The 111,011-nt window shown below is 47.6% G+C and overlaps 5 protein-coding genes across 6 annotated transcripts; 4 read left to right on the top strand and 1 right to left on the bottom strand.

The window, feature by feature from the left end:
* The first annotated feature begins 7,644 nt into the window (after window positions 1-7,644).
* Window positions 7,645-20,564, top strand: PCMTD2 (protein-L-isoaspartate (D-aspartate) O-methyltransferase domain containing 2). Of its 2 annotated transcripts, none has more exons than XM_062589306.1 (6): window positions 7,645-7,717; window positions 10,353-10,687; window positions 12,233-12,335; window positions 14,436-14,607; window positions 15,565-15,688; window positions 17,183-20,564. In XM_062589306.1, the coding sequence occupies exons 2-6, from the start codon at window positions 10,381-10,383 to the stop codon at window positions 17,563-17,565; spliced, it is 1,089 nt and encodes a 362-aa protein (XP_062445290.1). In that variant the 5' UTR covers window positions 7,645-7,717; window positions 10,353-10,380; the 3' UTR covers window positions 17,566-20,564. The 2 variants fall into 2 exon arrangements, with proteins under 2 accessions (XP_062445290.1, XP_062445289.1); XM_062589305.1 differs by lacking the exon at window positions 7,645-7,717 and adding an exon at window positions 7,978-8,307.
* Window positions 20,565-24,143: 3,579 nt separating this feature from the next.
* On the top strand, window positions 24,144-69,198 carry LOC134147671 (peroxidasin homolog). Its single transcript, XM_062589072.1, has 23 exons — window positions 24,144-24,307; window positions 34,968-35,039; window positions 43,443-43,514; window positions 43,771-43,842; window positions 46,160-46,231; window positions 47,323-47,394; window positions 49,267-49,436; window positions 51,255-51,372; window positions 52,914-53,083; window positions 53,516-53,788; window positions 53,954-54,070; window positions 55,259-55,417; window positions 56,772-56,884; window positions 58,180-58,336; window positions 59,320-59,428; window positions 60,177-60,334; window positions 61,404-62,907; window positions 63,366-63,500; window positions 64,172-64,380; window positions 65,033-65,147; window positions 65,692-65,785; window positions 66,211-66,322; window positions 67,711-69,198. The coding sequence occupies exons 1-22, from the start codon at window positions 24,144-24,146 to the stop codon at window positions 66,298-66,300; spliced, it is 4,215 nt and encodes a 1,404-aa protein (XP_062445056.1). The 3' UTR covers window positions 66,301-66,322; window positions 67,711-69,198.
* Window positions 68,428-76,744, top strand: LOC134147951 (tyrosine-protein kinase Srms-like). The gene is made up of 9 exons (XM_062589549.1): window positions 68,428-68,498; window positions 71,221-71,463; window positions 72,367-72,467; window positions 72,558-72,598; window positions 73,690-73,828; window positions 74,287-74,445; window positions 75,533-75,714; window positions 76,015-76,171; window positions 76,551-76,744. Exons 1-9 carry the CDS (start codon window positions 68,428-68,430, stop codon window positions 76,742-76,744), a joined length of 1,287 nt encoding a protein of 428 aa, XP_062445533.1.
* A 4,166-nt stretch (window positions 76,745-80,910) lies between these two features.
* PPDPF (pancreatic progenitor cell differentiation and proliferation factor) lies at window positions 80,911-84,926 on the bottom strand. Its single transcript, XM_062589448.1, has 5 exons — window positions 84,813-84,926; window positions 82,667-82,755; window positions 81,755-81,832; window positions 81,334-81,430; window positions 80,911-81,235 (listed from the first exon to the last, which is right to left on the bottom strand). The coding sequence occupies exons 2-5, from the start codon at window positions 82,719-82,721 to the stop codon at window positions 81,118-81,120; spliced, it is 348 nt and encodes a 115-aa protein (XP_062445432.1). The 5' UTR covers window positions 82,722-82,755; window positions 84,813-84,926; the 3' UTR covers window positions 80,911-81,117.
* Window positions 84,927-93,100: 8,174 nt separating this feature from the next.
* Window positions 93,101-107,083, top strand: EEF1A2 (eukaryotic translation elongation factor 1 alpha 2). Its single transcript, XM_062589005.1, has 7 exons — window positions 93,101-93,317; window positions 96,967-97,146; window positions 98,288-98,584; window positions 103,568-103,718; window positions 104,926-105,182; window positions 105,698-105,932; window positions 106,736-107,083. The coding sequence occupies exons 1-7, from the start codon at window positions 93,174-93,176 to the stop codon at window positions 106,861-106,863; spliced, it is 1,392 nt and encodes a 463-aa protein (XP_062444989.1). The 5' UTR covers window positions 93,101-93,173; the 3' UTR covers window positions 106,864-107,083.
* The last annotated feature ends 3,928 nt before the right edge of the window (window positions 107,084-111,011 follow it).

Below are 111,011 nucleotides of genomic sequence, written 5' to 3'. Positions count from 1 at the left end.
CAACCTTTGCTGGCGTGAGCCGGTTTCTCAGCACTTCGCTCCCGCAAACCACCCGGTGCCAGCGAGCACGGCAAGAGGAGGGATGCTCGAGGATCTCCCCTTGGGCTGGCTGTTGTTCCGCGACGTCTCGAGCGTTGTCTGAACCTCCCTTTTCCTGGATTTCTCAGCGGATCTTCACATTTTCAGGAGGGGGAAATGTGGATATTTTAGCTTAGTCCCCGCTGTGATCTGTTTCTGGGGAGCTGTTTGTGTACCCTTGGCAGATTTTGTGCAGGGACAGGGAAGAGCTTTCAGCCGAAGGAAGAGCACAGGGCAGGGCCCGCACAGGAGGCGGCATGTGACGTGGGGACATGTCAGCTCCTGCTGACGACGAGAGGCTGAGGCGCTTTCAATTCTCTCCCGTGACTGTGCTGGCTGCAGAAGTAATCGAATTGCCTAAATAATTTAATTATACCTTTAGACTGCTTTTTAAAGCAAATAAAATAAAAATGGGCACATGCTGTGAGCACCAGACGCAGCCTCGCGTCCGCGCCGGAGCACGGGCAGGCGCAGCGGTGCAGTTGCCGAGCCCCTGCCAGGGCTGCCTCTGGCTGCAGCCTCTCCTGGGGGCTAGGAATGTGCCGCTTGGGACCTCTGCGAACTGGACCAACTCCAGGGGCACTTCGTGCATGTCCCTGTTATTGAGGGAGACAGAAGAAATAGCATGGAGAGCATCTAAGAGTGCTGGCTTTTTCTTCCTGGCGATCTCTTGGTACCACAGGAGCTGCAGCCTCCCTGCAAAGCTTGCTCCTCTCGTCCCACCACCCTTGGAAGGATCACCTTTTGCTTGAGGGCACCTCTGGTACTGCTAAAGCCTCAGAGAGCAGCAGAGCCAGCCAGCTAGGTTCCAGGCTTAAGCAATGCAGAAATGAGAGGGAGCCCTAAGCCAAGTCTCAAGGAAGTAGGAGGAGCTGGCAGGAGAGAGGGTCACCAGCACCAGCAGGTTGGTGGTGGAGAAAGGCACCTGGTCTCCTTTAACAGCTGCAGAAGTGATGAGAAGCACCGGCACAGTGAGTAGTGAAAGGCACCGATTTTTATGTGACACCATTTGGTGTGAATGCAGTTCTGCTACTAATGCAGAGAGCACAAGGTAGCCTTGATTTGGGTAATCCGTTTGACTCAAGTTATCCTTGATGACAACATAGGGATGAAAGCAGAATAATATTCCTGAAATAACAGTGCCGCTGCTGCAGGCTCCAGTGAAGGAGAAACTTGGCTAAGGCTTGCAGGCAGTCTGAAGTGGACAAGTACCATGCTGGGTCTCCAGGTACTGGAGACAAGAAACTCTGGACATGTGGAGCAACTGTAATGGCTTGACCAAGTCTTTAGGCTATGATTTAACAATGTTGAGCTCAGTTTTATCACAGCCAGAATGAGATTTTAGTGGTGTCTTAAGCAGAGATGAAGAGAGAGAGAGGGAGAGCAAAAATGCCTGTGAATCAGATGGGCTTCATTAGCAGTGAATGGCATGACAAACCTGCAAGATATTTTTATTGACACCAGAAAGCAACAGATAAACATTTCTGCAGAATGTTAATCTCAAATTTTTCCCTCACAACAGACTAATTTGCAACTGACAGTGCAGGCACTTTTGTCCTGACCATCCTGCACACATCCAAGGGCAGGGCTAACTCCAGAGGCCCTACCTCAGTATCATGTCATCGCGTTTACCCTTTCATTTTTCTTATCAATGCCACCATTCAGTTCCGCTTCTTATTCCCAGCTGTTATCACAACGAGCCAAGAAAGCACAGAGTTTCAGCCAGAAAAAAAAAAGGGAACAGGTTAAATTCTGATGCTGTCAGCTAAAATAGATTTCAGATGAGTTCCGTCCATAAAGAAGCTGAATCGTAGTGATTTAGTTGCCAAATTTTGTATTTTCTCTCTCCTCCATCTCTCCTCTCAGTTTCTCAAAGGGGAATCCTGACAATGCAGAGCATTAATAGAATTAGTCTCCTGCTATAAACTGTTCACTCGGGCTTGTTAGCTCAATTGTTGATGCTAAATTCTTATCAGAAGCACCTAAAAGAACATTAATCAAGAAAGGCTGAACTCCCTGCCTGGGTCACAGAAATTTAATTAAACCCCTAGCAAAAATGGAAAATCATTTTGAAAAGAGAAGAGATGAATGCAAAATGGTTTTCATCATTTGACTCTGCATCTTTTTAGTTCAAGCTCTTACTCATGATTTCAAAGAGAGTTTGGCCAGAGCAAAAGCTGAGCAAAACACAGAGTTGCTTCAGTGCCTCCTTCAACACAAGGTCCTGGCACTCATCTCCTGTAAACGGGGGCGGTTCAATTGACCTAGATGGAGCAATGCTGATTAAAGCCTGTTAAGCACTGGGACCTACAAACGGGAAGGAGCAGAATGCCCTTCCAAGAGAAATAATAATCTTGATGAGTAAAATTGTGTTATGGTTATTGGCTTACGGATTTGTATCTATTTTCCATTTGCTGTGCAAAAAGGCTCATGCAGCTTCAAATCTAGAAGGCAAACCACTTGCTCAGCAGGCACAGAGGAATATTAGTCCCGGCATACGAGGCACCGGTAAGACCTTGTGTGGGATATTGTGTGCTGTTCTGGGCCCTCCCTTCGAAAAGCAAGAGATGAATTTATACTTGAACAGGTGCAGAAAAGGACTGGCAGGGTGATTAGCAGAATGGAGAACCTATCTTAGGAGAGGAGATTAAAAGAGCTTGGCTTGTTTAGCCTAGAAAAACAAAGGTTAAGAGGGGATATGATTACTCTTCATAAATACATTCAGGGAGGGAGAGGAGGGGAATGATTTAAGTTAGAGAATAACACTTGTAGGAGATCAAATAGGTGCATATTGGTCTGGAATAAATTTCCATTGGAAATTTGAAGATGTCTTCCTATTGCTGTAGAAGAGAGGTGCTGGAGTGGCCTTCCAAGCAGGACAGCTGGGCAATGAGCTCCTATGGATATTAAGGGGACCCTGACAAAGGTTATGGCTGAAGCCATCTGACAGGCGAGGGTAAGTTTGCAGTTAGAAGCAGAAGCTCAGCACAGTAAGACTGACAAAGCAGTAGAAGGAAAACGTGATGACTGTGGTCTTTCCCCATTTTTATTTTATTAATTCTATGCTTCAATCTATGAAGCACCTGAAAGATCCAGGAAGCTTTTTTTCCCCCCTATGAATATGAAAAACTTGGTTTTTGAGGTTTTTTATTATTATTATTTAGCAACCTCTCCTGAACTATGACAGACAGGCCATAATGAGAGATGGGAGAGAGAGAGAGGACATTGAATGGGGCTCACCGGTGCTCATAACAGTACCAAAAAGTCACTCAAGCACCCTGCTGCTCTGTGTCCCCCGTGACCGGGACCTCTGGTGGTGCTTTCTGCTGCTCTCCATGGGAATGCGTTGTCTCCTGGATGTGCCTTTGACTATCTAGGATTATATAGCAATTTCCTCCTTTTAACTCAGACACCTCAGTTAAGTGAGATGAATCCAGGTCCTTTTTCCAAGTGGCAGTGGTTATGCATGGTGCAATACAGTAGAAATCAAGACATATGTTATTCCTCTTAGCCCAGCAATTACTCACAGTCCTCTGACGAAGTGAGGCAAGAGCAAAGCTTTGGGAGATGCACATACACACATGGGCACACAAACATTCTGCATGGGCAGGATGTGCTGAGGCATTTTCCTGCCAGTGTAGTAATAGTAATGCTAGCATATATGCATGTGTGTTTGTGCGTATCTGCACAGATACATCCCTCTGTGTGTGCATGTATATGTCTACTCTTCTGAACTAGTACAGTGCTAAACTGGCCAAGACCAAAAGAGGATATATTTTGTAAAATCATAATGATAAAAAAGGAAATGGTGAAAATACAACCCTATGATTTAATGCTCCTCCAACTCTTAATTTATGAGAGTCATGCTTTCACCCACAAATCAGCCTGCTGAGTTAAACAGCATTCTGTATTCGGAAGGATGCAGGTTGGGTTGTCTGCCTGCAAGGGCAGCGTAGTCTGAGCTCACTAGCTCAGCCTGCCGGGCCTGACAAATGCTCCCTTTGCTTGAGTCCTAAAATTAGTTTTGACAGTTTGCTCCTTGAAATTAATAAAAACATCTAATTTTAACAGACCATCACTTAAGTGGGCTTCTGAAAGTTAGTTCCTGTTTATTGATGTTTTAACCAGCATTTGTAAAAGAAATTGGTTAAAAAAAGATGGAAACAACATAAAAAACAGGAAAATACGGGGAATTAAATAGGAGAAAGTAAAAAATATATATATATAAGCCCCGGACTCAGGTCGCCCTCACCGATGGCGAGCTGGTTCTTACAGGTGAGATGGTTGGAGCTGTGGGTTTGCTGTGAGCAGGACAGAGCGAACTCGGCTTGTGCTTGTGCCGAGGATGTGCCGCAGCCCAGGGAGCCGCCACCGTGCACCAGCCCAAGCCTGCAGCCCTGCCTGTGCTGCTGATGACCCCTTGTGGTAAAGAGCCGATAAATAAATGTCGTGATTTACCAGCACGTTACAGGCACCGCTTCCTCCAGCTTACTTGGCTTTTTGCCACTCTCAGAAGCTGGCAGGGCTCTGCAAGCGGGGAGAGCTGCCCGCATACACGCATTTGCGGACTTTCAGGAGTTATTTACCCATTTATTGCTGACTGTAACTCACGGATAACAAAGCCCCAGGTGAGCCATAAGGATGAAGGGAAGATCTTTTTAAACTGCAGGGAAAAAAGTATCACGAAGATTCAGCACTTACAGACTCATGTTCATTAAAAAAAAAAAAAAAAAAAAAAAAAAAAAAAAAAGGTTCTGTTCTTCTAAATGTGGGTATTTTTGCAATATCAGACAACTTTGTGTTTACTCCAGAGCTACAGCCCAGTGCTATGACCTACATGGAGCCATATTTGGCAGTAGTAAAATTAAAAAGAAAAAAAAGAAAAGAAACACAGCTACGTTTTCAAAGAATCCAGAGGGGAAAAATGCTCTTGGGCTAGCAGAGCCAGAAAGATGTGCGTGGTGCACCGCAGCGAGGCCATACAGCAGCCAAAATGAGTCTGACCGGGCACAGCCTTGCGCGATTTCTGGTTTTTGTCCCACTTAGCCCACAATAGGTTTTGTACTTCGGGGATGTATATGAATCAGAAGTGCAGAAAACCTGCCTTCTCCTGACAAATTTCTGTAATTCTTCTTTAGCCATTATCAGGAGACAGAGGAGCTACCATCTCACATGTCCCAGCAGAGAAAAGCTGGAAGGAGTCACTAAAACACCCCAGGAGGGGTCAGCATATTTGGGAATCCCTAAAACATTCCTCAAGCTCTCTCTAATCTTCTCAGGGGCTTGCTGCAAGAGAGACAACGCTCTCTGTCCAGCGGAGTCTTCACTCCCCTGCAGCAGCAGTTTGCTGTGTGGCAGCGTGGTGCCTCCCTCTCTTCTTGCTGGTGTGGGTTCAGCCTACATTACAAGTGAGCTAATGATAATAGGATTTTTTTTTTATCCAGCTTTTATTTTAAAAATTTTCATGCAAAAAATAAATAAACCACTATTTTTCAAGCAGCTCGTTGGGAAGCTGAGCAGCTGCTGAATGGAAGCTTTTGCCTCATACCTATATGGAGTTTGTTTGTTCTGAATTTACAGATTTCAACTGCGTTGCCATTTGCTTGAGTGCTTTCCTTATTAAACAAGATGAAGCATGCACAATCAACACGTCCTGTTTTGGTTGAATCAGCAAGGAGGAGTTTCAGTGCTCACACTCCACAAATAATCCCGTTCTCCCAAGCAGCTGTCTTCTGTGAAATGAAAGTGCAGACATCTACAGTATTACCCTGTGCCTGTTTGCACAGTCTGCTGTTATCATGTTAATGAAGGGAGCTGAGATAATCACCTTAAAGCATAAACACATCTTGGATGCTGATTCACTTTCTCCTATTTGAGTCTCATTTACCAGTGTTATTTCTTCTTCTTCCACTACATGCTTGTTGTGTCTCAGAGGATGGCTATTTTTTTCCACAAGTGATCTCCAGGCAACTTAAATCAGCAAGCCTCTTCTCGAGATGCTGTTATTCTGTCTCACTGTGTAGCCTCGCATAGTATCAAATGATGGGTCTAAGGCCAGTCCAGACAACGCTGTTGGATCTGCAGCCTTAGCGGTGACGCAGGGCGCACAGCCTCAGCCGATGCCATGTGGGTCACTTAAGCAAGAGGGACAGGCACTTTAAGAGGATAATTTCTCTCATTCTGACATGGGTAAGAAGAACCATCTTGTCTGATCCTGCCATGTTGGTTACAACTACTTGTAGAGCCTATGTGACTAGGTAAGATACAAATGAGATGCCCAACTTTTAGCCAGGTATCGTTAGGTGACAGGGATCCCTCCACTGCACAATTGGAGAGTCCGAATGTTGTGGCACTCCGGTTATTTTCCTTTGAGCCCCATCTCCCGGAGTCAAGCGAACGTGCTTCTCACTTATCTTCTTCTCAGTGAGTTTCTTCCTGGCATTTACGGGTGCAGCAGAAAGCACTAGCATGTGACCTAAGTTGGATGTTTATAGGCTCAAATTGCAGAATATAAATTAGCCCTGGGAGTAATTTTTTTTTCCAAGTTCCCATGATTTTTTTCCAAGCCTAGCCAATGATATCAGAACATCTGGTGTTGGCCAGGCTTCACGCAGGAGGCTCAGCTACGGCGCACGGGCTGCGCGTGCCAGCCAGAGACTGGCACCTCACCAGCGCCAGCGCGGCTCCGCTGCTCCCACAGCCGGCCTGCTCGGCGCATCCGCCCCGCGCTGGGGACAGAAACGAGGACAGGAGGGAAGGGGGAGCGCCTGGGGGGAAAGCTGGCCCCACTGGGCTGGGTTCTTAGGGAGATGCAGTGGGACAGACGGGGAAGAAAGGGAGGCCTGGCCTGTAGACAGGCCTGCTCTGCCGGCCTGGTCCGCATTGAGGCCAGCTCCGCAGGCCTGGCTGGTAGGACCGGGCCGTACTGAGACCTGGCCTGTATTTGGCCCTGTCTGTGTTTAGGCCTGGTCTGCAGGCCCGGTCCGATGGCCTTGTCTGGGTTTAGACCCCGTATGTACTTAAGCCTGGCTTATATTTACCCCAGGCCTGTATCTACCCCAGGCCCAAAACTACCCCAAGCCTGTATCTCCCCCAGGTTCTTATCAGCCCCGGGGTCCATACCTCCCCCAGGCCCATATCTACCCTAGGCCTGTATTTACCCCAGGGCCCATATCTACCCCAGGCTTGTAACTGCCCCGGGCTCCTATCTGCCCTGGGTCCATACCTGCCCCAAGCCCATAACTGCCCCGGGTCCGTATCTGCCCTGGGTCTGTATCTGCCCCGGGTCCATAACTGCCCTGGGTCCGTATCTGCCCCAGGCCCATAACTGCCCCGGGCCAGCGTTGGGCCCGGCCCGCTGGCCCGGCCCGCGTCTGACCCAGGGCACCGCGAGGCCGCAGGGCGGCGAGGTGAGGGGCGCTTCCCTCTCCCTCCACCCACTACCCCCCCGCGCCTTCCCCGCAATGGTCCATCCCCAGGCAGCGCCGCCTCCCCCCGCCCCCGCGGGCGCGGTGGTGTGCGCCGCGCGTGCGCAGTGCCGCGGCCCGGGCGCTCAGCTGGGCAGTGTTTACAGCGGCGGGAGCGCGCCGCGCCGGGCCGGGCCGCGCCGCGGGGGAGGGCAGCGGGCCGCAGCGCTCAGGTACGGCCGCGGGGAGCGGGGGAGACCCAGTCCGCTGAGCTGAGCTGAGCTGGGCTCGGCTCGGCTCGGCTCGGCTCGGCTCAGCTCAGCTCTCCGCCTGACCAGGCCGCCCCTTCCCCTCAGCGTCGGCCGGGGGCTGCCCCCTCGCAGATGCGCCGAGGGGGGAGGGCGCGGCAAGGCCGCCTCCCTTTTATTTTATTAACGTTTCGGGGGGCTGGGGGGGGGGGTGAGGGGAGCGCGGCCGTCGGGGCGGGCGGCTGCCGCGGCGTCGTGCGTGGTGCCGGCCGCTCCGGTTCCCGTGTTTGGTCTTGCGCGCGGCCCGAGTGCCGCTCCTCGCGCCAGGCCGTGGGCACAGACCCTTATTTAGTTATTTTTCCCCCCCTCTCGTTGGCCCTGGAGAGGGGAGGGTGGCACCGTGCGTTTGAAGGGGCGCCGCGGCGGCCCGGTGTCTCTGCCCCGAGCGCGGTTTCTGCGTGCAGGCTCCGTGCCTGTTCGGGGCGGTGGAAATCCGCGCTTCGTCCGAGGCCCCTCGAAGCGCAGCTGTGCCAGCGGCGGAGGGAGGCGGTCCTGTTCTGAAAGGCTTTCTTGAAGTAAGTGCTGCTTATGTTCTCGGTTCCCTTCCCCACCTGGAGAAGAGCCTCACGGGGAAACAGAGGTACAGCCCTGAGAAAGGGGATTAAACGGGCAGATTCTTAAAATCTGCAGGTAAAACATCTGCTCTGTTGAAAATAAGGCGAGTATTCAGTGGAAATAGGCATTTCAAAAGTAACCAACACCTGTTGCAACTTAATCATTCCTTGATCTCATTAGAAAATGTCTGCTGTTTGTAGGATATGCAAGAACAGTTGTGGAGCTAAAACCGAGTTGGGCCGGTTGTACATCGGAGTCGGCAGGAATTTTTTTGGGGGGGGATCTAAATTGGAATGCTGATAAAACTGCAATTGTTCTTCATGCTTTAAGTATAAAAATGCAGATTTTGATAGCAAAAAAAGAGCCTAAGTAGAAGAAAAATGTAAATATAAGAACAAAATGCACTAAAGTCAAGACAACTGACATCTAAAGAGAAGAGAATATTTTAATGCTGAATGATATGTGAAGTGTACTGACTAAACCTGTAGGCAATCTGCAGCTGTGCAGTTACAAGTTTTATGTAAGAGGAAGAAAATTGAGGAATAAAACTGGCTTACAAACCCACTTAAGTTTGATATTTTTCCACTGTAAAGTAAGAACAAAGCACAATAGTTTTGTTTAAGGGAAATAAAGGAGTAATTATAGAAAGGAGAAGGATGGCATTTTTGGAAGTGTTGTTAATGGTCTGGAACTGGTTGATCCATTTGAGACATGAATGTATTAAAGAACTGCTAGTTTGCTAAATAGATATTTTGTGTGTGTCTGCGGGTAATCAGGTTTTTTTTTCTTGTTTCCTTTGAAAATGAAAGTGTATAATTTGTTCTTGCTGACTGGAACAACCTCCCACCCCTGGTAATTTAGCTGTAGGCAGATCTTCTGATCCTTATAAAGAGCTCTAAAGCTGCTGTTTCTGTGGTTATTGTTAGCAGAGAAAGGCACTGTAAATAAATGCATTTTAAAATACCATTGTGTTTTCTGCATGGAACTCCCTAAGAGATAGGGAAAACCTAGATTATTATGAAGTGAAAAGTTTTTCTGTATTATTCTCCCTCCTCTATGCATTCTTCTTTAAAAGTTACAGATACTTTACTGCGCAAAATGCGTAGCATTGCTTAGCAGAGTGCACAGTCAAGGAAGGTGCTTGCTGTTCTTTCCCTCACGAAAGGACTCCTGAATCTTTTACTAGAAATGATCACACAGCAAAAAAAAAAAAAAAAAAAAAAAAACCCTCCTGCGTCACTGAAATGTTTTCAGGTTGGGGATTAGTTCATTAGGACTTAGGAGGATCCAAGAAATTCCACTTGCTTCCGTGGAATTTTTCTCTTCAGTTGCTGACTGTACTGCTATGTCCTTTACTGGTGATGATGCTTGAAGCTTTAAAGAAAAGAGCTGTGTAGAAGTGTATTTGCTAAAGGAAGTAAAGTCTGTACTTGTGTATATGTCTAGATCATTTTTTTTTAAATGTCTGTGGACATGGTATCCTGATGTCTTTTCTTTGAATATGCAGTTTGAGATCTTCTGGTTCTTGCTGTCTGCCTTTTAGTCTGTTAACTTCTCCATGATGCTGTTAGAAATACGAAGTGTACATGTAGCAAGAATTCTGACAAGCAAGCCAGAGTTTTATTATTGCTTGTATTTGCAATAAAAAATGATTTGTAAGCACAAGAGCTAGAGTAATCCTTTATATAAAAGACTTTAGTGAAACAGCTGACATGCTGGTGAATTATTGGTAGTATGTGAAGACGGGCATTGCGCATCTAAACTGTATATTATGATTTTCCCTGCTGAGATGCCAGTGTCAGGTGCTAGACACCAGGTCTGCTGTATTTTGGCTTTAACTGTTTGACTGGTGGGGTGGGAGCGCGAGGGTGGCAGTGTTTTTCTGCTGCTTGCTGTTTTTCAAGTCCTCAAAGAAATTATCTCCTTCAAATTACTTTATATGCAACAGCTTAATTTAGTGTTCAGATGCATGTTCTGTGCTTCACCTTCCTTTATTTCTCTTTAGTTATAGAACTTACAGAAAACTGTTGAAGATGGGAGGCGCAGTGAGTGCGGGAGAAGATAATGATGAGTTAATTGATAACCTGAAGGAAGCGCAATACATCCGGACAGAACTCGTAGAACAGGCATTCCGAGCCATTGATCGAGCAGACTACTATCTGGAAGAGTTCAAAGACAATGCCTACAAAGACTTGGCGTGGAAACATGGAAATATTCATCTCTCAGCACCGTGCATTTACTCTGAGGTGATGGAAGCTTTGGATTTACAACCAGGGCTGTCGTTTTTGAATCTTGGCAGTGGCACTGGTTATCTGAGTTCCATGGTTGGACTCATCTTGGGTAAATATCTTTTCAACCAGTAAATATCTTTTCAACTATTTATACTGAATTAAAGCAAAAGAAGTCTTGAAATTAGAACAGAAGCTTTCCTCATGTAACAAAACTAAAAAGTATCTAGAAAACTAAAGAATGCATTAATCGGATTGGCTGTTTACCTGCAACTGTTATTTGGGAACTGGCTGGGGCCCACGTTGCTGTGGCAAGTTAGAGTAGGCAATGATGCAGTTGCACATGCAGCTGCTATGGATTCTTGCAGGACTAGGCACAAACTTGGCTTTTTTGCCCCTTAAGCAGGAGCCCAGCTCAAGATAGCAGGAGTGCTGCATTGTTTAAACTAGGATCGAATGTGTCTGAGGAACCTGTGGCTGTAGTTGCTCTGTGCCTCATTTGCTTTTACACTGTTCTGATCAAAATGTGTTTGAGGTCTCATTTTGACTCCTACCAACATACAGATGGGAACAGAAACTGTGTAAGAGCAGTTGAGACATCAGAACTGGCTTTGTGACCACTTCTACGTTAGGCACAAAGCAAAGCATCAAAGAGAAGTTACATAAATATACTGGTAATTCTGGTGCTCTACTTACAGAAAGCATGGCTTCTATCTTTGAAGAAGTTAATGGAATGCATTACTTCTGATTCAGATCTGTTATTGAGTATAAGAAATTTGTTGCATATCTGCATTTAATCACGTAAGATTCTTTTCCCAGTAAGAATCACTTTGTCTGGATGATGACCAGAGTTTCAGACCGTTTGCTGTAAAGAATTTCAGTCAGTAGTTGTGGTTGTTCTGGATGCTGGGGTAGATAATGAGTGACCATAGGGTACCTGTTATTCTCTTGTGTGTGGGGGTCAAGAATTCTCTATCCTGACAACAAACACTTTGGTAACTCGTTTACTCCCACCTTCTTTGACTTTTCATGAAATCGTGTTTGTGGTTTTCTACTAGGTTTGTTGAGGCTATTTAGAATGTCAACATGTAACTTCAGGGCTCTTGAATTCTTTTTCTGGACAAGATATCAACTCAGTTTGAATAAAAAAACATAAGTGATGAACTACATCTGTGTTTTCCAAATTATTTTTGGAGTTAATTGAGGTATGATATTTGGTTACCGTTCCTGTTTGCTGATGATATTTTTAGCATATCAGCAAGGGAGTGTAAAAACTATATGAAGATTTTTGAGGAATTTATTAAAACTAGCAGGCTATGGTTCTACGTGTGCATGCTTTGTCTGAGATTTTTCTGTGTGGTCAGTTTTGCAGCAGTGGTGTTTCTTCAGTATCAATACTTCCTTACTAGAGAGGAATTTCCCATGTAAGTAAATGACTGAAAATAGACTGTACAAACAGCCTTATTTATTGTCAGAAATGGCAGGTATAGCCTTGCACTTCACATTGTATTACTAAAATACCTTACCCTAGGCAAGCACTGACTGACACTTAAGGAGTAATCCATCTCAAATAAGAAGTAACCAAAATTGTGTTCAGTTCAGCTGGATTTAACGATTGAATTTTAGCCGTTATCCTTGTGTTCTTCTACATTTACAGGTCCTTTTGGTGTTAATCACGGTGTGGAGCTTCATTCCGATGTGATTGAATATGCGAAGCAGAAACTGGACTTCTTCATTAAAACGAGTGATAGCTTTGACAAGTAAGAATGCAGACTACCTGTTAGGTGTCATTTTGTGTTTGGTTTTAGCTGTGGCAGCTCTTGCTCCCACACGGCAGCTCCAGATTCCAGGGTAATCTGAGGATTCTGGCTCCTTAGGCTTGCTGAGCTGAAATGTGTGACCTTCTAAGCCAGTGTGAATTGTGAAGGAGGGCTTTTCAGACACTTTTGTAGTGTTCTAGTAGCAGTTTTAATGTTGCATAGCTTAAAAGAAACTGAAAATCTTAATTTAATGTCTAATTGCGGGTAGCACTTTGCAATAGTAATAGCTAAATCTTTGATCTAAAAGCATTATTAGCACAAGAATATAAACAGATTTCTGTGATAGTCTAATATGTTCTGTATGAGACAAAAGCAAGGGTGTTTTAAAATATGAAGGTATTTGATTAAGTTGGTACTAAAGCTGCTTGAGATCTGATTTGTTCTTCTTTACAACCTTCCATCTACTGCTGTCACAAGTAAGCCTTTCTAGCAAGTTAAGCATTGCCAATAGTAACCTCAGCAATAAAAGTTGCAACTGTCATTTTTGGATCTGCCTCATGGTTCATTCACATGAAGTAAGTGTTTCTGGCTACCTGAAAGTCCTCCTATTGTGTGAGGAATAAAAATTCTTTAATACTGGAATTTAAACTGCTCAGCTTTATGCTGTTCCTGTTGTACTGGAAAGCCACGGGGGACAGGGCTGTACTTTCTTGATATTGGTAGCAGACTGCAGGTTTTCTGCATAGAAAGTACTTGTACATGGATGACTGGGTTTTTTGTTTGCTTGAGTTTTTTCCCCTCTAAGAACCACGTTGCTATTATTTGAACAAATATTCTAAGGAAGAATTTTTGCTCTTTAGCTACTAAGTAGTAGTTATAGGGCAAAAAAAAGAAAAAAAAGTCAGCTGAACTAGAATATTTGCTAGATAAATACTGGGGGGAAAAATTGAGGGAGGCTACAGTTCTAGTGCGTGAGGAATGGGTTTCCATAGCATTAAGTGGGAGTTTGTATAGATGACAGGTTTTCTAGACATCAGTGTTCCACTGAAATTCTGTTTAAACTGAATATTGATCTTGTCTTACTTACACACATCATTTAAGCTGATACGTTTCTATAAAAGCCAATGACTTTTGCAGTAATTACACAGGTAAGTTGGCCAATAGTTTAATTTTTTTATAAAGTGCCTTGCCTTCAGCAAGAGAGAAATACATTAAAAACAAACTAGAGTCAGTCAGAGTTTCAGAAATCAATATGACTGAAAAATAGGCATTGCTGACAGAAATAGCTGCTGGGTAATGTTGTTAGAACACTGTGTGTGGGAATTGTTAGCCAAATACTAAAAATGTTTAGCATGCTTTGCAAAAGCAAGAAGTTTCAGGAAGTGTTTATGAATAAAAACGTACTATGTTAAGCTGCCTCTCTCCAGATAACAGTAGAGGAATGGGTATGTTGTACAACTTTTATCAACAACATCCTTTAAATCTAGGGCTTAATGTTTTTGTAGATTTGGAGTATATAAAAAGCATCATGGAATTACTAATTTTGCTTCTAAACGGAATCAGAAATGTTGCAGACAAATTCTGTATATGAAGGGTGAAATCATGGTTCCTTTGAGGCTAGTGGCAAAACTCCCATGGGCTTCGGTAAAGCCAGCATATTTCTGAAGCATCAGACTGTAGTTCCGCAGAACATCTGAAAGCCATTTAAAAGCTTATGAAAGTGCTAAAACACATTGGTGCAGTCCTCAAAAGACTTTTACAGTTGGAATTGTAGGTTTAGTATTTATATGTGTATATTATAACTGAGCCTGCCTCAGGTAACTAAAAATGGTTGGTCCTGAACAGTTGTATGCAAATCAAATATGAAGTTAAGCATATGTACTCTTTGGAAATTCTCCTCTGTGAGTTCTAATTTCAGTATTTTTAAGGTTTTGAGACTTGCAACTGTAGTCTGACCTGAAAATCTGTAGAATACTTGGGCTTGAGAGAAGAAATCTTGTGAAACAGTATTTTTCCATTGTTTCATTTCTTCCAGAATCACTAAAATTCATCTGATAAATAATATTTGTGTATGATATGTCTTAACGTCTTCATTTTCAGATTTGAATTTTGTGAGCCATCTTTTGTTACCGGCAATTGTTTAGAGATTTCTCCGGACTGTACTCAGTATGACCGTGTTTACTGTGGTGCAGGAGTGCAGAAGGAACATGAAGACTACATGAAGAACCTGCTGAAAGTTGGGGGAATTCTTGTCATGCCTCTGGAGGAAAAGGTGAGGTGCCTTTCTGTCTCTGGTTCCCTTTCAGATAATTCTAATTCTGCTCTTAACTTTATCAGCAGCTCTTTTTTGAGTTACCCTTCTAATGTAGCAGCATACCAATTTTCACTATGAGTGAAACTGAACTCTGCACACTTAATGTTTAAGAGATTCATAGTCTCTTCTTCTGTTGTTAATTGTAAAGTTAGTTTCATGCTACAGAAAAATGCAAGAAGGCTTTGTTCAAACTATGTCAGGTGATATATTTACTGCAAATTATTAAAATGTTTTTAGAAAGTTTTCTGCCCACACAGGTTTGTGAAAGAGCATCAAAGATGCCCATATCTGCAAATGTAAATGTGTTGCTTTTTAATAAAAAGTGGGCATCTGCCCTTGCCCTGTGTGCAGACTCAAGCTTGTTGTTCAGGTCCTCTTTTTGGAGAAGAGGTATATTGTTTTAATAAACTTGAATGCCTCGATGTGATAGGTATCTAACCTTTTGCCTTTAGTTGGGTAATTCAGATTAGATGACTGCAGAATATCTTCCCAGTAAAATACTGTGAAATTAAGTGGTGTAAGAAATTTGAGTTGTAGCAGAAATTCAGTAATCTACATGATCTGCAGACCCTTTTTGAGAGTGAGTGTTTATCAGTGACTGATATATTCTCTCAATAGTCAGACATAGCTCTTCTGGGTCAGACATAGTGAGGAGCTGGGAGAACACTGTCACCCAAACTGCCATTCCCCATGTTCTGTTGTAATGGATGAAGTTACTTAGGGCTAATCCCTTCAGGAGCTCTGAATTTTATTAAAAGAACAACTATTCTCCTTATTTTACCTAGTTTTTAGGGATTGTAGTTTCTAGTACTTTAATCATTTGTCCTGGCAGAGGCAAGGAGATTTGTTCTTTTTTTGTTTAAAAGTCTTGACGTAGTTCACACAATTGACAATGATCTGCTTGTTTTTGTTTAGTTGACTAAGATAACACGCACTGGTCCTTCTGCCTGGGAAACGAAGAAGATCCTTGCTGTTTCTTTTGCTCCTTTGATTCAGCCTAACCATGCAGATTCGGGAAAATCGAGACTTGTTCACTTGCGTGAGTACAAACATTCTTAAATACAGGGGTTGTTTCTTTTGCTGTGTGATTGCTAGCTGTACACTGCTTCCTTAGGCCTAACATGCCTATGACTCCTTTTCTTTTTGTTAAAATTACTCCAGCTGCTTCCTCCTTTGAACAGTTATCCTATTAATCTCATTCAGTCTATTTCTGAGTATGTCTGAGGAAGCCTGCTGCAAAAATCAGAATTGCATAAGAATGATTTGTTGTGAAACTATACCTGAACTTTGTGGGATGCTTGGTTGCAGTTTTTGTATACGCAGGCATCTGTTTCCACCCTGAGTTGCATACTGTCATGGTTTTTGGGCACCATGCCATGGTGAGAGCATATTACAGGTGGAAAATGCACGGGCTGTACCTGTGAACAAACATTGCATCTGCCTGATGGCATTCACTACCCAACTATCTAGAATTTTCCTGAACCTGAAACACTTCAAGGACCTAAATTATGTGATTTTTTGGTTAGCTGTTTCAAGGGGATGTTGTACTCAGTGGCCTCAATCTTTAGATTAAGATTTCTGTGTGGTCAGTCCTCTTAAGCACACATGAAGGCAGAGATGCTTCCATAAAGAGATTAGTAGGGCTTTGTTCTTATTCTGGAAAGGTGTCTGTGCGTGACCAAAAGTAGTTCAGCGGTCCATACAGTGCTATGAAGTTCACTAAGTGCACATTTGACCATGTTTTTTGTGGTGTCTGCTGTGGTGAGGCCCGCAGATATTACGTGTTACTCACCCCTGTTCCTTTGTTTGGATGAGAAGAATATTTAGTCTTCAGCAGAAGAAACTTTGTTTCAATTCATCTTAGTTTATAGATGTGTGTGTGTGTGTGTCAGTGTCTTCCTATGAGAGGCATGTTATGTTGTGCATTTGTGTACTGGCGGAGCCATTTTATGTAGGAGGTATTTTTTTAATACAATAACTTACTGTATGCTTCTAATTACTTTTACTAAATGATTTCCAGCCAGTCTTCACCCACTAAGTGGCAGCAGTTTTTGAAGAGCATAAGTGTTGCCCATATTTTATAAATGGAGAACTTGGCAAAGCTGAAGTATTTTCCTGATAGGAAAGTCATTGTGTGGAAGAGTTGAATAGGCTTCAGGCCTACTTATCTACAACTAGAAAACATCCTCTATCTATGCTGTTGAACAATCAGTTTCAGTGACTAAATCTACAGTCCTATTTTTAAGACACATATCTTAAAATAATTGTGGGGACTTGACACTGAAATATGAAACTCTTCTTTCATCCCATTCTCTTTCTTCAGTTAATGGGAGAAATGTATAACTAAATTTTGTTTGGGAAGTTACAGTGTAGTTTATTGGAACTGACAGGAGTTGAATAGAGCTGGTTTTGTAATCACAGCAGGGAATTCAAGTGGCCTGATTTTAACTTGAGTGAATATAACTTTTCTGTGAGTACTCTTGGGGGTGTTTTTCTTCCTCAATATCTGTTCATGGTTTTCATTTTGTTTTAGCTCCAGTGGCTGTTCGCAGCCTCCAGGATCTGGCTCGCATAGCCATCAGAGGAACCATTAAAAAGATAATACATCAAGAAACAATGAGCAAAAATGGAAATGGGTTGAAGAACCCCCCAAGGTTTAAACGAAGACGTGTGCGTCGCCGTCGCATGGAAACTATTGTTTTCTTGGACAAAGAGGTCTTCGCTAGTCGTATCTCCAACCCATCAGACGATAACAACAACTGTGAGGAGTTTGAGGATGAGAGACGAGAAGAGGAAGAAACTAAACCCTCTGAACTAAAGCCAGATCCCCCTGTAAACTTTCTGAGAGAAAAGGTCTTAAGTCTGCCTTTGCCTGATCCCTTGAAATATTACCTGCTTTATTATAGAGAAAAGTAGTTTTCTCTCCCAAAAGTGGGGGGTAGACAGAAAATAAAGTACTACTTAGGGCTTGACAAATGTATACCACTTGCTTGCCTGCTAATATGACCAAACAAGGCAGTAGGCTGGCTGGGGAATGTGGCTGCTGTATACTTACACATGATAGCTTTTTAAAGTTTCTTTCTTAGTTGTGTGCTATAGTTTTATCCTTACAGCAGGGTTTCCTTAGGAAGCAAGTTGGTGAAATGCTAGGCTGCTTACAGAAAGGAGGGTTTAATTCCCTGAAACTAACTGCACAGAGATGTTTTGAAATCTCTTGGCTGCTCTACCAAATAGCAGTTTTAAAATATTCTTAAGCAGCTCCCCAAAGACCCTTGTCCATGCTCTCTCCCACTAAACCTGCAATGGGTTTATATAGGTGTGTGTTTGATGGAGGATGAAGATTATTAGTAAAAACTGACTTGGCAAATCTTGTTTCTTCCAGAAATCTGAAAAAGCACAACTTTTACAGACATGAAAGAAAAGTTTTTGGCATTAACCCTTGAGGCATCCAGGTTTTGAATGCATTTTGGAAAGCATCAGCTCCCCTTTGGTTGGTCTCAGTTTTCCTTATAAAATATATATGTTTAGTAAAAGGTAGAAACATCTTACAAAGCACTGATTTTCTTCATGGCAAACATCTATTTTAATGAAATACAGTCTAATATGAGATGTGGAGTTTTTTGGGCTTTTAATGGAACATAAGGACTGTGAAGCTGCTTAGCTGGCTTTGACAGGATGCTTGGCTAGTCGAATTTGTGACTGTGTCTCTGGAAATGTTTACAGAGTAATTCTGAATGGAGAAGAGAGCAGACAAGATGTGTAACAGCAAGTTTGTGAAAACTGACTACGAAAGCAAAATCTGCAGATTTTTCTGTTGTGTGAGGTAGTCTGTTGGGTTGAATGAAGTGGAGTGCAGGGAGCTAGCCTGGACAGAGTGGCTTGTATTGTGGGAAATCAGCCAAACTTAGTTTCGTACAGTGTGTAGAAACTGGAAACAATCTAGAAAGCCAAATTTACTGGTTGTGCTACTGATTTAGTTCTTAGGTGTTGCTCTCTGGGCCTCTGCTATAGTAAGGTGACTAGAATACGACTTGGGTAAACCTTGCCCACGCACAGTAGGCAAAATGAGATCTTGGTAGTTCATTTTATGCCTGTAGAAATTAAGTGGATGCTCTTAACTGGTTTATACAGAAGGACTTTGCACTCTGCAGTTTTGTGGGTGTGAATTCTGATCTTTATTCTCCAGTCTTCCTGTAGTGGTGATGGAAGGAGTGAGTTTACGTAGTTCAGCATGTCTGAAAACATTATCTAAACTACTGGAAGCTGGAAAGAAACCCTTGAACCTGTGTTATATGGAGTACTCCTAAAGCTGGAAGAAGACAAAATCCTCACAGCAGGTAGTACAGCTGTGTTAAGAAAGTATTGCCCCATCAGAAACACTTGTGTTGATATCATTTTGATGTTTTTAATGCTGTCTTGATTTCTGAAGAGAAGTGAATGAAGACTGTATTGCCAAAAATGTGCTGAGTATTCAGTGAAAGGCATTGAGCTGCACAGCTTGCATTAATGATAAAAAGTGTTTTAAAGTTCTGGCACAGCTTTGAAACTAAATGAATGACTCCTATACATCTAAGCCAGAGGTGGAGAATTCTTCCTTGCTTAATAGGCTTTTTGTGTATCTTTGAAAATATTATCTGATAATACAGTGTTATGTGGCTAGTGTCCTATAATAGGAAATAGTCATAGGCTATATCTTGCCTCTAGTATCTAAGTTTTCCACTTCTGGTCTAAATGGAACCCCCAAGCTATCCTCCTTCCTTAGATTTCTGTTTCTCTATTTTAAATGGGGCAATTTTGTGGCCTCTGAGCTGATGGTTTTCTGTAAATTTACAAGTAGCCATTTTATGACTTTGGCAACTACCATGAATCTTTTTCTACAGATGTGTATCCTGAATATGGTGGTAAATGGAGGCCTAATAGAATCTATATATACTATTTCTTTGTGCTTCCCCAAAGGCGGTTATTTCTACATTTGTTAGGCATTTCTGCTTAATAGCTGTCATGCTAGGAATGTGCCTTTCTATATTATGGCACAATTTCCATGCCCCTGCATAGTATAGGGTGCCTCCTACATTAGCCTATCAGGTCATCCTTTAGTTTATAAATTTCAAAACTTTTTGTGGATGTCATAAAGAAGTTACTTTAAAAATTACCATTAAAGTTGAGGTTTTTATGAACATCATTGAGATTCTGTGAAAACTGACTTAGTTAAGGGAGAATGTCTTTCATTTAGCCCTGTTCAATTCTTCCCTCCTTCTCCCCATAATTATAAAAGATATTTTATCAGATTTTTCACCAGATCTGCCTTTTTTATTACATTTACTAGATTTTTGTAGCACTCTAAACTGCATAAAATACTGCTATTTTTCCTGGATAAGGTTGAATAAATATATATGTACAAGCAATTTATGTTCTAGGTTGTCAGATTGTCCCCTTTTCTAAAAGAAACCCACGGATCCAAACAAACCCATAGCAGAAACTTAACGTGTAATATAATTGTGAAATAGCATTACTTATAGCCTGTAAATGGAGGGGAACTGTAAATACATATTCCCTGTGCACAAGCACTTGCACTGTAGTTTTGTATGTGTTTTTAGTAGAGTAATTGTAGCATAATTGTTTTTGTGTAGTCTATCTGTAACGTCGCTAGGAATTTTACCTGCTTTTACTGTTTCTTTTTGTATTCTAAGTAGTCTTCATTTTAATTGTTTGTGACTCCATTCTAGGTTTCAATAGTGCAGTAAATGTGCAAAAAAACTTCAAACTGCTTTAATCATCAGTGTGTAAGTTGGAAAAAAACTATGTATAGAAATTACAGTAAAATTGGCTTGAGGCATGCAAAAATGTTATGCAATTTTAAAACTTTAAGTGTTTCTGTATCAATAAATTCAGTAAAGACTTTTTAGCCTTCTTAACATGACTTTGCATCATGTTGTGATTAGAATGCTTTGTAGATAAGTACTTATTTCCATAATTGAAGGTTAAGATGCTAGAAAAAGCACTTACTAATGCGATGCAGGTGCATAGTTGCAGATGAACTCCCCAGAATATAGTCTCTCCAGATTTGGTGGTTTTTGTTTTTATTTTTGCTTAGTTAATGATTTTCAAACCTTTATATAGTGGAATTGTGCAAGAAGCGTTTTAGAATTAGCACACACAGCACTTGTCCAGGCTTAATATATCAGAAAACTTAGAGTGAATTCCCTTGGCTGTTAAAGAGTTGAGATATCAAGAGGTCATTTAGTCCGTTTCTCCTCTTCAAGGCTGGATCACCTAACAAACAAGACAGGAGTTTGTTTAATCCATTCTGAATTACCACTATTTCTGGAACTCTCCTCATGTTTCTAGTGTTCCGTTTCAGTGTTCAATGCAGATTTTAAGAACTGATAGTGTTTTCATTTCACTAGTACCGAGAATAATTTCATTTTGGCTTCAACTGTAATAGAAAAATAACCATAATAGCAAATACAGCTATTACTAATTAAGTAAATCTGTTAACCTTTCATCCCTAGGATAGTTGTCTAAAGACTATTTCTTCCTGTCACCTACAATAGATGTCCTTTCACCAACTGTTAAATAAGATTAGTATTCATGCTTTCTGTCTTCATACAATGCTTGCTAGAAAAAAAATCCTTTTCTGCTTTGGAAAGCTATGACTGTTTTACCAATGCTATCAAGTAAACAAAATATATAAGACAGGTGATGTTTGTTTACTTTAAAGTTCTTTATTGATGAGGGTTTTATAATGAGTGTAGCTTAAATGCAATCCATATCTGTTTGACTTGAAGCCAAGATGAGAGAGCTGAAAAGATGTTGGAGTAAAATAGTAACTCAAATGTGTTGAACTTGCTCTTTTGTTAAGAAAAGCTATCGAGTAAAATGTACAATGTCACAGTTCCCTGGGAGATAATGATGAATCTTTCAGAGGCCGTGCTCAGTGGAACCTTCTACTCGAGCAGAAGTGCTATTTAAAAAGTAAAACAAAGGTGGGTAAAAGAAGGAAAAAAAAACCCCTTCGTATCCCAAGAAATAGTAAGTTAGATAACTAGCAGTCTTGCCAGAATCTACCACCAAGTGCACAACCAGGCCCTTAATTGATGTTCTAGAGAAAGTGTATGTAGAAACGTGACTGATATCTAGTCCAGCTTTCCTGTTAACAAAGTAAACAAACCTTGACGGGAATGCTTTTTTTTTTGCTGATGGCTAGTTTAGAGCTCAGTTCTTATGCCCTAATATATAACAGGGGCAGAGGGAAGCAGTGTTGCATTTGGAAACTGGCTAGATGTGCCACGGAAGATATTGACAAACTTTCTAAATGCATGGTTTGAAGAGGATGCTTTTGGCTTATTTTCCTGGAATGTTTCCGTATAGAGGTGCTGTTAGGAAGTTGTGTTACTTTGTCTTGAGAGTTCACTGTGCTTTGGGAAAGAGTGGATACAGGCAACAGTCAGACTGGAAAAACATACCGTCAAAGTCTGTAGGACTTAAGTCAAAATCTGCGTTGTCTTTTTTTTAATGCAGATGCAGGAGTAAATCGTAGTTCTCAAATTAGAATGAAAACCTGTCATTTACCTAGAGCAACCTGCTCTGAGCTGCTATTAGTTTGTTATATAAAGGCTGAAGCAGATACTTTTTTAGCCTTTTATGATTTCTAGTCGTAAGGTGGGGTGAGTGACCACTAGAGGACACTGTGGTCACAACCAAGAGTTGTGTCTGCAGAGGGAGGATGGAGGAGCTCCAACAATCCCTGTATTGGCACCTCTTTGAAATCTAGGAAAACAGACAATTGCTTGAGGGTAAGACACAAAAAGCCTACTGTATAATGTGACCTTTTTCTGGCTAGTAAAAAAAAAAATTGCTTTTACCATCTAAGACGTGACTACTACTCAGGTATTTGTAAGTGATTGGTGCAAGACATCAGCTACTGTATAATGATCGTTTGCCCAATGTCTTACCCGTCACCAAAATTTAAATACCTGGCAGATTTCTGAGTGAGGATGAGGTGGGAAATAAATCATTAATATATTCTGGATATTATCTAATCCTTGATATTCTAACATATCATGAAATCCTTGATTTACAATTTTACTGAGAAGGCCCCAACCCATTCCTCTCAGTATTCTTTCCCCTCATCTGGTTGTTTAAGAACAACTAAAGGAAGAAAATACGTGATGAAAGGTAAGTGTTCCAGTAATTCATTCTGATATTTGTAGGAATGTAGCGTTCAAGTCAACCTGCTGTTGAGAAAGTATCTTATGACTGGAACTCCTCAGTTTATTTCCTAGTTTCTCCATATTTTGGAGGTTTAAATATTACTCTGGCTAATTACTATTTTGTCACATTGTGTCTTACATTTTACAATGTAGAGCAATTGCAGATTCAGAGAAAACTTTGGGTTGTTTCTCCAGGTAGCGAGGGATGATGCGATGTTTGGAATTCAAGAGGCAGTCATGTCCTTATGAGCCTTAATGTTTTATACTTATGCTGAAATCACACACTTATCTTGTCTAGTGATAACTAAAAGCTTTGAAACGGGTTATTTCACTGTAAGTTTCTTTATAATGATAAAAAGATGATCATGGGAAACATGTCCTGCCTTTTGCACCTCAATTTTTTGTGGCCCAGTGGAAGGCAGAGATTGAGGTCTGCATTTCTTACATGAACTACTGCATTTCAAACTCAAAGATAGTTTCATTGTTTGTTTCCCTCTTTACCCCTCAACTGTCTTTCATTTCTCCAGAATCCTAATTGTTTTTAAATGATACCTTTGTATTAGTTGAAATGCCCTTGAAATGAATTAGCTTCTACTCTGTTTGCGTTCTGTCAATGCCAGCAGTCAGTTTTTGTCTTATTTATCTGCAGGTTGTTTATCGCTGTTTAGCCATCTCCATTTTAAATTCGCTTATCTGTAGCACTCAGTTTCCATCTATGGTTGGAAATTTATTTTGCCAGATGTTACGCATACGTGTAATAAGAGGCAGTTTCTATTCTGAAAGTCTTACTGCCTAATACATTTGACAGAGGCTCTTAGATGGGATGCTATCCTTAGTGTGCAAGGACTGTAATAAAGTAAAAATGTTGACGTTCCCAAAATCGCACAGGAATTTGTACCTAGGCCTTCTGAGTCCCAACGCAGCACTGTAAGCACTGGTACGTTCCCTAGGCTTTTAGATAACCCAAGGAGAAGGTGAAGAGTTAACTTGCTGTTTAGACTAAGAAAAAGGCAAGAATAAATTAAGATTAAGCATTTGTACTTAAACACCCCAATTAAAGGAGGTGTGGAACAGTGTGATCTTCAATGATGTACATAATGGTAGAGAGGGTGGGCGGCAGGACTGTCAAACTGCCTTAATTTAATTGCAAACACATGCTGATGAGTCCCCTCCTCCTCCTGGACCTCAGGGCTGGGAAACTTTTTTTTTTTTTTTTTTTTTTTTTTTTGGTGTCAGCTCCCTGCAGCTCAGAACGGAGGAAAATACACTCCAGCAAACACCATGCTGATCAAGCCTTCAGCTCTTCTAGGCTTTTTGTGTTTTCTCCTCTTGCCTAGTTTCTCCTGCTCCTGTCCTAGTCGCTGCTTGTGCTTCAGGACTACAGTAAGATGCATGCATCTGATGTTGGAAAACATCCCTGATATCCCACCCCAGACAAGCATACTGTGAGTAGCCATTTCATTTTACTGTCTCTCTTACCTGGTCAGTCTTTAGGAAGAGGAAAGAAAAAGGCAAGGCAAAAGGCATCTAAAAGCGTGCCTTTAAATCCTTTCTTTCCTGCAGATTTTCTGTGTTGCAGATTGTTTCATGTTTTAGAGCATAAAACAGAAACTGCTTCTTTTGGCATCACTTAATTGTTAATACAGCCATCAAGGAAATTAAAATAATAATAATAATAAAAAAAAGCCAGTACAATCACTAGAAGACAGGATAGTTTTGGAGAGTCAGAAGTCACAGATGTTAAACTGTGCTTGTAGAAAAGTACACCGTTTTCATCTGAGAAAGCTTTGAATGCAGATATGTAAGAGAGGAAATAAAGTAGTTCAAGCTTTTGCCTCTAGAGAGAAAAAGCACTTTGTAATAAATACAACCCCATTTCTTTCCTCGAGTGTAGGTTCTGAACTACACAAGCCAAACTTAAAACTTATTTGGAATGCCAAAGTTGTGACAACTCACAGATTACATTTTTAAGAAATAAAATACTGATTGAGCTGACTGCCTTTTGGAGAGGGAACTGCTGTCTTAGTCCCTTGAATAGAAAAGTTGCAAGAAAAGGGCATGTAAAATCTGGGGACTCCTAAACAGTGTTTACCAATGGACTCGGAAGAGCGCTTTCTTTGGATTCTATAGTGGTCAATTCTAAACTTAGAGGTGGCTTTAAGATGCAGTAACGTGACAAAATACTTCTCTTTATGGCACTCTTATCTGATCCCTTCATTTGGAGGACCTTTTTTGTAAACAGTAGGAAAGAATTGTCAAATATTTATAATCATGCTCATCTTGCTTAAATGAGTGCTGATTGTAAAACTTGTTTTACACCAGTGGGCTGAGAAGCCTTTCCCTGAACCTGTAACAAATTGAATTTGATCTCAACCAGAGTATCTATACTAGCGTTTCTCCTGTAAACATCTCGTTAATAGTGCTTGTGCAACTTCTCTACTGGTGGCCTACGGAACATGCGACCGGGATATTGGCATTTTAATTGCTGCCGTCCAGATAGGTTTCAGTCGATGGAATACACTGAGGTTCTAGTATTAGTAGCACTCAAGGAAATGTCTGTGCTTGCTACTGATAAAATTATGCAGGTGGGAAAACAGATTGCAGCTGGACTACTTGGAACCTCCCCTGACATGGGGTAAATCAGAATTTGGGCTTGCTTTCTCTGTAGGCCAGTGATAGGATGGTTACTGTGCAATGTGGAACTGTACTGTATTGGTCGTTGCAAAGTATATAGGTAATAGTTATCGGTCCTACTCTTTCAGGACCAAAACTTTGAGTCTGTCAAAATTGTCATCAAGCATATTTTTTCCCCCTTATAGATTGAAATAGTGATGTGTTTTAAATACATTTGCTCTGTTTGATTTTTAACAGACTGGTTTGTTTCTTCTTGTTTAAACATGGATTTTATTGGGGAAAGTGTTTGTTTTGCCAGCTGAATGAAGACATTTCTGAGGTCTAAGAGCTTAATTTCTGTTCTTTATTCAGAAAAAGACATCATTGCACAGAATAGCCTGAGCGTGTTTCCTGTACAGATTACAGAGGAAGGGACATTTATGATGGTCACTCTTTTCCTCTCTTGGGGTGGTGCATTTCTAAATGCCCTCAGACAACACCACACTTCATTCTTTTTATGCTTCAAGTAACAAAAAGTGACTGCGATCCATGGCTTGTCCTCCTACCTGTGGCAAAATTCCAAGTAGTATCTCGTTGCGTTTTAGGAAGCATTGAGTTGTCTGTGAGACTCCATCTGGACAAGGGGCCAGATTTTCAGGTACAGCATATGCAATCGCTGGTTCCCTGTCCCTGGCTCTTGTCAAGCCACGAAACTAGTTTGCATGCAGGCTGCTTATAAATGGTCAATGTTTTGCATACTTAGCTGTGAGGAAAGCTGTTTTAGTTTAATGTGACAGGCACAGATTTCAGTGGGAAATGGGGTTTTTGAACATTAAGTGGGATTATGCTGGTAAAGGTGTGAGATACAGAAGCATGAGATGCATCCAGAATGAGATGACTTTCTTTATAGACACATTTTTGCAGAAGATATGTATCTGGTTTGTTATTTTCTAATACTGTCTGCATAATTAAAAGCAAAACCCATACTAATAAATGATGTTCCTCATAAACAGAGAGTAATATGAGCCTGTTAAGTATTTTCTGTTGGCAGATCATATGCCTTTGCATGGTATGTGGCAAGTGAAAATACTGGCTGTCTGGCTATCTCTAAGATCTAGTGTGCATAAATACATTTGCCAGCTGGCGTACCATTGTGCCTGTTATAAATAGTGCTTGAATAATTAAATTTTGTTTTAATTGTGATAGAAAAAACAATACTTCTTAACCAAACCCCTAACTACTCCAGCCTTTTGGTATGTTAATCTTTCTTTGGGATGAGAATTGTTATATCAGTGTGAATATCCAGAGCTGTAGCAAAAACAGATCATGGAGTATATTCTGAATAGAAAATTTGGAATTATAATATTTGCACATTTGTCATGGAGTATGAGTAGGACCCCATGGTCCTACTCTTTGGCTCTAAATACAAACACTGATTTGAGGCTTCAGCTCTGCTGCCTTGCAGAACAGCTGGAGTTCCCAGATGAAGTTTGTTTTGAAGTTGGGGGTTTGGGACTTTCTGACCTCTGTGACTCTGTGCCACCCTCTCCTTAACAATCCTTGAAGAAGAGTGGCAAAGTTTTCTAGCAGGCATGCTCTATGCTTCGACAAGCCCTGCTGGCAGGTGGCTCCCTCGGGGTTGTAGCCAGCTGGCCTAACTTAGAGCAGCCCGTTGCCTTCTCTGAATGATGCTGGGATTGGCATGGAACCAGCTCCGGGATTGATGAGCTGTTATTGGCTCCTCTTTGGTTTCCATTTCCCTCCTCCCCTCCCCAACCCCAGCTGGGTGCAGCTGAGGATCTGGCCCAATGTTTGGTTTTAGCAATAGACTATTTATCTTTGGTAATGAAGTCTGTTCGTTTTATCCTGAGTGGAGAACAGGATGGCAGTAATGGCTACATGTGTACAGATAAGCAAGCTATAAAAATTCATGGTGTATAATTGCAAATGTATTTTGGCTGCTGTCTGTTCAACTGGAACATGATTATCCAGATGTGATCTGCTGGTTACTGCTGGGATTCAAGCAGTTCTCTTAGCCAGCAGCCCAAAGGGGGGAACAGCTGTGAAACATACACTCGGAAAATTTCAATAGCTCTTTAACCTTCTAAGTCATTTGTTCTACAGTTTGATGTTTAAAACAATAAACTCTGAAACATGTGGGCATGAGAAGAAGAAATCTATGGAAAGAAGTTGCCCTCTGGCTGGCAGCTAATGGATTCCAATCCAATTATCCATGGGTTATTCTTCTTTCTTTTTTTTTTTTCCTTTTTGCATTATGCATAACACATAATGAATGAGTACTTCCTGAGAAACATAGCTCAGGGCACAAGCAAAGATGGCACAGTATCTGAACACATTGCTGGCATGAACTGAAGGTGACCCAGTTGTGCATAGACCTGGTTGCTAATCAGGCAGTGTAAGCATCTCCAATTTGACAATTTTTATTTCCCTTCATCGCTGTGTGGCATTGTGTGTGTTGATTGGCCACTCAGTTCCTACCTGCAGGTCACTCTGCTGCAGTAGAGAAGTTTGGTAGGACAGTATGTAGCTTTTCTCGGTGTATCTTAAGGATCATAGTTTTGTGAAGGAACCTTACACGTTTGTGGGGAGGGAGATTTGCTGAGCAAATGAATTATTGCAACTGCCGTGCCCGTTATGGTCTGTCATGTGTTTCTGGACTTTCAGGTGAAGAATGGATTAGTCATTTCCTGTGTGTGTATGTCTTCTATGTAGTCATTAAGCATGCACCCACACGTTCTGGATGTGCTAGGTGTGATCTCTTTCTGGTTGCTGTTACTAGAGTATCTAACTAATCCTCATGAAACCTTTTAGAGGTGGCCAGAGTCCTTTGTGTGTCCTGTTTATAGAAGCCTCTTCATCAGGAGAGGATAATGGAAAGGAAGGATATTCAAAACATTTTTGGTTTCCTTTGTAAAAACATTCCAGTGTCTTTTGATGAAGACATCTTCACTGTTGAGGCTGTGGTTCTCAACTGTTCTTTGAAGGCAGAATTTCTAAATGATAGTGTCCCATCATCTGGTTCCAGCTCGAGTATTTGCATTCTCGTTGACTACCTTTGCCTCACCACATCCCTTTTCCCCTAGCTGTACCAGATCTTTTGTCCTTCAGCAAAATTGCTATGTTCTTTAATGTAGCTTTCTCGAAGTAGGGTAGAGTAGTGGATTGGAGAAGTCAATAATTTTTTGGTGAAAGAATGGATTTGTATTCTGGATAAGGTCTTGATTGGTGGTCTGAAAAAAAAAAACGTAAACAAAAATCTAACACTCGTGCTCAAAGAAAATCAATATTAAAGAATGCCACAGCAGTTGACGTCAGCTGGCAAAGTGTGACTGCTTCTTGGGCTCCCTGCAGAGGGTAGATGTACCTTTATGTTCTGAAACTTCCTTTTACTGCTTCTGGATCCATGCCAGAATACAGCTTAGGAGGAGCAAAAGTTTTCTGGATTTGTTGTGAGCAGTATCTTGATGAGCATTAGGAGATATGCATTAGGTTAAAAGAGTTCTACTCCTTGCTGACATGAATACCCAAGAATAGGTTTAGCTGATTTGATTAGGATCAGATCCTAATCTCTGTAAGGGCTGTTAATACGTAATAGCTCAAGTTATCTGGGGTTGTCCAGGTCAACAGTTTGCTGTGTGATCTCCCTACCTGAACATGTATGCAGGACTAAAGCTGTGTTTTGGAGACATTCCTTGCTCCTGCCTTTATTGGCAAGAGGTAGAGATGCTCTGTGGCAGGTGACAGGGCCAGGGATAGGCATACTAATTTAATTAAAAAAATTACCACAGGCACTCTTGATGACAGATTTCTAAGACTTCAGTGCCCACAAACAGAGGTCAGATTTTCAGAAGGGCTTGGCACTCCCAGTGCCAACTGGGACAAGGAAGCGATAGTGATTCAGCTGTCAGCATACCAAGTCCTTCTGCTCCCACTTGTTCCGTGTACATGTGCTGGCATGCAGTCAGTCTATGTCCAGTTGTGGGTGTCCGTGCAAGCCCATGGTGCTCACTTAAAAATGAGTGGTTTCAAGTGGTGGGCACCCCAGGCAGTGACCCACTTCCCATAATTCTCCTGGAAGCTCAGGTATCAAGAACTGAGTTCTTTATTTTTTTTCCCTCTTTTATTCAATGCTTTAGTTGGCCTAGTTTGGAGGATATTAGACTATGCAAAACATCTGAGAGTGTTCCAGGTGAGTAGCTGCTGCAAAGCATGACAGAGCACTCCTAAACCTCAAGGAAGACCCTCAGTGTTTAGCACTGTTAACATCATGCTTCACAGCCCTTAACTTTAAAAAGTAACCAGTATGGCAGTACAGGAGAACAGCACCCTGTTCTGCAGCATGAGGGTCTCTGCATTTGCTCTTTCTCTTATGTTTTATCCTTGATCTTACTATCTGGTTTAACAGTATTTCCAAGTTGAACATATTTTCCTCTCGTTTTCACTCCTCGAACGGTCAAAGCTTGATGTTTTGAGCTGATATACCCCCAAAATAGCAAGCACTTGGAAAAAAACCAGCCCTTAGTCTCCCTGTGGTCTCCTCATCTGTCTAGCAGAGATGACAGAGCTCAGCTGTCCATGTAGGGATTCAGAGATGAAGACTCTCATTTATTAAAGCCATTTGGGGACTTGTGTATGAGATGGACATTCCTGAGCTGGGAAGCTGATGACAGCAGGTCTGGAAGCCTTCAATTCCATCTCAGCAAGACTATTTTCCTTTCCTGCCAGGACTATAGCTGTTTGGCAGGACAGGGGAACCTGCAGAGCTGACTCTGACGCTCTGTGGATAAGTAAAGGAAATGAGCATCTTCTGACAAGTGTTTTGACTGTTCTTATAAATGGGATACTTTATGTTTAGGGTAATTTTTACTCCCTCCCTTCCCAAGAGAATACTGGAAGGAACTTCAGTGTCCTAAGCACTTATCCCTGTTTGTAAAGCAACCTTTACTGTCTGTTTCTTTTTTTCATAATGATTGGGTGTCTGCTGCTTGCTCAGCTAGTTCTGGGTTAAATGGTCCAGAATACCAGCATCTTTGATGCACATATTCTGAACATAAAAGATACTTCAGTAAAACAAACTCGATAGTTTCCGTGGAACTGCAGTAAATGTGTCTTGTAGCTGATTATCTGCTTAGATAACATGGTGATATATAATGTAAAAGCGTAAATAGATTAAACAAATGGAAATTTCTTATGAAAGCCATTGATTGCTGTGCATGCTAATCACTATCAATTATTCAATACAGTGATCTGAGGAACAATTGTTCTGTCAAAAGCTGAGCGGATCAGGAAGATTCGAGTGTCGTTCCTCTGTAAAAGTCTCTTCCCCTAGCCATCTACAATTTTATCACTCTTTGTAAGCCCCCTGGATGGGGTTCAGCATCCTCTGAAAAGGTGAGGTATTTCAATAGCAGATCCTAGCTTATCCATATATTTCAGCCTAGTTTCCTGTCTGGCCTATGGTGCTTGGGCACGAGGATTTGGGAAGATTTTCCTCTGAGCCATTCAAAGTGGTATTGTCTGGAGGGATCAGCATTGAATAACGCAGGACAGCTGCCATCCCCGGCCTCTGAGCGCTCTGACACTGCACTGGGTATGTGAAGGTAGAAAAGGATCTAAGATCCTTTAGCAGTAGATATCTCCTTTGTTCCTTGCAGAAGGGTACCTTGTAAGCCCAGACTGTCAGCCTTGAAAACATAGGGGAGAGTTAAATCACAAGGGATTATTGTTGTTATTATTTCTTTCCATTTTGCAGATTCCAAGGTGAAAAGAAGCAGGTGGGAATGAGGGAGTCCAGCTGCTCGTATACAAAGCAGCTGGAACTGGCTGGCACAGGAGAAGCTGTGTGGTGAGCCCCAGTGGAAAGCACGCTTGTTAGTGAAAAGAAATGGAAAATTTTCAAAGTGCCGAGCCTGGGAGAAGAGAGAAAAAGGTATTTTTGTGTAAGAAAGGACAAAATCTGAAGGAGATGCTCTTTGTCAAATACACCCTGGGCAGGAATTTCCCAGTGTGGTCCTACATTGATTGCATTTCTTCACCAGTTAAGCCTCAGGCCAAGCCAAGGTCTGGAGGAAAAGTCTACCGATTAGCCGAAGTCAATTTTTATATGCATTGGTAGGGATGCAGATGCAAGTTCCTCAGACTTCTTGGGAATTCTTTGCTATGTGGAGACACCCACTCCAGTTTGTTTACAGCTGTCTTGGATGCAGGTTGCTGAATAGACTCAAGGAGTCATCAAGTCCATCCTTTGCCCTCATTGCAGGATCAACACTATGCAAACTATGTGCAGCTGATGTCTGTCTCACCTGCAGTCTGAGTGTTTTATTAACCTTACTGCTTAAGATATTTTTTTCAAAATCTGAATCTGTCCAATTTTAGCTGATACTATTTGCACTTTTCTGTTTGTAACACTTCTGACACAGTTATTGTATCGTCTCTTCTCCTCTAAGTGCTTTTGTGTCAAATAAGCCATCTCAGATCGTTCTTGTGGCTTTCCTCTGGATTCTCTTCAGTTCATGTCTGCCTTGAAACAAAGTGCTCAGAATAAACGCGCGCTGTCGGTTCCCTTTCTTGTCTGTAGGGATGGCTGTAGCCATTATGCTATGGAGGGTGAACCAAAGCTAAGCTTTTCAGAGGCGTGCAAGACAGCTGTGTGCGGAACTTGGTGTCCGTGGACTCGTTTGAAGAGCTCATCTGGAGTGAAAAAGGAAAGAATTAAGAAGCTTCATTTAAAAAAAATAAGCTAAGTTTCTTACGCGATATTTGGGAGTGAGGGGCCAGAATCAGTCTTGCACTAGAGTTTCTGAATTTGTGCCACGTGAAATCAAACCCTCGCTGCTCGCTCAGTAACGGGAACTATGGGAGCATTTCTCCATCCGTGTCCTTCTCATCAGCAGGAGCATTATGGATAAATGGTGCAGCCAAGCTACAAACGTGAGACCTCTGTTAGCGACACACAGTCGTTCTTGCCAAACTGCACAGCCCGGGTTTGCTTCGTTGCTACCCCCTTGAGGAAGCCCACAGCCTGGGAGGTCAGACTTGCTTAGGGAGTTGGAGACCAGACGCAGGCTTCCACGGCGCTGGTTCTGTGGAGTTGTTTTCAGTATGTGACCAAGAGTGAAAAAAGACTCCTGGGGACAGAGGAGCTTATTTCATTTTGCTGGCTTTCTAGAGGTGTTTTCAGTCACCTGTCGTTCTGGGTCTTCAGCAGTGGAAGCTGAGCTCTTCTGTATGAATATTGAGGTGTGAAGGATTTTGTTCACTAGGTTTTTTTTTTTTTTTTTTTTTTTTTCCCTCCACCTGCAATTTGTGACCCAGAGTGGTGTTTTACACTTCACTGCCTGCTTCCTGCTGCCATTCATGAGCATCAACAGCCTCAGCCCTGACCCGTGTGTATTTCCTCCATTTATTTGTTAGGTTTCCTATTACCTGTAGCCAGCTGCCTGGACTAATTACACAGTTCTTTACAGCCCCTGAGGGGATGCAGAGTTTGTGCCTGTGTGTTACAGTGTATAAATCAAGTTTGCATTTCTTCACCTCTTTTCAGGGTCTAGTCTTTCCTCATTTCGTTTAATGAGACCGTAGAGAATAGTCGGTGAATTGTGCTATCACCTCTGCCAATACTTAATTGTATTTGGCTTCATGGAGTCAGCTATTGCCTTGAAAAATCCAAACATATATCATCAAATTCACATCATCAGGGAAGAGGTATATGTAAAATCACCCTCAAACAAAGAGGAGTAAGGAATATATAATTCGAACAATAAAAAATAATCACAACAGGAGATGTCAGAGGTAAAGCTACTGTTAAAAATTGCAGTTCCAGAAGGTGATCTTTTGGGATTGCGGAGTTTGCAATATAAGAATGTTTCATGTAAGTTGTGATTTAAACACTTTTTTTGGGGGGGAGGGGGAAATGTTGAAGCTGTATTTTTTTTCCTGCCTTCTAGCTCTTCACCATGCACTACTTAAAACTAACAAAGGGAATAGACTTCTCTCTAAATTACTCTTACCATTCTTTTTTTCCCCAACTCTGAAAAATTACAGAAATGGAAAAAAAAACCACAAGAGAAAATAGAGCTTTGTCACGTATTTTATTGTAGTCAGTGGGGTTTTTTAAAGAAAAAAGGAGGGTATCAAGGCAGAGATTTAATCCTTCAATTTAATCCGAGTTAAATAAAGGTGAGATTTTTCTGTCCAAAAAATGTGAAGATGCAGAGGGAATCCATGTTAGAAAATTGATTTTTTTTTCTTTTAAACAGGAAAATTGCCTACTTTGCAGACTGTTCAGCTCAAGAAACGTATCTTAAATAAAAATCAGCTATACTTATTGTGTATTCTCGAGCACTTGCTCAAAGATATTTCAGCTGCCTTGGAGACTCACTTTCATCTCCCATGTAGAACTACCTGCAATGAATGTTCTTCTCTCTAATCTTAATTTACTAAGGCCGAGATTCCTGTGATGCTCTTCCTAAAAACAATTGCTGAAATTGTAGCTTTTTGTAGAATTCTTATTTTAAACTGTGATTCCAAATGCTCTGTAACTTGCCACCAGATTGAAAGGCATTTCAGTGTGTTCACGTTGGCTGCTTTTTCCCCCCTTAAAACAAGTGCCCTTAAATGGCTGTTTTACACAGAGAAATAGCTGTGTGTTCTCTAAATGTGTCTTTATTTTTGTGCTTTGGATAGAAGGTGACAGCAGAAAAACATTTGTCAGTCTTGCAGTTTGTTACAATGTGCCAGACCAAGGAAGGTGCCAGATCAATGCTCGTTCCCTATAGAAGTGTTTCTACTTGGTTAACCAGGTTAAACCACTTAGCTCTTATTTTATTATCTCATTAACAATCAAAAAACATGTTTTAAGTTTCCAAGTCGATGTAGTTACATGGACAGCCCTTGAAATTTGCCAGAATCCCCTGGACTCCACTAATTGTAATTAAAGTTGGCACAAATTGGAAATGCAGGCAGCGATAAGCTGTTCTGAGTCTTGGAGCATTCTGAAGCAGATTGTGAAATGCTTGTTATATGAGGTTATTTGATCAGCTTTAACCCTAGAAAAGATGATTTTTGCTAGGGACCTAAAATATGGGTTCACACAGTTAAGTGCTTTCCTCTACAGATGAGACTGAGATATGTGTGTAGTTGCACATAAACTTGGGGTGTTGATCTAGGGCAGCAGACCTTGTCCAGAGTTCTTGCAAATGATCATGCGTGTTCTTTCAGTCTTCGGTTCCTATGAAATGTCTGTAGGTTTTGTAAATGTGGGGTTGTCCTGGCTGTTGGCCAACTTTGCAGACAAGCAGTCCTCCAGCCTCCTCCTCCCTCACCTCTTTCCCTAGATCTATGTCTTTATTGCTCAAGTTTTTGTAGGCCTTGTACAATAGATTCTCGCAGCACCTTTCCTCTTGTGGAAGGTGCTGATTACTAATGGTCCATTTTTATTGTGTGTGCACTGATTATATTCTCTACTTTCAGAGATTTACGTTTCAACCACATCAAGGAGATAAAACCTGGAGCCTTCAGGAAACTGAAGAACCTCAACACGCTGTAAGTTCCACTCATCTTCCCCTGCTTCCAGTTGTCGTATCACTATTGTTGTAAGAAAGGAAGGAATCTGAAAATGAGGCCACCAAGGTTTTGTAGCCATGGTGCTGGTTCAGTACCAGGAGGACCCACCCTGTTCCCTGGCTCCCTAGTTCAGGACTGCTTGATACACAGTGTTGGACAGTTTGAATTAGGCTAAGACTGCAGTAAAGATATCCGTTTATTACACACGTTAGTACTAACCTCTGTAATGGCTTAAAGATGGCCTTAGTCTTTTTGTTTATTTTAGCCAAGTTGTGTATATCCAGCTAAAGCTTTCTGCATAAAATTCCCTCTATTCTGCTCTGGATCATGTCTCTTACCATTTTCAATTAAATGTGCAGTTTAATAACTTCCGTTTTGGCAATTAAATTATCTGCTTTAAAAATTTTCCTGGTGCATACTGTTGCTGCCTGAGAGTGTTTCAGCAGATAGAGCTTTAGAGGGGCCTGTAAAAACAGTTTTGGCCTGCAGTCAAGAGAGCATAGCAATGCATTAAAAGCTTCTTCCTTTCTGTGGCCTCCCCAAGTGCCTAAGTCACATTAGTTATTCTACAAGAGTTTTACTGAAGTGCTAGTGCATCCTTCCCAATGCCTTCTTGTCACTACACCTTGCCCCAGGATAAATGCCTGTGTGCACCCTACTGCAGAGAGGAACACAGTTCCTCTAGTGTTACACCCCCACAGGAGTAGGCACACTCACACGTCTGTAATACGCTACCAAGGACTTTACTAACGAGTTTCTCACTCTGCTAGAAGGAAATAATGGGAGCCTTTGCTGCTTCTTGCCCTGGGTAAGGCTGAGGTTATAAAGACAGATTTGAGTACATCTGTACCATGTAGCTAAGAAGCTGAATACAAAGCAGCTCCCAAATCAGAAACAGAAGCTGTGTCAGCACAGCACTGTGCTATATTTAATTGGTCTGTAGAGGATCAGATCTGATTATTCAAGCTGTAGCATGGCACTAAGATTTGTAAGATCTTCTTGCTCAAGCTAGAATTTCTCTTTTAGGCAAACTAGCTAGCTTGGGGATCTGCATTCATACTTCCTTGTTCTTACATTCTTGGTCCCAGATGTCAGGAGAGTGTCTAGGTTAGCGGTTTTATTTTATTTTTATTTTTATTTTTTTTTTTTGACCTTAAGAGAACTGAAGTCCCTGATTCAGTAAATACCAAGATGATGAAAGGATTATGGAAGGAAGACCGTCTTCTCTATGAGAAGTTCAGTAAATTTTAAGAAGTTGTTGAAAGAGTAGAAATACAGCAGGACTTTATCACAGAGACCTACTTAATAGCTTTCTTTTAAATTTTTGAATGCTGAAGATGGACTATGGTATCTGTCTGTCAAAATGGGAGGACGTGCAGACTCCCGGCTGCCCTTGATATTTGGCCTGTTAGGACTTGTGGGAGAAAGGATGATGCAGCCCATTTTAGGAAAGGCTTGGTTATACTCAAGAACCTGGAAAAAATGGAACTGGGATTAACAGAAAGTACAGCAGCCAGGGCAAGTTCAGTCTTACTGGTCTGGGCTGGTGATTCAGTGAGAGGTCTGTATTGCAGCGATCTACTCAGCCCTGCTGGTGAGCCGATAAAAATTTCAAATAACCAAACTGAGTGTAGGTCATTCTCACTCCTCCTTTTGTTTAATCTTTGTTTGGCTTTAAAGTAGAACTGATGCAGAATTCAGCCCTGGAAGTGTAGGGCAGATAGTGGGGACAAACTTCCTGGGTCAGCGAATCTAGTCTTCTGTAGTCATCAGGAGTGGATGATGTACTAGGGGTTTTTTGGTATCTAGAATATTAATACAGATTGATTCTTGTCATTCAAGATGGATAGGGTGAGAAAGGTGACTAAAATATCTAGAGAGAAAACAGATGGAGAGTGCCTAGGATTTTACCTTATCACAAAGTTCTGCTAATGCATCTTGATATCTGGACTTACTCTTCCACAACTGAAGCACTCCTGAGTCAGGAAAACAAACGATTCCAAATTATGTCATCTCTGTGTGATGCAGACAGATGTTTGGCGGGGAGGAAGGCAGGACCGCCGAGCTCGTTCTGGCTGAACCCTAGGGAAACTAAGGAGGCTGGAAGGCCTTCATTTGGAGAGACACTCCACCTAAGCTGTGAAGTTTTGTAAGATGTCCCCCTTCCTGTCCTATCAATGCTTTCGTCTAGACGGGTCTGTGACACATACAAGACTTCTGCTGTGTTTTTTCTGGTTCCTGCCATTTTGCTGAAAGCTCCAGCAGATGTGCGTACGCAACCTAGCTGAGGTAGAAAACCTGTCTCCTTGTATTTTCTGTTCATGAACTTGTCGAAGAATTTGTCCAAACCTTTTTGCTATCTGTCTCTGCCAACTCCTGGACAGGGACCTCAGGGACAGCAGATCCATGAACAAATACTAAAGGTAAAGGGATAAGCAGCAATGTACTTTCTAACACCTCTTATCTTATGATTAGCAATGGCATGGGAGTAATGGGGGCAGTTTGCACAGACAGTAGCCAGCCTCATGCATTTCCTACATTGTGTGTCCTATTGCCATCGTCAAAGCCAGCGTACCAGGCTAGATGGACTGCTGGCTGCTCTGACAAAGACATTTTTGTTTAAATGCTAAAAATCAATGGTTTTGTGAATGAAACTCTTCCATTTAGCTAGTACTTCATATGCTGTCTTGTGTTTCTTGGTTTGGCCAGCAAACTGAAAAATCAATTATTCTCACACTTGTAGAAGTTAACTCCCACGTATGAGGAACTTGATAACTGAGGGAGAGAAAGCCAGATCTCGCGCTCCTCATGCAAGTTTCTTTCCAGGAACTGTGGTTAGACCAATTCCCACATCAAAACTGAAAAGAGCTGAGGAATTTGCTGATGTTTGTTAGATGATAAACCTTTGCCTGAGGATATGTATAGGTTTTGAAGTGATAAAGAGAATAGATCCTTAAAAATCCCTGAGAGACTTACTGGGGAAGTTTGGCCAGAATATTTGAACTGAGCAGTTTAGAGGATGGAACAGCTCAGGTTCCATGCACAAGAGCTCTGAGCTTGCAGCTGTCTGCCAGGAGGCTTGCAGAATTCAATGTTCTTTAAATAAATACTTTAAAAAGAGCCTTTTCTTACAATGCTTTAGCCTGGCAGAGGAAGGGCAGCAGGTTCTGGTGAAGTTTCTGTTCTGTATCTCCATTCAGACAGGATGGCTGCAATATATCCACGTTTGACAGTTTATAAACCACCCTGATAAGGAAACCTTTGTAGTCTGCATTGGAGGGAGAGTGAGGTAGAGAGGTGAGCTGTGAGACCGACAGAAAAGGAGCCTGCCGTGAATGTCCAGTGGGGCTTTTAAACAGCGTTGAGTGAAGTTCAGACCTTCCCCTGGCTCTCCTCTCTTCTTTTCTCTCCCTGGTACAGGAGATTTGATAAATTAGAGAGCACTTCTTTAAAATTAAAAACAGGAGCCCTGTTTGTCTGTGGAAGAGTTATGATCGTTATATGCTTCTGGCTGGAGACTCCTGGCACAGCATCACAGGCGATAAGCAATTATTCTAAATGCTCCAGCAGTGAGAGCTTGCTTACCAGCTACCTGTGTGCACCAGGGATGTTCCCTTCCTCCAAAGGTCTCGTAGCAGTAAGGTGTCCCAGTCCCCTCCTGTTGCCTCTTCTCAGTCCCCATGCAGATGTTGGTGTCAGAATGTGCTTTGCCTATTTTTAAACTATTACAATGTCCCCTCATTAATGGTTAACGTAGGAGGGAGAAGGAGGAATAAAAAAGAAATCTTGCATGCCATCCACCAATTTGACAGTTCTTCTGCAGTTGTTTTGCTGGAATTTGCCAAAGCCAGCCGGATCATTTAACCCAGCATTAGCTCACAGCAGGTGGTGTGCTGGGGAAGAGAGCAAACACATGGCAAGCCCTTGGTGAGGCACAGCATCTCTTGGCTTTCCAGTTTTTGCTCCTTTAGATCATTTTTGGATGGAGATGGATGATTACGCCCCTGCGTTGCCGTCCTCTTATGTATTCCCCCAGGAGGGTCAGCACCCTGCCGTGTTGACCCAGCTAGCTGATTGGTTTTCAAACCAAGGCTCTCTCAGCCAAATGTTTGCAACCTATTTGTGTCTCCCTAGCATCATCTATGGAAATTTCCAGCCCTGAGACCAAAGCTGTATTTCTTAACTTCCCCAGCAGGTTTTTTGCCTGGAGACCGAGTAAAGGTGTGTGTGCCTGTCCCTGCCTTGGCTCTCTGACTTGGCCACATTGCATTTCTCCTTCTGCCTTCTTTCATCCATCTGCTTTCACAATATTTGTCTGTCCCTGTGAAGTGCTTTGAAAACTATTTAGGAAGCATTAGGTGAGAGCAAAAGGCGCTTTTGGTGAGCTCTGTGGCTCTCCTTTAGATGCAGCTTGTAAAGGGTTTGGGGGAAAAGACGGGAATAATATGAAGGCTCTGTCTGGAATCCCACTGCAGTTCTTGATGAACGTGCTCCTGAAAGCAAGGAGGGGAAGTGGCAGCCTCCTGCGTTTCGGAATCCAAGTTACTCTCTCAGTTATGGGAAATGGCAATTCCAGCTTGTTCTGTCAAGAAGAGAGACTGTATGGTGGAACATTAACCTAACTTTTTCTCCCCCTTTAAATATGCTACGTGGTGATTTCTACTAATGGCATGAGGGAAAAAGTGGTTATGTCACAACGGTCATAGCACGTGGCTTGTCAAATGAAAAGAGGAAAGACTGCATGCGTTGAGGCTGAATTCTGTACTCTCCCACCACTTGATACGTTCAGAATAGAAAAACGACTCATTTAATGCAACTTAGGCCTGTGCTTGGCATCTGTGAAACAGAGTGGAGAAGAAGGAAGAGGCAGTGGAGACACAAAACCTAAAGGAAAATGAACTTGAAATGTTCTCTTAGGGAATCTGGGCTAGATCTCATGCTGCTTATGTATCTCAAACCTCACAGAAGAGTTTTGCAGGAATAAAACTTATGTGATTAAGTTCACCTACTCATTTTGAGCTCAGGTCACTAGCTGGCATGTAGAGGAAGGCCACACCATTTTGCTATCTTTTGATAAGCTCAAAGAAACAAGCTTCTTAATCTTTTTAGTTTGCTTTGCTTCAGGGTATCCTTAAGAAATGCATAAATAATGATCTTATCAGCTCTTCTCTGCCAGAGCACGTGTTCCCAGCAGATCTGGTTAACAGTAGATCTTATCTTCTAATCCTTTTCAGTGTAAGAAATTTGGAAGTTTTGCTGTTGATTTCAGCTGGAATCAGTATCAGTCTTGCAAACCATAGCCAGGATTTTGCACAGTTTGTCCTCATGGCAACTAAAACCTTTCTAGGATCCAGAAGTGCTGTCTTGGCTACTGATTCTCTGACAGCAGCTCTTCTGTGAGTCTGCGCCCACCTAGCACAGTACAGTGCGATTTTTCTGCCACATCCAAAAGCCTTTTTTTTTTTCTTTTTTAAGAAATGCCAAAGTTCACGTTTTCCATTTTTATTGTAGTTTCAGGCAATAATTCAATCTGTGACAAACTAAAAATTCACAGGAAAGTTATTTCATTACGTCTCTGTCTGGATCAGCTTTCTCGGCTCTGTGGAATATGATGAACTTTATAAATTGTCTCACTTCTGAGTGTATTCCAGGACATATCCCTCTATTACGATGGGGAATCCTGAGACAGGAAATGGAGATTGCTTCTTCCATACGCTTTTTAACCTTTAATCAGGCAGTGAATGATTTTTTTTTAAGTATCAGATGATAAGAGGCCTGCTTACTGCATGCCGTTTGAACTTCCACAGTTTGTCTTATTTGGCTTAGATCACTGATTACATTCCCCTTCAACTGTCCTAAATAGCTGATGCAACAAAATGGACTAGGTTAATGTTTTAAAATAGCAGCAGAATTCAGCCAGACGATGCGTTTCAATCTGAAACCTCCCTCAGATGTCAGTTCTGATCTGAGCTCGCTGCCTTAAAGATAAGGAGTTGGCAAAGGAGTTCAGGATGCTATCGTGCTTGGGGTCGTTGGCACGGCTGTGCCTCCCAGAGGTGCAGTCGCCTGGTAGCTGTTGCACAGCGCTGTGGAACGAAGGGTTGATGCAGGCTGCGTTGCTAGAGGACAGGTGTTTGCTTCCACGGGAATGACGTCGGAGCTGGCACTCGTTTATCAGCCCATCTCGCCTTCTCAGAAGTGGGGCCAAGGATCAAATAATAGAGAACAAGCTGCCTTCTTTCTCCTCTGGCTCTAGATGAAAGCTGTCTGATGGAGGGCAGGGAAGGGAGCTTGCACGGCTGGTGCTTGTGTTGTCTTTGTGCTATGGGTAAATAGACAAAAACCCTCTCCTGCCCTGCTTTCAGTTATTTCCAGCCCTTGAGTGTTCAGTCATCAAATAAACTTTTGGGTTGGTTTTCAGGGGCCGTATTTTCGTTCAGCAAATCTGGCTGTCAAAGCAGGATAAAATATTCCAAGGCCTTGACATCATTTTTGCATCTTTATGAGTGAAATCAGGTTATTTAGCCTCAGCCATGTGTCTTGAGCCATTGCTTCCAGCTGTGGAGAAACTTTCTAGCATCTTTCTGCCTTTAATCTTTTCAGGCTCCTCACCCGCCACCTTGCAATCTACAGGTTGGTCATGGCACCCAACTCTAAGGAAGCAGGATAGTGAGATTTTTCTCAAGCCCTTTTTGCTCTGACTTCCACTTTTTTATTTTTTTATTTTTTTTTGGCCCTCCAGTTGCTTATGTATGTTCTAGGCCCATAATTTAATAATCTACCTAAGAACATGCTGATGGAGGGTTATGCAGCCCAGGCGGCTGATGATAACTTGTGAAGCTGCCATAACGGGTGTCTGTTCATGAGATCTTATTTTATCTTTTTATGCCTGGGGCATTTGATTGTGTTTTCATCTCTCTCTCCATCTCCCACTCTCTCTCTCTCTCTTTCATTGCTCTCCATCTCTTTGTCTTTTCTCTCCATCTCTTACCTGTGCAAACTGTTGTTCTCAGAAAGTGAACTTTTCTTGCAGTGCCAAAGGCTGTGTAATGCACCATTTATCCTTTTTTTTCCTCCAGCAAAGGGGTGCAGAAAATTAATGGTTACAGCAGAGTGTGCTCTGAACTGTGTTCTCGCATGCTCCCAGGCAGCAGATCATTTGAGGAACGCAGCTATCAAAAATGGGAAAAGAATCAACTTATAAAGGAAACAGTGCTGCAGCCATGGACAGTCAGGACAATTTAGAGCTTTTGTGTTGAGTTTGACCCAATATCGTAAAATCTGGCTGATGAGTTTTTCCTACAATGCCAGAAAAGCAAATCTTTGCAATACATGGTCACAGCGATCCTCTCACACGTCCATTTAGGAACTTTAAAAATAAATATATCCTGCAAAATCCTTACTGTGAGCCATTGGCCTATAAAATCCACCATCTCAGTGGTTGTAGTGAGGTTTGCCAGATCTGAACATCGTTGGGTACCACAGTGAAAGACCCACAGGAGTTCAGATATGCAGCCACGATGAATAGTTTAATGTCATCTATTGAAGAGCTATTTATAAGTGATTTGTTTAGTTTTCTTAGTGCTGGACTTGGCAGTGGTTGCAGAAGAGTGTTCAGACATGTGGTTATTGGTACTGCACGCGGAGTGTGGCTATTACAAAGGCGAACAGGCATTTTTGGTCGTTGGCGCAGGGAATCATTTGCAAGCACAGTCATGGCAACTGCACATACGAGTCAGACCGCTTGCCAATGCGATGTTGTCCATAGCTTTTATATTAAAATCTGGCACAGGTCTCTCTAGATGGAAAGAGGCTGTTTCTGAACAGCCTCAGGAGTCAAATCTGTATTATTTGTTTTTGATTTGTACATGTTTGTATATAAATTTTAGATCACCGAACAATCTGTTACCATTTTATAATTCCTATAACCTATGAAATGGCATTTTAAAATCATTTGTTCTCTTGAAAATTGTCTAAGCATGTGCCTGCTTACACTTCATTTAAAAAAAATGCACCTTCCAAAACAATTGCAGTTGTACAAAGATGACAGCAATGTTTTAATGTGGCCCTTCTCTCTGCTTCCTTTAACCCCTTTCCTGACCAGAATTGTAACTTTTGCATGAAAGACGCTGTGACAAATGTGAAGAGATGCCCTTGACCCCATAGTATGTGTGAGAAGCCCTTGGCACCTCGAGATGAGAGAACTTTTCACTGACATAAGTTGTATGTATCAAAACTGTGATGTAACAGTCCCTTCAAGTCTTAAACTCTGGGAAATGCATGCATTAAGAATTCATTAGTAAGCATCCAGGAACACAAACTTCACAAATCTCAGATGTGCTGAATTTACATGGTGTATTTTTCCTTCTTGATTTGAAACAGGCTGCTGAACAATAATTTGATAAAACAAATTGTGAGACGATCCTTTGAAGATCTGGAGAACTTGAAATACCTGTGAGTTGGTAGTTCGGTAGTTTTTAAACCTCTTTGAAACTTAGCGGCATGCTTTTAACCTTTGCCAGTCAAAAACATACTGTGCTCAGATTTTCTAGATGATGTCACAGCTATAAAGTATCGCCATTGAATCCATTTGGAAAGCTCTGCTTTGAATTGAGATTCATAGCGCTTTCATAGAGATTCATAATGTCTTTTTAAATGAAACTGCTGACTAATTATTTTAATGCTTTTTTTTCCCCTCTCCATTTGAAAGCTACCTTTACAAAAACGAAATCCAGAGTATCCAGCAACATGCTTTCCATGGGCTCCGTTCTCTGGAACAGCTGTAAGTACAAATGAGCATTGCTTGTTTCTTAGGAGTGTGATGTGCTTCAGAGCATAATTGCTCACTTAGTAGCTCAGGCCAAAGGGTCATCTAACCCAGCTTCTGTGTTTCTAGCAGTGGAGAGTACCAGATACTTAGTAAGGAGTAAGGTAGGGCTTCTACTGATTTATCTTCCACCTTTGCAAGTCTACCCTGACTTCATTTAATTATGACTGGTCCCAATACTGATTTTGGTTAATTAATACTGAGGACTTTTCCTATTGACATCCTATATGCTTTCTTCTGACACTAAACCTCTGGAGCATGGGAAGTGCCCAGCTGTGCTTATGTTATGTCCAAGGACATGTTCTTTGTGAGGGGAGGGAAGTAAGGGCCTGTAGGATGACTTGAAACAGAAGGTAGTTGATCTGCTGTGTCTACATCTGCTATGCGCTCCTGGAGCGGAGCCTAGGATCTAGCACTTTGCTTGAATGAGAGTGCCAGCTCAGTTTTCCTTTTATTCAAACCTTTGCTGAAAGCGAATGAATGCAGTGCAAGCTGAAAGCTGAGAAGTTGGGTATTTACGAAAGCTATCAGGACAGTGATTTATAATAGCTATCAGGATGGTGATGTTCGTGTGCTTTGACGCATCTGGAAATTCAGGCTGGGGGAAGATGACTGAGATATCAAACAAAGTACTGACCTTCCTTCTAAGCTACAGGGCACACTGGTGATGAAAGAAGCCTGATGTGTTTTGCTGGAAACTGGATCCTGTAGCAATGACACTTTAGCATTCCTTAATTACTTCCCTCCCACCTGTAGCCAATCTGTGTTGTTTGGTCAGTCAAAGGAATTGTTTTTTTGACTCTCCGCACTCCATGCTCAAGGTGAGATGGAGTGACTGAGGTATAAATCTTCTAAAGTGTCTTGCTAACTGGGAATGGCTTTTTCACGCAGTGGGTCTTGATGAATCCCTGATGTATGTGTGCAAGTGTGTGCATATGGAGAAAGTGTGAGAGTGAGTGTTTGAAGTATAGGGATTATTTGAATGTGTTAGAGAAGAGAGACCAAAGGTGGACCCTTTTTGAATGCATGTGTCATCCCAAAGACAGTATTTATAGGACTGAAATAAAACTGTTTTGTTGTGCAAAGAATAGGATCCAGCTTATTCTCCATTCTAACAGCAGTAAGTAGACAGATTTATAATGGAAAGCATCAGGCAAGCTTAATAATAGGTGTGCTACCAGCATTGGGTTCAATATTTTTTTCCATCAGCCAGCTAAGCAAAGAGGCTTAGGAGAAAATGTAAGAAGCAGATAATGGCCAACTGTACTTAGAAAGGAGATGATGCTGGCCACAGTTATATTGGCAGTGAACACACCAGGCTTGAAGTCGTGAATTTAAAACAAAAAACAAAACCAACCTCCTCCCCAAACACATACATAAAAAACCCAACAAACCTCTGAAAGGTCCTTCTGTTTCCAGTCTCGCAGGCAGGCATTGTTCCAAAAGAATTAGGTTTGCTCAAATCCTGTCCCATTTTTCTGTACACCACAAGCCAGCTTTTCAAGAAAAAATATAAGCTGATTGATGGACAGTATCAGATGCTTTTCTCAAGGTCCAAAGTAATGACAGCAGGCATCTGAGACTTATTAGAGCATACATATTTCCCTTACCTTCACTACAGAACTTGTGTCACTGTCTTGGTTTATTTTGTGATAGTGAACCATTTATCAGGAATCTTTCCATTACAAATCAAGCAGCCATGTGGTGGCTTATGCAATTATTTCTCAAAGCAGTCCGCTACAATAACAGAGTTCTCAGCAGACTCATGGTTCTACTCAGAAGTGTTGTGATTCCTAGTCTGGGAACAAGTGCCTTATAGTGAGGCTATTTCTTACTCCCCAGCAGTCCAAAGATGTGTTGGGGAAGGCTGAAGCATCAGGCAGCCAAAATTCCTCTACAGTAGACAGATCGGGAACAAATGCTGTTGACTCTCCATGAACAGCAGTTTCTTCTTGAAAGTTAATCATATAAGAGGTAATTCATAAAGATGGTGATGTTCTTAGGTTTGAGAGAAGACTGTAGAAAATCTTATCTTGCTATGTACGGGTTTCAGATTTATTAAGAGAAAGACTAAATAATGCAGAATAGGAAAAAAACAATGCTGGCTACTGTTTTTGCACATGGGAATTAGAGACACTGATGAGGACGATGACTTCTATAAGTCTGCACCAAGGTGTGTGATGACCAGTTAGTGGCCATTTATGGATTGACCTGGAAAGGTCTTCTAAGTTGTGATGTACCACTCTGACCTTTGTGATTTTCTGTGTGACAGTTACCTGCATTTCAACAATCTGGAAACCCTGGAGCCAGAGACTTTTAGTGACCTGTCTAAACTTGAAAGACTGTAAGTAAAGATGGGATCTTGCTTGTGAATAATTGTTCTCGCCTACTGTGTGGGGGAGAAGGTGGGGAAAAAAACTTAATTTTGTGGCATAGTGACATTTCTTTACCTTTAATTCCAGAATCTTACTAGGTCTTTACTTACATGATGTCCTAAATGGAGCAAAATGCAGAAAATAATTCCTTCAATTAGGGTATTTTGTGTATTTGTGAATTAGACAGGTCATTGAGATTATGAAGGGAATTTCCCATGTTGTGTTACATTCAAGTTTCCACATAAGTAGGGATAAATCTACAGAAATCCTTACAGTTGGCCAAGCTCTGTCAAAATACTGCAGTTTTACTCCAGCTTTAAGGTCAACATTAGTCACTATTGGGCAGTGTATATGAAAAAAAGGAGTGGAAATGGAACAAAGTCAGAAAAAAGGCTAACAAGAAAAGTATGTATCCTTCTTCAGAGCAGCTAGGAAAGTATCTGCTGTGCCTCTTGTTCCCTGATATTGCTTATAGTAATGTTGTAGCCACAAAGAAAAAAATCAGAGATAACCCCAGGTTGGGAGAGTGTTGTTTGAATTAGATTTGCACATGTGTCTGGGTTAACAACTCCACTGTGTCTAGGACATACGTTGTCTAGCTGCTTCTGCTGGAGCCTTACTTTAATGGCTGCGCTTGTAAAATTTTCCTATCTAGTGTGTGTGTGTTTTGGAGGAGGGGGGAGAGAAAAGGTCCTTTCTATGCTGGGGCTGACCCAGGGGCAGAAAACACAGGGTGGGTCCAGCCTGTGGGGATTTCATGCCCTTTCTCCTCCCTTTGCAGAGCACGAAGCAGATTAAGGTTCCAGTTTGAATCTGTTACATCACATCTTGAGTCACCATTTCCAGTGCACACCCACTTTCCGCTTTGATATACTGCATTGCGCTCTCTTGCAGATGAATGAAATCCCTATAGCTCATAGAAACAAACACAGTAAATTCTAAATCTGAGCTCCGTTTTGATGAGCAGCCTTTGTATTTGAACTGAGTCTTGACCTAGGATGTTATCATCTGAGTAGTGTAAATAATGAATAATGCTTTGGCATGGGCTCTTCCATTACAGATTCTTGCACAACAACAAAATTTCTAGGATTCATCCAGGGACATTCTCTCAATTGGAGTCCCTCAAACGACTGTAAGTAAAAAACATTGCCTGCAAAGAACAATTGCTTATCTTTGATCAGATGGCTAGGAGCTGAGGAAAAATCTGCCTTTTTGGCAAAGATTCTTGTTGTTTCACTTCTAAAACCACTGTTAGTTGTAGTAGAGGGTTATGGTTGGATGCGAGAGCTGATTTAACCAGTTAGTAGTTTCTTCATGCAGGTGTCTAACTATAATCTAACTATAACCTTCTTATAGTGCTACAGGAAATTTTTCCGGGAAAGTCTTCACAGCCTTCTACTGTCCTACATGATTTGAGCCTGTAAAACATCATTTAAAAACCTGGAAAGTTCAGGTCACAGATATGACCTCAATCACGACTTCAGATCAATCTATTCGCATGGAAGGAAAATCATAATTGTAAAACAGAAGCCTTGTTTGTAGAGACTGAGAATACTCAGAAGGCTGCCAAGGTGCATGATTCTTATCCACTGAAGGCATGCCCTGATGTGTTATTCCCTCTTAACCTTAGTGTCTCTTAAACTTACTTTTTACTTGCTTAAATTCTTCAGAGCTTAGCTTTGTTTGTCTTTTATAATCTCTGGAAATGCGTTCTATGACAAGTTTTGGGAAAGAAGCAAGAACTGAAGAATTTGGGGATTTTGCCATGACTTTAAACTACAAGAGAATAACGTGTTTCTCGCTGCAGCCTTCTCCACGTTCTACAAACAGGGACAATGCGTCATGTTTCTTTAACAGATAATAACTTGTGAAATTTTGTTTGTGTGTGTCAGAAAAAAAGGTAGGTTTACAAAATGCTGTGTTTTGGCATTGCATAAAATCTCCCATTCTCAACTGTTTATCTATTAATATTAGGCCTTTCTTTGGTGTGTTATTTTAAAAATTTTTTTTAGATGGCCAAGACCCATCTACAGCAAAGCTCTCAGTGGGGAAGGAGGCATAAACTGATTTCTCTATAGTTTCTTTTATCCTTATGCATAGTGCTAGACATGGTAATGAGGTCAGTGGAAGGAAAGGCATGGGTGGACTGGGAGGTCACAGTTGCTGTCATTCAACATAATTCAGGCATATGTTGCAGTAATAAAAAGTTCTTTCCAGACATGCAGAAGTGATATAACATCTAGCAATCAGTCACAGAAAAAGATTGATCCAAAGCTCACTAAAATCAATGGGGAGTCAGTCAGTCTCTGTCTCTCTCTCTCTCTCTCTCTCTTCCCATTTTTTTTCTGATTTCAGTATACTGTTGTCAGTGTACAACATCACGTTGATGTTATTCACTACGTGTTCATTTGAATACATTAAGTCTTGTGCTCTTTCTATGTCTGGGAAAGAAAAATAAAAATGTATGCCTGTCTTTGCTCCTACAAATAAACTGTGAATTTAAATTTTAGCACTTGGGCAGTTAGGTGCACAATTTTCTGGCTTCAGGACAGATGAAATATCTGCACATTATGCAATGATATTTGAACTAAGAGTAAAAGGGTATAGAAAGCTTTAACAGGAACAACATTGTCTGCCATTCTTACAGAATTCAGTAAGGGCTGAAATCTCCACCCTGAGGGAGATTTCAATATTTTGGTACCTCCTTTTGCCTAAAATTAGGGTAAGTATGCATAGTTCAGCTTAAGAAATAAACTTGCATTTGAAACTGGAACAGCTGATAAATTATGTTAGTTTCTCAACAAAAAAAGGTTCAGCCTGCTTAAGGATACTATTTAAACGCTGTCAGAATGAAACCTCTCAAATTTCCCCTTGGGGTGTAATCGAAGGTTAGGAGCAGCAGCCCAGAGGTGCTTCGTTCTGGAAGGGCTGTTCCCCGGCGGCGGACTGGCAGAGGGGTTGGCGGGGGGAAAGGAAACGGCTTTTTCCTCGATCTGTCTCGTAGGCGGCTGGATTCCAATGCCCTGCTTTGCGACTGCGACTTGATGTGGCTGGCGGAGCTGCTGAAGAAATCCGCGGAGCAAGGCAGCGTCCAGACGGCTGCCACCTGCGAGGCTCCGAGGGAGCTGCACGGCCGCTCCGTCGCTACCCTCACCGCCCGAGAGTTTCACTGCGGTGAGTGAGCCGGGTGAAACCGCTCCGCAGGGCAGCCCGCGCTCGGTGCGCGTGCGCTGCGGACCAGGCGCTGGCCCAGGACCTCCTCCTCCGTCCCTCTTCCCTGTCCCGTCGTCCTGCTCGCGGTCTGCTTTGGCCGCAGTGCTGTCACGTAGGTTGATGAATATAACGCCGAGGAAGTGGGCAGTCGCGTGGACACCGTGGAAAGCAGCTCTGTTTTGCCTGGCAGTCGCGTTCTTGGTGTTTAGATGGAGTAGGTTGGTCGAGGATCTTTTAGAGGTCAGTGGCCGGAGCAGGAATCGGAAAAAGTGCCCTTTGGGTGGAACAGAAGGCAAAAACTGGAGAAATTTCAGTCACTGAAAACACAGCGAAAAAAACGAAGGAAACACATAGTAGATACATAACAAATGGAATATATTACCGCAGCCAAAGAAAACATTTACTTAATTCATTATTCTTTCTAAATTTAGATAATTTCTCACTGAAAAATGCTGTTTTGAAATTAAAGATTTTGTTCTGAAAAATTCCAGAATGGAATATTTCATGAAGAAAAAGACAAAAGAGGCTTTCACTTGCAGGCATCAGTAGAGGAAGGTGCAAGCTTTGACTGTGGTTTCCTAATAGTATTTCGTTGTTGGAAGATTCATGTAGAGGAGTGTTTCCACACACCCTGACGCTATAGCACCCCACTTCGATGTGCCCGTTCAACCGTGTGTGTGGCCACACTGTCAGCCAGATATGTGAGATCAGCTGGATTTTGAAGAACTCTCCCTAGCATTATGTTTTGCTTCCATGATTTTAATTTTTTAATCTCGATTGTTTTATAGCTCAATCTAGAGGGCAGCCATGCAAAAAGCAGAACTGGCCCAAAAAGGACGGCTAAGCCCCAGTGAGGAGGAGAGGGTCTAGAGACAGAAGTTGTGGGTGCAGGCGAGACTCACTTAACCTGGACATGCTGCACAAGGGTTGTCCCTGACACGTACCCAGTGCCATGGTTCTTTAGCCATTAATATAAATTTGTTCTGGTTTAGGCATGGTGCACAGTGGGAAGTCTGTCAAATTAGGCAGAGCACCTGGTGAGAAGATTTTGCTGGCATCAGGCTTTTTTGCTGGTACGATGCCAGCTGTAGGAAGACAAATGATACATAATTCAGCATAAAATTCTAATGATGCAGCCAGCTGATATCTGAGTTAGTATGAAGCCTGCTGGCAAAAAGTTAATCCACCCCTTTTTAACAGATGTGAGGCAGCAGAGCAAGTTCGTATCGGATCAGCATTTTTGATCACATGGCTGTGGTGGTTTTGGTCCACCACTGGAGTCCCAGAAGCCAATTACCAGTCATTGACTTGTAGTCTAAGGAGTAAGAGCAGCAGCCTTTCACTGGAAAGGTGGCAGGTTCTCACTTAATCTTATGAGTAATATGGTTGGTTTTACTGGATTACTGGTGAGCATAAAGTATGTAAGTATTTTTCTGAATCAAGGTCAAGGGCTCCAAAGCACGAACGTAAACACTCCTTCACATTTTAGCACATCCTTTAACCTGCTTAGGAATTGAGTACATCTTAAAATGAAGCATGTAGTGGATTAGGGACATAATGAGTAAAATTCAGTCAAAAGAGAAGTGGTGTAATTTGCACAGAGCTGACTTTATATTCAGATGAAACAGCCGTTAGCTGAAAGCAACAGGCTGCTGAGGCAGAAGATCAACCCAAGTGGGGATGCCACTGGTGTCTTCTGACTGGGGGAGCCAGTGGTGCGGACTGTAGGCTTTTCTTTGTGCTACCTAGAATGGGTTGTGTTAAAATGGTCTTTTGCAGAGAGCCCTCGCATAACCTCAGAGCCCCACGATGTTGACGTCCACTTGGGAAATACTGTTTATTTCACCTGCAGGGCAGAAGGCAACCCAAAGCCAGCGATTATATGGCTGCACAACAAGTAAGTCTCACACAATGAGCCCTTGGGCAGCAAAGGTTTCTACCAAGCATCAAGCTCTTCAGCTACTGCCTGTAATTACGAAAGCCATTTCACACAACATGAAAGAATAAAAATGGATATTCCATGAATTGTATTTACCTTCCTTTTAATAGCATTCTCTGGTGACCATGTAATCCAATGGTGTTTTCATCTGCATTTGAAATGTTTCATCTGCATTTGTAATGGTTTCCAAGAGTTTATAACTTTCCCATAAACATACTTTGCAGGCTGAAAGCCATTGTCTTTTGATCAAAAAAGAAGAAAAAATCATGTCACTCTAAGACACCATGCTTGCCATTTATTAACTGCTGAAATGCTTGTTTCTGGATCTTTTCTCACTGAAGGACTAGGATGCTGGGAGAACGCCTTTCTTTCAAGGGGAAAATCAGTATATTCAACTGAAAGACAGATATTGCAAAGCAGTATATGGATTAATGTTCTGTACAGCAACACTGAAAAAAATATATGGCTGTTCTAGGTGCCAAATTATTTCTGGGAAAGGCTACACAATAAAAGATTCTGTGCTTGAGCAGTTGGCCATTATGGAAGTGGTTATTTAGCTGCTTTATGTGCTTCTTGTCTGTGGGAGCCTGAGTAGGGCCCAGATATTAATAAAAATGATCAATGTGTGATTCCTCAGCTAACTCCCCTCTAGGCAAAGTTTCAGCACAGAGCAAAAGTTTATGGCTGAGTTAAGTCCCCTGGAAGGAAGGTTTGGTTAGGGAAATGCTGGCAGACTCCCAATGATAGCATTGGAAGAGGGGTAGTGATGATAAATGTTCCCCAAGCTAGGTATGACCACCATGAGGAGATACCAAGAGAATTAAATGCCCAGCAAGCATATTAGTTTGCATAGTGGATTCAGCCTTTGTCCTAGGGTAGAGAGCTTCTTTCTTTTCAGTCATTTGCAGCCATCCAGGATTCCTCCATGCTGGGACAAATGGGATACAGCAATGGGACCTTCTGTCACGGGCTGGATTCCAGGAGTTGCAGGTCATTGTAGAAAGAAAGAAGATATTTCACAGCTCTCAGATTTTGGAAAGGAATCCAAACTGTGTTGAGGTCCCATGGTGAATTACTCAGAGCTCTTTGCCCCCCTGAGGCCTTTGAGCCTTGTTCAAATAGAAATGGCTGTACACAATAACAGTATTAATTCATTACTATATTTACTTTTAGTAAACAATGAGAATAAATTTCCAGGCCTAGATGTCCTGAGAACAGCAACAATACTTTTGTATTCTGTCCCAATGGGCTATAAATGTCATAAGTAATCAGTGCTGAGACAAAGAGTGGCTCACCCAGGGAGTAAATCATATTTGGAGCTTAATTTCAGCACTCTAAATCATAACTCTTGCTATAAATTTCATGAAGTCTCAAAATAGCTTCAGGGAACACGAACTTACTACAATGTGTACAAAGCCTTCCTTGTCCCCTGACATCTAGTAAGAGGAACACTAGTTTTTTCTCCTTCCAAACCTAGCCTCCTTGTGGCTGTTTTTCAGTAACAAGATTGACATGAAAGATGACAACCGCCTTAACCTGTTGCAAGATGGAACCTTGATGATCCAGAACACCAAGGAGTCAGACAAGGGCGTCTACCAGTGCATGGCCAAGAACATAGCTGGGGAGGTCAAGACGCAAGAAGTTGTTCTGCGCTATTTTGGCACCGCATGTAATTGAGCTTTGCACACTCCTGAAGGCTCCGCTTGGGAGTGCTGGGGCTGAAAATGGAGCCTAGCAGCACAGTGATCTGAGCTGCAAGGTGGTTCTTCATGGGAGTGAGAAGTAGGGGATTTAGAGATTGGAGGTAACTTGGGATGGGGGGGGGGAATTTAGAGACTGGAGAGAATTTTGCAGCACAGAAGTGTCAAGGGGCAAGGGAAGGGAGAGCAGGAGTGGAGAATATGTCAGCAGTCAGTGACAGAGAGGAGGGAAATGAGATGAAGGAAATAGTGCTGTGGGAATTATTCACGCTGAAGATCTGGAGGTCAGGGAAGAGCTAGGTGAAGACTAGCTGAGCTGCATGGAGAGTCCAAGGGACTTCTGTCCAAAACCAGGCAAGCAGCGTGGCTTCTGGTTTCTGATGCTCTCAATTTCCTTCCAGCCAAGCCCACTTTTGTGATCCAGCCACAGAACACTGAAGTACTGGTTGGGGAAAGCGTCACCTTGGAGTGTGGGGTCTCTGGGCACCCCCACCCTCGCATCAGCTGGACACTTGGCGCAGGCTCTCCTTTACCACAAGATTCCCGTTTCTCCATCACCAGCTCTGGAGGACTCTACATTCAGAACGTCACCTTCTCGGACCAGGGGCAGTACAATTGCAATGCCAGCAACACTGAGGGATCCATCCAGGCTACAGCAAAGATCATAGTGCAAGGTGAGGAGTCCCTGGCTGACGTTATTTCTGGAATAAACGCTCAGTTGGTGCGTGGGTATTTAAGCCACGTACATTGTGACCAATTTTGTTTCTGTGAACTGGGAATTAATTCAAGCTCGCTGTGTGAATTTTTGCCTACCGCTCTGTCATTGCTTTCCCCTTCAGATTCTCCCAAGTTTCTCCTTATCCCCACCGATCAGACAGTAACTGAGGGGCAAAGTGTGGATTTTCCCTGCTCTGCTGAGGGTCACCCTCCACCTGTCATTGCCTGGACGAGGGCAGGTACTTCCTCATTTGGCTTTGTTTTCTTTCTCTTCCATGCCACCCTCTGCGGGGTGCAGGTGAGAACAGTTCAACTACTGATCCAGGGCAATTAATTGCAGCGGTGACGCATAACAGATGGTGAGTTAGTATGCACTGCAGCACAGACCTAGTCATGCTAGCTGTCTTAGATCACTAAGGGTAATGTTAAGTATCAGGGAAGAAAAATACACTCTTCAATGTAACCTAAGATGACCTAAATCGTCATGTCGGAAGGAAGCAGTGTGCATTTTTGCATCCCCATAAAACTGTCAAAGCCTTGAACTTCCTCCTGCTGTGGCTTCTTACCTCCTTTGAAAGGGCAAAGTCTGGACACGGCAGGTTGGTGGGTATCACTACACACCGGCTCTCCATCGTTGTCATTGTGTTTGTCCTCTTGGGGACAATGTTGCAGGAGAGCACTAGTTCTCCACAGACACACCTCTGCGTTTTCTTTTTGCTTAGGAAAAAACACTTTAGGCCAACAGGTCGTGGTGAACTTTTGAAGTCTCGGGTAGTTGTTAGCTCTGGCTCCACTGAGTTGATCCCATCTAACACTTTCTGGGACAGAAGCCAATAATGCTGGGCCCAGAGGCCCTCCAACTTTTCCTTATGCTTCACAAGCCATAATTAATGGTTTAGAGCTATGGAGAATTCATGGCTATTGTATTCCAGCTTCCACAGCAATAGCCCTAACGCTAAGCTGAGAAGGACTGGATGAAATTCTCCTTCACCAACACATTTTCCATCTCCTTTAACCTGTTCTGTTCCCTCCTCAGATTTCAGAAGATATCTCTTAGGAGGAGATATTTAAAGGAGCACAGTAACAAGGACTAGGATTAATAAGACTATTTTATAACCAGGCTTGGTAGGTCACTCAGCAATGCAAAGATTAACTTACCTTTACAGTGCTTTAATGGAAGACATAGTAAGAACAGGGCAAGAGGAAGAAAAATGATGCAACATAGCTCGTTCTCAAAACCACTCTTGGTAGTGTACAAAGAAATCAGATTCCTTTTGGTATTAGAGATGACTAAATAGCAAACCCCTTGGTTTAGAGTGAAACTGAATATTTTAAGAAAATTATCAGTAAGCTGAAAAGTGCAAAAACTGACTTGATTTAGTAAAATATTTAACAAGTATTTAAATCTGCCTTTTTTTTTGGACTAGGTGGGCCTTTGCCAAATGACCGGAGACATAGCATCCTCTCCACTGGTACCCTACGGGTGATGAGGGTTGCTTTACATGACCAAGGTCAATATGAATGCCATGCTATCAGTGCCATCGGTGTAAGGAGCCTCCCAGTACAGCTGTCAGTGACCCCCCGAGGTAAGCTGATGAAAGCTAGAATATGTGGGTAGTAAGGGCTGGGAAATGGGTTTTGTTATGTTTATATTATGCTAAATAATGTGTTGTCTTACGAGGTAAGGAACTGCTCTAATTCCCCTAAAATGTGATTTTGCTTTTGCCTGGGAGCAGAAGTCTAGCCATAAAAGCTCCATCAATTGGTGGGAAACTTCAGCAAGTTTTCTAGAGTGTCAAGATCTATAAATTGGAAGAAGCTGCTTCAGTGTTTGTTATTTTAAAATTTATTTTGTTGTCTAGAAAGTATATAGCCAAGGGGATGAAACTCATCTAATATGATCAGTGAAAGGGAGAAGGAGCTGTAGCAGTTGGCAGCTGAAAGAATAAACATTAGGACAGGATTTGTATGATCAGAAATGAGCAATTACTTTGGCAAGTTACCACCCATCAGACGAGCGATAATATGTGACCAGCTGAGTACAAAATGAAGATGTGTGCTTTTTCATGTGTTTGGGAGCTATTATGAATAATGATTTTTAGTAAAGAAAAGGAAATAGAGGATGCTTGTTGGAGACTTTGGAGAAAGGTTTATTAATTAAATTCTTGGTAATTCTATTTTTCTATTTTTAATTTTGGCTTTCTTACCAAATGAATTGTAGCTTTTTTTTAAATGAAATATTCTGAAAAAAAAAGCAATTATTTACCAGCAAGATTTACCTCTGGTTCAGATATGCTTGTCTTAGACATTAGCTACCAGATTGTAGTTCAACCTAAATTCAGGTGTTCTAGAATCAAGCCTTCATAAAAACAAATCATGAAGAAATGCTTTCATATTTTAATTCTCTTTTTTATTCCCACATAAATTATCTTTCTCAACAAGAAGACATCCCTGCTGTTTCACAAGCACTCTAGAATTTTACCAATGCGAAACCATAGAGAAGGACACCAGCTAGGAACACGTGCAAGTTGTGATGCCGCAGAAGAATTCTCAGATTACTTTGAAACTAGGGGGATCAGTATGATCCATTACTATGACCTGACTGACACATGCCACAGTATATAGCAATTCCTGAATCAATTCACAATAGTTATTTCAGCTAGAGCATCTCTTCCAGAAAGCCTTTAACTTAAAGACTCTGATATATTCATGTGTAATTGTCCCACGACATGAACAGTAGCAGAAAATAATGAATGTAAATTATGAAGGACTTGGTAGAGAGAGAACATGGTTATTGACACCCCTTTGAAGAGCTCTTGCAGCTGCAGAAAATGCCCAGCAGCTCTGATCTCGTAATAGTGAGATGTTTCAAACGTGGATATGTCTGTTTTCCTCAATGCATTTCTTGTGCTGGTGACTCTTTTTTCCTGTGTTGCACAGTGATACCTGTGTTTCTTCATCCCCCGCAAGATGTGGTGGCAGAGACAGGCCAGGATGTTGCGATTACCTGCGCTGCCCAAGGAGATCCACGACCCACCATAACCTGGGTCAAAGTAAGACACTCTGTTGCTGGACAGTCAGCATAGGCACTGCAAAGCTCCCTAGTTAAACATCTTTCCCAGCTTAATTGCTTTGTACAGTAGTGGAAGAAGTTGTGCTTGAGGAAATATTAAGACCAACTTTTCCACTGATGGTGTTTTTAAGTGGCTTAAAAGAATGTTTATTTTTTCTCAAGCTTGAAGCTGAGCAATGCAGATTGCCTTTTTCTCTTGCTTTTCCTTCCAAACAAGCAATGTCCTTCCAAACAACTGACCTTCCAGGATGTTATAAACATTGTTTGACTCTTCCTGGAAAACACTGAAAAAAAAGATACTTTTTAAGCAGTTTGTTCTTATTTCCAGGTTTCCCACTGGCAGAAGTGGGATGTGATGCTTTTGTGTAACAGTTCTGGCTGGCTACAGCTTTGATGGGGCAAAGCCATAGTTAATCACAACCATGCTGTTGTTTGGCTACTGTTTTAAAAAATTCGTTAGGTGGAGCTCTTCAGACTTTATCCTGCTGTGCCACAACACCTACGACCTTCACTGGGGCCTACCCTGCCTGTGAGCATAGTCAGGCATGGAAGAAATTACAGGGAAAATGCATGAGCCTCAGTTACCCTGCAGAGGTCTCGTAGAGGTGATCTGCAGCTTGCCTTGGGCTCCAGCCAACAGTAAGAGCTGAAGAGAAGAGTCTGGGAGGGCAGCACAAGAAGCATTAAACTGGGGACAGCGCAGCAGAAAGATGCTAAGAACAAGAATAAAAACGTGAGAGCTGAGGCAACTTCTGCAGCCGGCCAGATTGAGAGATGCCGGGAGAGACCCAGGACTGAGTGTGCAGCTGCTCTCAGCACTTTGCTCGATGTTGCTGCCTAGAGCCAGCAAAGCTGGTGTATTTGCAGTTCAATGTCAGCAAAATCCATCCGTTTCAGATTGCCCCCAAACCAAAGGTGTTTAGAGCTAACACAGCTCTAAATTTCTGTGACAGCATGTGGGTACAGCACTCAATCCTGCCAGCTGGTCTGTGAGAAGCGCAGTGAAATGTGTGCAGTGCCTCTGCCTTGCAGCGGGTGCCTGAAGGCAGATCAGGGTGAAGGAGCTGAACAAGGATGTCATTGCAGTGGGTTCAGTAAGGCAGGATCAGATGTGCTCGGTACCTTTCTGATTTTTCTGGAAGAGCAATGCTAACATCTGGTGGTGGGACTAGTTAATTGCATCTGTTGGTGGGTTTGCTGGGAAGGGTGAAGGCTGGGATGCGAGGAGGCTTTCCACACACTGACACCTTTTTTTGTCTTTTGATCGTGCAACAGGAGGGAATTCAGATCACAGAGAGCGGCAAGTTCCACGTAAGTCCAGATGGGACTCTCTCCATCCAAGACCTCGGCGTGGCTGATCAGGGCAGATACGAGTGCATAGCAAGAAACCCCTTTGGCTTCACCTCCAGTACGATGCAACTCACTATCACTGGTAGAGTATCTCCTGTGAAACTTGAGCACCTTCTCACTTCTCTTGATCTCATGTACAGGAGGGGTAATGCTGTATTAGTGCCTTTGCTTTGAAGGAAATTCTGTTAATTCTTTAACTTCTTTGCAGAGAGGTCATTCACAGACATGATCAGACAATCTTTATGGTGTAACCCCATACACCTCCCTGTTCCTCACTGTTGTCTCAGCTGAGATGCGATTGTGGAGTGCAAAGGAAAAGGTGTTATCTTAAACTACCTCCTGCAAGCCTGCTTCGTCTCACACCGCAGTGTGCTGACAGCGTACTGGTAGTTACTGCGTCTCTGCTGAGAGGCAGTAACTTATTAAAATGTGCTAACACACTCGCAAATCACTGTCTGATCGTAACCTCGTGCACTAGGGAGGGCAGAATGAGAACAACATTGTCAGTGCGAATATAGGGTTTTAAAAATTCGCTAAATCCCTTGGGGCTGGGAAATGAATCTCTAGTTTTCAAACTACATCTCTGTGTGTTAGGGAAGGCTGAACAGAAACAGTAATGAATAAAGAAGAGCACTCTTCTGCTAATCAAGAGGCCAAGTGTGGAAATTGTACTGCTTGGAGGGTAAGGAAGAACTGATAAGGAGAAAAATTCAAAGGCAAGAAGTAAGGTTAAAAACTTAAATAGGGGCATATTTCTCAAGCACACAGGAATAAGCAGCATGAATAGTGAGTAGCTTATTAGAGAGATTTAATATCATTTCCTATACGGGGATTGTGTGCAAGGAGCTGAGAATAATCTGTAACTTCTTTATTGTTTAAGGTTATTCATAAGATAATTTCTATGGTTTATGCCTGATTGATACCTCATGGTAATGGTGTTCTTCATGCAGTGGAAGTTACTATGATGCTCATACTGATCTGTAGATTTTCTTGAGCTTGTAAGAGAAATTAATAACGAAGTAAATTAAGAAATTGTTATTCTCTCTCTCTCTCCCTTTTGGACAGCCATGGATGTTGGTCGGAGTGGTGACATGTTTGTAGCGACATCAATACGGGAAGCCATCAGCAGTGTGGACCATGCTATTAATTCAACACGCACTGAGCTGTTTAGCAAGTAAGTGCATGAAGCACCAAGATCAGAGATGTGAAGCAGAACAGAGATAAAAGAGATGTTGAATGAAGCTTTTTGAAATCTTATTAGTGACAATCTATAAATAAAAGCTACAGTATTGTTTCAGTACTGAAGATTGAAGCTACACCATGTAGATCGAAGAATGCGATAGAGATTCATAACAGGAAAGTGTTTGGGATTCCGTCCTATATACTAATACCAACTTCTATTCATATATATCTGCTACATGCATTTTGTCAGCTGGAGTTGGCTCTAGAGACAATGTGTAGAAAAGAAAATAATCAGCATAGTCATTTTATAAATGCAACTTAGTGCAGAGTGAATAAAAATAATATAATTATAACCATTTCCTTAATGAAAAATGACTTCAGAGTGAATGGAAATTCCCTTCTCTTCTATCCAAAAATAAGGTTTTTATTGAAAAGATAAACAGTTGGGTTAAGCCAAAAAACCTCTGGATGTCAGCTATTTAAAAATGAAAAATACATTACTGAAACAGAAGAAATAGAGATGCTGAGGAAATTCAGTGTGTGCGTTTTCCTGGGGAAAAATATTCTGTCTTTAATCATCTGCAATATGCAGGCAAGCCGCATCATTCGTATGCACTAGATTTTGGGGTTGAGCACCAGACAAGGCTTAGAACCTGCCTCCTGCTGCCTGCAGTGTCTCCTTGCTCTGAACAACATACCCATTTTAATGTTTCTGCATCACTTTTGATTCCCTGAAACAGGCGCCCCAAGACTCCCAATGACCTTCTGGCTCTCTTCCGCTACCCCCGAGACCCCTATACTATTGAAACAGCCAGGGCGGGTGAGATCTTTGAAAGAACCTTGCAGCTGATTCAAGAACATGTGCAACAAGGCTTAATTGTGGATATGAATGTCACAGGTATAAAAGATGTATTTCCCTTCTTAATTCTGAACAGATTTCTGGAGAAGCATTAATTAAAGCAACAATTTATCCAGAAAGCTAAAATGTTCAACATTGTACCAAAAGTCCAGATCAGTTATGAGTATGTCAGGTAATGGGTTGGCAGGGTTGCAATTCTCTATCTTATATCTAATGATTTTTATAACAGCCAGAGGGCTGGTCTTGTGTCTAACTGTACCAATCTGGTACTCAGAAAACTGTAGTTCAGTTCCCTGTTTTGCTAAAGATATTGAGTGGCTATTAAAGCCATAATTCATCATAAATTCTTCATAAAAATATTTAGCCATCTACCTCCATCAATTCCAATGAGGACTGGGCACGTAAGTACCTTTCTGGGTCTGAGATTCAGCCCCTCTGCAGGGGGAAGAGAGACATTTCCCATATGTAACATCGACATTCTCATACAGTGCATGTTCCTACCTATACGTGTTAGTCGTCATGTACTTTTGAGAGCATAAATATTTTTGCATGTCTAGATCTATTCCAGCCTGCAAGCAGTCTCGCTCCAAGCTGCAGGTCTAGTCTGGGCTAGTCGGACTGCAACTTCTTATTCTCCTGGCCCCATCAGCATCCGCACAACTCAGCCTTATTCAGCGCTTCCGCGGAGCGTAGTGCCCGGCAGCCACTGACAGCTTCCCTGCTGCTTGTCCCGTATAATTTGGATGATCAGTTATGCTTGAGGTTGCAGTAATAACTCAGACATAAAAATAAACCTAGTGCTGACTGCAGAGTGGAGACCAAGAGCACCTCCACAGTTTGGTCTTGTTTAACGTCTTGGGTTTTGATCTCTGTGCAGTTTATACTAAACTTTTCTCCTTCTGTTACTTTCTCTGGGCCTGATATGATCCCGTGCTTGATTTACCTTGCATAAATCACATAGCAATACCAAGATCAGAGGTTAGGTCTTCATGCCTATCGCAAAAATGCCAGAAACAGATTCAAATCGGAGCCCTTACATGGGATGGCAGGAAGTAGGTGGCTAACATGGCCGTGGTCTGATGTGTTGCTTTTGCGTTTGCCTTTGCAGGCTATCGTTACAATGACTTGGTCTCCCCTCACTACCTGAACATGATTGCCAATCTTTCTGGCTGCTCTGCCCACCGCCGTACACCTAACTGCTCAGATATCTGCTTCCACAAGACGTACAGGACCCACGATGGCTCTTGTAACAACCTCCAGCATCCGATGTGGGGCGCGTCTCTCACAGCCTTCCAGCGACTCCTCAAGCCAGCCTACCAGAATGGATTTAACCTCCCCCGGGGATTTTCTTTGGCAGAAAACTCCAGGGACCTGCCTCTTCCATTACCTCGCCTTGTCTCCACTGCCATGATTGGGACTGAGACCATCACCCCAGATGACCAGTTCACTCATATGCTCATGCAGTGGGGCCAGTTTCTGGACCACGACATGGACCAGACAGTGGCTGCCATTAGCATGTCCCGTTTCTCGGACGGGGCACCCTGCAGCAAGGTCTGCAGCAATGACCCTCCTTGCTTCTCCGTCATGATTCCTGCGAATGACCCCCGTGTGAGGAATGGGCGCTGCATGTTCTTTGTCCGCTCGAGCCCTGTGTGTGGTAGTGGGATGACCTCACTGCTGATGAACTCTGTCTATGCCAGGGAGCAGATCAACCACTTGACCTCTTACATTGATGCCTCGAATGTTTATGGCAGCACTGAGCAGGAATCGCAGGAGCTGAGGGATCTAAGCAACCAGAATGGGTTGCTGAAGCAAGGGCAAGTTGTGCCCAGCTCGGGGAAGCACCTTCTTCCCTTCGCTGTGGGGCCACCCACCGAATGCATGAGAGACGAGAACGAGAGCCCTGTGCCATGCTTCCTAGCAGGAGACCACCGTGCCAATGAGCAGCTGGGTCTCACATCCATGCACACTCTTTGGTTCCGGGAGCACAACCGTATTGCCAATGAGCTATTGACCCTCAATCCCCACTGGGATGGAGATCTCATATATCACGAGGCACGGAAGATTGTGGGTGCCCAAATGCAACATATCACCTATGCCCAGTGGCTCCCCAAGATCCTTGGGGAAGCTGGAATGAAGATGCTGGGTGAGTACAAAGGCTACAACCCCAACATCAATGCGGGAATCCTCAATGCCTTCGCCACCGCTGCCTTCCGCTTTGGCCACACCTTGATCAACCCCATCCTGTACCGACTGAATGAAACCTTCCAGCCCATCCGCCAAGGCCACATCCCTCTGCACAAGGCCTTCTTCTCCCCTTTCAGGATCACACAGGAAGGTGGGATTGACCCCCTCCTCCGCGGGCTGTTTGGGGTGCCTGGGAAAATGCGAGTACCCTCAGAACTCCTCAACATGGAGCTGACAGAAAAACTCTTCTCAATGGCACACTCGGTCTCACTGGACTTGGCTGCTATCAATATCCAAAGAGGGCGAGACCATGGCATCCCACCTTACAATGATTTCAGGGTCTTCTGCAACCTCTCATCTGCACAAGAGTTTGAGGACCTCAAAAATGAGATAAAGAACTTGGAGATCAGGGAAAAGCTCAGGAGGTACAGTAGCCTGGCCAGGCTTGGAGGCATCACAGTCACTGAAACTCAGTCTGTGAGAAGTTACTGCTCTTCCTGTCAAATAACCTCCCTTAGATATTATTACCCACAGATGTTCAGATAGGATAATAGCTTTGGTTTAAGAGTGATGCAAGAATAATTAGGCCTCTCTGAGTGATCAGTCTAGTTCTGAGTGGAATGTCATCAGGAACTGGTGCGGTATAATTTGGAAGCAGATTGAGCCTTGGAGCTATTTTCCAGTGAGACTAAATTGCATCTTATCTGCACTGGCTGACATTAGTTTACTCTTTCTAAGGCATAGCCACTGTTTTTCAGATAAGACTATTAAAATGTTGTCCGGATGAGTTCCTTGTGTACTCATTCCTAAAATGTAATCAGGTTTCTTTTGTCTTCACTCTTTGATAGTCCCTTACTTTTTTTTTTAATCTTTTATTCTGAAGCTTATATGGAACTACCAAAAATATTGACCTGTTCCCAGCACTGATGGTGGAGGATCTTGTCCCTGGTACCAGAGTTGGACCAACACTGATGTGCCTGTTAACAACGCAGTTCAGAAGACTAAGGGATGGAGACAGGTACTGTAATTAGAATCAACCCAGAGTCTATGGTATTCTACCTGGGGAGGTTGGCTCCTTGCAGGAAATGTGGAGGGAACAGAACTTATGATTTTCTCTAATTGTTCCTCATCTTGTGATACAGGGAAAGATCTCCTCTGTCCAGTGCATTTGCAACAGGACTTGCAACAGTTACAATCCTTTCCTGATTTAATAATTTCCATTCCACTGTATGACACCAGACACTGTTGAACATATGTCCAATGTTTCATGAAAATGCTAGAACATCTCTCAGGGAGCTTCCTCCTCATTCCCATTTGCTGCTCATGCTAGCATCACTTCTTTTCCTGGTGATGCACTTAGGGCCGGTGCTTTATGGACCCACCGACCCATGTCCTAATTGCTACAGTAGAGTTGTCTGAGCCTCAGAATTCCCATGCAAGTGATTGTATCTGGAGTAAGTGGTGTCACTCTGCAGCCCAGATCAGCAACTCACAGGGATTCATGTGAAGCCCTCCTACAGGCAGGCCCTGCTTGCAGTTTAACATAGCATGCGAAACTGGAATAGAAGCTCCTTTTGAGAGGTCTGTGTGCTGTCTCACAGGTGTAGGGCAACTCTTCTCCCTCTCAGCCCCATTTATCCATCGTTGTCTTGTACTCTTGAGTCACACTATGATCTGCAAATTCTGCAGATTTTGGTACGAGAATCCTGGGGTCTTCACGCCAGCACAGCTAACTCAGATCAGACAGACATCCCTTGCTCGTATCATCTGTGACAACAGTGACCACATTCAACAGCTCCAGAGAGACGTCTTCCAGGTGGCATCATACCCGCAGGGCATGGTTGGTTGTGAAGAGATTCCGGCAGTGGATCTCCGCTTGTGGCAGGATTGTTGTGAGGGTAGGAATGAGGCCATTCTAGCACCGACTGACGTGGGGATGATTCTGGATGGCACTCCCATTATGTTGTTGCTTTATGTAACATGTTTGGAGCTGGTTTAATGACACACTTCTCTGTGGGAAATAGAGCGGTGAGGCAAATGGATGCAAAGAGGAAAATAGCTGCCTCAAATCTGACTGAAGGTCCACCTAGTTCAGGGCTTCTGTTTCACGCTCAGGCAAAAGCTCATGCTCAGGGCAAGAGACTAAAACAGGGCATGGGCACAGTGGTCCCTACAACTGAGGAACTTAGAGCTACAAAATGGCATTGAGGGCACTGTGTTTAATCATGACTTGTGGATTTACCTTCTGGCTAGCCTATCTGAGCCATCCCCGTTTCTGGCTTCCACAACATCCTATGGCAACGAAACCTCCAGCTTAATAGTGTGTGGAAGTTGTAACATCTCTTCTGGTTTGTTGCTAGCCTCTAGGCAGCTCTCAGAGCCCCCCTGTTCTGATGAATGCTCGTTCATATACCTTTGCAGTCTCCTTCCCTCTAGCGTAACCGACTTGTGGAGGGTGGACAGTGAAGGAGGGTAGCGCTGCTTTGTTCACAGACAGTTCAAGCCAAATGGTTCTGAATGCTCATTCCAGATTCTCCCTTCCTTCCCAAGACTGCCAGACACGTGGACAATTCAAGGCTCTTTCTCAGCGGTTCCAAAGCAAGAGATCTCCCAGATTCAGCTACCCAGAAGAAAACCCTTCTAAGCACAAGCCTGCATTTCCCAGGTCTGGTAGATCCATCTTTTTATACCTCCACTATCTGAGGAGTAGGAGAAGTGTGTAATAACTCTTGTCCATTCAGGCTTTTGAAATTGGCATTCTGCACTGAGGCCTGGAGATCAGGAGTGTTTCAGTAACTAAATACAGAGCTTGATGCAAAGTCCTCTAACAGGAGTAAGGGTATTTTTCCTTTGTTTGAACAGCCACCAGATGAAGCTCTGTCTTACTGAGAGGACATGTGAATACTCTTGCTGATCCTTTGTCCCTGTTTACCTTCACAGTCCTGGGAGAATGATGGAGAAGACCATTTTAGGGACAGGTTTTGAAAATCCTCAAAACTGTTTCTAACCACATGTAACACTAGCCAGGGGATTTAGGCAACTCAGGCAGTAATGTGAATGTTTGGTTGGCATCTCTTGGCATGTCGGCCCTCCTGTGGCCATTTTGGTGCTTAATCTGAGGATGATGGTAGAGAAAGTAGAACAGTTCTCCTGACCAGGAAGTTGACATCTCCATTATCTCAAAATTTACTTTCTATCTCCGACTTCAGAAATGAGGTGCCTTCTCCAAGCCCTTCCTCCAGAGAGAATCTTGAGTCCCTTGTGGCCGAACTAGAGAAGACAGTTGCTTCCCTACAGAAACAGGTAAAATTTTGTGTTCCAGTATTTGTCTTCTGTGGAGCCACACCATGAGCAGGATTTATCTGCGAGCTATGGAAGTTGGCAGCCTCTGCAGCTGCTGTGCATTTAAGAGCCAACAGCAACACTCTGATCAGAGGGAACTAGCAATCAGGTAGAGAAGAAGTAAAGTAAGGAGAGAAGAGACGAAGCTAAGCTCATACCTCTACAGTTGCAAGGTGAGATGCAAGTCTGAACCTTCAGAGAAGGTAACTTGAGCTGATATTAATTTGTTTGGGGGCAAGTGAAAGATCATCTGTATGATCAGTTTTGGCAGCTCAAATGATGAATGGTGATTAAATTGTACTTGCCTGGATGCCTCTCAGGTCTGATATTTGGCATGAGGGGGGTAGAATAGCTATAACTAATGTTTTTTGTGTCATCCCTGATAGGTAAATGTACTAGAGAGTCAGCTGAGGTGGCACCACAGGAACACTAGCACGTATGGACAGGGGAAGAGGACTGGAGACAGAAAAAGATAACCATGTTACCCGTTCATACAAGGTCAGCATGTTTGCCCTGAGCTGGGCTTGGGTCCAACAAGTAGATCAAAGCAACATTGCTGAGCAGATGGTGGGACACCTGAACAGTCTTCATGTACATAAAAGACTGTTGCAGAAAGGAATGGAGCAATCCAGTGATGAATGGGACAAGAGTAATAGACACCAGCAGGTTAGACACCATTTCTAACAGTAATGATTAGTGAGCCACTAGAGAGGGTTGTCTGGGGACATTGTGGCATATCCATTCCTGGAGGTCTTCCTGGAGGAAGAACTGGTTTGGCAAAGATGGGGAAAGACATAAGTATGGGATAGACTGGATGAGGTCTCTCTCAGGCCTTTTCTCCTGGGACTCTGGGCATATTTCTTCTAGCAGCACTTAATACCACAACCCCAAATCCAACAGCCTCCTTGGGAGCGATATCACAGACGCAGTCATGGAGTAGATGGACTGGTTCCTCCTCAGTGTATCAAGGACATCTGGCAGATGGAGCAATCCCTTATTTGCTTATGCATTGGCAGAGATTTCTCCCCCAGGAACTGAGTCGCTATGCACGTCTCTTCTGAGAGCACCAGTCCCCTGTTGGCTCAGCACTAGCCAAGGGAGAGAGACGGTTCAAGTGTGCACGTAGAGTCACTGTAAGCACCTGGCAGTGGGGACTCCTGCTGCCGTTCATCTGTGGCAGGGTCAGTCTCCAAGGTGCTGGTAGAAGGCTGCAAGTCCTCGTTCACTGTACGTAGGGGCAATGGGGAAACAGAATGAGTTTCTTTAATCCTAGTTTCCGTGAATGTGTCTGCAGCCTTGAGAGAGAGAGAGGGTGAACAGCTCAGTGGCACCTACCAGTCTGGAGGAGGTGTTTAATTGTTTTTATATGTCACAAATGGCTACTCCAGGGACAAGAGCAGACGACTTATGCAGAAATGCTGTTCTACCAGGCAGTCTGTGCTGTAATGAGCATCCTCTGGAAGTCAGGTCACAGGTGAGGGCAAGCAAAGGCTGGTTTGCCCAGATAATCTCAGTGGAAAGCAGAGGGGGAAGCCTGTAGACTCACCACACTGGTTTCCAGTCTGATTTTATATTGTGGGTCCTTGCAGACTTTCTGGTGGAACATCAATCCTCTTTAGAAATTTTACAACCATATTATGGTTGTATGCATATGACACTTGTGAATTAGCTTTTTCTTGTCATGTTTTGCAGATCCTTGAAGAGCACTGGGAGGGGGGAGAAGGGGGTGTTCACAGAGTTTGTCAGAAGTATCTCCTTGATTTTAAAGAGCTATTACTGTTTTCATACTGCAGTCGCACATGCCGCAGACCTGCCAGACACTGTAGAAACAGCAGTCTCTACCTCAAACACTCTCCAATACAGCTTGCTTTCCCGTGCCGTTTCAGGTGCCCCGTGACCTGCACTCCTGCTCTCCACCAGCCAGTCCGATCCCCGCCTAAAGGGCTCCAAACCAGCAGCCTGCAAGACCCAGCAATGCTCTGCCTCCTCTCACACCTCCTGTATGGCTCCCTGTCCCAGGACGACTGTACTTCTGCCTGTACCAAACCCTCTGCACTGACTGTTTGAGCCCCCTCAGCCGCTGACTGTTTCTATGCTCGTCAGCCTCCAGGGAATAGGCTCTCCCTCTGCACTGCCCCATTTAATGCTGACAGACTAGCAGTCTGCCAAGATGCCGCTTTCTACCATAGTCTGCAGCACAGGAAATGGAGGAGAATTGAAGCTGCTTTAGTGCCACTGTTCTGCTTTTCTCTTTTTCCCATGCAATGCTGTCATCATCCACCACCTCTTGTCTGCAATGTCCCATGGCACCCAGGCTAAACAATTTATTAAGAGGCAAAATCTTTCTCAGATAATCTATCCCCAAGTTTTGGTGCCAGGAAGCCCCTGGAGTAATCTTACTGTGGTTCAAAAAAAAATTAAACATTATGTCCTCTTATGCCAGCAAAAAGAGCAAGAACAGCCGCAGGGCGCTGGAAGGCACCGTTGGCTGGGCTTGAGTTCGTGCCGGCAGCAACGAGATAAACCCAACGCTTAGGGAATCTTCTGGCTGTTTGGATGCCTCCAAACGAGATACCAGAGGCAGAAGAGCACAGTGGCCCACGATGCTGAGATCAGCCACTGTGCTTTGCCAACCACTCGCTAATGAGTGGAGCGTCCTCGATTATATTACCGTGTGAGTGAATCTGCTGTTATGTGCCCAGTGCTAAGAAGCTTTTTCCTAAACATGAACTGCATTCTCTAAATTTCTACACTTCGGGTTTTTAATTGGATTTGTGTTTCTCCTCCTCTTTCTCCCAAAAGGCTCGTAGCTGGAAGATGTATTTAGAATGTGAACGTAAGAGGACCTGAAACAGAACCTCAGATAATTAAATGTAATGGGCCCTCATTAATGGAGGGGAGCTGCTGGTTTCCATCAATTAGTACGGGAGAACACTGTGTGCAGTATTTGACACACTGATGAATGCAAAGTGCTGTTGGTGTTTATTGCTCCCAGGTGCTCTGCAACTAAACCAGGACTGTGTAACCAGCTGAACTGAATAGATGTTATGGTTTTGTTGCTCTTTTGAGGTGCTTTTTAGTGGTGCTAGAACAAAAGTCCCTGTATATATCTACCATAGCCCAAAATCTGTGGTCAGCTTGGATTTTAATACATCAATGCAAACTAGTTGCAGGGACTAAGAGAAATACTTGATCCTTTAGACTCTGCTTTCCTTTCTTTTTCACTTCTCTTCCTATGTCCTTCCTCTTCCTTCCCACAGTGCAAGAATCAGAAACTTTTAGGAATATGCCTGTTCTTTCTTTCTCTCTCCCTCCCTCCTTTTTTTTTCTTTTTTTTTTTTTTAAAGGTGTTTTGTAGTTCCAAAGGGATTTAAAGCAGCAGGGATGCTCCTGGAAGTTAATAGGAAAATAAAAAAATACTAAAAAAAAAAAAAAAAGGTTGTGAGTTATCAGCTGTTTCCTAGTGTGGGATTCTGAGCTGTGTGTGCATGTCCTGTGTAGAGAGAGGGGAGGTTGCAGCGATGAGTGTGTTATGCATGTCTGATAGGTTCAGCTCAGAGGTAGTATTTAGCCCTCAGGGCTGTTTGCTGTTATCAAATACTCTTTCATTTAGGTGCAAATCAAGATCCAAAGCTTTGCATGTTACAGGTCGGCTGCACTTGTCTATCACTTGTACTACTGGAGCATCTGATCTGGCAAAGGTCAATAAGGGTAAATCAGTCTCCAGTCTCGTCTGCAAACCACGAGTTTACCAAGTCCCCATTCAAAACAGCAGAATAAAAACCTTCTGTGTTTGACCTAATCAGATAATCTCCCTAAATGCATAAGCAAGCAGGCCATTTTCCTCCTGATGGAGCGTGACATGAGGAGCAGAAGTGCTGTGGAAATACATCAGGAGTGGGTGTCCTCCACGTTTTTCCCACGTTTGCCAGCTCTGATGCCCCCCACCCTCTCTTCCTACAGCCAAGCTAAAAGTGAGGAAAATACACCCAGAGATTAAACAGCGGTGCACAACGCCAAGAGCAAGGCTGTGTGCTGGGCAGGTGGGGCAAGACCTTGGGGAATGCTCCATGTATCCAAGAGCTACTTTCTGGCATGGAGGGAGCAGAATATTTTGTTAAAGACTCCCTGCTCCTGTGCAGCGGTGGCCGAGTGCCCTCCTGGAGCACTGGGTGCTCCTGCTCCTCCTGTGCGGGAGAAGGGTGGGGCCCAAATGTTCAGCTCTAGCTTTTGCAGCTTGTTTGGCCATCGCGGGACACCCAGGAAGCAGCCTGCAGCAGGCCCCTCGCTGTTCACCCAAGCACTGGACCGGTTTGTTCCTCGTATACCGTGCAGCATCTTTCAGTTTGTTTTTCTAATATCCGTGATTTTATTTACTATAACAAAAATGCCTTTCTGCAAATACTAGACATAGGGTGGTTTGCCAGTCTGGCATCCTAAAGAGAGTTTGTCATCAGAAAAAATAAAACCTTCTCAAAGTCACTTGTGCAGCAGTGGCGCGTCTGCGTGTGCCCACCCATGCAGGGAAAGGCTCTTTGAGGGACATCAAGAGCAGCCCTCAGCCCAGGCCAGTGCAATAAATTTCTGCTCTTTAACCAGTCTCTTCCAAAAACGAAGCTGCGCACCCAAGTCTGCTACACGGACCGGTTACAGCGGAGGAGGATCACAGTCGCAGGCTCAAGCGCAGGAGCAGGGTTCCCGGAGAGCGGGTGGCACCGAGGATTGCCAGCCGAAAACCTGGAAACCCTTAAGGGACAAAACCCATGCAGGGAGCACGTGGAACTGTGATTTTTTTTTTTCATTTGAGCTGCGATCTTGAGACAGTTTATGCTGCGTATGCCAGGCACGAGGTGTAAATCGCCGGCCTTCGGCGGACGCTTGAATTTGACCTGCCGTGCTGGCTTTCAGCACCCGCGCCGGAGCGCGACCGGGCTCCGGGTGCGCTCGGCCGCCGGCGCCGGGCGCTCGGCGCCGCGAATCGATGACCAAGCAGCAGCTCTCCAAACCCCATCAGATCTCTTGGAGGGTATTTCTCTACTTTGTTTTAACTCTTGCACGTTTGTGGATGCAATTATTTTCCTTTGGAAAAAAAAACACTTTCCTCCACAAGTGCAATCAAGATTATTAACTGGAGTCTGGTACTTGTCACAAGAGCTGCTTAGAGAACAGAGCTGCGTTCACCGGTGCTCTAGTAATGAGCATGAGAGCACACTTTAAAATAATAATTAAAAAAAAAAAAAGGAAAAAAAAGCAGCTCCTTTCTCCTCCTTCGAGTGCAGCCAGCCTTACCCCAAGGAGCAGCTTCCAGCTGTGCTCGCCAGCTGTGTGGGCAGGTCTGAGCGGGTGGCTGCCGCCTGCAAACCCATCCCACCCGATCCGAGTTTCGCTTTCGGCAGCGGGCAGGTCCCCGCGCCACGGAGCGGGTGCCTCGTCCCAAAGTCCTCTCTCTTTATCGCTTTATACGCTTTCGCAGCCCGGAGCGCGGACGAGCTGAGCGTTAGCGCAGGGGACAAGCTGCGTGTCCTCAAGGAAGAGGGCGAGTATGTCTCAGCCAGGAGGCTGCGGGGGGAACCGGCCACGGGTTACGTTCCTGCGACGTACGTGGCCAGTCTGAGCCAGGGAACCTCTGCTCGCCGGCCGTAAGTACCCGGGCTCGGCTCCGGCGTGCGGACGGTGGGTTTCCGACAGCAGCCGCTGCCCCGCGGCCCCTTCCGAGACGGGGATCGCACCAATACGGCCGTGGTGAGACCTTGCTGGTGCAGCTTGCGCCTCGCTGCACGGAATAACCCGCCCGCTGCTTCTCCGGCTCCTCTCCCCCCAACCAGGATCGGGAGGAGACGTTGGCTGGCTCAGCCCGGAGCTGGAGCTGCCCGTGGCTGGAGCAGGAGAAGGCAGGTCCAGGCAAGGTTTTCGCTGACGAGCTTTTGCTCGTAGGCAGGAATTTGGTTGTATCCACGAGCCACAGGTCAAAGAGGAGACTCAGGACAGGCTGAGATCTGGCCAGCTTGCGCCAACGGTGCAACGGTGACTGTCCTGCCACCGCCGCAGGCAGCCTCTCCCCGCGCCCGTCCGCCCTTCCCTGCCGGGCGGGCAGCAAGGGCCCTTTGCCCCCTCCCGTAGTGGACATGGACTCGATTGCCTAAAGCAGCGGCTTTAGGAGCCCCCAGGGCTCACGCGGTGGTTCGATGGCAAATGACGCCCCTGCTCCGGCGATCTAAAAGAGCCCGGCGATCTCGCAGAGGGCCCGCGGAGCAGGTCTGAGAGAGGCGCTGGCCCTTTGCTGGCGTGTCTGACGGCGGTGCTGGCCTCCCTCATTAGAAAAAAAAAATGAGGCAATATTTTGCACTTAGGACGTTTGCAATAAAAGCGCAAATGTGCAAAGAGGCCAAAGCCAGTAAACGCCCCGTCCCCAAGCCCTGTCCCTGGCAAGGGGCTCCGGCACGGGCACGCTGGCGCGGCAGCTCCGGGCGGGCAGTTCTCCCGCGGCTGCGACCTCGTGCCCGGACTCCCAACGCTGACCGGCCTCCGCTCTCCCTCCACAGCTGGTATTTCGGCAAGCCCAGCCGCAGCGAAGCCGAGCGGCTCCTCCTCTCGCCTCCCAACCAGCACGGCTCCTTCCTCGTGCGGGAGGAGAAGGACCGGGGCGGGGGGGGGGGATGGATAAGCCGCGGGGCTAAATCGCGCGGTGTGGGAGCACGGCCCTGAGCCGGCCCCGCCGCGCTCCTCTCCGCAGTGCGAAAAGAAGATGAAAGTCACTCGATATTTACTCATCCGGTTAGTCTAGCCGGCTGAGATTTAGTCTTTCATAAACTGAACGTTAAAACCGCCCTGGTAGCAAACTACCAGCTTTTCCTCCGCTGAGCCGCGCCAGGGCTGGGCACGGCGCCCGCCGGGCCGTTGGTCCGGTTGTCCTGCTCAGGCCGCAGCACACGGGCTTTTCTCTGCGTCAAAGACCCCCCCCCCAAACCATCTTGTTACAGGTCCCTTCGGCTCTGAGTCTGCACGTACCAGATCTTCCAAATTTATTCTAGAGTGTAACAAGAACACATTCCTTTTATATATTTTTTGTGCCAATTAATGTAGCACACACAAATCCAATTAGAGTATTAATCCTAAATTGCCAACTCACTTCCCGATTAGCACATGCCGTTCACCGATTATGACTTAGAAAAAAAAATTAAACGTGTGAATAATTCAAAAGTGAAATTGAAAGGCATGAGATTAAAAAAAAAGAAATGCTCCAAGAATTGAAGTCGAAATCAGCCACAACCTGCAACAGTAATTCTTTCCTTTTTTTTTTTTTTTTTTTTTTTTTTTTTTTAAATTGATGGAAGCAGATGTCTATGGGAAATGGAGAACAGCTATCTATCTTTGGTGGCTGATTTGGAGTGAATTATAACTTGAATCTCTCCTGAACAGCAAAGCCAAGTTTTAATCAGCTCCCTTGGCTTGCAGCGGCAGATGAAATGGCCTCTCTCAGCTGGGCGACTTTCAAGCAAAAGCTCCATTGCAACAATGGCTACTTTGTGCTTCTTATATGGTCCAAATTTTTCCCAAGAAAAAACTAAGGTTGCCCAAATTCTTGGTATTTCACAGAGCCTCCAAAAGCTCTTCCTTTGTGCACTCTTGGGTCTGAGATGTTTCCACCAAGCGGCCACTGCAGAGGGTTCCCCATGTCTTATGTGCCCCAAGTGAAAAATTTTAGCTGAGTTGAAGGGGATGCACACTTTGCAATGCAAGTGCAAGTCAAGTGGTGGAGCACCATGCTCTGGTCACTCCTTCGTGACACCAAAAGCTTGTCCAGGGTCTTGCAGTCAGGTACTATCTGGCTGGACAGTTGAGCATGCAATGCTCGTTTCACACAGGTGCCACTTGAGAGAGACGGATGGGAGCGCCCGCGCTGGGAATTCACCCTGAGGAGGAAGTTGGGCGAAGGCTACTTTGGAGAGGTGTGGGAAGGACTGTGGAGGAACACGGTGCCGGTGGCTATCAAGATCATAAAAGGTGTGTGGAGGAGGAGGCAGTAAATGTTAATGATGCCCTACTCAGTCTGATTTCTCTGCTGCATCACCCCCTTTGCTTTCATATCCCTCTTCATTGCCATCTTACTAATCAAATTGTGGTAGGACCTGACAAATAGCCATTGGACTGTGTGTGTATGGAACCACCTAAACGTGGACTGGCACCTTTATAAAATGGCTCTGTTCGGTGGGTTTGTGGTAAATGGGTGCATTCTCCCTGATGAGACTATGATCCTGAAAGTAGCATCCAAAGCCCTGTGGAAAATATCGCTTGGGTGTTTGGATCTGAGAAGCAGATTTGGAGATATGGTGCTTGAAAACAGGGGTGGCCTATGGGAAGGAAAGAGGTCCTCACTCGAGAGAGGAGATGCTGTCCTCCCAGCATCTCACCCTCCGAGTGAGAAAATCCCTCACAAAGGCTGAGCTGGCTTTCTACCTCAGCTGACATGAAGGCAGAAGATTTCACCAAGGAGATTCAGAACCTGAAGCGCCTGAGGCATGAGAAGCTAATCCAGCTCCATGCCGTGTGCTCGGTGGACGAGCCAGTGTACATCATCACCGAACTCATGCGGAAAGGCAACCTCCACAGCTACCTCAACAGTGAGTACCAGTGCACGAGCACCAGGAGGGAGCTGGGAGAGGTCCTCCAGAGGCAGCACTTCTTTCTAAGTACCCACACTCAGCAGGGGCTTTCCACACCCCAGAATAACCTTACAAACCCAGATGAAGACCGTAAGAGAGAGTGAGCCCTGTTTCAGCCTTATTTAGGCCTGTGCTAATGCAGAGCAATCCACAGGTGTTCAGCAGAGATGCTCTTTGGTGACCCGCAGTTCCTGCACGGGCCAGGTTAGGTCCGATCAGCCACTTCAGAGCCCAGCTGTGCTGCTGGGACCTTTCATCCCACCTTTCTCACTGGACAGTGGGCTATCAGCACTCGGCAGCACTTGTTTGGGGAATGCTGCCTCTGTTCTGAATGACGTTGCCAAATCTTGCTGTGGATAGGCAACACATTTTTGTTCACGTGCAGAACCGATAACAGGGCAGGCCTCTACTCAGTGCCTGGTGAGTCAGCCCTTCAACATCTCAAAGAAGAACATGCTTGTGGTATTTATTTTTCTACTCCTTTCTTTTCTTTCATGCCTGACCTGGTAATCAGTCTTGAAGGGCAAAAAGACAAACAGCTCCCACCAAGAAAGACCTGTTTTTCTACTGCATATGCCCCACTCCGCTCCTGCACTAAGTAATTTGACCTAATTTGTTGTTAGGGCTCCAACAGTATTTGGTGTCAGAGGAGCAGGAGCTCACAGGTAGGACAGGGTGAGAGGCCTGGCTGCCAGGTTGGACCCAGGCATGGCAGAAGGTCACCTTTAGCTTTGAACTAGTTAAAGACAGCTGCTTCCTTACTGCAACCCAGGATGCTCTCAAAGCTCAACCAAGTCCAGTTCCTCAGGAGCGCTTGAGACATGCTGAACTTCACACACATCACAGTAAAGACAGTTAGGAAGAACCTCAAATTCAAGTTCAATTTGGTGTGATGCAGACATGTAACACAGATTTTACATATTCCTCCACAACAGTTTTGCCCATGTTGCCTACACTGGGTCTCTTTCCAAACCAGAAGGCACTAGAGCCCCTGAAATAGGTATTGCTAGATTGCCTTAAACATGTGGTTCTCCTGGGTTAACAGGTCCTGAAGGGAACTCCCTGGGCACCTCCCACCTGGTCAACATTGCCTGCCAAGTGGCAGATGGGATGAGGTACCTGGAAGAGAAGCACATTGTTCACTGGGACTTGGCAGCCAGAAACATCCTGGTGGGAGATGAACTCACCTGCAAAATCGCTGATTTTGGACTCGCCCGGCTCCTCAAGGTCAGCCAGCGGGAAGCTGCAGGTCCTTCCCATTACCCAGCACCACAGAGCAACTCTGCACCGCTTTGGTACAGCAGCAAGAGCTGCAGCTGGCCACAGCCTTCTCTGCTCTGCTCTCCCTTCCCCATCCTGTGTCATGGGCAAGGCCCAGACAGCAGGTCCACACCACCGGGTCTCATCCCAGTGAGCGCTGACATTGAAAGGCTAAATGCACACTGAGACCCAGCTTTCACCTGCGGCTTTTCCAGATGAAGCAGCTGTGTTCACAGCGCTCTAGACCCATATCCCATTTCTTTTCAGGATGATATTTATTCCACCAGCAGCAGCACAAAAATCCCAGTGAAGTGGACAGCCCCGGAGGCAGCAAACTACCATACCTACTCCTTGAAGTCCGATGTTTGGTCCTATGGGATTCTCCTCTACGAAGTCTTCACATATGGGCGGATCCCATATGAAGGTAGGGCTGACGGGTCCCCCCAGCTTGCCAAGGGGGTGGGGAGCTGCTGTGCCACCTCCTGCTGTGCTCCCCTCCTCACACCAGGCAGCTTGCTGGTGGCTCCCTGACGTGCTGAAATCCAGTATGCCACGAAGGCCTTGTCGTATTGTCTCTTCCCCATCTGTAACTGATGTGGAAGCAGCTTCTGGAGCCTGCAAAAATTACTGTCCAACCTGGAAGATGCTTCAGTAACTGCCATTGTCACTGCTTGCAGAAGAGGCTGGTGGGAGTGTGGAGAGCTGGAGGTGCTGAGGGCTGCCTGACCTCCTACCCCCAGGGCATCCTTTGGGGATGGGTCAGTGGCACGAAGAGTTAGGGGAAATCTTCTCTTTCCTTGCAGGAACGACAAACCAGGAAACCATACGGCAAATCACCAGGGGCTACCGTCTTCCCCGGCCGAGCACCTGCCCTCCCGAGATCTACGTCATCATGCTGGAGTGCTGGAACGGCAACACGGAGGCACGGCCCACCTTCTGCACACTGCGCGAGAGACTCGGCTTCATCTACAGACGGGTGCTCGGGTCTCTGTCCTGAGGGCAGCCTCCTCCCACCACCCTTCCTCCAAACTCACCTACAGACCGACTCTTGCCAAATGGGTCCTTCCTTTCGGTTTGCCCTCAGACATGGCTCCAAGGAATACACATCTCTGGAAAGAGCCCGTGGTCCCTCTTGCTGAGGACGTGGGCAAGTGGCTGAGGGAAAACGAAATGAGTTTTGGCGAACTCTTGCTGTCGCCTGGCTGAGCAGCAGGCTTGAAAAGCAACGTGCTAGCAGAGGCATCCTTCAGAAAGTACATCTTCCTTCAGCCCGCAGGGTGGGAGTTCGCCTGCCACTCGCCGTGCCCAGAGTGAAGGTTTGCAGTTTGTGTCCATCTGTGGCTCTGCTGGATTCACTTACAGTGTCCGGTGTATTTATCAATAAATGTGTGTGCATCCATTCGCATGCCGCACGCCGCCCTCGTCACGCTCCCGCACGCTGTCACGCTGGCTGACACTGGTCCTTGAGGCATTGCACTGGTTTGGGTAGTGGTCTCTGATCGGCTTGATATTCTGTCCTCTCCTCCGTGCCCTGAATGCAGTAATTTGCAGCAAATCCCATTTTTGCAGCCCTTCTGCAACCACACAGCTCTAGAACCATCTTTCTGCCTCTGTCGCCTCCACTCGTCCGAGTGTGCATCAAGCCTTCAGGTGCCTCTGGCAGTCCCCTCTTCCCTGACAGCTAAAGCCTCTGCAGCAGCAGCTCTCTGCCCCACAGGGCCAGCTCACGGAGCAGGAGCCCTGCCCTACGGGCTGCTCTGCTCCAGCGCCTTGTCTTTGCCACCATCTTGTGGTTATTTCAAGTATAGCTGAGGTGAGACGAACAAAAAAGTCTATTTCTTGTTTCAAATATTTAGGTGGATGCCCATGTTTCCTTCAACAAGCTGTCTCAAGACGGCTGGGAAGTCTTCCACAGGTTCCTACTGGAATCTTGTACCCTCTTTTAAAACCAAATTACAAATATAAAGAGAGTTTTGCCAGTAACTGCTGCTCATGGTGGCTCCAAAGGCTCTGGGTGGTTGGTAGTTGGCTGTGGAGCCCCATGGGGATGCTGGGAAGAGCTGTGGGCATGGGCAGCTTTGGAAGCTCCAGGAGCCTCAGGTGGGACGTTCACACCCTGGGGAGATCCAGTGCTCTTGTTTTAAAGGGCCGAAACACAAATCGCTCTGTGGCGGCTCATTGCCTGGACTCCCCTTCTGCTCAGTGCAGATGTGTCTAGGGCTTGCAACAGCCCAGCCCAGGGTGGACACTGAAAGTAGATGAGGTGATGTGGTCTGGAGGAACCAGGGCTCGTGGAGAGCCCTGGCAGCTCTCACTGGTGGGACACGTACCCGGCCAAAGGCCACTGAGGCACCCGTTCAGCTGGGGTTTACCCCAGGACTTGGACACAGCTGCAGTGGGAGACCCCTTCGCAGCCTGGTCAAGTGTCCAACCGAGTGTGCTGCAGGGCTGTGCCCACAGGCAGGCACGTCCTGCTTCTCCTCCAGCTGGAGCTGGAGACTTCAGCAGCACCCAGAAGGTGACCAACGTATCGCGTGCTGAGAAGCAGCTCACCCACGACCAAAGCATGCAAGACAGGCCTGTTGCAGTAGGAAGGACAGCAAAGCTGCAGGTCTTGCTGCTACTAGATGGTGCTAAAAACTCAGAGGAAGGCAAAGGATGAGCGGGGGGGGGGGGGGGGGGAAGGGGGTGAAGTTTGCAAGGCTCAAAAATGCTCAGAAAGGCTCAATTCTGCCTGCCGCGACGGGCTCTGGCTCAGCATCGGGGCTGATTTCCCACCTCCCCCCGCCCCGACGCTTTCTGAAATGCTGCATCAGGAGTGCAGAGACCAAGCACATTTTAAAGGACAAATGGGCAAAACAAAGCCCGAGCTGTGTGGGGGCAAAGGGAATATTCTGTATTTACACAGCCCCGGGGCGAGGGAGACAACGACGAGCCCCCGGTGTCACCTCGCGCTGCCGGGACACCCCGGCCGCGCTGCGGGAGGCCTCCGCGGCGAGCGCCGGGCTCGGAGCAGGAACAGCCTGGCCAGCAGCCACACGCGCCTCTCGCCTCGCCGTGCCAGCGGATACCCAAGCTGGAAAAGGCAGCTCAGCTCCGCGGCAGCAATCCGCCCCACTGCCGACGGGGAGCTCCTGGGGCGCCCTCCCGGTGCACCAGCACCCAGCGCGGGGATGGCATGCTGAAGCTAGATATAATAATAATAATAATAATAATAATAATAATAATAAAAAATGGCACTGCCGCGATCCTGGGGGCCTTCCCGCGATCCGGCCTCCGGGTGAGCAAGTGAGGACGGAGCCTGAGGAGTCTCAGACGATTGCTCCCGGAGCGGCTCTGGCGAACACGTGCTCTCAGAGGCATTTCCACACCCTGGTTTCTGTCCCATCTGTGCTCTGTTTGTGGATTAAACTTGGCCTGCTGACATTAGAAAACAGTGTCAGTCTAACGCAGTGGATTTCAGCTGCAGAGCCGGAGTCTATTTTTAACATTGGCCTTTGCAAGGGGATGGGAGGAAGCGAGCTTCTGGAAGGGAAAAAAAAAGAAGGAAAAAAAAGCAACAAGACGCAGGAAATAAAAGCAAGTATTTTATCATCCCAGGTCTGCCTGAAGGGCTCCTCCTATGGCAAAGGAGCGGTGTGAGCGACAGCCAAGGCAGAATATAAAGCATGAGCCGTTTTTGCCTAAATATGTGAGTTAATCAACAGTGAAAGCCTTGGAAACGGGCACGAGGAGGCGGCTCAAGGAGTGGAAAGGAGAACGTCTGCCCCAGCGCGCAAGCACAGTGCTGGTAATCACACGCGCAAGGGGCTAACGGCCTGCGGGCGCGTTTTAATCCGCAGCCCCTGTGCCTGCAGGTCCCTAAAACAAACATCACGCGAAGCCGGGAGCCCTGTCGCTGCGCTAAAACGGGCAAAGCTCGCAAAACGCCTACGCAGGTTTTCACTAAGAAAGGAGAGATTTTGGGCCAGCGTACCCCCAAAAGGCCACGGCGGAGGCGAACAACCGCAAGGCACGGCCGCGGGGAGCCGCGCGGACCCTCCGCAGCGAGGAGGCTGCCCGGCGGGCTGCAAACCAGCCTGGCCCCGGCGCCCGCGGACCGTCCCGAGCCGGGCGCCCGAGGCGGCTGGCTCCGTGCCCGCCCCACGTTTCGCCGCGGACACGTCTCCGCAGGGCGGGCGGCGCTGCCCGGACGCCTTCCCCCGGCGCCGGAGGGGGGCAAAGCCACACGCACGACACCCGCATCTCGGGGCAAAGCTCGCAGAAGACACTTTTGCTAGCAGAAAGGAGCTGCAAAGCTAGAAGTGACCCGGGAGGCATTTTGCAGCGCAGGCAAAAGCAGAACCGCCCCCGCCGGCCTTTCCTCTGCCCAGCGAGGCAGCCTGCTGGGCGCCGCATTAACGCACAACTTCGCCCTTTGCCTGCTGCCCCGGCGTGATGTCACGGGTGCAAAGTCACCGCTCGGTGCTCCCGGCTGACCCCCAGCCTCCCGTCACCCGGCGGCACAGCGCCAGGGGCCGGCAACGCTCCCTGCTCCCGGGACGGGCACAGCTCCCGCGCAGACCGTGTCCCCCCCCCCCCACCACCCCAAAGCCAAGCCCCACACAGTGGAAACTGCAGAGCATCAGGAATTTGCATCCTTAAATGTACTCGCGCCAGGGTTTTGCTTGCCTGCAACGCGACCTGGGACCTTGCCCCTCTTGCACGCGGCGGACCAGCAGGTTCTTGTTTTCTTGGTGCTTTGTCAGGCGTCTCATGCTGAACCACCCCCCGAGTTACCGTCCAACGCCGGCACCAAGCTGCCGCCCCGCACCTCCGTCAGAGCAGGCTCAGGCCAGGCAGCACCTTGCACCGCGGGCGCAGGCGCGTCGGACCCGGGAGCAGGGCAGCGCTGCGGCACCAGCTCGCGTTAACGCCGCTAAACCGGCCCGATGCCAACCCACCGGGCCAAGGCGAGAGGGAAGGGTGGCAGCAGGCGTCTGCGGCTTCACCGCGCTGCAACCTCCTCCTGGCTCAGAGCCGCGACAAAACCCACCGGGGCATCACGAGCGACGCTCGTCTCCGGATGCAGGAGCAGCTGGGGACTGCACCGCCTCCGAGGCGGCGGCCTGGCCCCGCGGGCACCCAAATCCCCCCGCGCCGGGCGAAGAACAGCTCAGAGCATTTTAAAAGGCTGCTCGAGTTTATTAGTTGCCATCGCACAAGTAAACAAACACATTACCGAGTCCGTAAGGAAAGAAAGCGGCATTACAAAACAGTAAAAAGGCTGGTGTAGAATTTTTTTTTTTTTTTTGGTTTTTCTTGCTTTTTCTTAGAAGCCGGCATCGGTGACCCAGAGCAGCGCCCGCTCCGCGGAGGTGGGAGAGCAGCTCACGCCGAGGGCCCGGCGCGGGGCTGGCTGGGCTCGCTGGCGTGGCGCTTCCTGCCGCCGGCCGGCACCGTGCCGCAGGCCAAGCCGGCGCCGGCCGCCGGCGCGGCGGCTCCCAGGCTGCAAGGCAGAGCGGGCAGCGGGTCACGCCGACGCCGGGGGGGGGGGGGCTCGGCGCTCCAGCGGAAGCCCCGCGGGAGCAGCCGCTCGGCACTCACCTCTCCGGGGACTCCGACACCGTGGTCATGGCCGGGTGAGTCACCTTCCCGAAGAAGAAGCTGGCCCACCAGTGACCCGGGTCTGACTTGGGGAGACCTAGGAGACAGCGCGTGGCCGGCGGGCGCGCATCAGCCCCGCTCCCGCGCCCCAGGTACCGCTCCACCCTCATCCCGCAGCACGCGCGAAGGTTGGGCAAGATTTGCAGTTCATTGAGAAAAGCAAGGCGAAATAGGACTCGGTGCGTGGCGCCTCCACCAGCGCTTTTATCCAACGCGCGTGGATTTTCAAACGCAGGACGGTCCCGCCGGGATCCCTAGGGGAGGCAGCTCACGGCAGCCCGCAAAACCCAAGGCATCCGCGGCAGAACGGCCTCGGGAGCTCCCGCTCGGAAAAGCGCGGCGCCGGCGCGGCGGCACTCACCCGGCGGGTGCGGGATGACCTCGCCGGCGTAGTCCGAGCTGCCGCAGGAGCTGTTGCTCGATGTCGAACTCAGGCGCCCTGGGGGCGAGAGCGGGGCGTCAGAGCCGCCCCCAGCCCTCGGCACCTCCGGCCGCTGCTGCTGCCGCGCCGCGAGACCCGATGCCCGGCGGGCTGCGGCCAGCCCTGGGCACGCGGCTTGCTCCCATCGCCAGCTCCAGTATTTGCCCAGCTTTAATGCCAAGCCGATAAAACGCTAGGAAGGAAACACTGGGGAGATTACAAACTGGCCAGAAAAGCATGAGTGCAGGAAAAAATTCCATTCCAAGGACATTACTTAATGGCCTTGCGTTTGCACGTGACACTTGGGAATCACAGAATGGTTGAGGTCGGAAGGGACCTCTGGAGATCACCTCGTCCAACCCCCCTGCGCACACAGGGTCACCTAGAGCCACTACCAACACCCCAAGGCCAGGAGGTTGCAGATTTCTGCAAATAATCTGCCCTAATCCACGCAGTTTTAGTCTGACTGCTGAAAGCCTGTTACTAGTTCCAGTGGAGGGGAGTATTTTACTTCCTTTCGGTTTCAGCAACTCATTAAAGCAGAAAGTCTCTCCCCTGGAGAGGCACCAATAGCGGCCGTTCCCCGGACTGGTTCTGCAGCTTCTCCAGAGACCTCAACTCCCCAGGCAATAGCGCAGCTGCGTTTTCAGCTGTCCCCTCCCCACACCTCCAACCTCAATGAGGAGCACAGGACCTTGCAAGACCCACGCGCAGCTGACGGACAGCTAAGGCCACCAGCCCTCGCGGGGCCGAAAGCCTCCTCTGTGCAGCAGCACCACCTCCTCGAAGGAGCCCCGGCAGAGCAAAGCACCCGCTTCCCCGCACGGCGCCAGCTCGAGCCATCGCTCTTACTCCTGTAGTAGTTGTGTGTTGCCATGAGCGAGCCGCTTGATGGGATTGCTGCCATGTTGCTGGGCTCCGGTCTGGTGCAGATCTAAAAGCTGTAAGAAAAAGGACAGCGGTCGAGGTCGTGCCCGTTTGCTTCGGTACAGACTGGGCAGAAACCCACCGCCCCCGAGCTGCAGCAGCACGAGAAAGCTGCAAGGCAGTTTAAATAGCACCAGCACGACCTCTCCTGCAAGAAGCGCAGTATCTGTGATCTTCGAAGCAACGCTGCACTGTGCACAGAGCCTAATACTTACAGGGCTGCTTGCAGGTTAAACCCACAGCTGGAGAGCTCCAGCGCAGAGCTACATGCTAAACCCAACTAATTCCCTCAAAAACAACCGCCTGCGCCGAGGAGGGAGACCTGGCACCTCCATGAGCAGCTCCTTCCCCAACCAGGTGCGGACGTTTGGCCTCGCTGCAGAATTGCGCTTACTTTTGCTGTATCAACAGCCCGGAGTTACGAAATCTCCGAACGACGTTGCGTAAGCGCGCGGCGCCGGGACGCGCCGGCCCCGGCACGACGCCCGGGCACGCGCTCCGCTCCGCGGCACCTCCTCCCCTCACCCCACCCCGGCCGCGGGCAGCAGCGATTCCCCTGCAGTCTGTTGGCATTAACACCCCGGGGGCTGCTCCCACCGGGGCTGGGGTCCGGCCGGACTCGTCCCCGGCACCCGGAAAGGCCCCAGCCTGCGCCAGCAGCGCGCACCGGATCCGCACTTCGGGATCATCCTGGTATAAACCACTTTGAGTGCAAAAATATTGACTTTTCTCCGGTCTCACCCTACAACCTCACCCAGCTCAGAAGAGGCCAGAGCGAGGAAGTCGCTGGTGCTGGGCGCCAGCCAGGCGCAGCAGAGGCAACCCAGCGCCCGGCACCCCTGCCGCCCCCTCCGCAAAGCTCCGGCTCAGGCCTCCCCCTGCGCCAGAAAAAGAGGCTTTTCTCTCTCTACTGCTGACCCACTTTGGTGGGTTTCCTGCTGCTCAATGCCTCCCACACGCGTGTGCCCCCCACAGCCCCCATGCCATGAGCACACCAGGTGGAAGCGAGGCGGGAAACTGAGGCACAGGCTTGTCCGCCCCGAGGGAGCCCACGGTGAGGCAGGCCCTAACCCAAAGGGCAGCCGAGGCCAGGTCAGACCCCTGGACCTGCTGGGTGCCCTGAGCCAGGGCAGAACAAAAGCCCCCACCTCGGGGTGCCCCGAAGGCCCGCTCGGCACGGAGCCACCACACACCACCAAAGGCTCGTGGATGGAGGAGAGGGCTAAAGAGGCAGCGGGTTCTCCTGCTCCCTGAATCATGCACGGTGCTGCCTGCATTGCAAGGGTGAGATGTGCAGCGCCGAGCACCAGGAACGGCGTCCAGCACAGCGTGCTGAACCGAGCACCGCCAGCACCGTGTGCAGCGCCGAGCACCGTGTGTAACCCAAAGCACCTCCAACAGCCCCCAGTGCCCTGTGCAGCACCAAGCACCTCTGGCAGCCCCGCGTAGCACCGAGCACCTCGAGCACCCTCAACAGCCCCCGGCACCCTGCACAGCACTGAGCACCTCCGGCAGCCCCCAGCACCCTGTGCAGCACCAAGCACCTCCAGCAGCCCCCAGCACAGCCAATAGCTCCCAGCCCTGTGTGCAGCACCAAGCACTTCCAGCAACACCGGGCACCTCCGGCAGCCCCCAGCACCCTGTGCAACCCCAAGACCGCCAACAGCCCCCAGCACCCTGTGCAACCCCAAGCACCATCAGCAGCCCCCAGCACCCTGTGCAACCCCAAGCACTTCCAGCAGCACCTGGCACCCTGTGCAACCCCAAGCATCGTCAACAACCCCCAGCACCCTGTGCAACCCCCAGCACTTCCAGCAGCACCCAGCACCCCGTGCAGCACCGAGCACCACCAATAGCTCCCAGCACAGTGTGCAACACCAAGCTCTTCCAGCAGCACCCCGTGCAGCACCGAGCACCCCCGGCAACCCCCCGCACCACCAATAGCTCCCAGCACTGTGTGCAACACCAAGCACTTCCAGCAGCACCCCGTGCAGCATCGAGCACCCCCGGCAGCCCCCAGCCCCCCGTGCAGCGCCGAGCATCCCCGGCCGCGCCCCGGCCCCCCGCGCACCTGGGTGGGAAGGAAGGAGGGGGAAGGCGGCGGCGGCGGCGCTAGGACCGCGGGGCCCTCGGCGGCGGCGCCGCCCGGGGAGCGCTGGCGTCCGCGTCCGCCCGGCACGGCCTGGGACGCGGCGCTGCCGGCCCCGCCCCACCCCGCCCCTTATATCCCCTCGGGCCCCGCCCACGCAGCGCGCCGCCGCCAATGGGGCTCCGAGGTGTGAGGCTCCGCCCCTCTGCTCTGTCCCGGGAGGGGGCGGGGCCTCCGGACTCCGCCCCCTGTCCCCGCCCCCACCCGCGAGGGGCCCGTGCGCAGCGCCGAGCACCCGCGGGGCGGCTGGCGGGGAGCGGCGTTAATGCAGGGAAAAAACAACCCCAACCAGCAAAAACAAAGCAAAACAAATCAAACAACCCCCGCCGGGAGGTGGTTCCCGCCTGGCTGATAAAAAGTGCGATGCTCTCCCTAGAAATCTCCTGTCGCCGGGTGCCTCTCACCCCTCGGCACGTGGATTGCTGGGGCTACTCTTGTCCCAGGCAAAACAGGAGGAAGGAAAAGAAAAAGAAAAATATATATGCACAAATCTGTACGTACAAATGTATATTTTTATATATAAAATATGCACGCATATACAAAAAATACCATTAAAACTTTAATAGTTAACATTTATTATTAAAAGTTAAACCTTGAAATGCAGCCTAAAAATATCACCATCCCTGGAAAGTTTAAGAATTGAAATATGTGATGCTGTTCAGTATTTTGTTAATATTTAGTGAAAATATAGTGAAAACAATAAACACGCTGTCTGGTGACCACTTTACGTAACATGGCATTGAGAGCGAGCCAAGAAAGCCTTTCTTCTGAAATGCTTGCTCTGCAGTCCTGGGGGAAAAAAAAGACAAAAAAGTCCCTTAACACAGTTTAATATTTGAAACTTTGTGAGAGAAAAGGATTTTTAAAATTTCAAGCAAAATATACCTGATCCAGCCACATTTAGAATTAATCATTAATAAATGAAACTTGAAGGGCTACTGAACTGCCTTGGCTGTATCGGTTGTATGTAAGAAAGCTTCACCGGAGAAGAAAAAGCCTGGGCTCCACCGGCGCTGAAGCACAGCTCCTCGACGCTTGGACACCAGTACGGTACGCTGGATAAATAAATAAAATACTTCAAATAAATATTGCTAAAATGCCAGAAGCGTTGGTCCAAACCCCAAAATACAGGGCGCGGAGAGCCTTGGTGCCTGGGTCTCGAGAAATTTATCTGCCCCCGAAGGAAAAGAAAGGAAAGCCTAAACTTTGGGGGCTGCAGAGTAGCTGGGCAGGATTTATGGAGCCGAGCCGAGACTCCGGTTTGGTTTCCTAGGGCGAAGCCCATGTGGGCAGCTTGAGGAGAAGATAAATTTCATTTATATCGATCAAGAATCAATAGCTTTCAAAGCAGGTGGACGATGAGATTCAGACAGATGCGCTTTTCGATTTTCCTCAAATTACAGCTGAGTTTACTGCGACTCTCTGTACAGTCTGCTTTTGAGCAATATTTTTCTTTTTTTTTCTTTCTTTTTTTTTTTTAATCTGGCTCTCTGGGCTCCGTGTCACAGCTGGCAGCCGGCTCGCGTGACCTCCTGGTCGTGTGCGCAGCTGGGACACGGGACACAGCCGTGTCCTTGGCGAAAACAGCCGGGAGGTGACAAAGGGTGCAGGGCTGAGCGGTGGCGGCGGCGCGTCCCGAAGGAGCGACGTTCTCCTTTCCTCCGGACAAAATTAAATTTCTCTCCTTTTGGACCCCAACGGGAAGGACATGTTGCCAGGAAAAAAAAAAGCTCTAAACCCACAGAAACGCTGGCTCTAGTATGACCCCCCCGAACCGCTCGCCGGTCCCCCCCAAACCAGGGGAACAGGGGAAACGCCGGGAAAACGCCTGCCGTTCCTGTCTTGCAGAAACCACTCGAGGAGCTGGTCGGGATTCGTGTTTCTGCAGACAACTCTTAGGCCAGTGCCTCCGTTGCAGGAGGGAGGGGGGCGATCCGGCTGCCGCTCGGTGCTGCGGAACATGCAAACCCATCGCTGGCTAGTGCAATTCCGCAGGCTTTGATGAGGGCGAGTTCAGCAGTGAAGTTGCTCATTAGTCTCTCCCTTTGGATGCAGCTGAAGCTTATGTTCTTAGCCAGACACTTCCATTAACAGCCCTTTACCTATGGAGACCAGAAGATACGGGCAGCCAGGGCTCTTCCAGCTGAGGTTTGATGAGGAACGCTGTGCCCCGGCTCACCACGGGCTTTTCGCGACCCGCAGACATGCGCCGCCCGGCCTCCCTAAGGAAACACGGCCGACATGCCCATATTCCCCTCCCCTCGAGCCGGGAAAGGTTTTGCGACGTGCAGCCGTCTGTCCGGGCTGCTCCTCGGCTCAGCAGAGAGTCGGATGGAGCAGCGCGGTTTTCTTCCGCGCGGCCTCTTTTTGGTCAACCGCGTCTCGGGGGAGCGCGGAGGAACAGAGCAGCAACATCCTAATAACGGGGGGGAAGGGGAAGAGCGGAGAAGGGGTTAAAGCTGTCGGGGGAAAGCGCGGCTTGGCGGCCGCGCGAGCCCGAGCCCGCAGGAGCCATTCGCCCTGAGCAGGGCGCCGCCGGACGCCGTCCCCAGCCGGCCGGGCTGCTCGGGGAGCTTGGTGTCACCGGCGAGGTTTATTTTCAAACCTCCCGCTCACGTTTAGTGGGATCAGCAGCACGTGCTGCTGCCGGATCTCGGACCCTTCCCTGCTTCTCCCTTGCTCCTTCGTCAGCGCTGCTGGCCCGCCTCAAAGGCCATCCCGAATCCTGGTGTAAATACACACTAAAATCCGCTGCTGTTACACCCAGAAATCCATCCCCTAACAGCTGATATTTTACTTAAACACGAATTCCTTCCCCGTGTCCCCAGCAGCAGCACTTGGCGTCGCCCCGCGACGAGCATCGCGCAGAAGAGCCGCGGTGGCCGGTTTCCCGGTTCTTTGACCGTGACCGGTTTGGGCAGAGAGTAGTAACTGCTGCAACATCGGGGTGCAAAGGCAGGAGGGGTGTGGAGGGAGCTGAAACCCTGATCGTGCAAAGATGGAAACCAAGAGCCATCGTCCCTTCCCTGCCCGTCACGGGGCAGCAGCTGCCCAAGCCTCTCTGGCCGCTGGGCCGGCGCCTGCTGCGCAAGGGGATGCAGAAAACAGCACCAGGCCCCACGTTTCTCCTTTTCAAGGCAAATATCCCTCTCGCTTTGAAAGAGAGAGGAAAATAACAGCTTTTGCCCTTGGGAGATGCTCAAAGAGGTCATCTGTGGCAGCCACGCAATGTGGTTTTCTGGTCCAGGCCTGGAGACCGTCCGCGCCGCCGGCGGCCCGGCCGGCAGGGTTTCCGGGAAGCCGTGCCGTCGGGCATCCCCCGCGGCTGACGCCCGCCCTGCTGAAAACGCCGCCTTCCAGCTGAGAGCTGATGCGTCTGATAGCGGCAAAAATGCAACAGCTCAGCGAGCTGAGCGCGTTGCTCACGGGAACGAACACCCCCGGCGAGAGGGCGAATTCAGACAGGCAGCCTGCGGTGTTTGCAGCCCAGTTACATACAAATCACAGAGACTGCGGATTACTCACTCTCCCCAGCGCACCATGCTGGGCCTTTCAGGGAAAAAAAAAATCTCATTTACTATGTGAATTTTAGCAGAGCTTAAAGAAGCTGTGGGCTGTGGGCTTGGGATCCAGAAAGGGGGAGCCGGCGGGAGCCGTTGCCGCTGCTCTGGGCACGGCTTGGCATCGGCTCTTGCCCGCAGCACGCAGGAAGCAGTGCCGTCCAGACGGGAGTCCCCGTTTGCTCCAGTGATCCCGAATCATTTGGCGCTGGCTTTTTGCTAGGCTAAAAGAAGGGTGGGGGTACCAGAGACAGAATAGGATGCATGGGAATGGTTTCGCCTGCCACTGGGAGCCGTTCCCGAGCCAGATGGATGGAGACAAGGCATTAAACTTCCAGCCGCTCCTGGATTTTGGCTGTGCGGGTTTATTTTTTTGTGCCTAGCTGAGCATTTACAGACAGATCAGCAGTATTTTGCAGGTGCTTGGTCAAGCACTGTGGGGAAGTGGTTCCCCTCCGGCATGCAAATAACGCCAAGCGCTTGATGATCCAAAGGGATCGAACGTGTTCGATGGGAAACCCTTTGCTCCGGAGCCAGAAGGCCCGCGGGACGCCGGCGGACCTCGGCGGACAGCTATGGCTTTAAGCCTCGCGGAGGCTGGGCGTCGCGCAGCTTGACCTAGCCCAGATTAGCCAGGTCTGACGGCGCTCTATCCTTTCCGTGCCCCGGACTATTTATAGTCTGACGGGCTGTCAGGCTCCGTTTCATTGCAGAAATAAGATGCACGCTCCGGGCAGGCTCTGGCCCCGTTTCCGTAGGTGCCGGGCGATTGCCAGCAAGGCAGTCTGGACGCCACGGCGCTCCACCTCGTCAGCCAAAGCAGCCATGAAACCGCAGACCAGCCTTGCTGATCGGGAAGGATAATTCACCTGCGCTCCCTGAGCGGCGCTGGGATGGCAGCCAGCTTCACGGGATGCTGCTCGTCCGAGTCTCGTGGCTTCAGACGGGCCGTGGGCTCCCCGATGCTCTCGTGGATGCGTCCTTCAAGGCTACGTGCCATGCTATTTGATGTTCCCAAGATGCACTCTCCATTTCTCTTTCCCTTGTCTGGGGAAAAGGGTAAAAATTCAAACCAGCTATCTTTGCTGGAGAAAAAAAAGAATAAAATGGAGGCCCATCACACCCTCTCTGTCTCCCTGGGCTTGCAAGAAGATGGGCCCTGGGTTTTGCTCTATCCTTTGACTTCAGTGAAGGCCAAAGATGTCACCAGTGGACACAGCCTGGGTCCCACCTAGGGCAATCCCCAGGCTGCCTCCTTGCATAGACAGGGGAGAGATTGTTCTTGGCAAAGCGCTAAAACACGGGCAGGCAGAACAAGGAGCTCAGAGACGCGGAGCAGGAGGCATTCCCGTGTGGCGTGGTCCCCCCAGAGCTGGGCAGCACCAAGGGGCTGAAGGAGCCTCAGTGGGTATTTGGCCATGCCAAGATTTCACTAAAGGTTAAAGTTAAACCATATCGGGCACCAACGTGGCAGCAAAACCCCAGGCACTGGGGTACCCAAACCTGTGGCAACTCCGATGCTCCCAGCAAGGAACAGCTCCGAGTGAGTCCCTTTAAACATGGCCTGTGGCCTTCCTTTAGGAAGTTTCTTTTTACTTTTTTGGACAGTCAGTGAATTATATTTTGCACAAGGAATGCTGCATAAAACCAAAGGATATCTTCCCTATCATGTTATATTTCTAAGAAAATGCCACATTCAGAAAAAAACCTGAGTGTCCCTTTAAATGTTAATAAGAGGTTAATAGGCGATGTGAAGTTTTTAACTCTTAGCCTAGGAAGGTAACAGTATCTGATTTAGTTGCTAAGGTCACTGAAACATGGCCTAGACCACAACATTTTTCTGCACTGTTACATAGCTTAATTCAAAGTTACCTTTCTTTTGACCTATACTTGGCCTCAGGACACAGAAGATTTTGCATTAGCCTTTTAATTGCACAGCTGATGCAGGGCATGAATTTTCTGGCCATTACGTGATGCATTTTTATGCAAAGGAAGTATCATGGCACTGCAGAGGAAAAAACGACTTCTAGTTTCCTTGTTTCCCTAGAACGTGAACCCCATCTCATGTTAAATGAAATGGTGTCAACAAGCTTCAGGTACTTGAGTAACCAATACACATGCTGAGTGAACACAGATGCAGGAACATGCTTTGATTTACTTGCTCCATGCTTTACTGTTCGCTGCTGTGCACATTTGTGCTGATTTTTTTAACGACAGATGTGGAATGTCAGTGTTCTCCTTTTTGTCTAACAGACTTGGGGCAGTTATGGCATTAGTTAAACCCAAGTCAGCTTTGCCCTCTACATACGTCTCATTTCAAGACTGGCAAACGGAGGCCCGGGGGAGGAGGACGACCTGGCCGGGATTAGATGGCTAAGGAGAGGCAGGAAGCGAAAAGCTGGAGCCCTGGGACCAGGTCCCTCCGCTCTAGCATCGAAGAGGGGGATGCGAACGTCAGCCCGGGTCGGCCCGCGCAGAGCCCCCCTATCCCGGCGCGGCCGGCGAACGCAGCCCTCGCAGCCTGGCCTGGCTGCGGGACGGGGCGAGGGCCACTCCGGCCACCGCTCCCACGCCAGCCCCTTCCCTCCACCCCCGGGCTGTCGTGTGTGTGTGTGGGGGGGGGTCCAGCCATCTCCCACCCGTGCTGTAATCTTCCAGACCTCCACCATCCCGTCGTTTTCCTCACATTCCTCCACTTTCCATCCCTCCATCCCTATATCTTTCTCCCAACCCTCCAGCTCTGCTATCCCTCCCTCTCCCATATCTCCGTCCCATCCCTCTATTTTCTATCCTTCCATTTCCCCCATCCGTCTCCCTCCCATCCCTCCATCTTCCATCTCTCTGCCTCCACTATTGCTCCATTTTCCTCCCATCCCTCCATCTTCCATCCCTCCACCTCCCTCCCGTGCCTCCCATTTCCATCCCGGTATCTCTCCCCATCCCTCCATCCTCCATCCCTCCGTCCTCCCAGCCCCGCTCCCGCTGCTCCGCGTCGCCTCCAGCGCTCTCCCCTCCGCCTCGCCCTGCTCCCATCCCTCCCTTCCTCTCTCTCTCCTCCTCCTCCTCCTCCTCCCCCTCCTCCCCCCCGGTACCGCATTGCCGTAGTGCGGGGGGGTCACTGCATTGCGCTGCCGCCGTCAATAGGTGGACCCCCTCCCGGGGAGATAAAACCGCCGGAGCCCAAGCTGGCAGCCTCTGCCGCCCCTACCGCCGCTCCGGTAAGAGCTCCGGGCCCCCCCGGGTCCCCTCGGGCTCCCCCCCCCCCGCGTCCCCCGGCCCCGCGCCGCGGGGCGCACACGCTGCCGCTCCTTACCGGGGGGAATCGGGGTTTTGGGAGATTTCCCCCCCCCATGGCCGGGGGGTGCGGGGCTGGGGGGGGGGGGAGAGGGGGCAATGCGGCGCCCCGACATGCAGCTTCCTCCCCCCCCCCCGGCGGCTGGGTGCTGCCAGCCTCCCCCCGGTGTGGGGGGACCCCGCAGCGGGGCCAGAGCCGGAGCCGAGCCTCTGCACCCAGCAGGTGCCTGTGGCCGCCGGCTGGGAATAACCTGCCCCCCCCCCCCCCCCCGAAAAAACCCTCAGCCCCTTTGCAAAAAAAAAAAAAAAACAAAAAAAAAAAACCAACAAACAAACAAACAAATAGTACCCCCCCCCCCCCCGCTCAGGATCGGTGGTGCCCAAAGCGGAGCCCCAAACCGCTGTGCCAGGGCCGGGGCTGGAGCTGTCAGGGGGGCCGGGGCGGGGGTTGGGGGGGGGCTGTGCTCGCTGCCCTCGGCGGCTCTTCCCGGGGACGTTATTGCCTGCGTCGCTGTTGGAGCAGCAAACGTTTCCTGCCCTCCTTTGCTTTGACGGGCGGATTCGTAAAATTGGATTTTATTAGATGTCAGATTAAAGCTCCTGGTTGTACCCGGTTTGTGTACAGCAGCCGCAGAGCCCTGGTAACCATGGCAAATGCCAGCGAAGCTCCCCAGATATATTGATTTTCATTTTAAGCCTCCTCCCTCTGTTTCATCCAGATCATGGAAGCAAAATACACCAACCCCCCGTCCCCCGGCAGGCTCAGCCGGCTCTGCGGAGCTCCTGCTGCTCCCCCTCGCCGGGCTGCGAGTGCGGCAGGGCTCAGCGCAGGCTATTTTTGTCCGTCCCGTTTTTGCGGGCACCATGGTACCATCAGACTCTCGAGCCGCCTGGGCGCTGCGCTGGCTGCCGCTGAGCCGCCGCGAGCCCCGGGGGACGGGCACCCACGGCTCCTCCCGGGGCGAAACGCACGGAGATCCTCTGGGTCTGGAAAGACCGAGAAGGTCTCGGCAGCAACCCCCTGCCCGCGAGGTCAGGGGAGTGCCCCGGGAGGGGTTTTGGGGTGGGGGAAGAAAGGCACCTTCGAAGCACCGATGACGTAGCTTTGGGAATGGGGAGTCTCCAGGGGGGCGGTGGAGGGGGGACACCTCACCGTGGCCAAAATCGCAGCATCTCACCAAGCCTTGGAGGCTGGATGTGGTGGCCAGAAATAGCCCATTTCACTGCAGAAAACCCACCTGAGCCAGGGCGGGGGGGGGGGGGGGGGCACAGGGAGGTGGGACGCGGAGAGCCTGGGAGCCCGGGGCGGCTGCCGCTGCGGGGACGCCTTTGATGGGTCCGGCTCTTCCTCCGCAGCCCCCCCCGAAACCGCAGCCGCGCTCCCCCTGCCCTCCCTGCCGCCGCCAGCGCCCACCCACCGCCCGCCGCCATGGGCAAGGAGAAGACGCACATCAACATCGTGGTCATCGGGCATGTGGACTCGGGCAAATCCACCACCACCGGGCACCTCATCTACAAATGCGGCGGCATCGACAAAAGGACCATAGAGAAATTTGAGAAGGAGGCTGCCGAGGTGAGGCGTCCGTCCGTCCCGAGCGTGCCCTGCCCTCCTCCTCCTCCTCCCCGCTGGGCTCTGCAAGGCCCCGGCTGCCCCGCCACTGCCTTCCCCTGCCAGCACAACCATTCCCTTAGGAGTATTTTCCTTTTTCCAGCTCTGTCCTTCTTGCACCTTCCATTTCTTCCTTTGCTTCCCTTCATTCCCATCTCTCTTCTTTCCTCGCCTGCGCCCCGGGGCCTTCCCATCCCCTCCAGCCTGGGGGACAGAGGCCGTTTGGGCTCTTGTCACCCTGTTGTCTGGATTTTTAGCTCTGGACTAGTGGGACTCGTTGCTGCAGGCTGCTAATGAGGGCAGGGGCATAACGAGGTCTGGAAGACAGATTAGGTAACCACCTGCAATCGGAGGGATCCTGGGAGAGCTCGGAGCCGTAGGGCTTCCGGGCATCGCACTCTCCCTAAATACTGCAGATGAGGAGGAAACCTTGGTCATCCTTCGCTGCCTGCTGCAGGACTTGCTGGATTTCACCCCGAACCGCCCGATTCCAGCACCTGCTGGGAAAAAGCTACAGGAACGGTTGCACTGCCAGTTTGATCCATTTTGCAGGAAACCATGTTCCCATTTTTCTCAGGCTGGCAGTCTGCTACATAGCTTTACTGGCAGTCTTCGACATAGAAAAGCTGGCTGGAAGCACGAGCATTTATGTTAAATTCTTTTGTTCAGCTTTTGTAAGGAGGGTAATTGCAAGAATACACACATTTGTCAGACCGTCACACGGTAAAACGCTCCCCAACACAAAAAATGGCAAACCGAGATTAACGAGGAAGGCATAGTTTTGGGGACAGATGGAAAAACGTTGCGAATTAGAAGCTCTCGGAAGCCAGCGATGGTAAATTCTAGAGAAGCGGATGATGAGGAGCCGTGATGTATTATTTATAGGGCGGATCTGGTCTCTCAAAGGGCGTCCTGTCGTCATCGTTCTAGGAATCTTTGATGCGTATATCCCTCGATTTTTGTGGATAAGGCCCCACATTTATGAAAAACAAACAAACAAAAAAAAAAAGACAAGGTTTTCAGAGCTGCTGGTCTTGATTAGACATTTTGCTGTACGTCTGTCTTAGCCCTAGGGATTTGCTGAGATAAATCATCTATTTTCCTACCGCGTTGTTGGCCCCTTTTTGCAGCTCTCAGGTGACAAGCTTCTTCCCCGAGCTAAAACGATGCTTCTCCCTCATCCCTTTAAAGCCATAACTGATGTTTTTCTATATGTCCCCCCACACACACCTCTACCTCCGGATGAGATGTGGTGGCATTAGGTTTTTCTAGATGCGATTGCAGCTATTTTAATTGGAGAGACACTTTCCCTGACTTGCCAGAATACGCAGGGACTCGAGGCTGCTATTAATAGCCTATTGACTGAGCTTGCAGACTCCATTTTCTGATGCAGGGCTGGGGAAGGGTTTTCTTCCATTAGGTGGCATTCGCAGGAAATGGAGGCCTGTGTGAACCCAAAAAGCCAACAAAAAACAGGCACTGATTTTTCGATTTTTTTTTTTTAAGGGAAGTGATAAAGGAGAAGGGTTTATTTCTTTCTACCTGAGGACAGAGGTAACAGTATCTCAGAAAAAAAAAGAGTTTTTTGGTTTGGTTTGTTTTTGTTTCTTTTTTTATCATTATTTGTAGCCCACAAATAGGAAGCTGTCCCTCGGGTGCAGTTTGATCGAGAGAAAACAGGCAGTTTCTGGCACTGAACAGTGAAGGTATTGTGCAAAGCTAGATAATACCATGTTTTTTCAACAACAGCTCTGAGCAACTGAATATACCCAGTGAAAGGAGGGAAACTGTTTGCTAAATAAAGCATCTCGTTCGTCCTCAAGTTATGCCCGGCACCGAGTCCTGGGGCGAATTCGCACGAGCCGACCGGCTTCCCGCGCGTGCCTCCTGCAGGGGCCACGGCTGCTCCCCGCCTCGGACGCCTGCTCTGGTGCCCTGGCGGCCCCGCTCCGTGCCTCGGTTTCCCTCTCCGCAGCCAAAACGTGGGGCTGGGGACAGCCGTGTGGTTGCTCACGGAGGTCCGGTTCGAGTGCCCCTGATTATTTTCGCATTGCACAAGATGAGCCGGTTTTTCCCGCGCACGGTAAATGAACTCGCCCTCCCGAGCCCCTTCGCTTTCCCGCGGTGAGGCAGGGAGCGCGGCGGCTGGAAGGGGTTAGCCTCCGCGCTCCCTGGGCAGAGGGGCTTTCCAAGCAGGGATCTGCCTCTGGAATTTTCCACCTCCCTTTTCCACCCTGAGGAGAGCAAGAAGGTGCGCGTTGGGCTGGTGGGGTTTCCGCCGCTCCCTCGGCATTTAGATATGAGGCTGGTATTAACCTTCTTGCTGTGCAACGTCACCAAACAATTAGCTGGCTGCAATTAGGAAACGTTTCCCTCTGGTCAGGTGATTTATCATTGCCTGTTACAGATTTTATGTGCCAGCCTTTGATATTCCAGAAGAAATCGCTGTCAGAGGGAACACTGGGTGAGGGGGAGTGGGGAACGTGGTGCAGCATCTTCTCCTTGCGCATTAAAGCGTGCTAAGTCATTGGCAAATGACCTATTTCTGTAGCTAAATTCCGTTATCCAAGCTAAAAACTTGCAGTTCAGTCCAAGATGTGATGCTCAAGCAGGTTAACCCCCTTCCCGAATTGTCAGGCAGCCCTGGGGCCAGGCACAGCCTCGAAGGGGTGGTTTGGTTCTCCCCTCCTGCCTCATTTCATTTTCACCTTCAGGAGCTTGTTTGCAGACTGGGTTCTCAGGCCTTCAGTTGTGGGATGAAAGTCAGGTTCTCTCCTTGCCAGGATTTCAAGGGGCACCAACCCAAAGGAGATACTGGTTCAGGGATTACATCATGATTTTACCAAGGAGTGTGCTTTATCATGGTACTGAAATACTGTGCTTAATCTTGCTCAGCACAAGTTTATGCATCATGTTTTCTGTTAAAACACAATTTTGGCTGTGATTTTGGCCATTTGGCAACAACAGTTGGTCAGACTGTAGCTAACAGTAGCTTTTCCTGAGAATTCACACACTCTGTAGCAAAAAAATCAATCGCATTTTTTTAAAAATTCTGATCATAGCAACCACTTCACATTTCATTTTCTTTTAACCCATTCTCCTGTTACACTCCTGTCAGCTATGGATTTGCTCACCAAGCAATGCCCTTTTCTATTAGCCAGCTGTCACTGCTTTGGCTAATAAATTGAAATGGTATCATAATTTTTCCAGAATTGTGCTGTAATTCTTTACCAGTGTGATTTCATGCCAGTAACAGCTAGCCAGAAGGCAGGGCTGGTAGTGTTTCATGGAGACTCTTGGGTCACTGAGGCAGTTCCTTGCCGTGTAATCCCAACCAAATTCATTTAAGAGCTTTTCTTCTAGGCTGTTCTTCACCCACCTGAGGAATCTGTTGAGGACAGTAATGTCTCCTCTCACCTGTATTTAGCAGTGTATAGATCATGGGTGCCACTGAATTCGGGAAGGTTGCTCTAAATATTTGCCATGGGACTCTGTTTTCATCTGAGCTTGTGACCTACCTAGCCCAAGGAAGGCAGGTTACAGGCCTTGGCCCTGGCACCAGTGCTGATGCTCAGGTTTCTCATGAGGCTTTTACCTTTGTATCACTCATCAGATGGGGAAGGGTTCCTTCAAATATGCCTGGGTGCTGGACAAGCTGAAGGCTGAGCGTGAGCGTGGTATCACCATTGACATCTCGCTGTGGAAATTTGAGACCACCAAGTACTACATCACCATCATTGATGCGCCTGGCCACCGGGACTTCATCAAGAATATGATCACTGGGACATCCCAGGTGAGTAACCAGGGCTAGGAGACCAGGGGGGAGGCCAGACACGAGAACTAGAGCAGGCTTTCCAGCAAGCCCAGTGTCACATAGATACTCTTGGAGTCCTTTCTGAAGTGGGTAGTTTAGATGCCAAACAGCCATTGAGCATCTTTGAGAGGGGCCCACACAAGAGGCCACATTGCACTAGGTCCTGCCTTGCTGCAGGGGTCCCATGTCTTGTTGGTGACAGGGCATTCAGGCCCTGCACTTCCTCAGCCATCTGGGAGCGTTCTCAGGCACAAAGAGGTCACTTCTCCGTCTTCTCCCTCTCACCTGGGTGAGGTGGGGATGAATATTCCTGGGAGGCCCTAGGAGGGATGCCTTTGTGTCAGAGTATCTCCCACATTGTTCTAGCCTCAGCCAGCTCACATATGGAAGCACCATCCCACTATCCCTTAGGTTTTATTGGCCAAATGAGATTGCAAGGGTCTTTTCATCTTCCTTTTTCTCAAGACAGCCTAATGTTGGTGATATGATGTGGTTTATGGGACAGACTCCATGGTCTACCCCTCTGCTGTAGGAGGGCTTTCCCTCATCATGTTATAGGACACGCCTGCATCTCATTGCAGCTGATAGGTGCAGGATTAGCCTTGTTACATGCTCAGAGGGGGACAATTGCAGCACTAGCAGGGGCTGAGCATTGCCTTCTGTCAAACCCAGGCAATTTCTACTGTGGCCCCTGAGAACAGAAAAATTAAATTGAGGAAAAGTTTGCACTGCTGAAACCTGATCCAGTATGCAGGGAGACTATCTAAAAGATTCCCAAGACTTCATGGGGTTTTAGATAAAGCCCTTGCTGTACCTCCCTGAGTGGTCAGGACCAGAGGTCCTAGTTGGAGTCACACAACCTGGAGAAACCCACTCTGCTTTCCAGTCCATATCACAAAGCCATGCACTGTTGGCATGTCTGGAATAGCAGTTAGCTCAGGTGAGGACTGAGGTGGATCAGCAGGGTTATATGGGTAGCAGCTGTCAGGGACTTTGCCCAAGCCATGCTTACTCCTGAGTAATGTTCATTTGGGGCTTATTCAAAGCTCTTGAGGATGTCAACTGGAGCAGAGCTCTCTGGGAACAAGAGCAATTCATTAGTTATCGTCTTTCTCCTAAGGCTGACTGTGCGGTCCTGATCGTCGCTGCTGGTGTAGGTGAATTTGAAGCCGGCATCTCCAAGAATGGGCAGACTCGTGAGCATGCCCTGCTGGCTTATACTCTGGGGGTGAAACAGCTCATTGTGGGCATCAACAAGATGGATTCCACTGAGCCCCCCTACAGCGAGAAACGCTACGATGAGATCGTTAAGGAGGTCAGCGCCTACATCAAGAAGATCGGCTACAACCCAGCCACAGTTCCCTTCGTGCCCATCTCAGGCTGGCATGGAGACAACATGCTGGAACCCTCTCCCAATGTAAGTGTGTGCATTGCACTAGACTTTTATTAATTTCCCCCCCAACTATCTTGATCCAGGCGGAAGCTGACCTTTGTGCCATGAAAATCGCAGGCACGTTTCACACACCCATTGTGCATGATGATCCATGCTGCCAATATAGATGTTTGTCACGTAGCTCCGATTGAGCTGGACAAGTATGAATGGGCGCACTGTTCATAGCCCTGATGGCTGCTGTACCATGGCCAGACACCACAGCGGCTAAACATGAACCTCTTCAGGAGAAGATCCGTATGACTTTGCTTCTGGGATGTAATTTGAAGGTTTTACATCTTCAGATCCATGGTGATGTTAGTCATCCACAGCAGTTGTCACACCCAGTAGGAACATGATGTATATTTTCGTGCATTGTTTTTCAAGGCGATTAACACAATCTGGTTGTAGGCTTGGAATGACTCCCACTGCACAGCCTAATTCCTGTGTGTCAATCATCAGGTGCATTTTCCCCAGCAGTACCTCCTGTCAGCGTGGCAGCCATACCTCTGGTTCAGTGCTGGCATCCTACTAATTAACATGCCGTTTGCTTGGGGAGATACAAAGTTTCTCAAAGCTGGTTATGAAAAACATGGTTTACTTGAGCATCCATTTTGGGTTGCTCCTCGTTCAACTGATTTGGAAACGACCTCTCCATGGTGCATCGTGATGAGGGCTATAGGGATACAAAGGCAGGGGCTTCTGGGCAGGCACTTGCCATTGCTTTGCCTGACAGCCGGAGAGAAAGAAGAGCCTGAAATGGGATGAGGGTTTCTTGACAGACAGGCTGTCAATAACTAACACTATTTTTTGGAGAATAAGCTACCCCAGTTTCACCCTCCTAAAGAAGGATGGCCAGGGAAGCTCTGGTCAAAGGAATATAAGTCCTGACTCCACATCCCTGCCCTCCCACGGGTTTCTAGGTGACCTTGAGCAAGTTGCTCAGGCCAGAACCCTGAAAGATACTTGCTGAGACCAATGAGAAATCGATGCTTACGTGGGCTTCTGATGTGCACTCCATTTGTGGATTATGGGTCTTAGCTCTGTGACGAAGGAGGCAATAAGTCTGTGTATAACCTCAGAGCAGCAACTGAGGGAAGTCAGGGATCAAGAGACTGAGTCAGGGGAGTGCTGCAGCACAAGGTCACAGCTCCAGGAACCATAGCTCATAGCCTTCCATAGGAGAGGCAGCTCGCAGGAGACCTGGGGCTACTTTGGAAGAGAGAATTTTTTCGGTGTTGGGGAAATTCCTGTCCCATGCAGAGTGGAGCTGGGACAAAGGTCAGCCCTGGCCATGCCAAACCGAGAAGCATAGTTTCGAGGTGCCTTCAAATCAGCCAGGCTCCAAATGTCAGCAGCTGCTGGGCTGGGAAGATGATCCTGAACAATTCTCCTATTAATAGGCTGGGTAGTGGAGACACTGAACGGGATGGATCTGGCTGGCCTCATCCATCCAGATGGACCTCAGAGCATGTTCCCAATGTGACTTGCTGCCCGTATGGAGGTAGAGGCAGAAATAACTACCCCATGCCGTGATGAGGCAGCTGTCGCCAGGGTGACTCCTGGGAGCTGCGTAAGCAGCAGCCAAGGCTGGGGCGTCGGGAGGGAAGCCCACCAGGAGGGCTGGGCAGGCCACAAAGGTTCAGGGTTTTTAGGAGGGTGCAGAGAACCCCCCCCCCCCCCGCTGTAGGAGGGATCCCCAGGGAGAAAGTGCCACCTCCTGCCTTTACTGGGACCCTGAATGGGGACAGCTCCCTGCTTCTTTCCCTGCTTCCCTCCCTGCCTTTCCCTTCTGGGAAAGCTCATGCAGGAATCTGATGCAGATCTCTCTCCTCTCATTCTTTGCCCTAAAGAGCACTTTTTTTTTTCCCCCACTTGCATTTTCTGGTTGGGTTTCATTACAGCACAAGACAGTCAAGTGACTTGTCTATCTGTCAAGGGACTTATCAGAAAGTCCTGTGGCTCTGTCAGGATTACAAGCGGTGACGTTGCTGCAACGTGCAGCAGCTTCTCTCGCCTCTGAGCACGCACGGGTTTCACCTGGTGGAAACAGGATACAGCATGACCGAGTGTCGTGTTGGGAGGAGAACAAGAGCACAGAAAACAGAGGGTCTGAAACACAAAGGATGGGGCTGGATGCTTTCCAGCAGCTCTGAGGAACCAAAGTCTCTGGTGTCGTAGGGGCTGCATGTGCCGAGTGGGAACCGGTCTCTGGATTTTCCCACCTCAGTGAGCAATGGGCAAAGGGAATATTCCCCTTTACTGAAGGGAAGCTGAGGCGCTCGGTGGTTTAACCACAGTCGCATAGGAAGTTGTACAGGAAAAGGAATTTTTGAGTCCTCATCCAGAGGCGGAAGCAGAAGGTCTCTTCAAGGGGGACGCAGAGAAACGCAACACATAGCCAATGCGCGAGAGGTGGGTGAACCTGTACATCAGGCTGCCAGGGCTGCAACCAAAAGTGCAGGGGAGACTCCAGGCCGAATCCCCGTCAGGCCAGAGTGCAAGGCCAAGTGGAAGAATGACCACCAGGCTGCACGCAAATCAAAGGCTGGCTTTTGAGAGCTTTTTGGCAAATGAGGTTTTATATTAAGCCAGCTTTTTGTTGCGGCAGCTGACAGAACGAGGCCATTGGAGGCCGGTTTTGGAGAATTTTGCTCTGTAGGATATTGTGACCCAAATGGGAACAATGTTGGGGGTAGGAGAGGGCTGTGTCCTGGGGGCTGCGGAGAGGTGGGGGACGGGCGGCGCGTGCGGTGCGGGTGTGCACGCGTGTGTGCATTGGGCTGCTCACGCTCAGCTCTCGCACGGGGCTCTCAGGCTGCGTAAAAGCAGAGAAACGCGACCGCACTGTACAATGCGCTTGGTGTTCGTTAGGAGGTAGAGCCTGTTTGTTAATTAAGCGGGGTCTGAGCCGGCAGCAGCCCAGAGCAGGTAGTACAGGGTTAACAGTTAACTTTGGGGTTTGGGTCAGATCTTGCTTCTGTCATGGGAGCAGTGAAATAGGAATTGCCCTTTGGGAAGCAGATACAGGAATAAATAGCAGAGGTTTTGCTCGGACAGCTCGAGGAGGCAGCCCAAGCCTGTTTTTGCAGATTCTCCTCAGCCTCAGGGCATGAGGTTTTGCAGAATGGATTTTCTCCTAGGATGTGTCAAAACACTTCCATATTTGTCTCCTGGGACGTTGGGCAGATAACGAAGTTCCCAGTGTAACGGGCAGCCCTGAAAGGGAAGGGGATGGCTCGGAAAGCCGGGCGCCCCGGGAGAGCCGGCGGAGGGGGGCAGAGGGCCGGGGAGCCCCGCGGACACGCGGCGCCCTCGAAAGCAGAGCGTCCGTCCCCGGGCCGCGGGGACACAGGCGACAGCTGCCGCCGCGGGCGGCTGCCCGGCGTTCGGGGCCGGGCGACAGCAGATTGCGAGGGAAGGTCTGAGTCATCCCACGCATCACATGCAGCTCCGTCACCGTCTCAGCGGGTTTGTAATTTCCACCAGGCAGGGCCCCGCCACCTCGCCCCCCCTGGCAAGCCCAGGCGGCCGAGCTGCCCCGCTGTCCCCTCGCTGGCCGGTCGATGAGACAGCGGCAGAGATTGCGGGGCAGAAAGCAGAGCCGTGGCACCTCCACAGGGGACAGGCGTGGGATGGGAGCTGGGGCGCGCAGCCAGTAACTTAAATCCAAGCTGGGAAATATTGTCTAAACCCTCCCATGCTGGGGATGAGGGAATCAGCTGGTGAGCAGTTACCAGGGTCTAACCTCAGTTTGCTGGATCGGGGCTGTTTTGCACCATGGGTGACGGGGGTCTCCCGCACGCCTGGCTGAAGGGTTTTATTCCGGTGAGCAATGTGTCATGGGCTTTTGGGAGCAGGAGCCACAGTCGCATGGGGACTCGTGCTCACTGCACCCTCGAGGCACTGATGGAAGGAGCCAGCAAGCTCCAAGTGCAGCGAAAGCTTCAGGGGGTGCAGCAGCATCCAAAGAGAGGACTACGCTTTCCTGCAGCAGTGTCCTCTACTGAACAGGTTTCCCTGTCCTTTTTTAATTTTTTCTTCCCATGCCCAATTTTCTTTTAGCCTCTAGGGTCAAGTTAGGGCAGAGGCAGAGGAGCTGAAAGCATGGATGCAAAGTGCTACTGCCCCTCATAACCCTGGTTTTCCAGCACCCAAACTAAGAAAGCAAAACCCCGGAGGGTTGTGACGAGGAGCGAGCAGTGAGAAGCATCTGTCCGCAGCTCACCTCAAAGCAACCGGTTTCCCAGGGCCGAAGGCTGGGCGCTTCGCAGCTGGGACTTGGCTGGGGGCCTTGCTGTCGCCGTGCCGGCAGCCCGGAGGCGGCTGCGCCAGAAGGCAGGAACTGTGCTGCTGGCACGGGAAGGCAGCGCTCGGATTTGCATTGGGAACAGGAGCGGCGGGTTTCCTGGAAGGACGCCGAGCGTTGCTAGGAGCTGGGGAACGGCAGCGGCAGGGTTAGGGGACGGGGCACGCGTCGCCGGGGGGCAAGGGGGGACACCGCTGCGGCCGCGCAGCCACTTAACCGCTTCCCTCCTTTGCCTTCTGTTGGAAGCGATGGAGGGATTTAACTGCTTCCCTCCTTCGCCTTCTCCTGTTAAGGGATGATTTGCACATTTCTTGGAGAAAGGGGAGAACGAGGGTGGAGATGGAGCAAGGGGGTGTAGACAAGCCTGCAGAGAGGGTGGGGTTGGAGAGCTCCTCAAGCCCCCAGGTAAAGTGAGGATGGGGCTGGACTGGCTCAATTAAGGCTGAGTGAATGGGTCAGCAGCTGGTGGGGCCTTTGTGGAAATAGCTCCAGGAATGGTCCAGGAGCAAACCACCACCTCTGCAAGAGGGTGGGCCACGGTCGCTCTCATGTAGCCCTCAGACTATTCTCCCTCCTGGCAGGACACCTCGGTGGCATCAGTAGGTTTGTGCAACTGAGAAGTGGCACATTCAGTGCATCTTTTTTGTGGCTCTGTTCTCCAGATGCCATGGTTCAAAGGATGGAAGGTGGAGCGTAAGGAAGGCAACGCCAGTGGGGTATCTCTCCTGGAGGCCCTGGACACCATCCTGCCTCCTACCCGCCCCACAGACAAACCTCTGCGTCTTCCCCTCCAGGATGTCTACAAGATTGGAGGTGAGCAAAAGCCCTCTTGAATCCTCCCTCACCTTCACTTTAACTAGAGACTTTGTTCCATAGGAGCAAGTATCACCTATGACAGGTGATACTGGGGCAGAGGGATATTAGCTGCAGGGCAGAGACCCCATTTGGCCTTGGGTTGTCCTGGGTTGGAGAGAGATGTGCCAGAAGGTGCCTGGAGACTGGAGAGGACCAACAAGCACATGAGCGTTCTCCAGGGAACCTGTGATGCCATGACCTGGCTGCATCCCAGAGGTTGAGGCTGGAGAGACAAGATGGGGGCCTGCCAGGAATGAAGTCTGATGGCAAAAACCTGTTGGGGCACCAGGTGGGGGCAAGGCCAGCTAAGAGGCCACCAGAGCAGCAACTGGGGACACTGCCTGTGGTAAGCCCAGGCTGGGATGAGGTGGAATATTCGTGGCCCACAGCTGGCAGCAGCTGTGCCTGTGCTGTGCCCTCCAAATGCTGGTGTCAGTCACCAGCACCTCTGTCCACTGAGCTATACTGTGACACGAGCCATGTATGGAGGGCATCAGCCTGGCCATCTCCTCTTACCCGCTGAAGTGGGGATGGGGACATTTCTGAGCTATAAATACCCAGCATGGCCACCAGCCCGCTGGCAGCTCTGTGCTGCCTCCCCGTGGGCTATAGTGAGCAGACACAAACCCTTCCCAGCCCTTTTCCTCCTCTTTCCAAGGACGTGTGCCGTGCAGAAACCAGGCAGGAGGTGAATGTCACTCTCTTGCTGTTGCGACAAGTGTTCAGCGTCTGTTGTTTGGAAAGGCAGATCACATGCTTCTGACAGGGAACAGGTCTGTGCCCCCCGCTCCTCTGGAAGGGAAGAGAGAGATCACGTCATTGGACCAGACAAGTCCCTGTTTCCCGCGGTGGAAAGGGGGATAGCAGGGGCACAAAGGCTGATGCAAAGCAGCCGATCCAACCAAGCTCTCCAGCCTCTTCTTGTGGTTGGTTCTCTTGATGCTTCTTCACCCAACTTCTGGGCTTTCCCAAAATCTCCTAAAGACCCTGGGTGTAAAAGGTCCCCTTCGTTTAATTAGCCACCCTAGATGCAGCATGTGTTTCTTGGTTGTTGGTGAAAATTATTGGATATCTTGCCTGTACATCCAGCCAGACTCTGGCCATGCTCCCAAGCAATATGCAAGTCAATTACGGTTTGCTCTGCTCTCACCCTGTCCGCCCCCAGGGATCGGTACGGTCCCCGTGGGCCGTGTGGAGACCGGCATCCTGCGGCCTGGCATGGTGGTCACCTTTGCGCCTGTGAACATCACCACTGAGGTGAAGTCCGTGGAGATGCACCACGAGGCCCTGAGCGAGGCTCTGCCCGGTGACAACGTTGGCTTCAATGTGAAGAACGTCTCCGTCAAAGACATCCGCCGTGGCAACGTCTGTGGCGACAGCAAGTCGGACCCGCCGCAGGAGGCAGCACAGTTCACGTCTCAGGTCGGCAGAGCAGCTGGCACAGGTGGTTTTGGGGGGTGTATGGGCTGCCGGCCATGGGGTCTTCCAGCATCCCACATCACGGGGCTGAGCCGGAGGGGATAAACCCAAGAAGGCTGGCTGGTTTAGGTTTACCTGGCAGCTTTCCCAGGGTTTAAGCAGCAGGCTAGCAATCCACCGCATGTGTGCATGTAAAATCTGCTTCCTCTCTGCCAAAATGCAGCCACCTCTGGGATGAAACAGGACACAGTAACCTCCAGGAACTGAGGACATGAACCCATGTCCTTCCACTCATGCAATAAATAAATAATAGCTTGAATAAAGCTGAGGGAGGCTGCTGCCAGGAAAGACGGCTTGCTGGCTTTTCAGGATGTCTGCCACGAGAGGGAGTTGATGCACATCACAGCACTCCTGGCAGTGCTGGAGGTGCCAGACCCTGGGACAAGTGCCTCAGATTGGTTGCCCTCTGCGGTGTCTCAGTGGCCCACAGCCTGCTCTCACGCTACTGTGTCTCCTAGGTGATCATCCTGAACCACCCTGGCCAGATCAGCGCTGGCTACTCGCCTGTCATTGACTGCCACACTGCACACATTGCCTGCAAGTTTGCTGAGCTGAAGGAGAAGATTGACCGACGCTCCGGCAAGAAGCTGGAGGACAACCCCAAGTCCCTGAAGTCCGGTGATGCGGCCATCGTGGAGATGATCCCTGGCAAGCCAATGTGTGTGGAGAGCTTCTCCCAGTACCCTCCCCTTGGTAAGTGAGTGGCTTCTTGCTGGGGAAGGTGGAACACATCAAAGTGTTTCACCATGTGGGCATAGATTTCACTGCAGACTCTCTGTGAGCATCTCCCAGACCATCCCATTAGGTTGACTGGGGAGCCCACTGCGTTCCTGCCTTAGCTGTTTCTCCATGTGCTGTGGGTCCAAAATCTGATGCATTAACTCCAAGGTCACCAAGGATCAGGCCACCTTGCTGTTGAGCTGAGTAGCTATTTTCAAAGGCAGAGCGAGGTTTTCCTCTGGGAATAGCAGGAGTTAAGTGTAGGGCCTCTCTCTCAAGGTTACTAAATTCCATAGTTGCCACACAGTGATGTTTCTCCTGCAAACTTTCACCTTCCCTGCTTCTGTCCTAAAACAAAATTGATTAGGAAAAAAAAAAAGGGAAACCTGCTCAGTAGAGGGCATATTTTTATACAAGAAACAACAATTCTTCCTTTGGATGATGTTACCCACCTGGAAGCTTTAGCAATGCCTGGAGCTTGCAGAGAACAGATTTGATTTAAATGTAACAAACAGTCGCTTAAACAGAGGAAAACATCAGGACTAGCTTGATGGTCAGAACAAGGGTTGATGGCTCAGAAAGCACTAATTCATGTGGAACCCTGCTCCGAGGGGAGCAGTGATGGTAGTGGCACTAGAGCTGGGCTAGCTACCCTATGCTGGAGCTATGAAAATCCCACCTTCACCCACCCAAAGGAGACCAGAGCCGAGAGGGCTCAGTCTTAGAGCGGGTAATGTGGCATCACCTCTCTCATCACCCTGCTCTCCGCCCCGCAGGTCGCTTCGCTGTGCGTGACATGCGGCAGACCGTGGCCGTGGGCGTCATCAAGAACGTGGAGAAGAAGAGCGGTGGGGCAGGCAAAGTCACCAAGTCCGCCCAGAAGGCCCAGAAGGCTGGCAAATGAATCGTAGGCTCCCCGTGCATAGCGCAGAAACCATCCCTGACACCAGGACGCTGCCACCGTCTCCCCCGGGCGCATGTGTGCACATCAGCTTGTAAGAGTTTATATGTCAACGACTGGATGCTCACCATTAAGGTCCAGTGGAAATTCTTTAAAAGGAAAAGCATGTTCCAGCGTTTGTGAGGCTTCATGTCAATTTTACCAATAAAACTGGTACAACATCCACAGTGGGAAAACAAAACAAAACAAAAACCAACAACCAACCCCAAAGGTGTGGAGCTCTGTGTGCGTGCGTGTGTGTCATTGAGAGGGGAAGGCTGCCTGGGTTTTGTGTGGTCCCGCTTACGGGAGAGCTTGGTGGGGCTGGCAAGGGCATCTGGAGGCAGGAGAGCTGGAGACCCATATTTCATCACTGCAGGGCCAGGTGGGCAGCCAGGGCCCAGGCGTTCCCAAGCTCTTGCCTCTCCATGGATGCAGGTCTCCGGGCTGCTTGCCCTGGCCTAACACAGATGCTGCTCCCATGGCAGCTGGGTTCTGGTACTCTGCTCTGTTAACAACCGAGCCCTTTAACACCAATTATACAGCCCTTTAATTTCAGGTTTTCCATGCAAAATAAACTTGAGTTAAACCCTAAAAATACATAATTTAAAGAGAGAAGACAGTGCCTCTCACAGCTCCCAGAAAGGCTAGCAGCATCTCTTTTACTCTCAGTAATAACCCGTAGTTCTGGGAGAAGTGGTGGGAGGATGCCTTCTCTCTGCATGAGATTATCCAACATGGGGGAGCAGGAGTGAACTCGGGGGCAGTGGGGAGGGAGGATGACTCAGGCTCCCTGGCACATCCCTGGGCTGCTGTACACCCCCACCATGATGCTCTGGGGCCAGGGGGACCTCTCCTCATCAAAGGTGGGTTTAGCAGTGTATTGGAACATCCTTGGGCTCGTAAATCAGTTCTCAGGAAAAGAGCTGGCGCCAGGAGCTGCAGGGCAGAGAACAGCACGTAGGGGTTCTGGGGAGGACGTGGCCATACAAGGTAATTCCTTTAGCAACATGCCTCTGGCATGCAGCAAGCTGGATGTAGGACATGCATGTCCCTGCACGCAGTGGCCATTTGACCAAGCCAGCCAAGGTTGGCACAGCACAGCACGGCCGCAACAGAGGAGGGCAGCTCATCTCAGGAAAGCTCGTCCTGAGCCGGGCACGTGCTACGTGGAGCAGTGCCCTGCTCCCACCTGGGGCCTTGAGTCACTGCGGAAACCGCAGGGCTGCAACCTGAGCTCTCAGTGCCTCGAGAGGGAGTTAATGCCTCTGTTTATGCCCAACTGCCATGCTACATGATGGTCTGAGAGGCTGTTTGCCCACTGACGGTTTAATCTCATGTTCCAGCCTCCTCCTCCATTTCCCATCTTCCTTGACCGACTGTCACTATGCCAAGCAGGGGAGATTTTGCACCATCCTGGGTTTCTCCAAACAGGAAAACATCCTCACGTGCAGGTTTCTCCTCTGTCACTGTAGCAGCAGGAGCTGGAGTTCCCATGGGAACATCACCTCCAGCTCCAAGGCAGGGACCTGCCCTCCAGTCCTCGAGTCCCCAAACAAGGGACCAGCCTTGGCTCAGCCAGACCATGGACGCAGCGGGTGCTTTGCTTCCCTGTGCAGAGGGGCACCAGGCACAAAGCCGGCCCCTTGTTTTGCTGGTCGACTCTTGCAAACGCAAGTTTGACAAAACCATGGTGATATTGCCATAGAAACATGCCAGGGGGAGCTTAGTGAGATGCTTGGGGAGTGAGGTGCACGTGGCAGAGTAGTTAATGGTGCAGTTTCAGCAAAGGAAAAATTAAAGCCCCTAAGGGTTAATTCAAACCCGCTTACAGCTCATAGCAGGTCCTATTTATTCAGTCCAATCTCAGCACTGTTTGTCCCCCCAAGAAACCCATACAGCTGGAAAGAAGAGATGGGGACATGGAGACATCTGCAACAGCACTTCACCCCCGTTTTGGGTGGCTGGAGCTGGGCTCTACTGTAGGGGTCCAGAATAAACCAAAATGTTCTGATTCAGAACACAAAGTTCAAAGAAAAATCAAGCAATCCCCCATGTATGCCAAATTTCTCAGGATTTCAAATAAAAATCAAATGAAGCCATGACTTGATTCCAGACAAAATCTTGGGTCTGAAGACTCACCATGGACCCAGCCAGATTTTGTGCCCAGATCCATGATCTGTAATGTGCAAACCACTGCCCAGCCCCACAGGGCTCGGGAGGTACGTTGGGGGCAATGCTTTCTTTGGCGGGAGGTATAAGGTGTGCTGGAAAGATGCATCTTAAAACAGTGGCTTCTCCTCCGGTTCCTCCCTGCCACGGCCAGGGGCCCGAGGACCTTGCAACTCCAAAGTTGCACTGATATTTTTGTCCTAGAGACTTTCCCTCCCCTCCCCCTTCTCGGAGATGCTTTCCATCCCTGTCTTCTCTGCACACCGCGCTGGATGCCGTCGCTCTGTGTCAGTCTCAGGATGCCACCTCGTGGAAACAGGCACCAAGTCCCTCGGCAGCAGGGCCGGGAGAGCCAGCGGCAGGGCGCTACCTCCCCGACGCCCTGCCCGCGCGCCCAGCCCAGGCCCGCGCTGCCGGCCAGGCACTGCCGGCTCCCGGCGCCCGCGCTCCCGCCGCTCCACCGAGCGCCGATGCTGACATAAAGCCCGACCCACGAACGGAGAGAAGGGCAGAGCCTCGGAGGCTGCAAAGCGCCTGTTAGCATCTCCTCGGGGAACGGAGTTTGCAAACTTGGTTACATTGCGTGACATTTAAAGCGCGGGAGGGGAAAATTACTGGAGGTTACAGGAAAGTCGAAGAGTGCTGGGTCTGGCTCTTGCTCGCTACTCCCGATCCGCTTGTTAAGAGGGGGCTTAAGAAACTTATGGGCCCGGGAAGAGGGAATTTCTTAGGGTGGATGATGCCTGCAGTAACTCCTGCACCTGCTGGCTGGCTCCCACCTGTGACAGCGTCCAGGGGTGAAACACCAGCTATGAGATGAGTTCTGGCCAGTCCTTTGCTTCGGGCAACCTCGGGCACAGCCTCGGTGCTGGCGAGGGAGCAGGAGCTGCGGCACCTCGGGGCAGCCGGCGCCGGGCGCTCCTGCGGCATTCCCTGGAGAAGGGGTAATGAGTAACTTTGCCTTTCCCACCTCCATCCCTGTGTCTGACTGCGCACGGTTAATAATTTAAAGTAAGTTCCCTTACTCTGCCAGCGTTGATTGGCCAACTCAGCAGGCACTTTGGGCTGCTCTAAAAAATTTATGAAGCTTTTGAAAGGCTGCAAGAGGAATCCACGCTGCAGCTGCTGATCTGGGTGAATTCGAGCCGCCTGCTGCTCTTCCATGCTCAGAGGCAAGCGAAGGCAGCAGCCACAAAATCCCCAGTCACCGGGCACGTCTCAGCAAAAACCTAGCGCACAGTAGCACATCACCTAGGAGGCTGTTGGCCTCCTGCACGGCTCCGTGGCATGAGAAAACCTCTCCAGTTCAGCAGGAGTAGGAAACAGAGCAGTGGTCCTATGCAAATCCACACGGCTCTTCCAGAAATGATCCCTGTCACCTCCTCGCTGCAGGGAAGGGGTGTGGTGTACATCTGGAGGCTGTGGATGCGGTGAGGAGAAGAACATGTGGAGATGAATTGCACTGCTTCCAGGCTCTCAGCATCAAATTCATTCCAGGGATGCCAGTAACAGCAACATTTCCCGTTGCTTCCATTGATTACCCACCTCCCCCACATATCTTACTGAACCTTAACCCTGTGTGGCCAGGGAGGTCCTGCACATCTCATGTTGACTCAAAAGGCATGGTAATGCCTGGGTTATTTTGGTAGCCTTTGGAGCTGCACCCTGCTATGGGTGAAAAACAAGTGAAGGTCTCTTGGCCTTCCATCCCATTTGTTTTCCCTTGGAAATCAATGAACACGTTGCCCCTGACTACTAGGAAGGCTAAGTTATGCTTCCAGCCATTTGAAAGCCAGCACTGTCACGGGACATCACCCATCTGGTCCTACCATCACCTACTGCCAGAGGCACTGACCCAGCTGTCTGTGGTAGGCATAGGAATGATGTAGCACAAAGTATGTGATGTGGTCTTGGAAAGCAGGTTCAGCACTGACAGAGAT

Source organism: Rhea pennata, chromosome 16, assembly GCF_028389875.1.
Source record: "Rhea pennata isolate bPtePen1 chromosome 16, bPtePen1.pri, whole genome shotgun sequence".
In the NCBI taxonomy this organism is placed as follows: Eukaryota; Metazoa; Chordata; class Aves; order Rheiformes; family Rheidae; genus Rhea; species Rhea pennata.
The sequence above is the reverse complement of the archived record's forward strand: the minus strand, read 5'-3'. Positions and strand labels throughout refer to the sequence as shown.

Excerpts from the sequence above, each read along its gene's own strand:
- LOC134147671 (XM_062589072.1), top strand. The coding sequence starts at position 24,144 with ATGCTGATCAAGCCTTCAGCTCTTCTAGGCTTTTTGTGTTTTCTCCTC. Across the intron at positions 53,084-53,515 it reads GCGCTATTTTGGCACCGCAT|CCAAGCCCACTTTTGTGATC; the intron begins GTAATTGAGCTT and ends ATTTCCTTCCAG. Across the intron at positions 53,789-53,953 it reads AGCAAAGATCATAGTGCAAG|ATTCTCCCAAGTTTCTCCTT; the intron begins GTGAGGAGTCCC and ends TTTCCCCTTCAG.
- PPDPF (XM_062589448.1), bottom strand. The coding sequence starts at position 82,721 with ATGGCAGCAATCCCATCAAGCGGCTCGCTCATGGCAACACACAACTAC. Across the intron at positions 81,833-82,666 it reads AACACACAACTACTACAGGA|GGCGCCTGAGTTCGACATCG; the intron begins GTAAGAGCGATG and ends TCTCGCCCCCAG. Across the intron at positions 81,431-81,754 it reads GGTCATCCCGCACCCGCCGG|GTCTCCCCAAGTCAGACCCG; the intron begins GTGAGTGCCGCC and ends GCTGTCTCCTAG.
- LOC134147951 (XM_062589549.1), top strand. The coding sequence starts at position 68,428 with ATGCTGAGATCAGCCACTGTGCTTTGCCAACCACTCGCTAATGAGTGG. Across the intron at positions 72,468-72,557 it reads GCGGGAGGAGAAGGACCGGG|TGCGAAAAGAAGATGAAAGT; the intron begins GCGGGGGGGGGG and ends TCCTCTCCGCAG. Across the intron at positions 76,172-76,550 it reads TGGGCGGATCCCATATGAAG|GAACGACAAACCAGGAAACC; the intron begins GTAGGGCTGACG and ends CTTTCCTTGCAG.
- PCMTD2 (XM_062589306.1), top strand. The coding sequence starts at position 10,381 with ATGGGAGGCGCAGTGAGTGCGGGAGAAGATAATGATGAGTTAATTGAT. Across the intron at positions 10,688-12,232 it reads CATGGTTGGACTCATCTTGG|GTCCTTTTGGTGTTAATCAC; the intron begins GTAAATATCTTT and ends CTACATTTACAG. Across the intron at positions 14,608-15,564 it reads TCATGCCTCTGGAGGAAAAG|TTGACTAAGATAACACGCAC; the intron begins GTGAGGTGCCTT and ends GTTTTTGTTTAG.
- EEF1A2 (XM_062589005.1), top strand. The coding sequence starts at position 93,174 with ATGGGCAAGGAGAAGACGCACATCAACATCGTGGTCATCGGGCATGTG. Across the intron at positions 103,719-104,925 it reads GGATGTCTACAAGATTGGAG|GGATCGGTACGGTCCCCGTG; the intron begins GTGAGCAAAAGC and ends GTCCGCCCCCAG. Across the intron at positions 105,183-105,697 it reads CAGCACAGTTCACGTCTCAG|GTGATCATCCTGAACCACCC; the intron begins GTCGGCAGAGCA and ends TGTGTCTCCTAG.